Source organism: Episyrphus balteatus, chromosome 3, assembly GCF_945859705.1.
Source record: "Episyrphus balteatus chromosome 3, idEpiBalt1.1, whole genome shotgun sequence".
Classification (NCBI taxonomy): domain Eukaryota; kingdom Metazoa; phylum Arthropoda; class Insecta; order Diptera; family Syrphidae; genus Episyrphus; species Episyrphus balteatus.
The window spans coordinates 59,856,474-59,965,473 of record NC_079136.1 but is presented as its reverse complement, the minus strand read 5'-3'; the positions used below and the strand labels follow the sequence as shown (position 1 = coordinate 59,965,473).

The window sequence follows — 109,000 nt, the reverse complement described above, 5'->3', positions numbered from 1 at the left end:
CCGACTCCATCCGCCAATTATAGTTCTGGCTTGACACTTCTTGAATTTTGGAAAACGACATCAGTGAAATGTTTTCATTTTAAATAATCTCTGAATGCCTTCATTATTGCAACACAAATTTCATCTTTGAACTCCATATTTTTTTCCTGTCATTTCTGTCACTGAAATGCAGTTGCCAAAAAAAAAAAAAAAATATGGCGTCAAAACAAAGTTTCTGCTATATGTCTACGTGATGAGTTGTTTCTCTAATATCATTCCACATCAATTTTTCATATCAAAATAAAAATATATAAAAAATATAAAATGGATATTCAAAAATATACTTTACCTGAAATACGTCAGGATTTAATTGATAATAATTTGCAAGCTAAAGCTATTATACAAGTAAGTCCAACAATGAAAAAAAAAAAAAAACATTTTTCTTTTCCTTGTTTTTTCTCTGAAAAAAAAACAACAAAAATCTAAATTTTATTCTAAAACTCTTTTTAAATAGGATATCTTATCCTATCGTGGTTCCATAACCGATCTAGAAACACTCAATGAAGTTGGTCGTTCCAAACTCGCAGCTCTAAGAAAATGCATTGAAAAACTCGATGACTGGGCTCGCGACGTTGGCGACCCAGAATTATCCAAAGAAGTTGACACCCACCGTGATCAATTCTCCAAAACATTGCAAGCATTTAGAAAGGCTAATGTCGCTACAATGTTGGAAATAGAAAAGGCAAATCGTGAAGAACTCATGGCCATTACCGGAGAAACAGATTTGCGCAAACGTACTGCCACCAGCAGTCGTCATAACCGTTCCAGTTTGATATCCCAAGAGAATAATGTTACCGAAAAGATGCTGTCCATTTCGAGACATTTGTCTGAAACCACTCAAAAGAGTGCCACAACCTTAGACACTTTAGTTATGTCCTCGCAGAATGTCGATGCGACGCGTGATGAATTACAAAGCACTCACGGAACCATCCACCAGTCGGGAAAGTTGCTACAAAAGTACGGCCGACGAGAATGCACTGATAAGATTTTGTTATTCTTTGCATTTGTCTTCTTTCTTGCCTGTGTTTTCTACATTGTTCAGAAAAGGCTTTTCTAGTTAAAAATCGTTATTCATGTAAAAACAAACTATTCCTATTATATTGAATTTATCTATTTTTAAAAAAAACTTTAACTACAAAAAAAAAAAAAAACAAACTGAAACACAAAAAAATGTGTGTCATATATAAATCAATTAATTATATGATGAGAATGTTAAAGAAGTTAAGTCTTTGTTAATTTAGAAGACAAGAAAAGACACACACGGCTGCACACAGCAAAACAATTAGATAAAGCTCTATATTATAAAAATATAAACCAACAAATTCCTGTTAAAAAAAAAAACTTAGTACCATTACAAAAAAATATAGTTGTTAGGCAAATTTAAATTAAATTAAAATTCTTTGACAAAGGCTCTCAAAAAGAGCTTAAGCTCTATCACACTTTTCAGTACTTTTTCTAGAGATCTATGTATCTCAAGAAAGTGAGATAGATCTCAAGAAAATGTAATGAAATGTGAGATAATGAGAAAAGAGCTTAGGCTCATTTTTATTGCATACGATCCAAAGAGTGTAAATATACAAAAAAAAAAAAAAAAAAATACAAATATTTATCCACTTCAAAGTAAAAATGTTAAATAATATATGTATTATAAAAAAATGATATTATTTTTAGGATCTTTTTTTAATTTTATTCTAAAATGTGTTTTTTTTTTTTTTTAATTTGTTTTGTTTAGCTTAAAGGAAACTTGCATATTATTTATTAAAAATAAATAAATAAACTCTGTTTTCAAGACTAGTAATTTAATTTTGTTTCATTTCTGGGTGGGAACGTTTGTTCAAGTAACAGTCTTTGATATTTTTTCCGGAACAAGGCAATTGATACGAATTGAATTAGTGCATATGTCAATCGCCAATACAAATTAGATTTTAATAATAAGGTAGAAAAAATACTAAAATTACTTTAATTTACAGCGGAGTGATAAATAAATAAATATAATTCAAGTGTAGAACAAAATCTAACTCGCTTTCATACCTGGATGAAACGCTTTGGAGTTGAAGTCACTTGAAATTTTAAATTGATTAATTAGTAGTTAATCGATATCCGAATTTGGACAGAAATTTCAAGTTATATCGAATTTGATGCCATGTTTGATTTCATAAAATCGTCGCTAAGTAGGGTTTGAATATATGTTAATAAACTAGCTTTTCCAGCAGGACAACACCCAAAGGGAAGTATGCTGAGTTCCACGCGAAGTTGAAACATGTATATGACACAGCTTAGGCATTCCAACTCTATTATCTTAATGGCCAACCGACAACACCCTAGATTTGTTTCTTGCCTATAAACTTATAGATCAAATAGGTTTTAGAAAACTGAAAATTAAAAGCATGTTCAAATAAATAAGGTAGGTACTAGGCTATACTTGTAAATCATCTAAGAGTACGATAGCGACCGCTTAAAATTAAGATACAGCTCCTGGTTTTCAGGAGGGTTGTTTTTTGTCCATTACTGACATTTTGGGGTTAAGTGGCCGAATAAAGCGATCAGGAAATTCATTAGGAATCGGAGGAACTATTTGTTTCCTTTTGTGTGAAATGTCAATCAGCTGGCACGAAAAATGAATTGGCATCAGGAAAACAAATAAATACAACTAAAAAAATATATATGTAATTGTTCGATTGTAAACTTTTTTTTCCAAAAAAAATCATTTGAGTCATTTATAATCGATTAAAACATCACAAAATATCTGTTTGAAAATTTTTCCTGATTCATTTTCCTGATCGCTAACCGCCACCTAAGGGGCCGGTTATAGCGATCAGGAAATAGAAGGAAAGTACGTATGTTTTTTCAAAGTTTTGAAAACACCTTTTAAACCTCCAATAAAGTATGCCATTAGTGTTGTGCGCAGTTCCACCTAAAAAAAATTTGTGTCCGACTGTACATTTTTATCATATTTTGTCATAATTAACTACATTTGGCATAAAAGTACGAAAGTGAAAATATTCAAACTTATTTTTTTATAGTTTTCAAGCTGAAAGTTAAAAACAAAAATGATGCGCAAAGCTTAGTTTAAAAAATAGTTTGTAGGTATGCCCTTTTTCACAAAGCAACTGTGGTAGCGGAGAAAAAAATTTTACTTTTGAACTTTTCCAAAAATTATAGTTAGGAATTAATTAATTTTTTTTTTTTTTGAAAATTGCAGGAGCCGTTAAAAATTTTTTTTGTACATACAAAATACTAAAAATATGTTTTGCCGTTCTGAAGAAATTGGGCACGTTCAAAGAGCTAACATAAAGCTATCGGATAGCTTTTTGTTGTTGTAAACAATGTTAAAAATTAGCAAGGAAACGAACCATTTTCTGTCAAAAAATAATCTGAAGGTATTCCAGAATTTCTGGTATACCTCAGGTATCCGAGTGATCAGCTGATATACATTTGGCTTTTTTTTTATTTTGATTGCTTTTCGGGCTATTATTCAGCTTCAAAATAAAAAAAAATTGCAAGAAATAAAGTCAAAGCGATTGTGCAAGTACTTTTCAACAATAAAAAAAATGTAATTTGCTCAAAAGAAAAAGTTTCCTCTTCTCAATATTTACATATTTTTTTAGTAGCTGCTTGGGCAAGCTATCTGGATACCTCTTTGTTCAAAAAGATATTCCAGATACGGGTATCCCAGATAGCCTATCCGATAGGTGTTTGAACGTGCCCATTAATATTCCACATCACATGGGTATTTCTATTTCCATTGTCAGGACATCCATGTTGTTTTTGGGTTTTATTTATTTTTCATGCTACTCATATGCTTGTTTTAATAAAACATGCTTGCCTCAATAAACTCAAAAAAACATGCATGTCCTGATTTAACCCCTAGTTCAAGAAAAATAGTTAATTCCTTTTTGAAAACGGTGTTTAATTTAGACAAGAACCTCATCAAAAAAATTTTACTTTAAAGCTATATCTAAAAAAAATAAGTCAACATTATTTAAACAGTTTTTCCACTTAGGAACTTGATTCTCGAACCATTTGCTGAAATTCGGAATCGATTTTCTCTTCTTTTCAGAATTAGAATATTCATTGAGTGCCAAACGAACAGTTTCAGAATCGTTCGGAAGAATTCCGGACAGTCCCGGACGACCAAACGAAAACGCTATAAGTTTCGATTCAGCAAAAGGCTCTAAATAACGAACCTAATTTATATATTTCGTTTTTTGTATTGCTGAATTAATTTACATATATAAAATTCTTTTAAATTGAAATTAAAACGCATTATTTTTTTGTTTTTTATAACATCAATATATTTCAAGGACTTATTTGACTCGTTGTAATTTTTAATTTATTGTATTTATTTTATTATAAACTTGATCCTGAGAATGAGGCATCACGTCCTTGAAAACATATATAGTATAAAAAAATAATGCGATTTAATTTGAACTTAAAAGAAAAACGTTAAGGGAAAGTAATAGATATTTTTTTTTCAAATTCTCATCTTTGGCAGAGTACGCCTTGATTCTCAGCTTAATTTATAGCCACATCTTTGTTACAAATATGGTCATATTGGATTTTGGAATTTAAAGCAAAGGTATTTAGAGTAGTTGAGACCACTCATGAATTAAATAAATAAATATTATGGTGAATAGGCATTAATGAGCATCTTAGTTTATGAGGGATTGAAGATTACCTTCCATTATAATAAATAAACCGGCGAGTGTATACACACTGAAAAAAAACAAACTTCTTAAGTAAATTCGAGCTCCAAAAAAAAAAACGATCGCCACCTCATAAACAGCTCTGAAGTTTTTAGGCTTTATATGTAGGTCATAACTTAACAGTAGCTAAAACCATTGGGTGCGTTCGCGTACGCATAGACACCCTATCCAAGATACCTCAGTATCCGATACGTTTGTGAACACGAATCAGCTGTTCTTCAAATTTCCCATAAGATACACGAGTATCCAGAAATTTTTAGGATATCTTTGGATTTTTTTTCTTGTCAACACATGTTTCCGATCAGCTGAGATTTTATATGGGATTACAACAACACAAAGGTATCTGGATACCCTAAGATCGGTACGTGAACGTACCCATTTACATTTCATATCAGGCTCGTGTGCTGTTAAACAAGCATTTTACCTTTTTTTTTACTGAGGTAAACTTGCTTCGGGTAAAATAAATTCCAAGGGAAATATTTACCTGGCCAATAGCGATAATCCTCTTTTAAATACTATTACTTTCTTAAGATAATTCTTTATTCATATTAAAGTTTAATTAAAAATATCACATAGAAAAAGAAAATACTTGAATAATGTTTGAATTAATTTATCAAATTACCAATATATAAGTGCACATAATACATAAATGTATGAAATTTGTTATGGATTTTAAATTTAAAACTAAAAACGAACTAAGAATAATTCGCTATTATAAATCAACAAAAAAATATAATATAAATCATTAATTGTATACAATCTTACATAAATCTAGAACTTAATTGTGTCTATAATCTTTAATTTTTTAGTTCCATACAAAGGGATTTACTAAAAAATAAAATGAATATTTGTATAAATTTGAAAACGATGATTCGAGCCGTCGCCAAATTTAACGAGCAGCTTCAATTGGTGGCGTTGATCTTCCATCTCTTTGATTATTCACATTCAATGCATCTTCATTAACAAGACGTTGTCGTTCCAAATACATTGAGACTTTGATATTACGAATCTGGTGATTGTTGATGAGCTTGAGAAGGGCAATTACAGCGACTCCAACTGATATGGCAAAGCTACCCCAAGCACCAAACTGTAAACAAATGTTTTATTTAAATGTCTGTCTGGAAGTAAGGCAAACACTGTTATACTGCCAACAATCTCGTAAAGGCCCTTACTACAAAATTTTCGATTTTTATAAATAAGTCAGAAAATTTCAAATATTTGTGATTTTTTTTTTTTTTTTTTTCATTTTTATATGCAAATTGCTGTAATGGATTTAGGGCGATTTTATAAGAAGTTTGCCGAGTAAACTTGAGATTTTGGTTTACATTTAAATGTGATTTTTTGTAAATTTTATTTTTGTTTCAAATGTGTTTAAATTAAAAAAAAAAAAGAAAAAAAAAACAGACAAATTTGTGTTGTCTTCTGAAAAATTGAGCATGTACATTCCACAGTACACTTATAGACATAGTTTTTGGATATTGAAAATGAAGGAACTGATGAGCCTTGTGCTTCCAACTTTAAAGGAAGACAAAATTTTGTGATGCAAAAATGGTGTCGGCAACCTCTTTTTCATTTTGTTAAAATAAAAGTTTTTTTCGAAAAAGCAATTCAATCGCACTATATTTTTTCATACATACATACATATCGCTCATTTACTTGAACACTGTCATAACACAAAAAAACCTGGTTTTTCAGGAAACGAGTTTGAAATTTTGCATCGATCCATTTTTTTATTGTCGAATTCTTTTTAACAAAAAAAAAATCGAGTTAAAATCGATCTCAATGCATGTCGTAAACAATGTGCCGAGTATGTTTTACTGAACAAAAAATTTTTTGCTAAAGGAATTGGACATACATACATACGTAAAAAGTTAGTTTCTAAAACAAAACTAGTGCTCCTTCTCTGTCAATTTTAAAAACGAAGAAATTACTTTCTGTAGGATTAAAGATTACTTTATTCCAATAACTTCTGCATTAATAAATACAAATTTATGATTTTTGAGTTATGACATTATTCAAGTAAATGAGCGAAATATATTTTGTTTGGAAAATTTAAAATAGATAAAAAATGATGTGTGTGACAAAAATTGATTCTTTTTTCTTGTTGATTTTGTTCTTCATAAAAAACATTTGCTTCGGGGTTTCTTTTAGTGGTCTAGAAAATCTATACTTTCTTCAAAGCAAATGAGTTCCAAGTTTCCGCCGAGATTACATTTGTTTGATGTAAAAACATGTACATATCATATAAACCATTTAAATTATAAGAGAATATGAGGCCATTAATTAAAAAAAAAACTTGAAACTTCGAATGGAATGAAGCAAAAGTTCAAATTAAATTTCAAACTGATTAGTCTAAGAGCCGGGAGCAGATTTTTTGCGTGAGAGGTAACCGATTCATATTAATATTAGAATAAGTCCCAGTCATGGTGATGACGAAAACGAACGTCTGCCAGCATGTGTCTGCGCCTTTGCTGAGAAAAAGTGCATCAAAAGTACATTTTTTCTGAAAATTGATTTAGTGAGGGTAACCACCTGGAAACAATTGGAACCTGACGCCCTCGTCGCCCTGATTACAAAAACACCCATGACAGACGTTTTAACCGCGCCCAAATACCCGACAGACGAGTCCGAAAACGCGTTTTTTTACACGTTTTTAGGGATTGGGGTAACCACCTAAAAACAATTGGAACCTGACGCCCTCGTCGCGCTGATTACAAAAATACCCATGACAGACATTTTAACCGCGCCCAAACACCCGACAGACGAGCCTAAAAACGCGCATTTTTACGCGTTTTTAGGGATTAGGGTAACCACCTAAAAACAATTAGATCCTGTAGCCCTTAACTCCCTGAATGCAAAAATACCCACGACAGACATTTTATCCGCGCCCAAACACCCGACAGACGAACTTGAAAACGCGATCTTTTACGCGAACGCAAGGGCTTGGGGCAACCACTTGAAATTAGTCTCATTCTGTTGGTCTTGACTCTCTGGTTTCAAAAATACCCATGACAGACGTTTTAGCTGCGCCCAAACCCCCAACAGACGAGTCCTAAATCGCGATCTTTTCGCGAAATAAGAAACCAAGGACTTGAGGTCACCACTTGAAATTAGTCTCATCCTGTAGCCCTTGACTCCCTGATTGCAAAAATACCCATGACAGACGTTTAACCTCCACCCAAACCCCCAACAGACGAGTCATAAATCGCGATCTTTTTCGCGAAATAAAAAAGCAAGGACTTGGGGTAACCACTTGAAATTAGTCTCATCCTGTAGCCCTTGACTCCCTGATTGCAAAAATACCCATGACAGACGTTTTATCCGCGCCCAAACACCCGACAGACGAACCCAAAAACGCGATTAAACTTAATTGAAGATTTTTGTGAACAAAAATTTTATTTTCAAAAATTTTGCTTAAGTTTCATACATTTACTAATGCCAAAAGATTGGCTAGGCAATTAAAGGAAAACAACTATATGAGTGAAGGACAATCTTCCATGGCTTAGGCGATAAATGCAATATGTAGAAATGAGATTCTGGCTTTTTACAAACGTGTATGCAAATATTGTAGGTGCTGACCATTGTGTTCAAAATATTTTGTGTTTGAAGTCAATTTGTGAGAAAATTACATTTATCGCCTAAACGATGGAAGATTGTCCATGACTCTCAAATAGTTGTTTTCCTTTAATTGCCTAGCCAATCTTTTGGCATTAGTAAATGTATGAAACTTAAGCAAAATTTTTGAAAAAAAAATTTTTGTTCACAAAAATCTTCAATTAAGTTTAATCGCGTTTTTGGGTTCGTCTGTCGGGTGTTTGGGCGCGGATAAAACGTCTGTCATGGGTATTTTTGCAATCAGGGAGTCAAGGGCTACAGGATGAGACTAATTTCAAGTGGTGACCTCAAGTCCTTGGTTTCTTATTTCGCGAAAAGATCGCGATTTAGGACTCGTCTGTTGGGGGTTTGGGCGCAGCTAAAACGTCTGTCATGGGTATTTTTGAAGCCAGAGAGTCAAGACCAACAGAATGAGACTAATTTCAAGTGGTTGCCCCAAGCCCTTGCGTTCGCGTAAAAGATCGCGTTTTCAAGTTCGTCTGTCGGGTGTTTGGGCGCGGATAAAATGTCTGTCGTGGGTATTTTTGCATTCAGGGAGTTAAGGGCTACAGGATCCAATTGTTTTTAGGTGGTTACCCTAATCCCTAAAAACGCGTAAAAATGCGCGTTTTTAGGCTCGTCTGTCGGGTGTTTGGGCGCGGTTAAAATGTCTGTCATGGGTATTTTTGTAATCAGCGCGACGAGGGCGTCAGGTTCCAATTGTTTTTAGGTGGTTACCCCAATCCCTAAAAACGTGTAAAAAAACGCGTTTTCGGACTCGTCTGTCGGGTATTTGGGCGCGGTTAAAACGTCTGTCATGGGTGTTTTTGTAATCAGGGCGACGAGTGCGTCAGGTTCCAATTGTTTCCAGGTGGTTACCCTCACTAAATCAATTTTCAGAAAAAATGTACTTTTGATGCACTTTTTCTCAGCAAAGGCGCAGACACATGCTGGCAGACGTTCGTTTTCGTCATCACCATGACTGGGACTTATTCTAATATTAATATGAATCGGTTACCTCTCACGCAAAAAATATGCTCCCAGCTCTCGGTCTAGATTAATTGTCACAAATATCCCAGGGATATTTTCAAAACGACAAGTTGGCCTTGAAACAAGGGAGTTAATGCCTGGAACGCAGATCGAGCTAAAGCTCATATACAAATTATCGATATTGTATGGGATAAGTTTTAGCTCGACTAAATTTTTTCGATAATAGGAGCTAAAATTTAGCTTGATCTGCGTACCAGCGGGGCTACCTTTGTAGATTTTCAAAAAGAGGTAAAAAAAAGTGTACTGATAAAAAAGAGGCCCTACAAAAATATGTGAAAATAGAACAAGTTAAGTACGACATTCCCATGAAATACCTCATTTACGCCTTTCCCTAACCGCAACACAAACCTTTTAACACAATTTCTTAAAATAAAAATTGTATCAACATAATAAGAATAATATAAAAACATTACCTGTGCATAATTTCTTCAAGAAACAACACACAATTTATCAAAAATAACCTCATAAAAATCAAATCAGCGCTAAACAACAGTAACGTATATTTTTTTTTTACAATTGAATCGTTATAATTGGTTGTGGTATAAGTCACATTTTCCTTGATTTTCAAAAAAATGTCAATTTTTTTAATCAAACGAACCTACATAATTTAAAAAAACAGGTAAAAGAGGTACCAATATATCTATGGAGTTTGGTATTAACGACATAAGTCCAAAATCGTCGTTTTGAGATAAATGCATTTTAAAGTTAGAAAAATTCCTCCAAATCCAGTTTTATTTAATACAAATATATTAGGATGCAATTTTCTTTTAAATAATAATATTTACACAAATAAGATAAAAAAAATTTAATTTTTAAGCGTATTTATTATGTTTTTAGTGAGTATTTATTATGTTGTTTTGACCAAACAAGAATAAGATTATTTCGAGTTGTGTCCTTAGTGCCAAGATTGGAATTAGTTTTTTTTTAAGAATTTAAATTTTTCGGACTTACCGCTATTTACTTTTGTTTTTTTTTAAACGAATCAATTTTATTGATTAAAATATTTCCCGTCATTGTTAAAAAAAGTTTAAGAATTTTTGCTTGGTCAAAACAGTACAAGTTGGAGTTATGCCATTATGATCAAACATAGTTTTAGAAAAAGGAGTTAAGTGTGGTTGGGGCCATTGAATATCTTTGGAACTAGTTTACTATTTACTTACAGTTATGCTGTTAAGACCAAGCGAAAATAGATTTTTTTTAAATAGTTCTGCATATTTAACTCAATTTCGAAAAAAATGGATTTATGCTGTTAATACCAAACTACATAGATATAAAAAAGAGTAATTTTTTGACAATTTTTGAAAAGTGGAGGGAAAGTGGATTGGGTGAAAAAAGAGGAAAAAACCTCTTTAGAGCCGCAAAGGTAGCCCTGCGTTACAGGCTTTAAAAAAAAATTATTAAATAAAACAAAAATTTTCAAAATGTAATTTAAATCTCGAGTTGGGGTTAACTCTGAAGAAACTTTCCAACTTAAGAGTTTTCCCAAAGTCGATTGATAGTGATTAGTGAATAAAATGGCCTTTAGTTGTTTCCCTCTATACCTCCGAAATATGAAAAATGTAGTTAGGGCTTTTGAGCGTTTATGGGCAGTATATTATACCTGAGCTGTTCCCATTTCAATATAGAATCCAGATGTATCAATTTTTTCGCCACCAGGCGTTATATTCTGACCGGCAGCTATTTCACAAGATGGAAAACGTTCAGTCATCTCTGAACACCAAACAATGAATCCCAGAGTGATGATGATAGCTGACAGTATTGACATTGCCAGCATTTGAATGCCAAGCACAACATCGATGAAGAGTGCTAAAAATGAGCTTTCTTCACGAAGTCGGGCAAACCTAATTTTATACCCAAATTTTATTGATTTCTCAAGAAAGTAAATAATTCCACAAAATAAAAATACTTACCGGTAAATTTGTATGCTTGAAACAAAAAATAAAACAATTCCAGTTGCAAGGGGGAATCTACAAAATCCAGGTGAGGCCCATTCAACATTAAATAAACCATCTTCTTCTCGCCATTTGCCCGATGCAAATAATAGACAATGCCCACTGTTGTAGTAGATAAACAGAAATTGATAAGAGGCGGGGGAGGGTGGAAGAAAGTTTTAAAGATTGATTGAATTTTCTTTCTATATTAACATAAAATACGTACTTGAATTCATTCAGATTCATACTCAATGGAAAAATCATACAAAGCGAGAGAATAAATAGAATAACATGACCAGCAATTTGGCTTAGAACGAGGACATTTGCTAAAGCCATTATTTGTATTTATATTTAGCTTTGTTTAGTAAATGAAAATTTATTCTTTTTGTTTGAAAAAATAAAAGGGATGATGCACTTTGTTTTGGATTTTTGTAACAAAAAACTTTCGACTGAAGTTATATGCTGTCATAAAAACTGTCAGTTAAATGTCAAATTTTACTCGTTAGTTTAGAATAAACGATTAGTAAAAACAAAAACAAACGATTTTAAAGGAAAAAAGTGATGCCAAAACTCTATCGGAAAAACTATCACAAAATGTGTTAGAAAATTTTTACTTTTTTACTTTTTGCAAAAAGTGGCCGTTGTAGTTATGTCTTAAATCTGTCAAAGTAACAATTTTTGATCTGATCAATTTCAATTAACTTCTTAGAACAAAATGTTTTTAGCAGATTTAGATCAACAAATAAATTGTGAAACGAAACCAAACCAGTACCCATGTTGTGTGCTAAGAATAAAGGCTTGGCCACACTGGAGGGTATGCGGTAGCGGTACGGGTAGCGGTGAGGGTACTTGTATGAAAAAAATTCCAAACTGACACATCAACGTTCAGGTGTGGAATTTTTTTAGTACAAATATCGTTACCGCTATACCGCATACCCTCCGGTGTGGCCAAGCCTTAAGGCTTGATATTTGTACTAAAAAAATTCCACACCTGAACGTTGATGTGTCAGTTTGGAATTTTTTTCATACAAGTACCCTCACCGCTACCCGTACCGCTACCGCATACCCTCCAGTGTGGCCAAGCCTTTAAAGGCTTGGCCACACCGAAGGGTACATGTGGTAGCGGTACTGGTAATTGTATGAAAAAAATTCCACATCTGAACGTTGATATGTCAGTTTGAAATTTATTTCATACAATTACCCGTACCGCTCCCGCATGTACCCTCCAAGCCTTAAGGCTTGGCCACACTGGAGGGTATGCGGTAGCGGTACGGGTAACGGTGAGGGTACTTGTATGAAAAAAATTCCAAACTGACACATCAACGTTCAGGTGTGGAATTTTTTTAGTACAAATATCGTTACCGCTATACCACATACCCTCCGGTGTGGCCAAGCCTTTAAAGGCTTGACCACAGCGGACAATGTATGCGGTAGCGGTATGGGTAGCGGACGGGTACTTGTTTAAAAAAAAATTCCACACCCTACTAGCAATTTTGCTTCTAAAATGCTTTACAGAAGCAACAATTGCATATGTAAAGCTTTATAGAACCAAAATTGTTTATCGGGCATCTGAATATTGATGTTCCAGTTTGGAATTTTTTTTTCATACAATTACCCGTACCGCTTCCGCATATCCTTTTGGTGTGATCAAGCCTTAAGAAGTACAGAAATAGGTGTATAATAGGTGTGTTTTTTATTACCACCGGTCTTAACTGGACAAAAAAAACGCCTCGGGGCTTAACCTGAAATCTTGGCAGCACTGCATATTGAATGTTCCGAAAACAGCAGACACAACAAAAATTTAGAGTTGTCATTTTTTTGCTTTAGGGTATTTCTTGTATTTTTCTTGTATGTTTTACAAAGAGACACAAAAATGTATGCTACTTAAACTAGTTAAATACATTTTAGGTGTGTTTTTTTGTTTATCTATATAGATTTTGTGCAAAAAAACGACATCGGGATTTTTGAAATCCATGCAAACATTTGGCACCACTATACATATACTTTGGCAGCTGTCTGTCAAAAATGTTGCTTTTATTTTTTTTTTATTTTAATTCGAAGTGGGAAGGCCATTACATCCATGTTGGATGCAAACAAAAATTTTCATATGGCCATGGCATCCATGTTGGATTCAAAAAAATTGTTTTTTTCACAAAAAACCAAAAATTATCTCTATATTCTTAGCTACATTTTAAGACCATGACCATTAACATTAGTTGCGTCGTTCTTGTGTTATAAGCGTTTGAAGGTAGCCATATTGAATTTTTTTTCGATTTTTTAAAAATCAAATGTGAAAACTTTTTTATTTTTATTTCTAATTTTTCGAAAAAACTTTGGTAATTTTATATACATATCTGTTCAACAATCTTATCAGGATCCATTTAAGACTTTTATCTGAAAAGTGCATTGCGTATATCTCGAGATATTAACATTTCAATGCAACCATGTCAAACAAATTTTTGATTATTTTTTTCTATGAGAGTTTTTTTCAAACCTCGTTTTCTCCGCTTTTTTTTTTTGTTAATATTTTCAGATATTTCTGTATGAACACAACAAATAAAGTACCTTGGCACTACTGTTTTTATCGAGAGAAAGTAAAATCTGGATAATTATCTGGATTTTTCAAAAATCTATACAGATAAAGTTTTTGTTGTTTTTAACACGTAAATTGTTTTGATTTCAAAAATCTCGATGTCGTTTTTTTGCACAAAATCTATATAGATAAACAAAAAAACACACCTTTTGTCACTCCAAAAGTGAGTTTTCACGTTTTTAAACAAATTCTAAACAATTTTTGAAAAAAATAGTTTGGTAGCACAGATTTAAAACTGTTCAAAACCTTAAGCCCAGAGAAATCTCCGGGCTTAACAAGTAAGCCCACGGGGCTAAGGTGTTGTTGTATTTAACATGTAAAATGCTTAGCCCCGACTGCGTTTTATTTGTCCAGTTAAGACCGGTAGTAATAAAAAACACACCTATTATTGCTTAACCTGAAATCTTGGCAGCACTGTATATTGAATGTTCCGAAAACAGCATACACAACAAAAACCTTAGAGGATATAATATATGGAGTGCTTGTGCTGTTAGTTCCGTGAAGCTTTTATAGAGGACTCTAGTTTCTTTAAGTTTTTCGATGAGTGCATGCCTCCATTTTATTTTCATTTGATGGCTGTCATCAACAAGCGTGTTTATTTACAGCTGCGGAACCGGACTCGCACTGAAAAACGAAGGCAGCGACCCCTATCCATGTATATGGCGTTACAATGTATTAGGTATAGGAACAAGCACTCCATATATTATATCCTCTAAGACAAAAACTTAGAGTTGTCATATTTTTCGCTTTCGTCTTTTTCTTGTATTTTTCATGTATGTTTTACAAAGAGCTACAAAAATGTATGCTAGCAAAACTAGTTAAATACATTTTGTTCTTCCAAACGTCAGTTTTCACGTTTGTAAACAAATTCTAAACAATTTATAAAAAAAATTAGTTTGGTAGCACAGATTTAAAACTGTTCAAAAAGTTAAGCCCAGAGAAATCTCTGGGCTAAACAACTAATCCCAAGGGGTTAAGGTGTTGTTGTATTTAACATGTAAATTGCTTAGCCCAGACTGCGTTTTTTTTTGTCCAGTTAAGACCGGTTGTAATAAAAAACACACCTATTGATGTTCCAGTTTGAAATTTTTTTCATACAATTACCCGTACCGCTACCGCATATCGTTTTGGTGTGGTCAAGCCTTAAGAAGTACAGAAATAGGTGTATATTACACCTACAGTGTTTAGTAGCATGGTATAAGAAAAGAAGGTATTATCATAAGCGAGAGCTGTCAAATGAAAGAAAAAAAGATGGCTTCCTATGTTTTTGACAGCTGTCCTATTGATATTGATATTGTTGTTTTTTGTCTTGGAAATTGTTGTTGCTTTTGACTTTGACAAACCAAACGTCATAAACTTATAACGCCATCTTGCAAATGAAAACGCTAATGATACTACCTACCTTTTCTCTCATTATACCATGGTTTGGTAGTGCGGCATACAAAATGTCAAAATTAGAGTTAGAAATGTCATTGTGCTGTGTATATATGCATACATACATACATATATGTATACACATGAAGTGTGGATGTACCTATATGTAATCAGAGCAAGAACTGTCAAATTAGAGATCCCACAAACAAGGGCGTATCTATTTTTTCTGAGGGTAAGGCGCTGGAAATGGAAACCCTTGGCGCTCTTTGTGTGTAGTTATTTTTTTTAATTTGCTTAGAATAATTTTTCACAAAATATTCTTTGATATTCACTTTGCATTTAAATAAGTCAGTAATAGAGTCAAAAACAGAATCTTTTTAGGAAGTGTACTCCACCTCAAGTTACCATCAATTTTTACTTCGACTCTGTTTTAATGCATCTGCGTTTGTGTAACACGCTCACTTTTCTCTCCAAACACCCGTTCCTGTACTTCTTATTAGAGAAAATGTAAAACAAATAATATAAATTTGACAATGCCCAAAGAAAGGAAAACAATTGTGTGGATCAGAATCAAAACCCATTATATCCACTTTTCCAAAAAAATGACTTAGGTATGAAGTTTTGGTTCTATTATTCAAATACATACGTTGCGCCCAAGTTTGAGTCCCTAATTACATTTTTTGGCATAGAAATCAGACCACAAAGTTAGAGGTTAGTTTCAAAACCCATTTTATCCACTTGAGTTTTTGTATCAAAACCCATTATATCCAAAACATTTTATTCGCATTAAAATCCATTATATCCATTCAAAACATTATTTCTAAAATAAATTTGAAATTCAAAAACCATTTTATCCATGGGATGAGATTAGATGGGGATACCGAAAATTTATACGACTTTTTGAAAAAAAATTTCTGCATTTAGGATTGAATTTATTTGTTCAAGAAAGTAGGCGTAGTTAAAAAAAGGAAATAAAGTTTTTTTCGTTTTTAATTGAGTTTTTTAATGCCATATTTTCTTATTTTGGTCTGAAATTCAGAGGTGATTTTCAAAACCCATTCTATCCATATTTGTTTTGGGTATAACTCTAAAACTAAAACCCTCATATCACGATTTCTGGTCTTAAACTGTAGGGAATCCTAATTAAATCAATCCTGCATTATCAATCCTGAGATACAAGTTTTTCTCGATTTACTCGAAATAAAAAAAAGTGGATAAAATGGGTTTTGATTCTGATCCACACATTGTAACAGGTAAATTTGGAATATAGGTTGGTGTTGGGGAGATTTTTAAGCTGTGAAATTTCAAAGGTCACACATTTTTCTCATTTTAAAAATCATAGGTTTTTTTTACAAAGATTTCTGGTATCACTCACCGTTTAAGCCTAAGTACGCAGCTGAGCGAAACGAAATTTTAAGTCTCCAAAGTCAACAGCTAACATGTTTTAACCATCATTAATCAGTAATTGTATTACTGATACAATCAATCCTAACTTACAATTTTGCTTCTATAAAGTTTTACAGAAGCTATTGAAGCACTTGTTAAGCTTTACAGATCCAAAATTGTTTGTTGTGATATTTGGTTTTTAAATATTCGCCTGAACGAAGTTGCGTTTTGATTTGTAAAAATCACATTAACCTCAAAGGGAATTATGATAGTAAGGGAAGTTATGTAACATCGTTAACTTTAATCATGAATCTTAAGAGATAGTTTCATTTGTAACAACACGCTTATAAAAAGATTGTTAGCATGGACGTATTCGGCCCTAGCGAGATAATCCGTCAGAGCGAAAATTCTCCGATTTCGATTCAAAATATGCTTCGAGCTGTGATTCCGATAGGTAAAAACTATCCGCTTCGGATGAAATCGGACAAAATCCGATGGACTGCCAGTTGCTCTTCAATTTCATATAAAAGTTCCGGCAAAAATAGTTCAACGCCTTTCTAGCTACACTAGCGCTAAGTACCCCTCTTGCGACAATTAAAAGAAATTTTTGTATTGCCATTTGTTGCGAATCTGTTGTGTGAGAGTTAAACTCAACCCAAAGAAAGTGGTAAAATTTACAGGTATTTCGTTGAAAAGAAGGCGCCATCTGTTGTTATCGGAAGGAACAGTTTGATGCAGTGTTTTTAGTTTCTGCAAATGGAAAACTTAAAATATTATGCAGTAAGCTTAGTTTTTCCTCTAATAACCAATGGGCCATGTTCAGAGACGCTATGTTTACTCTTACTCTTTTTTTTTTACAAAAAATTGAACTACTGGGAAAAAATTAATATTTCTATAAAATTCTATTTAAAAAAAAATGAATTTTTCTGTACTGCCATGATTGTTAGTTATTGAAATCCCTAGAGCCAGTTTCTCATTCAAGTGACACTTACTCATAAATTACCAATATTGGAAACTTAATTGGCACTTTCTAGGTAAAAATGCTTTATCACACACCCAAACATAAATGTTAAATGTGTCATTGGTATGCAAAAGATCTCGGGAAATTGGTTCTTAAACAATTATGTACAAAAATCCAGTTCTGAAAAAATAAAATAATCCATAGTAAAAAACATTGTTAGCGTTTTTTTAAATTTACATTTATTTTATTTATTTTGAATTACTATATATTTTGACATTGAATATTTTCTGAGACGCTTATTTTATGTTTTTATTTTTTTTTTTTTCTTTCATTTTGTATTTCAAGACCCACTATCATGTTTTTTTTTGTTTTATTTAATAATCACATAAATTGTGTTTTTGTTTTTAAAATTTTATTTTAGTTTGTAAATGGGCTAAATAATGCGTCATTTGCCATTAAATATTTAGCTATTTATTTTGTGTTTTAATTTATTTTTTTAAAATACATAGTTAATATTTATGTATATATTTTTTTGTTTCTTCTGTGTCATTTCATCAGTTTTATACTTTTTCTTCCATCATAAATATTAGCATTTGACTATGTACCAATATTTAATTTTTATAAATATTCATTTTAATCAAAAATAAAATTAAAGCTTTTTCCTGCTGTTTTTTTTAAATTTTTCTTTGTTTGCTTTTTTGTATTTTTTTTAAATATTGTGTTTGAATAACAACATTTATATGGAATAAGTGCATGAATGCGCCTTTGTATATAGTTTTTTCATCTTTTTTTTTTAGTTTTGACTTATATTTCAAACGTACATCTATAAATATTATTATGCATAAAAATGTGGCAAATTGAATTAATGATTCCACAAAATAAGCATTTTTTTTTTCATTTTAATTATTAATTTTTTAACTTTATATTAAAGACTTTATACAAACAAAAATAAAACACTTAACTCTGTAGGTTTTTTTTTTTAATTCCTTCGAGGAAATGTTGTTTTAATTTATTTTTTTAATTTTTAATTTGTTATAACATTTATAAATACATAGGCTGTAAGTCTATACAATATTTTCACATAGAATTTTGTTTTATATAGTAATGTATATTTTTTGTTTGTTTTGTTTCAATTTTCTTCTGTTTTGTAGTAAAATGGGAATAGTTTTTTGTCAAAGCTTTGGATAATTTTGTTTTGATTAAAATGAACATTTATTATTAATTTTTTGTTTTGTTTTTAATTTAGTCGCTAATATTTACTTTCAGTTTGTTTTTCTTTTTCGTTCAATAATATTCTTGGTTCATTTGCTTTCTAGCTATAACATTTTTTTTAATAATTCATTCAAGTCGAACTAGTTTTGAAAAAGTAGTAGATCTGTCATGTTTCTATCAAGTTCAGGTTTCAAAGTTTTTGAATGTTCTTTCTTTCTTTTTTCCTTCTTTGTATTTTTTGTGTTTATTTTGGTTTGTATTTTTTTTTTTAATAAAAGTTGGAATGGTTCTCATGTCATTCGATTTATTTATTTGCTTATCTTGCATAAGAATTTTCGAATGATTTATTTTATTTTTGTTCTGTATCATAGTTTACTATAATGACTTTTTTTTTTAAGTTTTGAAAAAGATATTTTTATTTTGTTTTTGTTTTTAAACTTAATATTATTAAGTTAGTTTTATTTATATATATATTTATATATTTGTTTGTATCCTTAAATTTAATTACTACATCAAGTTCTATAATATAATATATATATATTTTTTATATATAGTATTGGTAATTATGTATGAATGTTTTTATTTTTTTTATTTAAATTTAATTTTTTGGATTTCTTTAAATATTTGAAATATTTTTAATAAACTTTAAATATTTTTTTATTTTTTTGTAATTTTTGTTATATCCACCCAGCTATTGATATATATAGTGAGATAAATTAAAAGTTATGTTGAGGCAAAAATTTTGTAAATTAAAATATTATAAAATTAAAATTTTTGCTCAACAAATAATATTTCCGGAAAAAGGATTTTTAATAAATCTCACCGAGCCCCTTATCAACAGCTGGTTGAGTAGAATCAAATAAATTTTTTTTTTGTAATTTTTTAAAACTTGTTTTAAGGTATAAAATGCACTCCAAGTCTTATTCCGGGTAAGACTTCGAGTGACATTTATACACATATATATTTTTTTACTTTTCATTTTATTTAATGAAGTAAATTTAATTTTTTTTTTTAATTAAGGATAACCTGCTTTTATCATACAAACATCCTTTCGACTTTAAATTAAAAAAAACTTTTTCCAACATTCCTTAAAAAAATGTATCCCAAGTAATGAATATTGATTAATATAGCTAATTGTATTTATTTTTAATTTAAATATTTTATAAAGGAAATAAATATTTTTTCTTAATTTTATTTATCTTAATTTAGTAATTTTGATTCAATTATTTCATTGCTTGGAAGGATTTTTTCCTTTTTTTGTAACAATTACAACATTTCCAATTGTTTGTATGATATAAACAAATATCCTTAACAAAAAGATAGTTTTTTTTTTTGTTTCTTTGTTGTTTTTATTTTATTCTTTTAGAACAACAACAGAGAATATTTATACTAATTGCACAATCCGACCTTATTTGTTTTTTGTTTTTGTTTTATATAACATTTTTTTGTAATACTATCCTTGTCTTTCTTATTCAAAAAGAATATTATTTTGTAAAGTTTAGTTTAGTTATTCGTCCCGCAGAGTAATTTTTTTTCCAAAAACTATGCAATGTTTTTCATTAAAAAAATTAAATAATTTTTTTTTTTGTATCTTTTGAGTACACATATTCAAATGAATGTTGTTCATGTTTGGTAATGTTGTTGTTTTTTGGAAGAACTATATTTTTAGTTCAGATTTAAGTTCTTTGGACTTTTTTTTTAACCACCACCATAGTGTTCAAATATTTTTAGCATTTTTTTTTAGATTTCAATGTAGATTCCCAATTTTTAAAAATTTTCCTTCCTAAAACATTATAAAACCTTTAAAATACAGAATTTGTATTTTGTTGTTAAGTTTTAAGTTTGAATTGTTATTTTTTTATTCTTAAGAAATATCTAGTGAGATATTTATTTAAGCGTATAAATTGAAGTATGTTTTTTTTTTCTTTAATTTGTTAATTTTACAAACTAGTTTTGGTTTGATTTGCATTGAAGTTTTTTTTTTGTTTTGTTTAATTTTTTTTTACATTAAAGCATAATAAGAGTATATAAATTGTTTAAATTAAAAACAAAAATACATTTAAAAAAATATTTATTTGTTGAGTAGGTAATAGTTTTTTTTGTTTTTAATTTTATTTATTTTTGTTTCATTTACTTTAACAATAGTGGCTTTTTTCCATATAAAGTAATTTTTTTTTTTATTAACAAGTGATTTTTTTTTTTGTTTATTTTTTATATTTTATTTATTTTGACACATTTATTTTGTTAAATAAAAAAAAAAGAAATAATAATTATAAAAATAAATTGAAAAAAAATAATAATAATCTTCTATCATTATATTCTCATTTTCTTTTATATGATTTTTTTTCACGATTTTTGTATGTAGTTCTTTGAAAACTTACAAATATATGTATACTATACAAAATATAGAATATTTATATATAGCCATTTAAGTAAGTGACAATTTTTTTGACACAAGCCAAATAACAAAATAATGACGTAAATTTGCATCGCACATATAGAATAATGTAAACTCGAATGAATGAAAAGACAGTTTACGAAGATTGAGAAAAATTACATGAAAAAAAAAGGCAGTGCGGTGGATTGCAATAATGTCAATAATTAAGCTGACTTATTTGATTAAATATCGTAATTTACGAGCTGTCAGTTAAGATAAAGTAATGAACAATTCTTATAGGCCCTTAGTTGACTAGCTGCCATATTGACAGTAAAACTAGACTAATCAAAAGGCTGCATATAGAAAAATAAGCTTACTCCTGGTATTCTCAATGAGAATGAAAAAAATTAAGGCACGTTAAGGTTGAGCAGGATTATGATTTCCAATTGTTCAGCTGTCAAAAATACTTATACACGAAGCTATATTTTGACAGCTGGATAAACAAATATAATAATCCTGTTTTTCCTTAATTCCTTTGAATTCATTGAACCTACCCAATACAAATCCGATGAAGTAGCTATGAAATGAAAGTCATTTCTGCTTATTGCAGAGCGAAATTGTATGCGTTCCAAGATAAATTAAAAATATGTCAAATTATTTCACATCTCCTTTCTTGATTATTTAAACCGCACTAAAGAAATATTTTTGTGTTTATAAATTTTTTATATTATTTTTTAATATGTAAATAAAAAATTAAAAAAAAAAAATATCATTAAGAAAGTTGTGCATATGGCTGTGGTTTGATTTATTTATTATTTTTTTTTTTTTCTAAGACACTATTTTAATTATATAATTTATTTTTTTTTTATTTTTGCTATATATTTTTTTTTATTTATTTATACACTTATTTTGCTTTCGGTGGAATTGATTAGATTTTGATTTTACAACTATTATTTTTACAAATAGGTATATTTTTTTGAAAAAAAAAAAATGATAATTTTGTGCAATATAGAAAAAAATTAAATTTAAATTAAAAAAATAGTTTATGTCTGTATATTTTGACTTTTAAATTTAAAATTAAGAAAAAATATGTTAATTTTTGTTCTAGTTTTTTTCTTAGTTTTTTTTTTTAGTTTTGTTATTTAAATACAATAGAGAGCAACTATTTTAACGGTCTAAAATAAAAAATTTGTATGTTTTTGGATTTTGGAGCAATTGGAAAAAAAATATATCATATGGGAATAATATTTAAAATAAAATTAATAATTTTCTTCTCATTTCTTATGCCGATGTATTTTTTTTTTTTTTTTTTGTTATATTTTTTATGTTGAATTATAATTTTTATCATTTATTTGTTTGTTTTTAATATATTTTTTGGTATAAAATGGGCACAATAGAAGAATAAGAAAAAATATGCATCGAGAGTTTTGTTTTTCGTTTTCGAAAAGTTTCAAAAGCTTGTATATGTCCAAAATTGATCTTAATGATTCTCTAAGAATGTTCTTAGCCAATGTTCATAAGAAACTTTTAAGGACTTAATTACCTTACCTCAATTCTAAGCCTGAGCTTTTAAAAAGCTCTTCATTTCTTGTTGAAATTAATGCTAGTTCTGAAAAGCCTTAAAAAGTTTTCTTTCACACGAAGTTACTTCTCGTTATTTTTGGTATTTATATATAATAATAAACTTTTGAAGGTCTATTATCTTGAATTGAATCAATTAACTTTTCTTTTCTTAGTTTTGATATCTTTATCGAACAGTTTACGTTTTATAATACTGATTAAAGGAGACAAGAACTTCAAAAAAATTTCAAATCTTACCTAAAGCTTTTTTTATTATCTTAAGCTTCAATTGCATTAAAAGACTTATGCACAAATTGTTAATGTTTTATCAAACAAAGCTTTTAGGAAAGCTCTTTTAGAGTTCATAGAGAGTTATCAGGATGTTATATTTTCAATTTAAGCAATTTTGGCTTTTCATTTTATGTTGGAACTAGTAAAGTATAATTTTTCCTGATGCATAAACTCAATTTTATGACAAAGCTTTAAAAAAAGCTTTTTTTACGTGAAGTTTCTTCTTGTTTGTTTTTGATTTTACTATAAATTAGTTTGAATATATTAAAATACTGATTAAAGGATACACCCAGCTTGAAAAAAGCTAACTTAAAGCTTTCTTCATTCTAAGCAGCAAAATTGCCACTGAAATGTTAATACAAGAAATGAAAAGCTTGATCATTTTCAATTGCGAATTTCATTTGTTGTTCAATAAAGTTTTTTGAAAAGCTCTGATGTAACAAAAGGTAGAGATGGCGATCATAAGCAGCCTAGCTTGATGACCCAATTAGCGCAGAAAGCGCCGTTTTGATGTAACGAAAAACAAAAACAATTAATGAATATTTTCCAAAGTGGCTCCCACAGCGCCCCAAGCGGATTTTTTTGATTTCTATTTTTTGTTTGATTTTAGTTTTGTTTGGTGTAAAAAATAGGTCTTATATTTTTTTTTTATTTAAAAATTTTAGTTTTGCTTTCAATTTTTTTGTTTAATCATTATCTAATAGGTCGTTAAATTAGTCGCTCGCTATACCATATTCAGAAATCCGTATTATTAGCTTGATCCGAATTATTATCCTCCGCTGGTTGTATGGCCAGTGACATTTGTGGTGTAGCAGTTCCAGCCACGACCATTGTTGGTTCAGTGTTGCGACGCTTCATTTTGCTTTTGTTCTTTTTAAGCATGGTCGCCTACCCGTCCGGTCCGAAAGGGTTAATATACATATATATTTAATTGTATATATATATATTTATTTATTTTTTAAATATGTTTTTTTTTTTTATTTGTATACATTTTTGAATGTAAAATATGTCAGTTAAAAAATATTTGTGTATTTTTTTGTTGTTGGTGGTGTAAAAGATGTTTGAATAAATATGAAGTATTTGTTTGTTTTTGTACAGATGTAACGTGTATTTTTGGTTTGATAGTTTTTTTTTATATATATTTTTTTGAATGTCAGCGTGAAAATGAAACGAGAAAAATATAAAAAGGATTTTATTAAATATTTTTTTGTTTTACTTAATATTCCTCTTTAATATAATTTTTTATTTAAGCATATACCTAATTTTTTTGAAATAAATTAAAAATGAAAAGTATATATTGTGCGGATATAATAATTTTGAATATTAATACAAATTTGGATAACACTAAAAAAAAATTTTAAAATTAACAGCAAGGGTTATATTTTTATTAATAAAAAGAAAACAAAAATTATAACTTTAATGTTAGAAAAAAAAAACTAAATATTAATATCGTCTTAAGCTAATTAATGGAATTTAAAAAAAATAACTAAATGCTCAAAAAGGAAAGTTATTAGGTATAGCAAACGAAGAAAGTTATTAAATATATAATTTAAAAAAATTAAATTATTTAAATAAAATAGAGCAAATGCGAATTGTATAAAAATATTGAGGTGATAACGTTAGAAAAAACGTTAATTTGAATCTACGATGTTGCTAAAAAGTTAGTTTTGTTTTAACTTACATAAAATAAAAAAATTTATATCGAAATTAAAAAAATAAATTGGATTAAAAAATAAATTGCAGGGATTAATATTATTTTTTTTTAAACTGTTGGAGGTTATAAAAATTAGTTTTTATATGTGGTGTGGTGTATAAGAATTAATTGTTGAATGTTAAATGGACTTGGAAAACGACACAATAAATTACTTTCTAATTTTATTTTACATAGGAATCGTTTATTTATTTGTTTAAACTATTTTCCATAATATTTCTTTTATGTATATAATTTGAACTGTTTTAATTTTTTGTTTCTATTTTTTTATTTACTCCCATCATTATACCATCGTTATTGGAGTTTTATTGCTAGACCATAAAAAAAACTAAATCGTAATTTGACAGTTTTTTTTCGAGGTTCGTAGCAAACTTCCGATTACTTAGGATTTCTTGATAAGATTGATTTTTATTAATTTAGGTCATAAATAATAATCTATTTTTTTTTTATTAGCTGCTTCGATTATTATATTTACATGGTAAAATAAATCTTAAAAAAAAACCTTACAAATGCTTTTTTTTTCAACTATACTGTATACACTCTGCTCAAAAATTAAGACAACACAAAAAAATACCTTAATATTTAAAATTAAAATTAAGAAATTTTAAACAAAAATATTTTTTAAAAAGTTTTGATTTGTTATCTTGGTGTAAAAGTTTTTGTGTATTTTGCTTATTGTTATTTTTGGGTGTGTGTGTGTTTTTTTTTAACCATTTATAATATTTTTTTCTATATACTTAATAATATAACTATTTTGTTGTTGTTGTTGTTTTTGTAGTTTTTAAAGAAAACATGAAAATAAAAAACTGGGACCGGACGGACGGGATCTCTATGTGTTATAGGGCTCCTTATCACGATCCCCATTTTCAGGTGGTTGTTGTTGTGATGTTGATGGATGTGCCGATGATGATGCAACAGCGAGGATCGCTGGAGAAATATGCGGTTCCGTAAGACGGCGTTTACTTTTTGATTTCTTCAACATTGTTGCCTGGTGTAAAGGATGTATAAGTATTTTTTTTTTGTTTGTTGAATTTTTTTTTTATAAATCTAAGTTTTTTTTTAAGAACTAACTTGTGAATGTCTAACTTAGAAATTTCAGTTATATATGCCTGTTTGTGTTTATTCTAAATTTGTATTATTTTTATTTCTGCTGAAAGCACAACCATACAAATGATGCTCCATATAAAAATTTACAAAGTGTTTTTTTATTTTTTTACGGGGTACAACTAAAAATATTCATTTAATAGGCGCATTACAGTTTTTTTTGGTAATTATGTGAATTTTTGTTGATGTTTTTTTCCTGTTCCTACAGTTTTTTTTTTGAAATTGTATGATTACAAGAATTATAACTGACTATTAGTGAATAAACAGTACATTTGTTCAAATTCAAACTCATCTCAAACAAAACACACATTATCGAAAAAGATAAAAGTGTTGCAATTTAGTTTTTTTAAGTGTCACATCTCGAATATGAAAATCTCTTATATACAGGGAGCTAAGGTGTTTTGGTTAACACAACATAACCTAAGAACCTTTTTTTTATCCAACCTAAACTAAACTTTCGTATCTATCTTATGCAATACACGTACTCAAATGTTTAAAATTTTTGTTTAAACAAAATCAATAATTTCTAATAGATTTTTGATGAGCATAATTTCGTTTTTCAATTCACGATAAAAAATATTGTACAAAATTTAAAATAATTCAAGGAAGAATCTTTTTTAAAAAACGAAACATACAAATTTTTGGAAGGACTTTTAGAACAAATGATGTAAATAAATGTAAAATTACTAGACTAATAAGGACCACAAAACTAAATTTATATTATAATTTGTTTCATTGCGTTTCGATTTTTGTATTCAGTTAATTTTGTTTTTGTTTGGAAAAGTGGCTATTTTGAAGCCGTGTGCCTGAGTACCTACTATTTTGTATTTTCATTTCTTCATGAGAACATTTTACGAAAATTTAAGTAGTTTTAGGTGCAGACGTACTTCTAATCGGATAAAATGTATTTTTACATTTAAGACTTTATATACATATCGCACATGTAGTACAAAAGTGTCACAACTCAAAAAACACCTTTTTTTAGTTTTTGACAAAAAAAAATATTTGAAATTTTCCCGGACAAATCTATCTAGTTGCCATTGATATAATTTGAATAGTTTTTATTCCAGAAGGTAAAATGTCGTTTTAGATGTTTCATTTGAAATAAAAAGTCCTTTGACAAAAATGACATATTTTTAGTTGTGACGTGATTCTTGTTGAAAAAAGTTGTTTCTTAAGTATTAAAAGTGTCTTAATTTGAATTGTGTCATTTTAGTTGCACCATTTTCGAGAAAATCGAGTGTTGCATTTTGAATTGAAACACTTTTGCTGAATTTTCTAAGGCAAAGCATTTGTTTCATTTTTAATTGTGACATTTTAGTTGATTGAGGTTACCGTATCCCCTTTGTATTATTTTAAGTTACAACACTTTAGATAAATGAAAAGTTGTAATTTAGAGTTAATACAGTTTTGTTGTTTATTTAAAAATAATGCTTTTTAAAGCTCAATTAAATCCCAAATGCTTCCAATTTTTTATCAAACCTTAAGCTTGCTAGGGCAGATATTTTACAAACACTTCAACTCAAAAAAATCCTATTTTCATACATTTTTTGATGTTTTTCGAGTTATGACACTTTAGACGAATAAACTTCTAGCTACAAAAAACATGCTGACTTCAAAAAAGTCTGAAATTTTTTAGCACTTCGCCTAAAAATCCAAAATTAAATTTTTTCGTTCGTTGTGTTCTAAACAATATTTTGACATGAGTTAGGTCTTAGGTAAATAAAATATTTCAACGGCCCATAGGTTATTAAGCTAGTCTCAAAAAAAATGTTGGTTTCCTAACGTGATTATCTCAAGTCCCTGTTGTGATTCATCTCACCGAAATCTCTTATATAATGTGATTTTCTGCTTCGGTCTTATAGTTTTATTAAACCTATGTTTTTTTTACGACGGTGTTTATAATGAGATCCATGAGTACCTCAAGATAAACGGTGCTACCAAAGAGAATTTCTGAATAATTTCATATTCCAAATAAAGTTAAAGTTTTCAGTTTAAGATAAGGAAAGGCTCCAAAAGAGGTGTGATGAATAAACGACATTGTATTGAAATAATATTCAATAATTTTTTCTTAACAAAATATGAAAGCAGTGAAAAAACTTGATAATTATTTAGAATCAAGTACAACATAACTGTCACAACTCAAAAAAAATTGTCTAAAGTGGCTGAACTCAAAATAATACATTATTTTTTGTGTACAAAGATCACCAAAATTGTCACAACTCTAAAAACGTGAATTTCCAAGGTTTAAGATAATTTAAATGATGCTGGTTGCCTGAATTTGGTTAAAAGTATATTTCCTCTTCTAAAAATTAACTAATTAATAAATATACTCATTCTATTCTCGGTAAATTGGTTTATCGCCTCTATTGAAAAATGAAGATTTTTGAGTTGTGACACTTTTGTACTACATGTGCGATATGTAGATTCTCTCAATGTTATAATAATAACGTGTATTTCAAATACCAATTTTTAGTCTATTTTGAGAGTTTTAGTTTCTCAATATAACTCAATTTTAGAAACGTTTTAGTTTTTGCTAATTTCAATCTCGTGGATGTTGGCTTAAAAAAATTATATTTTGAGTTCTATTAGTTAGATATGCAAGATTAAGGTTTTCAATTCAATTTGTCCTTCACACATTGCACGATGCATTAGCAGTACTAATTTTGCAGTATCTTACGTTCTTAATGTAATAGAGGTTGCAGTTGAAAGATACCAATTGATACCAATTTCATTAATGACCGCCGAACGTCCAAAATGCCTATTCTCATTCATTTATTTTCAAACGTTTTTTTTGAAGACTTTCAATATATTAATAATCAGAAAAATGTCAGGATTAAAACAAGGTTGCCGAGTACTTGCTTGAAATTAAGAGATGATGATGTGAAAACTGTCAAATCTATGTTTTACTATTTTCTGTACTATTCGTTCAAAAAATCCTGTTCAGTTTCTGTTTTTACATTGAACATACCAAATTTTTTCGTCGGAAATGGAAAACTGTTTAATACGCGTCCACACAATTGCAACAATTTTTGAAGCATTTCAGAAATGTTATAAAACTTTTACAGGTTTTTTTTTTGTTTTATTACTGAATGGTCGTTAAATTCTTTATATATTTTGTTCTGAAATTTTTAATTCAAAAACGTAATGCGCCTAGATTTTGTTTCTTTTATTTTATTTATTTATCACAAGGAGACATTCAATAAAAATACAAATACATAGGATGTAATATTTATTTTTTTATTGGGAAATTTTCTTTTTATATATCTTTTGTAAGATACATTTATCTTAATTTGTTTTTCAATATTTCTGTCCAATAAAATTGCAAGAAAATTTCCCTTCAAATTAAAATTAATTATTTCTTACGTATCGGTGCATAGGGTTTATTGGGAAGGGTTCGTGGGTGGTATAATTATGGTATAAATTATAAAATAAAAATAAATTGTTTTTTTTTTTTTTTTTAACAAAAAATAGGATTTATATAAAAATAATAATAAAATTAACAATAATACCAAAGAACTAAATAAATTGCTTTTGTTACATGCAAACAAATAATTAGAAAAAGGTTTTAAACAATTTGAACGTGGTATAATATACTCATGCAGAAATTAGTTATTGATTTTTTCTAATTTATAAGTTTAGTTTTTTTTTTTAAGAAGAAGGTAGGTATTTGAAAAAATTCAAATTAACAAAATTTATATCTGATATTTAAACAAAATTTAATTTAATAATGTGAGAGTATTAGCAATAAATAGTTGAAAATATAATACAATTTTTGTTTTAGAAAATTTATGAAAAAGTCACTCACCTTGAGGGCCGATTTCAATACAACAACCTCTCCGGGTTGCTGTATCCAGGGTTCACCATCGACTTGAACAGGCATATCGGAGTGTATGTGTATTTTAATGTGACCACCCTGTAAAATTAAAATTTTTTGTATTTAATTTATTTTGATTTAGAACTCTTAAGAACTATTTAAAGGGCTCTGAGAAGTTTCGTTTTACTGAACAAAAAAAAAACTCACCTGTGCTATTCTCATTGCTGTTCGGATACCCGACTGTATTTGACCTAAATGCACAACACCAGTAACGCCTACAATCTCAAGGCAGCCATCATAATGATTTGGCGTTGTAAATTGATCATCTTTGTCCGGTCCCCATGGATTAGCTCCACTTCCCCAGCTTGAAAATATTGATATAATGAGAATGATTCAGTCTTTTTTAGGTTTTAAAAAATTACCTTAAAATATTTAAAATAATTATTCCTTCAACTGGTGGCAGTTCAACAACTTTTCCATCAACTTCCAAACGCAATTCCTTATGCAGTTCCTTAACCGTTTTGCGACCAACAATTTTTCGAAGTCCCATTTTAACATAATAACCTTTATTATGCAATCGTGAATTAAATTTATTAGGATTTTCTTCGCGTGCATTATGGAAATCTAAACAAAGATCAGCATCCAATCCAATTCCAAAATAATTATTCATAACATAGATTTGAGAATTATCTTCGCTTTGTGCACCGCCACCTTAAAAAATAGTTTAACATACAATTTAAATACAATTGTTGAAAATTAAAAAAATACATAATTTAAATATTAGTTTAGTTTTAGCTCAATCAAAAATTAACAAAAAAAATTAAAGTTTTTTTCTTTGTTAATTGCTATAAAATCAACATTATTGTTTTACATTTGCCAGAAAATCTTGCTTTTTTAGTTTACATGCAAATCAGGATTTTTTTGTTAGAGAAGAAATTACATTCCTTAAAAAAAACTAAAATAATACGTGTGCTTAAAATGGTGATTTTTCTTAATTCAACATCATTCCTCTCGATGGAAAAAGGGGTAATATAGGGATCAATAAATTTACATTTTATACACTGTATAATACAGTCACTGTCAATATAAAGTTAATAGTTTGCCGTTAAAATTTAATTACTATTTTTGTCTTAAATCGTAGATTGTTTAAGCTTCAAATCTTTATTACCTAAACAAAAAGTCTTAATTTATTCTCAAAGCCTAAAAAGTTTGCAGAACGAGCTAAATTTTAGTTTCCAAACTAAATTCCATTAAAATTTTAGCCGAGCTAAAATTTATTCAAGAATTCCGGCCGAGGTGTACCTGTACATTATGTAGAATGTAGATCCAGTTATAAAATTACATTTTCATTTTCATTTGTACATTATTTTTCTGGTACAATTTAGTGCACGAAATAAAAATGGAGAAAAACGGAGATATTAAAATCATAAAATTTTAAACAGATTTAATTTAGGAAATTTCGTTTAATTTTGATTAACACAAATTGAGATCAAAATTCGTGAATGTGAAGGTTGAATTTGGATTTTCAACCAGCTCTGCAGCTGTGAATTCGCTAACTCTATTTTTTTAAGAAAAATAATCAGTCGAAAGTAGGAATATAATAGCTCTGAAATGAGGTAGTAAAAGTGAGAGAAGTTTATAACAAGGTTTAAAGCGGACCTCGAAGCTAATGATCTTGTATTATCAGATCAGAAAAACCAATAAAACCAAAATTTAAAGATCCCATACGTCGTCTCGTCTCACGTTTTTCGTCTCTTAAAAAATGTGTTGGGTCACTATGGCTCTCATGGCCTCAAATGTATTTCATACTCAGCCCTATTGTGAGTTTCACGTGGAATATTTTTCGCCCGGAATATTTTTGTTCGCCCGGAATTTAAAAAGCTATCATAGGTTTCACCTGAAGGGAATTTACATTTTCCGCTAAACTATTTTCTTGTTCGGCACCAACATTTTAGTGAGAGATAAGCTGTCGAATACCTCGCAATAACCTGAAAAGTTGAAAATACAATGTACGAACGTGAACAACTTTTCGCCCGGAACTCACAATAGGGGAAAAGTGAAATTCAATTTTTCCGGGTGGAATCTAGTTCACGAGAAACTCACAATAGGCCTGATTATTATGATTCTCCAGGGGGAATCATACCACGACTTTAATATTTTCATATTGATATGGTGAAAATCTTTATCTTCAATTTTTCTTTTTATTTCTTTTTTTAACCCAACTCCTAACAGATTGCTCTGTGTGTAAACAAAAAAATGTTGTATGCAGAATTGAAAAACATTTGCTAAAATTGTATGTTTCAATACGCTTGAAGTACTTGTGTGTGTGTTTGTTTTTTTTTTTCCATATTATACCTTTTTCAAAGCAACTCATGCAAAATAAGTTTAATTATAATTAATCTTATAAATTATTTATTTTAAAAAACGAGCATACACAACATAATGCTCATAAAACGCACACATTATTTTGTTTTATATTTTGAAGCAAAAAAAATATAATTCTAGTTTTTAATAAAAACCATGCAAGTACTAAATGTATGTACCGGTAACCATTAAAAATGGGTACTATTGTGAATCTCCAGGGGAATTTTTTTCTTTATTACGAAAAATTTTGAATAAGGACCGGGTTTACAGTTTTTTAAATCATTTACATTAGTATTGTAGGTGTTGCAGTTGTGTTCAAAAATATTTGTTTGTGTCCAAAGTGAATTTATGAGCAAACTGGTCCAAAAAGATTTTTTTTGCTTTATAAGACCAAAGTATTGCTTTGGTATCATTTTCTTTATGAAATTGAAATAGTATTTTTGAAAACAAATTTTTCAATTATTATAATAAAAAAAAATCGGTTTTTCAAACTTTGAACATTTCTGCAGCAAAGTTCGATTATATTAATTAGGAGATTAATAGAATAACATAAAAAGACATAACAATTTATTTGTAAACTCGATTTTTTTTAGTGAAATATTTTTTTTAGAGGTTTAATTTGTTTATAATTAATTATCATTAACCCTCTGTCGGCACACGGGTGCGAATTTGGCAGGACAAAAATAGAAAGTGGTCACAAAAAAGTGTCTTTATAGGGGTGAAAATATTGTTTTTTTTTTGGAAATGTAAATACTATATTCGAATTTCTCGGAAAATTCTACATCAATTTCATATATGATTCTCTATAAAATAGTGAGACCGAAAAAAGTTCTAGCGATATGAAAAAGTATAAACCAAATCCGCGAAAAAGAGGTGTACCTACAGAGGGTTAAAGAAACCGAATTAAAAGAATATGTTTTTCTTAATTTTTTAATTGTAAATCACTCGAAATCTTAGTTAGAGTAGGAGAACATGGAGAAAAAAGGGCACCATAAAATAAGATGATGCCCACCTTAAATCCCACCCTTTTCAACAATCAACAATACGATATCTGCTTAAAGTAAGTGGAATCCGCTCAAATTCTGTTAAATTTAAGGTGAGGTAAGATATTCGAAAAGCCGACTTTTTGATTACTTATGTGATGGTTGTTTTTAAGAAATGAACATTTGTCGGTGTAGCTTCAGTTTGAAAATAACAATTTTTCAAGCTGGAAAATGTTTGTTGATTCAATGGCCATATGCAACATTATTTCAAGTTATTTTTGAATCCCGAATCAAATGAGACATGATCTATAACTTGAATGTAAAAATGCTTCTACATAAATAATCCAGTTCGACCAAATCATACCGTGAAGCTGGAAAGGTCAACGTGTGACGGGACGATGTACATTTTAACTTGGAAGTGAATTATTTTAAAAACAATTGGGTTGCAAAACTTTTGGAAAACTACCCCTCCCAGCTAAATGAGGTTCTTTCATAATATTCAACATTTCATTATTCAAATGAAGCCTTATCGATTTAGCCCTGATTTTTCAATCAATATAAAAAAAACTTTTATTCCTTGGAATAAGGCTTAACTGGGTTTTATCTGGCTATTGAAAACTCGGCTCTTAAGATAACTTTAAAACGCAATTCTGTTGTTTTTGCTGTGATGTTGTATTTATAGCAAAGTTGTACTGCGATTAACATGTTTGAGTATCAAAAGCATGTTATTTACAAAAGCTGTTTTAAAACAAAACTAAGCAATCAAAAAAGCAATGTTATTGATTTTAAATAAGAAATAAAAAAAAAAAACTACATGCAACTACAAAATTATGTGTTTTCTTTGTTACTCAATACAAATCTATAAAAATAATTATAATTTACATTTAAATACACAATCTTACCTTTACAATTTTTTAGTTGATTAATACCACAGTGAAATAATAAAACATAAAAATGAAAAAAAAAAAATACAATAATGACAACAGTTTCATTTTTTTTATAATGATCATGCAAATTATTTTATAGCAAATCATCTTTTCACATCGAACTTGCAGCATAATCATATATCAAACTTGAACGTTTTCTCTCCGGATTTTTGAGTTTTTTTTTCTTATCATTATTTAAATTATACATAATTTTACTTTACAGAGGTTGTTGTTTTTTTTTTTAATATAATTTTTTACTTTAACCAACAATTTGTGTTAAAAGAAATACTTGTTGGTTTTAATTTTTTTTTAATTTGAGAAAATTAAGTGCTACATGTATGTAGAACTTTTGAAAGTATTCAAATTATATAAATTTTATTGTAAAATTTGCAAAAAAAGTTTTGCTGTTAATTTTAATTTTAATATTATTTTTATTTTTAATATTAAATTTTTACTTTTATACACGAAATATACAACAATAAAACTGCATAGCAAAACTTCTACACACATAACATTTAGATTTTCGTTAAGATTATATAAAAATGAAAATATTTTTTTTTTAAATTAATTTTTTTTTTTTTTTTTTGATTTTATATTAAATGCAGTTTAAGACGTTAGCAATTTATATATAGTATATGTATATAATATATATAGGTATATATTGAATTATTTATTATTAAGTATTGCAGTTTATGTGTGTTTCAAAAAAGAAAACAAAATTTAGAAAATCAAATGACCTGATATATCACTGGCAAGTAATAGATGATGCTGTTGCGATAGATGTGCTTGATGAGCCTTCTTCTTCTTACCAGTGGAATTTGAGGGCGCTTTAAGCGCTGTTTCATCGGGCTTATCATCCGAATGAAACACAACGGTCCATCGATCTAAACGAATTTCTTCGGCTTCAATAACATCGCGCAGTAAATTTAATGGATCTTCACCGCCCGTGTAGCCAGAGCCCCAGCAAAGTACACGAGCTAAATCATTTCCTGAAGATACACATTCATAAAAAGGGTTACATTTTGTTGATAAATAAATTAATCAAATGTCTTAAATTTAGCTATTTTATTGATAATTTCTAAAAAAAATATATATTACCTGTTCCTAATGGTACAATTGCACAAGGTGGACTTGAGCATTCAGAATCCTGACCAACATTGTCCAAGCATTGCAATACCCAGCCAATAGTTCCATCACCTCCACAAACCAAAATCTTATAGTGTTTGATTTGTCGAAATACATATAATCTAGGTATATATTAAAGATGATTTAATTTTATAAATAAATAATTTAATATTATCTATATAATTACCCTGGCAATGGACCACCATTATCAAGATCAAATACTTGGTAAGGATTCAATAATTTTCTAAAGCTCGATATCAATTCCAAGCCTTGACATCCACCTGATTTTACATTAACAAACACAAGTAAGGGTCTTACATCGGATGGCACCATACTTGGTTCGATATTTGGAAGTAATAATACAAGTAGTTTCTTATCTTCGATAACAGTCTCCCGAAGGTTATAAAATGCACGAACCTTAAACGAAAGAGAAGCAAAATAAATTAAAAATGAAACTTGGAAAAATAGTGTCGTTTTTTTGGGGGTTTTACCCTTGTTTGAAAAAAAATCAACAATATAGCATTTTTAGGTAAGGCTTTGTCTTTTAACTTGAGACACTAAGAATAAAATCTAATGTATGAACAACGAAGGGGTCCCTAATTTTCATTAATTTTTTCAGACTGTTATTCTAATACCTATTGAGGTTTGAGGAGCGAAGCGACCCCAATGTTGCCTTTTATTACTTCGCCAAATTGTTTGCCCTATTTCGTATGAAGGACTATAAGGCGCCATTAATTTTTCAATTTATTCTGACTAAAACAAAGGCGCCTTTAGTTTTTATTTGTTATAGGTTTCGGTACTGAATTTAATAAGTATTTAAACGAATGATCGTTTTCGTTTTTCATAGAATGGGGCCCCTAAATGTATGCATTATATGTATCGTAGCTCAAAGAAAATTTATTTAAGAAAAACAACTACCAACCTTCGCATCTTAGAAAAAAGTTAACTATTCAAGATGATCTTATAGACTTATAGACCAATTTTTAGTTAAAAAGGTTGGAAAACTTGTTTTCTCGTCCCTCAAAAATAATTTTTTTTTATTTTATTTTCTTTCAAAATATTTCTTAAACAACTACATTATATTTATTTTTTAAAATATTTGTAATTTTTATTAAAAAAAAAAGAGTTCATTGTATTAATATAAACTAATAATGTAATTTTTTGTCTAAATAATATTCCCCTGAAGAAGAGGCAGCAACCCCTGCCGAAACGTGAGGAAAGTTAATATAATTTAATGGTTTTATTGTAACAATTAATGCGACCAAAAAATCCGACTGAAAACACGTTTTCCAACCCAAATTAGAAAAAGTAAACCGTGAAATAAAAGATCAAACAATTATGCCCCCTTCGGGTAGGGGAAAAGAAAGAATATACCCGAGGTAGGCATGCCTGTCGTAAGAGGCGACTAAAATCCACCCTCCGTATACTGAGAATGACGTATACAAAAATATGGAATGAATAAAACAGAAAGATATAGTACCCCAGGTGGCAATTCAGATTTTCTGGAAAATCCACCCTCTTCGGAGGTCGGCTCTAAGGATTCTGGGGAGAGCCAATTATTCCAATTCGAGCACTTGATAAATCCGTTTTCAAGAAAACCCATGATAACGCGATCACCACCACCAACATCGAGTGCAACCGGGCAAAAGAGTCTGCCTAAACTGCCAGAGCGTGCAAAAGAAGACTTAGAGAAAAAAGATAATCTTGAAAAAGACAATAACGATCTTCGTCAAAGACTCGACGAAACATTGAAACTCTATCAAGAGTTGAAAGAAGAAATCAATTTTCTAAGAATTGAAAATGAGGCCTTAAAGAAAGCCCATCAAGAAATCGATCTTCTCCGCAAGGAAAATGATATGTTAAAAATAGCTCAAACACTTAAAGAAACAAAAACAACTCCACAGCAAGTGGTAATTCCCGAATATAAAACAGACGAAGAAGAGCTAGAACGTGAAACGGAAAGATCCTCCAAAAATTCAAAAAGACGTACCAAAAAACGTAAAGTTTTCTCCTCACCAGAGGGTGCTTCTTCTTCCGAGACAGAAGAAATAAAAGAAGTAAATGCACCAAAAGATACGAATATCAAAGAAAAACCGGTTAAAATAAGGCCACCGCCACCGATTAATGTTGTCGGAGTTGCGGAGTTCAATAAATTACAAACCATTTTAAAGGCGTTACCGCCAACGAATTTGAAAGTTATCTCGCTTAATAACAACAAGTGGAAAGTTTGTGTAAAAGACTCCGATAACTATCGTCTCCTTTCGCGAAGACTGAATGAAGAAAAGGTAGAGTGGTACACATATGAAAACAAGTCGGAAAGACCCCTACGCGTCGTGGTGAGGGGCTTACACTCTTCATGTCAAAAAACCGACATCATTAATGATCTTAAAGAAAAGAATTACAAGATCTTAGATGCGGAAAACATAGTAAAGAAAGAAAGACAACAAAAAGATAAAGAAACAGTCGTGGTACAACGTGGTCTTCCACTATTTATACTCACGTTCGATAAAACAGAAAAACTAGAGGAAATCTACAAAATCAAAAGAATACTTAGCCTCGTAGTTAAGATCGAACCTCTAAAAAAACGTACAAAACAAGTTCCTCAGTGTAGACGCTGTCAAGGGTTCAACCACACACAAACTTATTGTAAAAAAGAACCTAGGTGTGTGAAATGCGCGGGAAAACACTTAACCGCAGATTGCACCGGAAATAGCAAGAGTCCAGCGAAGTGCATAAATTGCAACGGAAGTCACCCGGCAAGTTATAGAGGCTGTGAAGTAGCTAAAGAGCTACAAAAACGCCGAGAAAAAATTCATGCTCAAAGAAAACCCACAAAGAACGAAACTTCTAAGACCCCTAAAAGGGTTAATACAACAAAACCCGCCACTGGTAAGGAAAATCAAACGCCAACAACATCAAACACGTCTCCAAAGAAACGTAATGGAAACTCATACGCTGAAATGGCGGCTTCACCCGTAATCAAAAATAATTCCGAACCTGTCGCATTCTCTCAATGCTTGGCTATAATTTTGTCAAAATTTGAGGATCAGTTAAAACTTAACAAATTTATGTCTGAAAGGCTTTCTAAACTCGAAGATTTTATTTTATCCAACACTATTCAAAATATAAATGATGGAAAAGCTTAAAATTATAACATGGAACGCCAACGGATTATGGCAAAGACTTGGAGAATTAGAAATGGTTATGCGGGAAAAAGATATTGACATTTGTCTGATATCAGAAACCCATGTTAAAAAAGAATCAAATTTCAATATAAATGGTTTTCTAGACTACCACGCAATTCATCCGTCGAACAAAGCAAGAGGCGGAGCATCATTATACATAAAAGATTGTGTTAAACACTCGACAGGTCTTAAGCTTGAGCTTGAATCGATGCAACTTATAAGTGTGCAAGTTGAAACTAAGCATGATGTACTTAATATCTCATCTATATACTGCCCTCCGCGGTACAAAATTGATAAAAATGAATTTTCAAACTTGCTAAAATTACTTAGACCAACTTTAATTATCGGCGGCGACTTTAATGCAAAGCATTCGTTTTGGGGTTCTAGATGTATATCTCAAAAAGGCCGAGCGTTATACGAAGCCGGTATGGAGAACAATTGTGACTTTCATTCTACTGGGAAACCAACTTATTGGCCGGCAGATACCTCCAAAATACCTGACCTGATTGATTACTTTATAGTCAGGGGAATACCGTCAAATCGAATTAAAATAACGGAATGCTTTGATCTTTTTTCAGACCACTCTCCCGTTATACTCACAATCAGCGAAAGTCTTGTTAAAGTTGAAATGCCACCTAGACTAACAAACGGTAAAACTAACTGGGAAGGCTTTAAGAAAGATATTGAGGATAATGTTGAATTAAGGGTATCACTACAGACACCTCTTGAGCTTGAGAAAGCGGTAGATAATTTTGTGCATGTTGTTCAAAAAGCCGCATGGAACAATACACCTTGCCAAAGAGAAATTTCAGGGTACAAAGATGCTAAATATCCCCAAGAGATAAAAGACGTACTTAAAGAAAAGCGAAAAGCGCGTAAAAAATGGCAACAAACTCGTGCTCCTCAACACAAATCTAATTCAAATCGCTTAAGTAATTTGCTTAAAAAAATTATATCAGATTTCAAGAACCGCGAAGCTAAAAATTACCTTGAAAATTTGACGGCAGGTAAAGAATCTAACTACTCTCTATGGAAAGCTATAAAAGCCACGAAAAAACCTAAGCTTCCAGCACCTCCGATTATGAAAGACCAAAATGCATGGGCAAGAAGCGACAAAGAGAAAGCAAACGTTTTCGCTGATTACCTAGAGGACACATTCAAACCATTCAATGGGCAAGCATTGAATGATAGTATAAATATGAATTTAACGTCAAGTGAAAGCTTTATCACAAGAAATGTTACACTCGCCGAATTAAAAAAAGAAATTAAGAAGCTAAAGCCAAAAAAAGCACCCGGATACGACTTAATTACAGCGGAAATTCTTAAAATGCTCCCACGGAAAGGTTTAATAAATCTCCTCTATATAATGAATGCCACTTTAAGGTTAGAATACATTCCAAATCAATGGAAAGTCGCAGAAGTAATAATGGTCTTGAAACCTGGCAAACCATCACACGAAAAGAAATCATACAGACCCATTTCACTGCTTCCTGTAGTATCGAAGGTTTTCGAGAGAATATTTTTGCAGCGACTTCAGCCAATAATAGAAGAAAAAGGTCTTATACCTGAACACCAGTTCGGTTTTAGAAACAAGCACTCGACGATAGATCAAGTGCATAGAATCACCGATGTGATTGAGAGAGCTCTCGAAGAAAAGAAAATTTGTTCAGCGGTCTTTTTAGATGTATCTCAAGCTTTTGACAAAGTATGGCACGAGGGCCTCAAATTCAAGTTAAGACAAGTCCTACCTGAAGGACTCTTTACCATTCTTAGAGAATATCTAGAGAACAGAATTTTCCGCGTCAGACACGGAAATGATTACTCAGACTTTAGGGAAATAGTGGCTGGGGTACCACAAGGTAGTGTTTTAGGTCCTATTTTGTACCTTCTATTCACACGCGATATACCTCAAACAGAAAACACAATTGTAGCTACTTTTGCTGATGATACCGCAATACTTGCAGTAGGCAAAACAATCAACGAGTCTACAATTAAATTGCAAAATGCCCTTAACAATGTCAATGAATGGACAAAAACGTGGCGAATAGCGCTTAACGAATTTAAGTCAGTCCACGTGGACTTTACATATAAGAAAATAAATAGACTACCTGTTTTTATTAATACTACTCAAGTCCCATTTGCAAATGAGGCAAAATATCTCGGGATGACTCTCGACGCGAAATTAAAATGGAAAGCGCATGTTAAAAATAAATGTGATCAATTAAATATGAAATTGAGAGAAATGTACTGGTTGCTAGGACAACATTCTAGACTAAGTATCGAAAACAAATTATTAGTTTACAAGCAGGTACTAAAGCCTGTCTGGACATACGGTATTCAACTCTGGGGTTGTACACGCGATACAAATTTAAATAGATTACAAACTTTTGAAAATAAATTATTAAGATCATTTGTAAATGCGCCGTGGTATATAAGAAACGAAGATCTACACAGGGATCTTGGAATCCCCACGGTTCGCGAAGAAATAAAAACGTTTGCCCAAAAACATCGAAAACGGTTAGTCGAACATACTAATAGAACAATACTAGAAATTCTCGACGAGACAAACTTAGTACGACGTTTGCGAAGGACTAAACCTTCCGATTTGGTACAGTGAAATTTTTCAATTTAATTCCTTTATTTCGAAATATCGGCATTGATTAATATAAATTTAAATGTTTTAGAGATTTTATTTATTTAACTTCCTTTAAAATATTTTTTTGATAACAAAAATTTAAACCATTACTTAATGATTTAATTTAAAACAAAAGTTATTTATTTATTTTTAAATATCATCAGTAGGAACTTTCATCGGAAAGTTACCTACAACACGTAACTTAACTTCGAGAAAGATAAATTGCTAGATAAGTTCCATCTGAACTTAGTTGCAATCGGGAGGAGGAGGTGGTTTTAGTGGTTAAGAGTCCCACATATCTATGAGCACGCGTTTTCCGGTCCTCATAGAATCTTTTGAAGATTTCAACACCTACCCACGGACAAAAAAAAAAAAAAAAAAAAAAAAAAAATTATGATGGAAAAAGTTTTAAAAAACCACCTTTTTTACCTGCTGACCTGCGCCGAATCTATCTTAATTCGTTGTTTCAATATTCATAAAATTCTCGTTCTTTCGTTAAGTTTACCAATACCTTTACATTTTATAAGCTTTTATATATTATTCGCCACATCGACCAAGTTCCATACTCATGCACTTCGATTACATTTTTTTTTTGTAAACAACAATTCTTTTAGAAAAAATTGCAAATTAAGGGGGGGAAATTCCGTTGGACAACTGTTTTTTCAATAATTTTTTATTACAAAACTGGAAGCATTTATTGAAATTCGGAATAGTACATGATATTATTGACATTATGAAGTATTGAATATTGATACAATTTTTTTTTGTTTTGAAGTAAAACAAAACAAATTATGGCTCTGCAGTCCTTCAAAGTTGACGCCTCGAGTTTGCGCCTTGTAATGCCCAATGATACAAGAAATTATTTATAATTAAAAAGGAAAAGAACGCTTTGCATGAACTTAAATTTAGTAAAAAAAAAAATTTGAAAAATATAAACTTGAGATCAAAAAAACGAAAAACACATTTTTTTGCAAGCAAATTGTTAAAAACTATAATTTATTTAAAAAATTAAATTAGGTAATCTTTCAGTTTCATGCAATGGACAATGAGTAATTTGCACCGAAATTTAAGTCGAAAACTTCTTTAGTTTTTTAGTTACGTTGAACGGCGCGTTGAAACGGTGAACGCTTACGAAATTTTTCTTTTATATAAATAAAATAGTTTTTCTTTTTTAATTTGGTCAAAGTTTAAGTTTTGTAGAACTTTAGTCCAAAAACCTGCAGATTTTGTCAATTTCTTTTTAATTCAATTTGCATACTGACATGTTTTCTGCTTCATTTTTCGTTTTTGTATGAGCTATCGTTTCATTCAAAGAAATTGCATTTCAAAGAATGTTGGGTTGTGATGCTTTCCTGATGAAAGCACAATAAATCTCGGCCTTAAAGTAGGGTTGAAAAAAATATCAAATAAAAACAAAAATGCATTTGAAATTTAAAAAAATATGTAGGTATTGCAAATTAAAAATAGTAAAATGGTAAAGCAATACAAAAAAAATATTTTTTTATAGATCGTTTTTAATGTCTGAAAATCTTTCGACATTTGTCAAAAATATTTTTTACTATCCTACCTATTTAGAATGTTCGCAGAATTAATTTATGAACAATATTCGTAAAGTTCACACAAGTCTTAAATTTATTATAACCGTGTTTTTTTTTACTCATTTTTCATTTTAAACACAAAATAAAAACTCGTTGTTTTCAAAAAAGAGTGTGTGTACACATGTACACGCGACTGAAGTTATACTTCTCATTCAGTATATGTAAATGAATTTCATTTGATATTTTTAATTTCTATTTTTAAATTAATTAATCCACACTTAGTTTTTTTTTTCATTTTTATCAAGTGAACAATAAATTAATTTTTTCATCCTCCTTGCTTCCATGTAGTTTTCAATTTATTCTGTGAAATTTACTCATGTTGTGCGGTTCAGAACGTACGGTATATGGTTAACTAAAGTAAATGAATTGCGCATAAAATGTGCGATATGGTAATTTTATGAGAATTGTGTGTGCTTCAGCACTAGTAGTAGCAATATGGAACTTGCAGGGTTGCTACAAAGCTCAAAAGTTAGCTGAGCTCAGCTCACAGCTCAGCTCACAGCTCAGCTCAAATTTTGAGCTAGCTCACTTTTGAGCTATGTACCATTTGAGCTGAGCTGAAAGTGAGCTGAGCTGATGGTTGAGCTGAGCTGTTGGATGAGCTGAGCTGTCGGTGAGCTGAGCTGAGCTGTGATGGGTGAGATGATACATTGATTTTTATTTGGAAAGTATAATGAAATATGAAGATATTTTAAACTTTTATAAAACACCATAGCTTAAGATGTTTGGTTCTAGTTATTAATGGAATTATTTTAACACATGGATATTTTTATAGGCGTTGGAAGTTGGGGGCGCGAAAAAACTTCTGGGAGCTAAACGCTTTGATCTAGAGATAGGGGAGTGGTGCCATATGAAAGCTTATATTCTCAGCCTCCCGATAGTGGTATAATCCGGTTTTTCGATTTTATTCAAAATTCCGAGTAAATCGCTTTTAAAAGTTGGGGTAAAAATTTTTTTCGAAAAATCCTTGAATCTTTGAACGCTCCTGGAAGCTAAACCGCTTGAGAGCAATTTTTGGGAGTGATGCCAAATGATAGCTTGTGTCATGGGCCTACGCTTTGCACATTGTCAGATATTTTAAAAATCGCCTTCCATGTTAAACCGCCACATCATGCCTATTTTTTCAGAATCGTGCCTATTTTTTTTTTTAGTTTTAAGTTCTCCCGGTTTGAGAACGCGTTGACCTACAGCGATGAGAGTTGTACCCAAATGTAGGTTAGAGTCCCCGCTACCTTTTGGCATCAAAAATTTTATTTTCATTTTCTTCAAAATTCCGCGATAAAGGCGTTGGAACGCTTTGATCTAAAGACAGGGGAGTGGTGCCATATGAAAGCTTATATTCTCAGCTACCCGATAGTGGTATAATCCGGTTTTTCGATTTTTTTTCAAAATTCCGAGAAAATCGCCTTTGAAAGTTGGGGTAAATTTTTTTTTCGAAAAATCCCCGAATCTTTGAACGCTCCTGGAAGCTAAACCGCTTGAGAGCAATTTTTGGGAGTGATGCCAAATGATAGCTTGTGTCATGGGCCTACGCTTTGCACATTGTCAGATTTTTTAAAAATCGCCTTCCATGTTAAACCGCCACATCATGCCTATTTTTTCAGAATCGTGCCTATTTTATTTTTTTACTTTTAAGTTCTCCCGGTTTGAGAACGCGTTGACCTACAGCGATGAGAGTTGTACCCAAATGTAGGTTAGAGTCCCCGCTACCTTTTGGCATCAAAAATTTTATTTTCATTTTCTTCAAAATTCCGCGATAAAGGCGTTGGAACACTTTGATCTAAAGACAGGGGAGTGGTGCCATATGAAAGCTTATATTCTCAGCTACCCGATAGTGGTATAATCCGGTTTTTCGATTTTTTTCAAAATTCCGAGAAAATCGCCTTTGAAAGTTGGGGTAAATTTTTTTTTCGAAAAATCCCCGAATCTTTGAACGCTCCTGGAAGCTAAACCGCTTGAGAGAAATTTTTGGGAGTGATGCCAAATGATAGCTTGTGTCATGGGCCTACGCTTTGCACATTGTCAGATTTTTTAAAAATCGCCTTCCATGTTAAACCGCCACATCATGCCTATTTTTTTTTTACTTTTAAGTTCTCCCGGTTTGAGAACGCGTGGACCTACAGCGATGAGAGTTGTACCCAAATGTAGGTTAGAGTCCCCGCTACCTTTTGGCATCAAAAAAAAATTTTTTCATTTTTTTCAAAATTCCGCGATATAGGCGTTGGAAGTTGGGGGCGCTCACTTTCAGCTCAGCTCACTTTCAGCTCAGCTCAAATGAGCTGAGCTATGGTACCTAGCTCAAATTTGAAATGTGAGCTTTTTGCAACCCTGGCAACTTGCCACATGGAAATTACCACATGCAACTTGTCACATGCAACCTGCCACATGTAACTTGCCACATGCAACTTGCCACATACAACTTGCCACATGCAACTTGCCACATGAAACATGTAACTTGCAACGTGTTGTGTGTTTTATGTTTGCCGTACTGCGCCGTACTGCGCCGTACTGCGCCGTACTGCATTTTTAAATACTAAAGTACTGCCTACTCTAAAGATGAAACGACAGCCCTGCTACCCAGGGTGATTGCGTCATAATCCCTTTGACATTCTTGTCAAAAAGTAAATTTTCATACCCACCCTCCCATAAGAAGTATAACTTCAAAAAGAATATAGACAAAGACTAGTGGCATTTGACTTGTCATTTTTGAACCTCTGTGGTCACAAAAAAGTCTCTTTATAAGGGTGAAAATATTTTTTTTCGGAATTGTGAATACAATATTCGAATTCCTCGGAATATTCTACATCAATTTCATACTTGATTCTCTATAAAATATTGTGACCGAAAAAAGTTCTAGCGGCATGAAAAAGTATAAACCAAATTCGCACCCGTGTGCCTATCACGTCACAAAAAAGAGGTGTGCCTACAGAGGGTTAAAAATATTTTATGGACCAGTTTTTCGATATGAGACTAATTTTGCGGCAGGATTATCCTCAAGTTAACCCCACAAACATGTTTTTCAATAAACTCTAAATTCTAATCTTTGAATTATATACCTAAGTTATAACTTCCGAAAAAAAAAATGAAATTAACTTACAGCTTTTTGTGAATCCTCAAATGTCAACACAACCGATCCATATTCATAGTAAATCGGACCAATAGTCATAAATTTATTCTCTTCGGTCAAGTATCTTCCCAAAATTTGTTCATAATTCCTTTGTGATAATCCTGGTGGTAGATTACCAACAAACAATGCAATATTTGGTCCATGTGGATCCTGTTTGTGTTGCATATAAAAGCGCATTAATTCCATTTGTCGTATTGAGTCATTTCCTAATTGTTTCATAATATCCCATGGACGTTCGTTCCATGAGAGAATTCTCTCAGAAACACCACGATCCAATAGCACCTCGGAACATCTAAATAAAAGATGAAATACAATGTCGTTTTGTTGTTGTTTTTTTTTTCAAGGATTCTTACCTATAATCTTGAATTTGATTATCCTGCAAACCGAATTTATCAAGTGCATCACGGATCAAATCCTTAATGGTAGTTGAATTATCTACAGGAACACTAACGTATGGATCTTCGAGCGATGACTGCAATTTGCCAGGATAAACACGCACAAAACCATTATCCTTATCATGAAACCGAAGATAAATAGCTGGTCGTTTGCCTTCCAGGTGTATCAAGTTAAGTACTGGTGATGGATCAGCCAGTGGGGTATCTTCATTTCCAGCCGCGGCATATAAATCGGTTAGGTAAAATGCCTAAAATAAGGATTTTTATAAGAACTCAAACAAAATTTCTTAAGCTCTTTTGTCCTTACACTTGGATCCCTAGTAATGTGAAATGCTCTCAATGAAGTCGTTAGTAAATGTTGTAATGTACATGTCCTAGCAATTGTAATGACACGGTAAAGCTGCCGTCTCAAGGAACTATTTCCATCGAACACTTTTATCATTTCTATGGAAGAAGGAATGAAGTGAAATTTAAGGATATATCACGACCGGAAAAGATCATAAGCTTGTTTATCATTAAAAACAATTCTTACCCTGATCACGTTCTTCTCTTTCTTTTTCTTTCTTTTCTTTATCCTTGTCGGATTTGTGCGTTTGTGAGTCAGCACGATAGTGTGTGGGTCCAACGCCACTACCGCCACCAGTTGAACCACTGCCACTTGCTGCTGGATCAGTTTTACTGAATGCTTCATCTTCCTTTGACTTAGGTGCGTCGCCACTACTAAACTCTTCAGATATACTTCGAGCTAAAAAAAGGGGAATTAAGAACAAAAGAATTGTTATTTTCATTGCAAAAATAAATATTTAAATGCCGTTAGTTAGAAAAATAATTTTGAAAAAAAAACTAATGGGATTTTACTTTTTGATATATATTACAATATTTATTTTCTGTACCGAACTTACAACTCAAATCCTTTTTCAGTAACAGTGCGAATTAGGTATTTTATTTACATTCACTTAACTTAAAAAAAATTATTGCCAAATTGTATGTAATATAGAGGCTTATTATACTTAATCTGTTAAAAAAAAAGTCAGATCTTCGAGGTAAGTACGACATTAGTCTCATATTGTTGCGGTGCACACTTTTTAAAAGCTTCAGTAGTTTACGGAAATGTGGATTTGAAATTGACACCTTTTACAACGATCAAAGCCTAGGGCTCGACAAAGTAGCAGTTTATATCATTAAGCTTTAAAGTATAAGTTAGGATTATTTTTAGTCATTGAATTAATATCATTGTCATTTTGTATCATAATTACAAGAATACCGTAAAGGCTTGGTGACTTTTCAATGCTAGATACAGTTCCAAAAACATTAATTATAAGAACCACAAAACGGACCACATCTTAAAATACAATGTGTAGTTATTGACTTTGAAGGGCCGATGTCGTTTTTAAGCCCCTCCTTGGTTAGTTTTTGCCTTTTGAGCTGGTGAAGAATCATATTGAAAAGTCCGTTGTCTCTGAACCAATATTTTCTAAGTGAGAGGCATTCAAGATAACTTGGTATATAATATTGAACAAAAGTCGATTACAAATGAATTCCACCAATCCACCGCTGCTGCACGGATTTTTGAGCTCAAAACTACCGCCTTAGCCAATCAACCATTATTTGTTTGTTGGATCTCTTTTGAATTTTTAAATTATGTATATATTAGGTTCATTATTATCCATTGAGACTATTTGATTTTTGAAACAATAATTTTCAATCAAGATCATAAACTCCATTCGAAATACTTTATTGTGAATTTTAAAATTTTTTTTTAAATTTAATTTAATAAATAAATTCAGAATCATTTCGGTTTCTGATATATATTTTCTTTTCTCTATTAATTATCACTTTTCTAAAAAAAAAAAGGATTTGACTATAAAGTTAAGTATTTAAATATGATAGTAAAATATTTTACACTTTATTTTAAATTGAATCCAAAAATTTTTGTATTTTATGTATAAACGTAACACAAAAGCGAAAAACACTTACATAAAACATTATTTCTGCATGCAAAATTCATTTTTATTCATGCCAGTATTAATGTGCAGTTTTTTAAAATTATTTTTTATTTGTTTTTTTTTTTTTATAAATTATTTAAATTTTGTTGTGAGTTAGAACCAAAATTAAGAAAGTTATGAAAAGAGAAGAAAATAATATTAAAGTTAAGAGAAAAAAATTGAAATAATTTAAATGCGATGCAAAGTTTGACATATAAAGGCCAAAAGAAAAATAGGTTGTGTTAGGTGGTATAGTGGTAAAATATTTTGTTTTGTACAGAAAAATATTTAAGAGAAAAAATTAGAAATTGAAAATTAAAATTTAAAAAATAAAAACTAACACCTAGTTCTTATTAGTTCTAAAACCTTATTTTATTCGATTCTCTTGACAATAACACTTGTTATGATTGGTGGGATGTGTTATGCATTTCCATAAGGATTTTATAATTAAAATATTAACACAATTAAATCAACTGTTTAATAAAATAGACAATTAAATAAAAACTTGCGCCACAAAGTCTTTCTTAAAAGGTTTCCTAGTTTTTTTTTTTTTTTTTTTTGAAGACTTATACAATTTTTTCCCTTGTCAGTATTTTGACCAGTTATGAGACTCGTTAAATTAGCCAAATTTTAAATTTTACTTCTGTGACTGTAGCTGATAAAAAAAAAATGTATGTATACAAGAAATATTTAAAAGAATTATTAAAAATAAAACTTTATTATCTTGCATCAAAATTATTAAATGATTTTACATGCCAAATTGCAAAATTTTAATTTTGCTCAAAACAAATTTTACGTAAAATAATATTAATTTGATTTAAAAACATCAAAACATATTTGGAAAAAAAATTGTTCAGACTTTTTTTGAAACTTTTTTTTAGAGTTTCACTCAAATAAAAATAAAATTGGCTGGCTTTCTCCTACGCCTCTTAAATTGTTCTGAGTTTGGAGTATTTTTCGATCTTTGTACCAAGAACAATTATTCACAATAGGAGAAAAGTGAAAATAAATTTTTTTTTCAGTGAAACTTGATCACATTTGAAACTTAAAAAGAGGCTGATTGATTCCATTTATAATTTCTATGGTTCTTTCTCGTCTATTTTGAAGACCTTCATTTTTAAGAACGTTTTTAATCAAAACATTTTATTTTGTCGACTGTAAAACTAAGGAATAAGTCCATTTTCTTATTCTGAAAATATCTTAAGTAGAAATTTATTTCTATGATCGAGGTTAAAGAACTTTTACTTTAGCAAACTATAAAACTTGAAACTTTTTGTACAGTTAAACTTAAGTCAGTCAGAAAAATATTTCAAGATATCAAAAGTGTAAGGACTACAACACGAAAAGTAGTTTTTTCTTCTGATTTAATTTTGTAATTTAAGATTTTTTCTTCATATCTCCTATTCCCTGTAATAAAGTATTGCTTCCTAAAAATTAAGTTCATCAAGTTTCAAATTCACAAAATTTTTAGTACACTGTGCGAGTGACTTTTTCACTTGCAATATAATTTTTATCCAAATTTAGGTTTAATCCTATTTCAAAAACAAAAAACAAAAAACTCTTCGATAAGACAGCACTCAAATGTTAATTTACAAAAAAATTCAAATGAACAACTAAAATTTTAAGTTAATATGTATAATCAAACAATAGAGACAATACAAAATGAAAAAATAAAAAAAAAATTAACAAATCCACTTAAGAAAAAAAGTTCGCATGTCAAAAAAATAAAAAAAAAAAAAAATTAAATAATTTGTATCCGTCATCACCTCTCCGTTCTCTGTGTCGTGGTTTTCGCAATCCAAAAGATATTCGCCGCATCCTCTTCATCAATCGACTGAACAAATGTTCATTATCAATCTTGCCATCATGACATCCATTTTGTAATCGATGATTATCACTTATCGCATAGAAATTATCATCATACGGCTGATAATTGCCATCTTCATCCTGAATTGTAATCTCGATATTCTGCGAAACCGTGTCTAGATTGAACTCACTTTTGCTATTATTGTTGCTACCATTATTAGAGGAAGTTTTTCGTTTTGTAAAGAATCTAGCATATCGCTTACTCGCCGGTACTTTTGTATGACCAGGTTCTTGAAACGACTTACTTCGTCCCACCGACGAAGACTCACTTGAATTCGGTGAGTAGCTAGAAGTTGTCGTTCCTCCTTGCCTGCCACTGGAATTGGTCGTCGATAGATAGTTGCCAACAACTCCACTATCGTGTAATTTCACACTACGAGCATCATGCCAGTTATTGTCGTTGCTATTTCGATTATCAATCGATGCATTACTACTATTATAGCTTATATTACTACTAACTAAATTCGTACTAGAGTCTATGTCGTCCGCTGTCAGATCACCGCCGGTATCTGAAGTTTCATAGAAACTCTCATTAAACACCGGATCAAGTTCATCGGCGGAACCGGATGCTACTGCTGCAATTGCTGTTGCAGTAGCATTTCCATTGTGGTACTCCTCATCAATATCATCGATATCATCTTCAGTCGTATTCGAGTTGCGATTCAGTTTCTGCCAACTTTTTGGATTTGTTATCACATTGATCTTTCGAAATATATTCGTATAGCTTCGAGAGGTACCACTTGAAAGACTTGGATCAGCAGCATTATCATTATTGGTTGATTTTTTGTGTCGTGATTTCTTGTTATTTGCTGAGGATTTTTTCTTGGCATCTGACGAATGTAAAAGTAGATGAAAATTCGAATTATTGGTTTTGGGACGTTTTCGATTTCGCTGCAATTCTTGTCTTATTGATAAATCACTATCGGTGGTGGCCTCACATAAACCTATTGTTCTTAATTCCGCTAAATAAAAGAATTTGTATGTTTTTGGTTGGTTTGAAAATAATATTTAAGATAAAAATTAAATGAAAGTAAAGAAATTAAAAAAGAAGAACAAGAAGAAGAATCAAAAAGAAACATAAAAAAGATTTTTTACAACAGAAACAAAAAAAAAAAATGGAAACATAGGTTAATTCAATAGTGTTATGTATGATAACGATAAGGGTAGATATTTTTTTAAGACCAGAAATTATTTTTTAATTAATTAAAATATGTTAGGATTTTTTTTTTAAATTGAAGAATTAAATTTATGTTGCTTTTCCTGAAAAAATGCTAATGAAAATAATAAATCCAAATAAAGATGACAAAATAAGTTAAAATCACTGCAAACTATTTGTATTTATTTTTTATAATTTATTATTATATTTTATGGAGATACATAAATGGATAAAATATAATTAACATGGAGGTAGGGAAACACTAAATGACGATATACTAAGTTTGCATTTTTGTAAAATCATTGAAAAATAACGTGTTTTTCGTCGCGGAATAATTGGATGGAATTTAAAAAAAAAACAAAGACTTTTATTGACAGACAAAATGTACTATTGAAAGTAAGTGGCTATTTGACTTGGCAGCTCGAGCCGATGAGAATATTACGGCCCCCTCGAGAGCTTTAATTAATTATTTACTAGGAGACTGAGGTCTAGGTCTATTATAGATATGTAGACCTCGGTAATCATATCAGTTTTGAGGCCAGTTATTATAATTCCAGTTTCTCGAATCATAGCGAGTTTTAAATTGGAAACAATCTTAGGTTTCTTGACCTTAGGAGCAATAGACTAGGAACCAATCGAAAACCGAAGGGTTAGTTCTGCGTTTTGAAGGGGATCAAAATTCTTGACAATTAAATTTTTAAAAACTGTTTTTTATAGCAGAACCACCACCGTTTGCCGAAAAATTTCGCCGTACTCTGCTTGCGGCTGTGATTCGGCGGTGGTTCTTGAATCCAGAAATATTCTCATTTAAAACTGCAGAAATGTTCGACTGTATAGAGTTGCGATTGTTCAGCTCTCAAAAAACTATGTGGAGGTACTTCTACGGTATTCCATTTGCATGTTGCCGTATTGTTTTCAAAAATTGAAATTAAGTTTTTTGTGAACAAAAACAATTTTTTTGTTTAAATTTTATAAACTAAATGATACCAAAACATTGCCTAGGATATTAAAGGAAAAAAACTATATGAAAGTTAGGGACAATCTTCTATCATTTAAGTGATAGATGCAATTTTCTCACAAATTGACTTCAAACACAAAAAAAATGAACACAATGGCAACACTCACAATATTAAAATACACAGTTTAAAAATCAAGAAGTTCATTCTTATACATTATGTAGATTTATATTAGTTTATTCTTCTATGTTAAGTTAAAATCATATAAATTTAATGAAAAGTTTTTGGAGAAATGGTCCTCCAACCCAGAATTAAAAAAAAAAATTATAAAAAAAAATATTAAATGACTTTTTTTTTAACTTTTTCGCAATCAAATATGAATTTATCTTTAAAATTTTGTTTGGCATAAATATTGTTAGAGGCAATGTAATATAAAAATGAAAAAACTAAAAATTACTTCAATTTCATTGAATTTTTTTTTTATATAATAACTGAATTTTTGTATTGAAATAATTGATTTTTTCTAAGACAAACATGACCATCAAACTTTCAACAATAAAGGCTGTTGAATGAAAAAAATTTAAAAAAAAAACACATGTTAAAATTTTGTCAAAACATTTTTTTTTTTTCAAAATTCTAAATTTGAGGAAAAGTTTTTGAAAACCACTTCATTAAATTAACTTAATTTTAATTTTACAAATAGAAATAAGCTTCTAGCTTTTTGAAAATGTGAATTCAAATACTGTAGGTGCTACAATTATGTTCAAAATATATATATTTTTTGTGTTTGGAAGATTGTCCCTCACTCCCATATAGTTTTTTTTTTTCTTTAAATTACCGAGACAATGTTTTTATATCATTTAATTTATTTAATTTAAATTTTTTTGTTCATAAAATCTTCAATTAAATATAAAAACAATACGGCCGCAACAGCGGCAATTTTTAACCTATATCTACAGGTTATAGAGATAAGATCATCGGCCGGATTTCCTAATATTGCCATTTGTTGAAAATGTACCTAATTTTCAATATAGTATTTGTATGTATACGATGGTTATGATCTCCCTTTAAGAAAAATAAATTTTATAATTTTATACAATGTGATTGATTTTTAAGACTCATTTATGTATTAGCTTTTCATCAATAAAAAAATTTAAATTAAGAAATGATTTTGTAAAATAAAACACACAATCAACATACAGATATGAAATGTGACTTTTGGTTTTCCAAAATTCTGAAGCGAATTCGGACTAGAAAATTTTGCTATAAGAAAAAAAATTAATAAATAGCCGATAAATTTTGCAGTGATTTCAACAAATTTTTTAAATTAAAATTAACAAAGCTGTGCATTGCATAGCCTTCAAAAAGAAAAAGGAATTTTTTCATTGATAAAATTTTGCATTCTATTTCTTTTATAGCTTTTTATCATGAAATTTTTATTAATAATGATAAATTTTTTCTACGCACATCGAAACAAAATAATAATATAAATTTAAACTAAAACAATTTCCACAACATTTAAAACAAACATTGAAAATTAACTTTTTTTTATGGGTTTGAAAATTAATGCAAACAAACAACATTGAAATTTGCAACGTTTTAAAATAATAAACTTTTCTTCCTTTGTTTTTTTTTTAATTAAATTTTCTTATATAGTTAAACATCAAATGTGCAAATATATATTTTTTTTATATAATTCTTAATAAATAAATGTGCATAATTTTTTGTTTATTTTGTACTTACGACAAGAATAATCTCGAACTAATGTATTCTTCGACTTGACTTGCACTCCAATTATAGCTTCGATTGGAACTTCTGTTCTTGGTATTGAAACAGAATGTGGTGGCAAATAGATTGGTTGCAATATTCCAAAATTACATTCAGTTGACAGGTACATGCGACATCCTCCGTGTGTTGTCATTCCGCACCATTCGCAACGGTAGCCTATATATTATAAAAATAAATATATAAATAAATAAACATTTAAATAAGGTTTAATAGAAAAAAAAATGAACCAAAAAATAGATTCTTTGATAAATGTTACGTATACACCACAGTGCCTGAAATGAAATCTTGAATTGAAAAGATATTGGAAACGTACCTGTAAGGCACTCCGATGACCAGCAAGTTTTCTTGCAGTAGGCGCATTTTGATGTTGGTGGAAGATTTCCTTCTCGCCAGTGATGCTAAAGATAAATATTTTTTTATAACAAAAAAATTAAGTTAAAAAGAAAAAAAATATTACCTGATGTTTAACATTTAATAATTCCTTGCCAGGAACATAGGTTGCATTTTCTGTGCAATCGGGAACAGCAAAATCTTGGCACTCAATATGGGCGAAATATTCGCAAACTAATTTTGAAAAGAATGTTTTAAAAAAATCAATAAAAATTAAGTTATAACCTATTACCTAAACAATGAACTGCGGGTGTTTCATCCAAACGCTTTCGGCAAACAGTGCAAAATTTTCTTTTGTGATGTGTTGGCTCGGACCAGCAATGGGCGACAGGATTCTTAAAAGAATAAAACAAAAAAAGTTAAATAATAATTTGTTTTTGTTTATGTTTAAATGTTGTAAGTATTTACCTTTATAATACATGGAGCAATACCAGAACATGGAGTTACAACACTCGTTACACATCTCTCGTGGATAATGAAGTTACAAACTGGAAAAGAAAAGAAGTATTTGATTAAATATTGTTAGTTACCTTCTTATAATAATTGTAAAATATTAACAATGAATTATAAATGTAATATATTTTTTAACTATAACCGACAATTGACGGGAAAAGTGAATAAAGATATAAAATCATAATTAATCAAAATAAAATAAATCAAAATTAATAACAAAAATCACCAATGTTGAAGGTATAGTCTTCAGAAAACAGGAAAACTATCAATTAGTAAATTACAAATTTAAGAAATTTTTTTAACTATGTATATTCAGCTCAAAAAAATAATTTAAAATCCATTTCATTTGTGAGCCAAACAATTCTTATTGCTTCCTACAAAATTTTAAGTGATTTTGAAATGACCGATTAAATTCAAATTGATATATGTAAATTATATACCTTACGAATATGTTTTTAACACAAACTTCTTATGTTTGAATACTTCTGATAACATTCAAAACTATATTCTCGTCTAAGGGGAATATTTTTAAGAAAGTTGGCCACTTAGGTTTCCATAGATTTATTTTATACCACAGGTGTTTAAAATTTTTCATAAAATACTTTTTTTACATTTTGCATCAAAAAACAGATTTCAAATTTTTTTTTACGAAAATGTGCAATAGCTTTGCAGTTTTTAAAGCGTTTATGTACTCATCCAATTATTGTAGAAAATTAAAAAAAAAAAGAAATAAATAAAATTCATTCATTCGTGGTTGTAGTGAACGAAAACATAAAATGATAAAATTTAAAATACACTGAACGAAAAAAAGCCAATATTTTATGAACTGGTTGTGATTGGACTTTTTTCTATCTGTTTTTAGAACAGTCATAAGAGTGGCTATCAGCCGTCTCAGGGTTGTCCATTCTCTATCGGACACCCTGTATATGTTCAGACCTATTCCCAGGGAAATTTGTTTCGGGAGAAGGGCCCCAATCGGGCAAATGGTGAAAATTTCCATTTTTTTTTTGCTTTCCCATATTCTTAACCATTGAAGAACGAAATTTAAGCAAAAAAACATAAAGAAATTTCAAGATCTTTTCAGTTGGGAGTTTTTTTCAGAATAGGCCTGATTATGAGGATTACAACTCAACTTCAACTTTTTGAATCGTTATACCTAAGAAACGGTGGGTTTCAGGAAAAAAAGTGTCATGACACTTTTTATATATAATGACCTGGTCTACAATTCTTGCATTGAAAATTTTTTGATAAGACTTACCGTTTTGCTGAAAATCGTGAAAAACCAGTTTTTGTGACCTTTGACCCCCCGTAAATTTTTTTCCAGACCTCGGATCGATGAGGACTTTTTAGATTTAATTTATGATGGTGTTTTCAACAATCCTACCAATTTTCAGCTTGCTGGGAATTAATGTAACCTCAACCCCTTATTTTAGTCTAATTTGACCGGACTATTATTTCAAAATCGAAATATTTAAAACTATTTTTACTTGCTTTATAGGGCAAGTATTGGTTTCGTGTCGAAAAAAAAAATTGAGGTTTTAATCAAAACCAACATTACGATGATGGAGAATTCCGAAAAAGTGGGTCCCGCAATTCCGTACGTGCGTCTGTGTGTCCATCTGTACACATTTCCAGAGCCTAAACGGGTGGATGGATTTTCTTCAAATTTGGTACAGATGATTTTTATGATGATTCTGAAAGTTGGTTTTTTTTTGTTTTTTTTTATATCTCGTTTAGAACGTATACCTCCCATACAAAAAAATACGATATTACGAATTTCTCGAAAACGGCTCTAACGATTTTGATTAAACTTTGCATACGTAATATTAAAAGCAGTGGCAATAAAACTGCATTTTTATTTTTTCTCAAAAAAGTCAAATAACAAAAAAAGAATTTTTTTCATTTACCAAAATTTTTCCCTAAATGTCGGCTCTTCACCAATATCAATTTTTTCAAATTTAGATCCAGCCAATGCCGTCTTTACCATAAGGGCACACGGGGCCCGTGCCCAGGGCCCCCATTCTCAGGGGGGCCCCGAAGGTACGCAAATTTATCTCACACTTCTTTTATTCTCAAAGCATTTTTGTCGGCCAGATCATCTACAAAAAAATTTTAATTTTTATGTGGCATCCAAACAATATGTTTTCAAAAAGAAAACAAATTATGTGGCGTTGTATGCGGACAAAATTTTAAATCCAAACGGCCAAACCCAAATTCAATTTTCAAAAAAAAAAAATAAGACAATAATATTTTCAAAAAACAAGAAAAATCTTTTTTTTTCCACTGTAGGTAAGATTATTTATTAATAAAAACAACGAATTCTCTTCCATTATCTTTGCTTAAATAATAATTTCGTTTGAAGTTTGCAAAACTGTCAAACTTGTAGTGCGTGTTAAAATCAGTGTAAAAATATGTGTAGATTTGCATTAAAAGACGAAAAAAGAATCAATTCGTCGGCAAAAAAACATCAATACTTTTTGCGTTGGAAAACTTTTGCCGGCTCGTCGACGGTACATCAATGTTTTGGTTCAAAGGAAAACGCCATGGTACAATGGTTGGCACCATTTTTTAATTTGCATTGCGAATTGCTCTCGTATTTAAAGACTAACACATAAAATTCATTAAATAACTTTAAAAAGAATTGTTTTTCAAAAAAAAAAAAAAAAAATTTTGTTTTAAATCCAAAAACTATTTTTCTTCATTTTAATATCAGTATAAACCTTTTTTATGCCAAAATTTTCATTAAAATCGGTTGTGTCCCTTACAATAAGAAATCGGTTCTATGCCAAGTTGGTACCGTTAATAACGGTCCAAAAAAATATTTTTCTTCTTGCAATATCCCGAAAACTTTATATTGGAGATATCCGTTGAAAAGGAGACATTAAAATAAAAAGACAAAAAAACAAAAAATCTATCAATTCGTTTGAGCTCTTTTTTTCCAATTCTTCAAACTGAAACTTATAACGGATACAGTGTATAATTATTGGCAGTATAAAAAGTTTACAATTATTGGCAGTGGCAACGATTGATGTCTCAATGCACGTATTATTGGCACCCCATGTCAATAATAAAGACACTAGGTACTTTATATGGAACGATACATTGGCACGCCTTTTTAACCATAACAATTGCCTTTAATCCAACCATTGTACTTATTTTACTTTCTAAAAGGGCCCCAAATTCTTGTGTGCCCAAGGGCCCCAGGATAGGTAAAGACGGCCCTGGATCCAGCTTTTAAAATCTACAAGTAGACTAACATAAAAGTGCTTTGAACTGCAAGAGCAAGTACGTACGACCCCAGTCGTGCATTTTATTTTTTTTGTGTTGCAAAAGGGTAAATTCCAAAAATTGTTTTAACCTTCCGATGACAACAGGGGTGCTGTACCACCTCTGACTTGATTTTTTTTTTTTTTTTTTTTTTTTTTTTTTTTTTTTGACAATTATTATTTTTTTTTTAATGATTTATCTATTTTCTGATTCTGTTAAACCCTATGAAGTGTTATGATTAAATAAATAATTTTTATTATACCTAAAAGTATTTTTTTTTTAAATTTAATCCTAGCACAAACTAAAAGTGTGTTGTTAATGAAGGAAGGAAGGTTAAAAAAAAAAAAAAAAAACAGAACTTTTAACAGAGTGTAAGAATTCGCCAACATCAAAAAATGGTAAAGGTATCTTGAATTTACTAAAAGTAATATTGTCCGTTAGAAATTTTTTTTTTAAATTGTTAGTCTTGAAAAAATTATACAATATTACAAGATATTCTGTGAAATTAAAAAAATATGAAGACAAAACTGGTCTTTAAACTGACATAAGTAAAACCTTTTATACTGAAAAGGGTGAACAATAACCTGTCACTGTCCTGAATGGATTGAATGAAAAAAGTTTTTAAAATCATTAAATGTTTATTTTTGCTGCTTGACCTATAAAATAAAATACCACGTACTTAATGGCAAAACCTAAATTTTGGTAAAACTAAAATTTATATTTAATTTTATCTATAATTTTATAAGAAATGTAAAAAAATGTTTAAAAACTCTTTTTTCCAAATTCAATAACTTTTGTATAAAAAAGAATTTTTATAATTTTTGTTTGAAAATTCTAAGAACATCAAATAGTTTTTTTTAAAGTAAACTTTCTTTTTGGCATTCTTAAGAAATTAATGTTAAAATTTTTCAAAATAAAATTTTAAAATATTGCTCCATCTGTTAAGAGCTTGACAGGCTCTTTAAAAGATGCAGAAATATGCATTTTTTTGTTTTCAATCAGAAGATCTTTGCGAATTTTTATACCTGTGTTCAGGTTTAAAGAAATAAAGGAATTTCTTGTAACGTCTATGAAAACCAAAGCCTATTGCTGAACATTTTGGGCCTGGATTACAAATGCCCTCAAAACACATATTAAAAGCTTTCGATGGTCACAATGCAATGCCATTACAGTCAACGTAAATGATGAAACAAACTCGTATATTAGTAATCTGACATCCAAAGAGGAGATTACTTTGAAAACTAGTACACAAAACTGTCTGTAGTTAAACATTGGAGTTAATTGTATGTGTTAAAAAAAAAAAAAACAGTAAATATTTTGCTTTTGTTGGAATCTTTAACTTTAATCCTTTCGTTAATTCTAAATTTGCGATGTAAGTTTATGGAATGTAGAAAATACATGTTGAATTTTGTTTTGATTGACTTTCGTTAACCTTTAAATTAATTCTATATAAGAATGAATTCTGAAAATGAAGAATAGTAAGTTGTCGTCTCTTTATTTTAAAACTTTTAATCAAATTTCTTCTTGGGCTATTATTTTAATCGTACAGAATGTTTAAAATTAACAAGTTAATAATTAGAGATAAAATGGATGTGTTTGATAAATAAGTTTGTTTTAGCCATCTGCCGGGTCCTAAACAAATTATTACGATTCTGGTCATTTAAAATTGGGAATTATTTAATTTAACAGCACATTTGGAAGATTTTATCAATATCATCTAATTTGCCTTATTCAAAACAGACTCTTAAACAAAGTTTAGTTTTTCTTATGGCTCCAGTTCAAGAAAGAAGAGGCCACTAATAAATTCCTATTATACATACAGAAAAAAAGTTAGTAGGTACAGTGACTTTATTAATCTCAATACTTATCTAATAATCTTTTTAGCCTTGTTTAGGCTAATAAAAAACGAAAGAAAGAAAAAAGTGCTCTCAAAGTTTTGATAAACTACTCAAAATTTAATTATATGTTACCATTATTATGCTTCTTATTTTGTAAATATTGTATCCTTTTAAAATAACGTTTCATTCAAAAAAAGAAAAAAAAAACACAAGTCAGCCAATGTTAAAATCTTTAATTTTTCTAGTTCATGGCCTAAAATAAGATGAAAAGGCTGCCATATACAAATAAAAAAAAAAAAAAAACTACATAAATGCTCATGGCAAAAAGGCTATATAAATCCCTGAATGAAAAAATCTACATTACCTTGTAGCTTTCATATTTAGTTCAGTTTCAGACCAGCCATACTACCACTACACATAATGAAGAAGCTATAAAATACCACTGCCACTGCTGTGCATGCATGCAATATACATGCAATATTGCACAATGAAAATGAGTACAAAACCCCATCAGAAAGGACTGTGAGCTAGTGGCATTGCGACTCATGGACTCAGGGACGAAGTCGAGATGATGGTTGGGGTGTATAGTGCTGATGGAGGACGTTGAAAAATATAAACTAGGCCTCTGACCTGACAGTGACGTCATGAGTATGATTTTCTATATTGCAACAAGCGGAACACTTAATTTTATAAAATAGGTACCATTCCTAAGAAACTCACCTCAAAAATTAAAAAAAAGTACATAGTTGTATTTGTATGAGAGGTAATGAGATAATATGAGATTATTTGCGGGATGAGATTTTTTTTTTGAAACAATCTACTTATAGGTATAAGAAAAAATGAAGTTATTTTCATAGAAAACTACTAAAATGAACATATTATGCATGAATAGCTTTTTTTATTTGTAATTTTTTTTTTTTTGTATTTTGTATTTTATTTTTTATTTGTGAAAAGGTGATTCATTGTAACAATTGTGTGTGATAGCGAAACACACATTTCTATTTTTATTGCCTGGTGTTTTTTTTTTAATAAAAAAAAATAAAGAGTTGCGCACTAGTAATAATTTCTCCTCCCTGTTGATTTTTTTTTTCTGTGCATGTTATTTTCCAGGAGAGAGAAAGAGAGTAATTGAGAGTACTGAGAACAACTTCCATTCAAAATCAAATTTCTGGAAAAAGCTCAAGGGATTTTTAACAATTAATACCTTCTTGGTAGGTAGATACATTTAAAAATATTTAAAAAAAAATATAAAGAATAGAATGTTTGCAATTTCTATTGTTTTTAAAAGAAAATGTACGAGCTTTTTGAAATCGGCATATGAAATGAATGACAGCAGGTGTCTTTTGGATTTATCCGAAACAATCACTTAGAAAGATTGAGTCTTTATAATTAACATTTTTCAGTTTTTGATTCAAAACAAATGGTTTCTAATTCTTCCAAAATCTTGAAGATTTTCGCAATTTAAATTCATGATTGGATTCCTCGTACATAATGCTTCTAAAGTTCAAGTTGCTTGAAGTTTTCAAGGGTTAGTTTTTTTCTTTTCTTTTTGCTATAGGCTCTATGCAGGACAAGTTATAATCCAGATGGAGTTTGGTTTGTATATGTTAAGAAAATTAGAAGGAAAATTGAAATTTTGTTTAAAAATAACCATATAGCACAGAAGTGCGTTCTAGCAACATTGACACTATACTCTTATTTAAAAGGAACCAACTCAACTAACGATAAAAGTTTCTACGAGCTCCTCGAATAACGTACCAACAAATCTTTAGATATGACATCAAAATTGTCTGGAGTGAACTATGAAGAGAAGAAATTTTTGAAAGCATAAATCGGACGACAACACGTCCGATAAGGGATTTAAGCTAATCTACTTTGCTGAGGGCAAAATAATGTCATAGCGTCAACCAAATTGACTATATTGCGATCGACCGACGGTAGACATCCCTCCAGGGTTATGGACGTTCAAACGGTCTGTGAAAATAATGTGTGAAAAGATTCGAGGTTCAACGTCGGAAGGCAACAATAGCAAAGGATTGTGAGGTCCTTTTCCGATCGCGTCGCAAAAAAGCTTTAAGAAGTTCTACACCGCCAGAAGAAGTATAAAGAAAACCAGTGCAGTGGCAACTTTGCCAAGGAGATGTCACCTCTGCTGTGCCAACACAGTTAAAACCTAGTTCGATAATGAACGCCGGAAAGCACATGCAGCTAAACAGAAAACGGTGCTGCAAAGAAGGACTAGGACTGCTAATAATTTCTACAAACGTAAAAAAAGGAGGCAAATCGACTTCTCAAAAAGAAAAAGAAAAAGAAAAAGAAAAAGAAAAAGAAGACAGCATGTGAAAGGAGTTACCGGTGAAATATAGCGATACCATAGCAGGAATGAGGTTTGGAAAAAGAACATCTCAAGGATATAAACCAAGAACTGAAGCCTACAGAGGAGAACAAGGAAACATCGTAATGGACTTGCAAGAGATGCTGAGAATTTGTAGAAATCACTTCTGCATTCTCATTAATGGCGATGTCGAAACCAACTGATTTTTTGCGAAACTATATGTATTTTGAATTATATGATAAAGCTTAACAAAGAATAAACAACAAAATTAGGGAAACAATTTGTATTGCTCTTTAAAGTTTTAACAATTTGTATTGTTCTTTAAAGTTTCATTGCTTTTTTTTTGTTGTGTGTACTGGGTTGACTAATTTTGTATAACCTTTATAGATGCCTTATAAGAATTTTCTCATTACTCTTATTTAAAAATATATAAGTAAAGAATAAAAGAAAAAAATAAAGTTTTTCTTAATTGTGCATTTTTGCAGGGTGTGAAAGATAAATTTTCACTCTTTGATCAAATAATAAACTATAACATCTCCCCATATTATAATGGATTCAATCGCAATTCCTTTTTTGGTGATACTAGAAAATCGTGAAAATGTTTTGAAGAGTTCTGTTACCTTTAATGTATAAAAGAGACCCAATTTATAAAAAAAATCCCTCTGGCCACCCTAAATATGTAGGTAAGTAAGAAAGTAAGTAAGAAAATCACAAGAACATAGATTTTGTTGTTTAAACTTTTCTTTGGAGAAGAGTGTTTCTCTCAAAGAAGTTTAAATACCAAACAATCTAGATCAAACTTAAAGGCTTTAAGCCCTTTAATAACGATCTTGTACATCTAGTAAGTTACACTGTGTTCGAAAATAGAACACTTTTTTTCCGACAGAGGGCTCTCATGTCTACTAAAGATAATTCGAGTATGCTGAACACGATGGCGTACTCAGTTTTTCTGGATTAGGTCAAATAAGAAAGATTTTAGCGTTTGAAATTTTGTTTGCACATGCCAAAAATGAGGGTATAAAACACACCATATATTTTCAGTGTTCAGTGTTCAGCATACTCGAATTATATTTAGTAGACATGAGAGCCCTCTGTCGGTTTTTTGAACTATCACAGTGTTATTAATTTATTTATTAACACTCAGTTATTAACAATTTTATACAATGTTTTGAATATAAAAGCTATCGCAGCCAGTCTTCCACATCTACATATCTGTGAAACTTTATTTTTTACTCGAAAAAGAGTTTTTTAAACTTCTGTATAATGCATAAATTTCAAATGGACTCGACTTATTATAATGGGCCTGAACGCATCACATATCATTGTGGTCTAATTTTGAAAAGACTCCAAGGTCTATTACTTTACACGTACAACTTTTTACAAAGGTCAGCTGGTTTCATTACTCATTTAGTAACAAAGAAACATTTTTGTAAATTAAAACAAAAAAATATTTCACATACGCCACAGTGACCATTTAAATTAAGTTCGAAAATTGATAAAACAAATTTCCATACCTATAAAATTCAAATTAATTTGGATTTGTTGAGTGTTCTCTGATCTGTTCATTTCAATACAAAATATTTTTCCTTTAATTTCTGGCAAAGAAACTACATAGTACAAAAATAAAACTATTATTCGTATTCAGCTCAAATTTGGAGGACTTATTTCTCATAGCATGATCTATCATATGACACCAATTTTGTATTTATTAATTAAAATTTACACACATTTTAACCCTTTCGAACCCAAGCTATGAAAATCAATATTAAAAAATGTTTTTTCAGTATTATCGTATCAAAAACGTCACAACTAAGAAATATGAATAGCAAAAAGTTATTTTCCAAAATAATAAATAGCAAAACTAATGTGTTACTCTCATGTTGCATGTAAGTAACATGCACTGCCTATGACCACCAAAAAAAGTCGGACAACTGAGAAAATAATTTTTTATGGAACAATAATATATGCTACTTCTTCTAAGCCAAAAAGCAAAACACTTTCTGGATTATCTTCTTTTATATCTTTTTTTCAAAATTATGACAATATATAAAAAAAAATTTTTTTTGCAAAAAAAAGAAAAAATGTGAAATTCAGTTTCTTTTTCGATAAAAAATAATTAAAGGTATGATATTTGACTAAATTTTTGTAATAATCCAGTAACTAGGCATCAATATCTTTCAATTGAGCCATCCAAACCTAAAAAAATACTTAATGGAATATTTTTTACGAATTTTTAAAAATATGTTACATGAGAGTAACGCTGGGTCCGAAAGGGTTAAGATACTTATTGATAAAAACAGCAAAAATATTGAAATCCTATATTTTTTTAGTAAATCCCATCACATGAGCAAAAAGATCTTAATTAAGAGAAATGTAAAATCTCAACGCCCGTTATATTTAAAAATCAAAAATGTAAAGAAAACTATTAATAAAATACATTAAAATAAATTTGTACATGTTTTGTAATTTTATATACATACCGTTTTTCTATTTATAAATATCTTATCTGTGAAAAACCATTCGATACACTGCCTTCTAAAGCTTTAGATTTGTTTCTCCTAGAAACAAAAGTATACTTTTCCTACGGTTTTTGATGTGCTGATTCCGAAGTAAAAAAAATCTAGCACGTCAGGATTTTGAGATATACGCGTTAGGGAATCACAAAATCAAATTTTTGTTTAGAAAATCTCAAAAAAAACTACTATATCTCAAAAACGTGAGCTGATCAAAAATCAGCATATTAAAATCTTTTAGAAAAGTATACTTTTGTTCTTGGGAAAAAGAAATATGAATTTTAAATGATCAGTTTCTTTATGGTAAGATATGCCAAACCTACTTAACTTACTTAAAATATAGATATCTCGGATAAGAAAAGAGAATACATATTGAGAAGATTGAAACTGAATTTGAAACAAAAAAATAAGTTCCTTTATTAACCGTGACAAGTTTAGTTGAAAAAGTTTACATTACGCAAAAAACTGCTTCGAAAACAGCAAAAAAATGGGTTTTCGAGATTTTCTAACGGGAATATTAAAAAAAAAAACCTGGCATGCTAGGCCAATTTTGACTTCGGATTCGGAATCAACACACAAAAATTCTTTAGAAAAGTATAGTTCTATTAAAAGGAGGATTTCCTTGCAGACCAGTGTTATCTTTTGAGAATTGTAGAAGTCGTTTTTCAAAAAATCAAACATTTCAATAACCTAAACTTTTATTTGTTAAAAATAATAACCATACAAAAAAATATTAAAACTTAATCTTACAACAACATTCTCTGTTCTTTAACCTAACACAAATATCTCTTTTATCCAGTGGCGGATCCAGGATTTTTTTCTGGGGGAGGCACAAGGGACGGATTGGCAAAAAAAAACAGCAATAACAGTTAGAAATAAAGTGAAGTACCATACGACTGACTAACAAGCAGAAAATTTTAACGACCCACAGTGGTCTAAAACCTGGCCAAAAATATTTAGGCACATTTCCCACATCAAATAGGTACCAAATGACCAAAAAGTTATTCGGAAGGAAAAATTTTCATTTTCTTGTTACAGTAAAAGCCACTTAAGTGCTAACCCTCTTACTCCTGGATTAGCCGGAAGAAAAAAAAATATAAAAAATCAGAAAATGCACGTACAATTCTGTGCTATATTAAAGTTAGTAATCTATTCTTTGTTTAATTTTTTGACTTAAGTTGTTTCACCAAATAGATTTTGAGAAATTAAGTTTTAAAGATGAAATTTTGAAAAAAAAAATGTTTACGTTTTTTAATTGATTTTGTATAAAATTTTGCAATATTATGGACATAATTATACCATTAGTTAATGACCTAGTAGTTTTTAGTCAAATACTAAAGACTTCATTCTAATAAATATTAAAGTTCCTAAGAATAACAAAAAAACTGAATCCTACTTTTTTGCCGGGAAACCCAGTTTTTTTTTTTTATTTGCATTAACCTTTTGTAACCCAAGGTCGTAAATTTAAAAATTAATAAGTCAATCGATTGGCCTTTATCTTTAATAAAACACGTATTTTTTTAAAAATCCAATAAAGTCATTATTTACTTAGTTATTTCGATATTTTGGGAGTAAAAAAAAGTTTAAATAATTTATTTTTATATAAAAATTCAAAAATTCAAGTAAAAAACTATCTAATATTAATTTTTAGGCACTTTCCTAAAATCCAAAAATAAAACCCCGTGGGGTTTACTAACAAAAACTATTTTTTTTCTGAATTTCGTAGTTTTTATACAAATTTGCTTATTTTCAAAAAAAGCCCAACTTTCAACATTAACTGTCAATTAAAAACTATTGGTGCTATTTATTAGAAATTTGAAGTACTAATTCGATAAAGCAATACTTAAAGATTATAATATTAGAAGCTTCAAAAGAAAAAAAAATAGTTTGTAGAGCTTTTATGCAATCTTTTTCGGTTTGTTACAGAAATGTCACATGGGGCTACAAGGGGTTAAATTGTTTTATACCTCAAGAATATTGTGTTCAAATCGTAGGTCTCTTGGAGCCAAATTGACCAAGTTATAAGTATTTTAATACTACCCTTAGGAACGTTTTAGTCTTTTAGTCCAGAGTTCAAAACTTTAAATCGTTATCCCCACAACTAATGTTTTCAACGCCGGTGCTCCTCATAACTTCAAAACTACTGCACCGATTCTTTTGAAATTTGGAACACTATTATTTTTACATATTTTTAGAGGTATCCCTGGAGAAATTTTCTCAATAAAATAATATTTATAAAAATCTATAAGTAAGGGTCGCTTTTGAGGAGTTTTTTTTCAAGGGGTCTTTATTTTCGGGGTGCAAACTTGGGCAAACTTCTGAAATGCAAGTTTGTTCTACATATATTGCAGTTCTATAATGTATAGTTTATGCAATTTTGTGACGTGTTCCGCTATTTTAAAAACACTAATGTTGAAAAAAAACAACGAAAAAAGTGCAAATTTTTTAACCCCTCTGTATGAAAAAATATAGTTGCATATACAATTATTTTTTTTATATCATTCAATGTCATTCGATGTCCATATAAAAATTTTTCACCAAAATCACTTTAAAAATTCACTTTTTTTTAAATCGAAAAATTGTTTATTTATTTGTGAGGTGGAGCTTTTCATGGGAAAGGGATGAAACAATCAACAAAATTCGCATTTTCAGCCAGAAATAGACAAGAATTTTACTCAAGTTCTTTCTGTTATTATTCATATATTTTTAAAACTCTTATAGTTTGATTTCCTTTAAGTATGAACTTTAAGTTCTGGGGGGGGCACGTGCCCCCGTGCCCCTCCCCTAAATCCACCTATGCTTTTATCAATACGCAATCATTGACAGTTAACTTAAGACTTATGTATATTCCAAAAATATTACAGTCTTTTCTATATTTGGAGTTTGCTTTTGTTGCATCTCAAATGTCGTTTAACGATTTCTATCAACAATATGAAGCAAGCAAGCAAGCAACAATACAATGTACCTTACAATGATGTGCACTTGTAGTTCTATTGAAAACACTCAAGTACCTACTCTATAGCTATTCCATGGGATCAACTTGCAGCACACAAAAAAAAAAGCTTGAATAAGAAGAAGAAAAAAATAAAAGACACAAAAAAAGTACATTCTATTGAACTGTTCCGTCATATTGACATTAAATAACACGATGACGTACTTTTTGCTACCTCATGTTCAAGCTTATGCTTCAACTTATTTGCATTGTTCTTGCGCTTCCTCAAATGATTCGCACGCCTGCCCGCCCAACTCCCTGATGCCACTATTGCTTGGAAATGCAAAGGCAAAAATAAGGAATACAAGTGGCAGCCCATTGTTCATTATAATCTATTATTTTTACTTATCGGCGCTAAAAGGATGTCAACCAAACACACACGTAACGTATAACCGTAACCGAGCAAGTTTGTGTCAGCTTTCAAGTGTAGGTGGCTCTGATTGCTGCCTATTATCCGGTTTTGCAAATGTTTTGGTTATGATGGAAAGGGTTAAAGTGGGGTTTACAGTTTACACATTTTCAAGCCTACACCCGACCGATGACAAAGCCCTTGTTACGTTCATCTTTGATTCAATGAGTTGTTGAAGATGAAACATAAAGCTTCTGCTATTGTATGATAATATAAAAAAAAAACTGTGACACTTTTGGAGAGTGGAACTCCCTCGTCGTGTCGTCGGTAAAATGAAAAAGTTCTTATCTAAATTAATGATACAGAGTAGAAGTATGCATTTAAAAAAAAAGAGCATTAGATATACCTACTGCTTTTTTTTGTTTTAATTAAGTTTATCTAATAATGATTTTAACCGTTACGGAGTCCAATGTTGAATTTAAAGAAAATTAACATTGACTTAGGGTATGACTCAACCTTAAGGTTTTCAACAGCATTCGGAAAAAAACAACATAGTTGAAGGCACTGTGCTACGATGGACCCAAGCAATTCCTCCTGATCTGTGAACTATTACACTGGTCAACAAAATTAAACTTTGTTTTGTTACAGAAACCAAGGTATACTTTTTTATAGGTTTTTGGTGTGCTGAGCTCGAAAAAATTTTATCGCATTACGTTTTTGAGATAATTCCGTTAGAAAATTGAAAATGCCGCTTTTTACCAGTTTTCGAGGTTATTTCTTAGCGTTTTGTTATTTGTTATAAATAAATTTATAACGGTTTCTAAAAGAACTATTTCTCTTTCTAAATCCGTTTAAATGTTTTAAATTTCTCTTTTCTTTTTTGAGAAATCTTAAGTTAAAATCAACGTGTTTGGTACATCTCATGTTTATTTGCTTTTAATAGCATATCTCGAAAAGTTCTTTGCCAATCGCTTTCAAATTTTTACACAACGTTTCACCGAAGCTTTTGCCTGTTGTGACAATACCATACCATAATTAAATTGATAGCAAATTAATGGTATCCCCTGTGCCAGAAAACAATCTTAGCAGAATAAGACTATTAAGTGAAGCAATTTAACACAAATCTTATTAATAAAAAACTATTATGACGAAATTTTGAACCCAATTAAAGCCCGTCTACGTGATACTTCTTTTCTTCTTCGATCTCATTTAAATACTTAGTTCTTCATTATTTCAAAAGGAGAATGATCATTTTGGACGTTCGGCGGTCATTAATGAAGTTGGTACCAAATCAAGAACTATAACTTGGGAATAACTTTTACTATGAACATGAACGTGCTGCAATGCATTAAGAACGTAAGATATTGCCATATTCGAATATGATGCCCTGCCATTTTCCCTGAGCATTAATACATTAATCTTCAATGTATGACAAATGGAACTCTTAATATAAGCTTTTCAAACCAACAATATCTATGTGGAGATTTTTTGGGGATTTTGGAGATAGTGACAAAAAAATTTCTTCTTGGAGATTTTTTCCATGGAAACCCTAACCCTGCGGTTTTTTTTTTACTCAAATTTTGTGGAGATGCAACCGAATGAGATTTTATTTTTTGGAGCAAGAGTATGATATTTTTTTTGCAACTAAAAGGAATATTATTGTATTCTATTCTATTATATAATTACTTAATAAATAAATGCTGATTTTATCAAAAAAATTATGTTGAGCTAATTGAGCTGTTTTAGCTTCGGTGATCCGAGATACACGTCGCATTTCTTCAAATTTAGAATCAAAAGTTCTCTTTGTAAGTCTGGAAAACATTTGAATTGTAATATGTTGGAAAGAAAGAAAAGTTCCATAAAAAACGAAGCTAATGAAATTCTACGATAGCCACAGTTCAAATTGTGTGAGGCATTTTCCGAGTCTAGATAAATATTCAGCGGCGTATCAAAGGTCACGGAGTTATATGACCTCCCCTGAACTCAAAAGTTAAAACTTACACAAGAAATTATAATGTTATACTAAATTCTTTTGACATGATTAAGATGGTTATTAAAATCTTTCAGTCAAATGTAATGCTGTTAATTTATTATTACTAGTTTTTTAATATGTACTAGTTTTGTAATATTAATTTTGTAATACGGGTTGGGGTCAAAATTCTGCCGGGGTCAAAATTCTTCTGTCAAAATTCTTCTTTGAAAAAATTCTGCTTTTCAAAATTCTGTTTTTTTAAAATTCTTTTTTTCAAAATTCTGCATTTCATTATTCTGTTTTTCAAAATTCTGCAAAAAATTAAAAAAGGGTTTGGAAAATGTTAAAAAGGGGGCACTTTTTAACATTTTATAATTTTTTGCAGAATTCTGTAACATCATCTTTTTCGAAAATTATCTGCTTATTTGATTACTTACCTATTATGTAGGTTAATAATCATGTCATTCTTTGAATGCATATTAATTTTGGTTTTATAAATGAATAAATTTGAAAATATTAAGAAAAGGTTTTTAATATTAAACATTTCCGAAAATAATAAAAAATTTATCAATTTATCAAAGATGAATATATTCAAAAATTTGAATAAGAAAAATAGTATTTTGTATCAAACAAAATAGGTTCCAATTAATATATATTTTACACTTAAACAAAAAAAAATTAGGAATGTACCAATGTTGATACAATGGTGTATTTTTCTTAAGCCAGCGCATATGCTATAAAAAAAACAGAATTGGCAGAATTTTTTTGTTCAAATATAATGCTGGCAGAATTTTGAAAAACAGAATAGAAAAAAAGCAGAATTTTGAAAAACAGAATTTTCGCTAAAAAAAAGCAGAATTTTGAAAAGCTGAATTTTGAAGCCAGAATTTTGACCCGATCCCTTGTAATACATATCAAAGAAAATATTTAAGTTTAGTTTTTATCGAAACGGGCTACTATTTTTTCTTTTAAGAGATTATACATTATTCAGAGGTCCATTATTGTATTCGATTTCATCTTTTCTAGTGAAATGTTATGGAAATTTGTATGCAGAGCTCTTTGAAAATTTAATGCGCTAAACGTGAATAGTTTTGATTGCACTTATTTAATTTGACAAAGATCACACAATACAAAATACCTATAATACTTCTTCACAAATTAAAAAAAAAAATACCATAAATTTCAATGACAACCATTGATATGTTGAAAGAAAGAAAAAAAACACTGGGGTGTATACGTAATTTATATCAAGTAAATAATTAGTTTTTCAATTTTTTTGGAACTAAAAGAAATGTATTGTGTCCCAAATTTACTTCTTAAAAAAAAAAAATATATATGCTGATTTTATCATAAACATACGTTAGGAATGTTGTTGAGCTTTAGCTTAGGTGATCCGAGATACACGTCGCAATTCTTCATATTTGGAATCAAGACTTCTCTTTGTACGTCGAAGATTTGCAAGATTTTGATGTCATCGCGCACCCGTTTACGTTCGTCTTTAATGGGTCGATCTAAATCCTGGTTTGTTAAGTTTGATTACATGCTTTTTCAAGTGGTTCGAATATCATTACCCAGCTAAAAAAAAGTTGCTTATTCTGAGAGCAACGAATTTGGATACTATTTTGTGATATGGCTAAAATGTTACAACGATCCAGTTATCATTTCATGTTTTTGAAGACTATTGAGCTCATAGTAGTTAAAAGGAGTTAAGTAATAACATTGAACTTTTGAGGTTTTGTTCAAATAAGAATAAGCTCATTTTATTCTCTTTAATTTGGTATCAAAAACATAAATTAAAAGCAACTCTTTCCAATAAGTATTAAGACTTCATTTTGACAGTTAATTCCTTCAGGTATTTTTTTTGTTAAAGACAAGAAACTTCATCAACAAGACTTCTCTTACTAGTTCTAAAGAATATTATTGAAAATATTCATACATCTATCTATTAAAATATTTCTCTTTTGAATACAACATACAAGGTACATGAGGAATTTTACTGAAGAAATCTCCAACAAAAGTCAACCTGACAGAATAAAATAATTTCCAAGAACCAAAAAACACATTTATTACTCTTCCAAGATTTATACCAAATGAAAAATCCAATAATAAGCCGAGTTTTTCGGAGATATAGAAATTTTCCCTTCAATCATATGTACAAAATATCCCTCAAGTATAGAGTTAAAGTATTTTTGTATTGAAAGAAAACATAACCTATAAACTAAAAAGGATATTATTTTGCAAAATACCAATACATTTATACAACAAAAAAAAAAATTAACTTCCATTGCCTATTGTATAACTGGAAGCATTTAAAAAAGCTTCTGCGCGTTCCAATATAAAATACACATTTTATAGAAAGAGTCAAATATATAGGCCAACAGAAAGAGAGAGAGAGTTTTTGATTTCTAGAGAGTTAAAGAATGCGTGTATGTAAACTCAAATTTATGGATGGAATAGCTTAGTTTTCTACTTCTTCTTAGTTCTTATTTTTCGTTAAAATTATATTTTATGGTAAAACCACTTTGGAAAATAGGTTTTCTATGACGTCGTCGTTTAGTTATAAAATCTTATTTCCCTGGAAATTTTCTAGGTTTTCGGTTTTTCTTTTTCTTCAAATACTATTTCCAAAATATTTTTTTGTTCTTCTTTTTTATTATGGAAAGTCTTGTTGGGTTATTATTGTTTGCATTTGATTCATTTTAAAGATACTTATACCTACACTACATATTTTCGGTTATTTGAAAATAGTAAAAATTCTTTTGCATAAGTGGATTTAGACTATTTTGAGTGAATGATTTTTTTTTAAGTTTTTTTATTTGGGTAGAGGATTTCTCAAATAAACTTACTCAAAGAAGTTGTGTTTTCTATATAATTAAAAAAAAATATTGGTACAATAGCAGTTATTTTCTACGTTTTCAGACAATTTTCCTTTTAAAATCAGGACTTGAAGAAATAATGTGAACCAAAAAAACGAAGGTATTTAGAGATAGTAAAAGAACAATTTTATCAGTGTATTGGTGGTTTCTTAAGAAGTATGGATGATTCATGTTGCCTTGATTCTGAAAACTCTCTTAGAAACAAGTTATTAAAAATACATATTTCTTTTCAAACCATAAAAAGTAAGGAATTTCTAGGAAATAAAAAAACAGAAAGCCAAGAAAATAAGAAAATGGTATAAAACTAACCAGCATTCTGGGTTTCCTTTGCAAAGAAATAATTTCATCTTTCTGTGCATATAAAGCATGTTAACCAGGAAAGTTTAATAAAAAACAAACTTTTTTCTTTGCAAATCGATAAATTTCTTCTCTGGAATCGATCAATCGATAAGTTAAATTTTGAACTATTTTACATGTAGATTTTACAAATATATATTTATATGTTTTGGATACATTTCTGAAAAATGCTTTCGAAAGTGTCCATCAACTTCTGGCCAATGAGGTTTTAAATTTTTTATTTTTATACAGGGTGTCCCAAAAGTTAACGTCGAAACGAAAACGGTAGATAGGGTAGGTGGTGACAGTTATCAGAAAAATAATAAAAAAAATCGCAGCCATATGTGCCCTTAATTATGAAAGTGGACCAAGTCACTCCTAAAAATGGCATCAAATCTAGCCTAAAAATAATTATTATTTAAGGGTTAAAGTTTATTTGAAAGGTAAATTGCAGTAAATAAACTTCTTTATTGCTCCTCTAGTGATTTCATAAAAGAAATATAATTAAATCGTTATAAGAAAATTATTATGTAAATTTTTCTTCAAACAATGCAAAAAGTGACTTAGTCCACTTTCATAATCATGGGCACATATATTTTGGGAGTTATCGGCATTTGAAAAAAAGTCGAAAAAATGGTCACCCTGTGACGGTTTTTTATGTGCCGTGACTACAAATCTTAATTTTTCTCATTTTTTTCTTTTGTTACGGAACCTTGAATAACCCTGCTATCAAATGCATTCAAAAATTTTAACTCAGCTGCATCAGTTTTAAAGAGAATATCACTTTTTTACCCAACTTAGTACTAAAAAATTTTACATGACTCTAATTCAATGAGCCATAGTGTAAAAAAAATGCACTACGATGTTTCGGCAAGTTGCCTTAAAAGTTGGTGTGTTCAATTCTCTTTTCAAAATGGTATAACATTGTTGGGAATATTTCATAAATAACCGAGATAAAATTTTGTTTCTTAAGAAATCCGACTTTTTTTTAGGTAATTTTTCCATATTATTTAAGTTTTTGTATTCTGAAAGGTTCTGAAAGGGTACAAAACTTGAATAATATGGAAAATTTACCTCTCAGTGTATTATTCACTCAAAAAAATTATGTGATTATTCAATAAATTTTGTATAATTTGCATTTATATTTATTTTTCCTTTTCAAAATGCATGACAAAACAACTAAACACAGGGAAAATGAATTTTACATAGCTGTTTAAATTTATTTGGATTTAACGAGATTGGATTTAAAAAATTGGATTTAAGTAGTAAATATTAAGGATTTGGATTCATTTTTGATTTATTTTGTATTTTTAAACTAGTGAATAATATGGCCGTAAGTCAAGTAAGTAATAGAGCACACAGCGACTGCAGAAACACTATACCTACTTATCGAGTTAAAGAAAATTTCAAATTGGAAGTGAAAGATGACTATTACAAGTTATGAAAATCATAGGTATTCCCGTCGGCATCCTGGCACGATTGGCATGGTTAAATGCATTGTGCATCTCATAGAGCTAAAGGACGATATTGTCGTCAAATTTTATTGAATACGATTAATTTCCAAAATTCAGAGGTCTTCCCCGTCAAAGCTATTCTTTTCAATCTGGCATACTATTTTAATTTGGTGTGAAATTTTATTCTACAATCTCCAGCCTTTGTCAATAGTTACACATTCATAATCAGAATATAATCCAACTTGATTTAAAATACATTTTCTGGATCACGTTTTTTTCTTGCCAATTCAACAATCTTCTCAAAAATTGTTTGTATACGATCACAAGGACTCAACTTCACAAGTTGTAATATTGATTCTTTTTTTTTTATTTTTTTCTTACAAAACATTTAAAAATGTTTATTTTCACTGACGCACCATCAACGTGCACCAGCCGTGCTCAACCGAAATAATCAACCTCGTCAATAACTTAATATGGTCGCGGTCATTAATGACGCACAATTAGCCCTTCATTTAATATTTTTGGCTTTGCTTACTCTTGTTGATGCTTTCATTTCCATCCGTCGTATTTTTGCACCACCACCCTCTTGTCGCCCCCCCCCCCCCCCCCCCAGTAGTCGACATAATATAGCCTTTCACTTACTTTCAATCTGGCATCTACGACGTACTACCTATTTGAGTGTGTTTTCTCGTGATGATGGACGATGCGTTCTTTGTTGAGTTTTCACTCTTTTATATGCCCTGAATCTGGATCTTAGTGTTTAATTTCTGTACAATATAAAATTCATTCAGTAATTTATTTCTGATTCAAAAATAGAACTCTTGTTTTTTAGTTTCTGTTTAAAAAAAATACTGTTATAGATTTTTAAATAAAATTTTTTTTGTTTGTTTTTTAAATGTTATATCGTCGCTATAGTTCTAATCTAATACCTCGTAACCCAGAAAAGTCGATTTTACAGGAGAGGCAAAAAACTAAGTGTGAAATGTATGAGGAGCAATACGAATGATCTGGTTTTGACTAAACGAAGCTTTGAAAATATCGATTTTAGGCAAACAAGGTCTTTTTTATTACATCCGGATTTTTTTTTTCAGCAATACAATTGCATCATTAGCCCAAAATCGGCTTTTTCTGGGTTACTAGGTATAAGAACTACAGCGACGATATGATCTTATTATTAATAATCAGTGTGACAACCTGCAAGACATCGACTCGACGAACGTAATGATTATTGGAGATTTCAAAGCCAGAATTGGCCTCTCTCAAAATAACTACAGCAGTACACATTTCCCGGTATTCAATCTGAACCGTAACTCGAAAGACGCTTTGTGCGATAACAAGGGTTCGAAAATCTTGGAGCTTTCAGATGATCTAAACTGTCATGTTCTGAATGGAAGCTGTATAGGGGATGCTAAAGGGGAATATACCTTCATTAGAGGAACAAGTTGTTCTGTCATTGACTATTGCTTCATATCTGGAAAATGGAATGACGTCATTAGTAATTTTGAAGTAGGAGTCAAAACATTTTCAGACCACATGCCGCGGCATGCCGCTAGAAATTACACTTTCGTGTACATCATTACAATCTCCAGTCAGCATAAAGCAGCTTAACCTTGTCCCAAAATTGATATGGAATGATAAGAATCGAAACGTTTATCAAGAAAATTTAAACAAGGAACTGGAGACGCTTGGAAATCGGGACATCGGTGCTGATATAAACACCCTTTTAGAAATTATTAAAAAAGCAAACCCGCAAAACAATCCTCACAAAAATATAACATTATTTAAACAAAAATGGTTTGATACAGAATACATAAAAGCAAGAAAATTATCGTTTAAATACCTCAACCTTTTAAGAAGCCAGAACCTACAGGTTTTTAGAAAATTGTATTCAGATGCGAATAGGAACTTCAAACGTTTATGCTATTCCAAGAAAGTTTCCTTTGAAAACTTAAATATAGCCATTATAAATAACACCCGCTCATCTTCGGAGTTTTGGAAAGCTGCTAAGCACCTTAATAGAAAAACAAACTTCATCGCTCGGGGTTTACATGCATCTAATCTTAGAGACTACTTCATCAGTCTTCTCAATAACACAACAAGTGGTCCATTGGTACAATATGCAGCCCCCTCAATCCTCGATGATTACTTAGATGCCCCTTTTTCGATCCAAGAGGTAAAAGATGCTATTGCAAATTCAAAATTAAACAAAGCCCCAGGGGATGACCGTATCCCCTTCGAATTCTTCAAACACGCCACGGAAAAATTTGTCTGTCTTTTAACAGCGGAATTCAACCGAATCTTTGAAAGTGCGTCAGTCCCTGAAGCTTTCCAAAAATCAATTATCTTCCCGCTCCACAAAAAAGGTAGCTATGAGGACCCAGCAAACTACAGAGGGATTTCTTTTCTTAACACCTGCGTTAAACTTTTTGCTGGACTCATTCACAACAGACTGTCAAAGTGGGTGGAGAACAAAAAAATTCTATCAGAATTCCAGGCTGGTTTCAGGAAAAGTTATTCGACGATAGACCACATTTTTTCACTATTGAACATTGCTGATCTTTATAAAAGGAGACAGAAGAAGTTATACGCGTTCTTTATAGACTTTCGTGCAGCATTTGACTCAGTCGATCGTGAAGCCCTTTTTTACAAGCTCTGTGTGACAGGAGTGTCGAGCAAAGTTGTAAGCGTCCTAAGAGCGATGTACGCCAACAACTTAGCCTACGTTTGGGACGGCGAGTCAATATCCGAGGAGTTTGCAACAGTAACTGGTCTTAAGCAAGGATGTATACTTAGTGCCCTGCTATTTATAATTTTCATAAATGATATTACTGATGAAGTGAGAGGTGGAATCGTTGTGGAAGGATTGACTATCCCAGCCCTTATGTATGCAGATGACATCGTGCTGTTCTCCGAAACAATAGATGGCATGCAGCTCATGATAAATAGGCTGGGGGTATATTGCAATCGATGGAAGTTTGAAGTTAACCTGCAAAAATCGAAGATGATGATTTTCAGAGGAGGAGGTGGCAGATATTCAAGAAATGAAAAATGGAAGTATAATGGCCAGACAATTGATATTGTGCGCGAGTACAAATACCTTGGAGTTTTGCTAACCGCAAACCTAAACATGAAAAAACATCTGGAGGGAAAATTGGCGGAGGCCAAACGAGCAATCTCATCGTTATGGGAAAGATGCATCAGGAACAGGTACGTTGCACACAGTTCTAAACAAAAGTTGTTCCGCTCCACAGCACTGTCAGTCCTATTTTACGGGGCGCAAGTTTGGGGGCATTCCGCCTTTGAATCTGTGGAAAAATTCCTAAGGTATTTTGTAAAAAGAATCTTTCGATTACCAAAAAATACGCCAAACTACATGATTTACCTAGAATCAGGTATACCACCTTTGGTAATGGACACCCTAGCCATACACTTCAACTATATTGTAAAGGTAATTGAAATGGAAGATAGTCGGATACCAAAGAAAGTTTTAAAAGCGGCCACCAAAGAAAAAGGAACAATGTTTGAAGAATGGACTAATCTTGCAACAACATGTGGAACTAACTTGAACATAACTTCAGGAGAGCAACCGTCAAGGCTAAGGATAAAGTTTAATGAGATCCTGGAGCAGTTCGGAAGCGTACTGTTCGAGAGGTATGCATCGGAAGCCAGCTCTTCTCTGTTTAGATGCTACTATAGTCGTCTGAGTTACAACCTTCAACAGAACTCGTATCTTCTAAATAGGAACTCATTAAACAAAATAAATATAATTTTTAAAGCGAGAGGCGAATTGCTCAATCTAAATTTTGTACCACACCGACCAGATCTGCCTTTGCTGTGTAGTCTATGTAACATGAAAGCTCGTGAAGATACATTACATTTTATTGCGATATGCCCAGTGCTGATTGAATTTCGGTTGAGATACTTTAGCAAACGCAGCATAGAAGAAGGAGAAATGCTCAGCATACTCAACGGCGACCAAGGATGGGATGGACTCTACAACTATATTGTTACTGCACTACGTTATAGAAAAGCTATCCTTGAAGAAGATTTTTAGTTCTATAAAATAATAAACAAAAAATATTTAACACTTTCTGTATTTTAATAAATGTAATAATATTTCAAAATGTCAGTCTGGTAGACGGCCATATTGGTCATATCAATTAGGCTTAAGAAATTAATATTACAAATTGTTATTATTCTAAGAAATAAAGAAGTCATTTAAACTATTTAAACTAACTAACTTATTAATAATCATTTTTATCAAAAAAAAAAAAAAAAAAACCGATTTCCATGGATCAAAACTGGGTTTTATGGGTTTTTTTTTCATAGTTTCTATAGCCATAACTAAACTTATAGCACCACACTGCAGGTACTTTCCAATACAAAAAGAATTATCTAAATTGGTTCACTCAGTCCACAGTTATGAGGTAACAAACATAAAAAAAAAAAAAAAAAAACAAAAAAAAATACAGACGAATTCAATACCTCCTCGTTTTTTTGAAGTCAGTAAAAAGTAATAAACACTTAATACATGTATAATAATAGGTTTGATTAGTATAAGCTAGAAATATTAGATTTCTGAAAAACCTAATGTCAGGTATTGAAATTTCTTTGAGATATAACCAACTCTGTTTTTTGAGGATTCACCACCTAAACCTGATCTACCATTTATTGAAAATTTTGGAAGTTTTATGAAGGTTAGGAGATTCTTTAAACTGTTCAGGTGCTTTCCTATAAGACTATTGGAAACGTCGCGTCGTCCTTTTAGGCTGTTAATTTATAACCATTTTTAAGCAGCTCGTTTTAAACAAGATTCCACAGAAAGGAAGATAGATCGCAATCCAAAAGAATATAAAACACAAATAAATTTAAATAAAGTGAATTAAATTTTAAAATTTGCTTATAGGTATCCAAAGAAGAAAATATTTTATTTTGTAACCAAAGTTTCAAAAACCTTGTAATAGAAAAAAAAATTGACCCCCGTTCTTCAGATTCAATAGATAAAAAATATTTAAAGCCCCCATAATAATTTAACGGTTAAAATATATTTGAAGACGGAATTGTAGTAATTAAACTTCATTATTACTTCTTTAATTGTTTCAAGAAAGAAATGCAATTGAATCATTGTAATGGAATTGTCTGGTTAGTTTTTATTTGAAACAATGCAAAAAGTGACTTAGTCCACTTTCCTAATACAGAGCACTTGTGTTTGGAAAAATTTTAATATAGTATAATAATTAGGCTACTTTAAAGTTTAAAGTATTCGTACAGTTAAGGGAAAAATAAGACTGGAAGAAATTAAAAATTCGCACACTGTGGTGTATGCGTAACATTTTTTTTTTTATATAATTTTGAATGTTTTTTTTTTTTGTAATCAAAATAAAATAATTAGGTATATAAATTCATCGATAAGCACTCAGTATGAAGACACGTTATAAAAACCTATGAAAAAGTATAACTCTAAATGTATTGCAATCAAAAAGCTGATTTTGCTAAATCTAAAACGTTGCTGTCAAAAAAATATTTCTTGTTCCGATATGACTTAAACCGATCCTTCAATTTTTTGAGTGAGTCATTGTAAAAATAAAGTAAATTCAAACTCAAAATCTGTTATTCCAAGACAGTTTATTTCATTTCACACCTACGTACTTGCTTTATATTTTTGAACATAATATATAAAATTACCGTATAGATTTTTTAATAATAATAACAAATACGGCTACAACTTTGAGTTTTAATTTGTAGCAGTCGTATTTTGTTTACTATTAATCGTCGTTAAATAATTTGTTTATTATTGAAAACTGGCAGCATACAAAAATGGAAATCTATTACCAAAAGTTCTACGTTGCTTCACGATTGCGACAAGAGTGACAACAACGCAATAGCTTTTAAACAAAAACTACACTTTTCTTTGTAGTTGTCGAACTTTTACTCAAAAACTAGTTTTGGACCATTGTTGACGTTTGAAAAGCACGGTTCGTTGTCATACACGAAAATCATTGTCTTCACTGATAAAGAAGATGTGCACGATGAAATTGATTGTTAGTGGTACACGGAGAAAAATGGTCGGTTAAAAACAACGTAAAACTCGTGTAAAATTAACAAAAAAGATTGTTAATATAGCACCTGCAAACTAACCCTGGTTAATATTACACGAATCGACTCAGTTATGAAAAATTGTTTAATCTTTCCCACTTACTCGGTTAAATTTTAATTAAATCTCAAATTTTAACCAAGTTTCTTTATCAATAGAAACAAGTTTATCGGCTAAAATAACCTTCTCTTCTAAAATGGTAATTTTAAACAATTTACATTAACCGAGGCGACTAAGTTCATTTTAGCTACGAGAACTACGTTGTTTTTAACCAAGACTATGTTACTTTTAACACATTTTATTTAACCCACTTCTCGGTAGGTCCATTATTTTTCTGCGTGTAGCGATAAATCCGGCAGTTTTAAAAGTTTCCAACAATTCATAGTAGATGACACTCTGCCAAACAGACATTATCGTCATAGGTCGAATTTGCCGTCTTTCAATTCCATAAAAATCACAAACATTCGGTGCAAGTTAACAACCGATATTGTTCCAAAAAGAGAAAACTAAAAATGGATTCTTATTGAAATTGCTCTCATTATAAGATTGTTTTTTTAGTTTTAAGAACTTAAAATAGCTTTCTTTTAAAAACCGTCACTTCAAAATCGTTTATTTCGATAACAACTGTTTCAAATAACTTGATCAATCTGAAAAATTAGCTTACTTCTATTTTATAAGATTTTATATCTTACAGATTGTAGGCAATCACGTAAATAAAATAAAAATAAATAAATAAGAAGTATCATTAATAACTGTAAGTGTTGCCGTTGTTTTTAAAGAATTTTTTAAAATTTTGATTCTTCTTTTATTATTAAAAAAAAAATATTGTATTGAACCCCCCTACACGTTATCAAATTTTGGCACCAAAGTTTTCATACATGTGCCGAAAGATCATTACACAAAATTCATGAAACAAAAATTGGGGTCTTTGTAGAAAATGAGGAAAAGAACATGTTATAAGAAACACTGATAATAAGCACTCTTCACGTCTAATGGCATAAATATAGAATCTGTGATTTTTTTTATTCCACTTGAGAAAATAAAAAATAAATTTAATAAATTTAAAATTCACCGTAACACAATTTGCAAAATGTAATTTTGTAAATCTATTTAGAAATATGCAATTAATTTCACTTTTAATTTTAATTTTAAAAATGTTCATAGAACTAAATTTAAAAATAGAATCGATATACATAGTTATATATTTGAGACAAAATGTTTCCCTAAATTTGAATTGAAGAATTGCAAATGAGTTTTCTGTTTTTTTTTTTCAAAATTTGTTTTACTTTTATTCACCTTTGTGAACATATAAAGTTTTTTCTTTTTTTTTTTAATTTAACAATTCCATTTCTGAAAATATTTTACAAAAAGAAATTCTTTCCAAAAATAAAACTCGGTGCTGCGTATTTATTTTTGTTTGTCGGTCTACTTAAAAATTGAAAACGCAGGTTGTTTGTCTCTGATGCATTGTGTGTCACCAGCAAATGTGACAGTGTATGTAGGTATTTTATGAAGACATTTTGTTTTTATGGATATTGCACTAGGTGCAGTGATATAAAGTGTTTTTGATGGTTTTTTTTTTTTATCGGAGGCGTGACTGCTGATATCAGTGGCGTAGATAACTTTTTGCTAAGGGGGGGGATAGATCTAGTTCGCAAATTTTTATTTAAGTTTTGATAATGCTTCTTTGTAGTGTTTTTATTCTCTTTAAATTGGAGAAAGTTCTTTCGGTAGTTGACGTAGAAACCAGCAGTGTAGTTAATATCTTTAATAAAATATAAATACCAGGACAACTTTTGCTTTCAATGAGTTCATAGATGAAGTATTTTTCCTTCTGATCAAATATCTTTTCTGAGTTTTTAATTCTTCACACAGAGACTTTATTCGATCGGGCGTTAAAAATTACCTCGAAATCATGTAAAAAGGTTTCATTGCCTATACTATGATATGCAACAAATAGAGTGCAACACAGAAAAAGTCTTGTATCTACCCTTCCGGATGGAATACAAGGTGGCCCAATATCTCAAAATAACTCTTATATTGAGTACTACCAACGATGTTAATTTCATGCTTTTATCACAAAGTGCACGATTTTGTTGCTAAGCCGCCTCACTAGAAGAAACCTTATTAATATCAACAAAAAAAAAAGTACAGACGAATTGAATAACTCCTCCTTTTTGGAAGTCGGTAGAACAATTAGGAAATCCCGATTGTTTAAATAATATTTCCTTCTTGGATGAAAACTATAAGGAAATCTTATAGTTTTTGTTCTATTTTATGTAGTCTAGTTTTTGGTAAAACTCAACAGTTTCATTAAATTTTTTAGCTGCTTTGTCTATTTCAGACGAAGAATACTTAGAAAGAACCGGAAACCCTTCTAGTGTGTTTTCATGCTTTGTACATTTTTCTCCAAGGCCCATTACATAGAAATCGAGAAAAAGATTGAAAACAGTAACACGAAAATATTCTTAACTGTACTTTGAACCGAAGGGTTCGAACGATTCTTTTGTCGCTTCACTATTCTCTTATGTTTAACGCCTATGTCAAGGATTTCAGCTAATTTTTCCCATATACAAGAAACTTTCGAAAATGAGTCGTCTTCTGCCCGTTTAATTTTTAGTTGATCCCTTAAATCTTTAGCGAGATCCATTGCTTGGACCAAGTCTAAATTCACTCTTTGAAACACCGACTTAATGGCAACGAAAGTTGGTAAACCATATTTATAACCTTTAAGCTAATCAAGAACTCGAAAACCATAGCGTTTTTTTCAAAGTGCGCTTCTTCAACTTATTTATTCATGACTGTTTATACTGCACAATTATCGATCCCAATGGGGGGGGATATATCCCCCTGATCCCCCCCCTATCTACGCCACTGGCTGATATTGTTTGTTTTTAACAAAATTTATGAGTTGTATTGATTTGATGAGTTTATTGCACAGCAATTTTAGCAAGTTTTATAAATTGAAGCTTGGAAATGGAGCTATGTAGATAGAATGCGTAAAATATAAAAGGGAAATCAGTACCAAAGTGTAAAAAGTTAGCAAATCTTGCTGTTTGATTTACAAACTACACTTTCTTGCTTTTTTTAACTAACTTTATTTTCTCCACAGCAGAGTTATTATACAAATTTTTTTTTTCTATTTATAATGACTTAATGGTAAAAATTTTGAATGCATTTTCAACTTCTGATCGAAAAGAAAAACAAAACACTGCACAAACTATGAAGAGCTTCAAAATTTGTAGAATTTTCTTAACATTCTGATTAGTTTTTTCTTCCTATTAAATATTTACTCTACACCACACTATAAAGTGTACATAATTCTATTCTCAAATATCGTTGAACTAGTTGTTACATTTTTGTTTACTTTTTTCTTTGGTATGCAACAATGCATCGTATTCCGCTCCATTGAAAAGACCTAGGGTGTAGTGTACCTGTACCAACCATGAGTAGATGTTTAAAAAAGGAAACTACCTAAACTAAAGAATATTAAATGATAGGTACGGAAATTGATTTACAAGTTTAGTTTTTCAACACCATCTACTTTTTTTTAAACTGGTGGCAGTCACAAAAGTCATCTCATTTTATATGGAGGGCTAAGAGCTGAAGTAAACCAAGTCACAAAAAGTGAATTCGGAGATATAACGAGTTAAAGTAAATACGTTTCCATTGAATCTTATGGTAAATATTTTTTTTTTCGAACAAATGACAATTTGAATCGAAACACTTTTAGATCAAACAAACGTTGCGCAGATTTGGGCACTAAATTTGGATTTTTTTCTTTTTTTGACTTGGTCCGTTTCAGCTGTGATACCTCCATATTATGTCATTAATTTGAAATTTTACATGATACCATTTTTTTGTCCAAAAAAATAATAAAAAATAATCAAATCATTTACCTAGTTTAAACCTCAAAACTATTTAAGTAATTGTTTCACCCTCTAGAAAAAAGTTCAGATATGAATGGTAAATTCCTGCCGTCTTTGTGGTAAAGAATTTTATGTGGCCTGCGTTAAAAAAGAGCATACATTGTTTTAAACCAAAATCTTAGCTTTATGCATCATTTTTGTAAGTTTTCTAGTCACAAATTTGAAAATGTTCACTTTTGTGCTTTTTAACTTTTTATTTTTATGCCATTGTAGTTAAGCCATTTTTAATAGGAATCTTTTAACAATGCAAAAGATCACTATTATGTTTAAGCAATATATTTGATTTTGAAGTTGAGAGGTAGTGAATATATATAAGTCGCAAAAACTAAAGTCGCTCAGCGGTAAAGTTGCTCAGCTTAATTCAGCGTATCAGTCGCTTCATTCATTGCAATGATTAAAATATCTTGGCAAAATAATGAAACCTAAAAAAAAAAAACAAAAGCACATACCTACATTATCTTAAGAAAATTTTTGACTTTTGGTTTAATTTTGATTAAGGAGAATTTTAAGAAATCTTTTAAAAGAAAAATTGAAAGAAAGATTTTTAATAAAATTATGATTTTGACTTGTCTTCATTATTTAAGACCCTAAGGATGTGAGTGATAACATAAAATGGTTGTTATTTTTTTTGAAAAGGTTTTTAAATTGTATATAAGAGATGTAGGTACAATTATTGCAGGCCGTGGCGGGGCATCTACAAATTATTTGAAAGTGTAGCAACATTGCATATATACTTTTAAAGAATTATGATATTAAACATGGTTATGCACTCAAATTATGAGTTTTCGGGTGCATTTTTCGGCTAGAAAAGAACAACAATAAACCGCACTGAACTTCAATTTTTGGTATGGTATAGTATTGAGTTAAAATTGGAATTATCGTTACCGCCTTTTCGTGTTTTGAAAATTCAACATGTGAAAATCATTTTCTTTAAGCTAACGAAGTTTAACATGTTCTTATAATGTTTAATATTTAAAAGTGGGCTAAGTCACATTTTACATAAGGTACTTTAAAAAATAAACATTTTATTAAAAAAAATAGCAATTCAGCGGAGTTTTTGTATAACTGAAATATTGAAACAATTAACACACATGCTTTTTTTAGCTTAATATTTTGCTTAATATGCTAAGCTCTTCTCTTTAAATCTTAAAAATTCTTCTCCTTAAATTTTATTTTTAAGTTTTATTTTTCATAACCAATTTTAGTATAAATATTAGAAAAATTGATAGAATTTACAAAACAAATGTAGCCAATTTGTGGAAATTTTGTAAGGTTTCATCTCTCTATAACATGTTTAAATATAAAATTAAAAAATCCAACAATACACTGTTTAAACTGCTTTTAATTAATTTCGGAAGAACCGTGAAATAACAGAAGCAGATAGTAGAAGAGGAGTGTCATTTAAACGAATCCGAAACAAAATTATTTTATTTATAGTTTATTGAAACAATATTTTGGAACATTTTCAATACATTTTTGTCAAAGTTTTGATTTAATATTTATCAAACTTTGGCTATTAAAGATTTGAATTTTGCGAATTTAGGCTTCTTCATAGCATTTTACGAGTAAAGTAACCTAACATATATTTTACGAAAACGAAATATAGCCGAATCCAAAAAATGTCAAATTGAAGTAACACCGGATTCCAATTGAGAAATTGAAGTAACACCGGATTCCAATTGAGAAATAGAGAAAACAAAGACAAATGAGTATAAAAATAATTTATATGCGGTTTAAGGGTGTAAACAGCTGCCTTGCCATAATGCCAAGTAAGATAAAGCAACATTTTAGGTTTTCGCTTTATTATATACTTTTGCTTCCAAAAGTATCCTAAAAACTAATTTTATTATATCACATTTGAACGAGAATTATTTCGAATTAGAATTTCATTTGAAATAATAAATAAAATCAAAGAAGTGAAATTACGCCGAATTTGATTTATATAACTTATATTCATGCTGAAATAAGGTTGAATAAAAGTTATTATTTTGTTAAATGCAATAAGGCCGAATTTCGGAAGAACGAACAAAAACGAAGTCGAAATGTTTTCTAAAGTTTTAACGTTTTAAGTGTAATATTAACCGATGCTGCAATCAATCTATTGTTGTATCTTATTCTTTGAGTATTGTTACAGAAAAGCTTCATAAAACACTGAATTAGTTACAAGCTGAGATTTATGATTTAAAATTATGAAAAACTTCAGTTCTTCAGTAGTATCTATGTAGTAACTACCAATATCCTATTTTTCGACAAGCAGAAAACAAAACAAAAAAATGGGCCAAAATACTATTTAGTGCCTAAAAAGTTGTCCCTTCTATTGAATTTCATTTTTCCTGAAGAAAAAGTACAAATTAGTAGAAAAACTATATTGAAGTTATAAAATTAAAATTATTTACATTTACAAGTTTGAAACCCAAATTTGGATTGAATTGTTTGCAAATCACGGTAACATTGTGGTTTATCTTGGTAACGCAGTGGTGTTCAAAGTTTTAAAGCTGTTTAAATGAAATAAACTATTTATTAAGAATATTTAATTGAAATTAATTTTTCTGTAATTTAACCTTACAGAACAACCTTCCGTTGTTCCTATAGTTTCAAATATAAATATCAAAGAGCTTAATTATTATTATTTTACAAATAAAACTGAAATTTGCAGTAAAGTAACGCAGTTGTTTGGGTTTGATCACTTTGTGTTTAAACTCTCATAAATATAGAAATATCATTTAAAACATCGGTGCAAATGTTATTTTATAATAGATTAAATTATAACCATTCTATGTCAACTAAAATATATGAAAATATATTGATAAAAATTCCCATATTTTTTTTTTTTTCCAAATTCACTGCCCAAATTAAGCATCAAAAAGTATTTTGGCCCAAATAAGGACCTCATATTATCAATATGAAAACAGTTCCAGTTAAAAAGCACAAAAAACTGTTATTCAGTTTTGTCTTGCAATTTTAATTATTCAAGAAGTAAAGGTGTGAGGTAGGTTTTTTTGAAAAATATCATCCTAAACTGTTTCTGTCAATTTTGTTTTAAAGAAAAATACATCAAATCTAATTCAAAATTGTCTAACAAAAAAAAATATCTGCGATATAATATGGTTAGCAATTTTTGTTTTTTGCAATAACCTCTGTAAATATGTATTTTTTTTTTTGGAAAATCCACTTTATAGAGATATAGATTTGTGTGTATATGCGCGCTCCGCTCCAGAACGACGACGACACAACGACGACGACACAACGACGACGACGAGGGTTATATTTTTCTGTACATGTGTACAAATTTTCCAGATAAGAATTAACTTTTCCTGATTATCGATCATTTTCTCGTGTAAATTTGTGAGGAGTGTGTACACTTGTCTCGTTCGTTCATTCGTTAGAGTTCTTGCTAAAACTCAGAAGAGGTTACCAATTTTTTTTTTTGTTTTTTTTTTTTCTTTTATTATATTTTGTATATTTTTTTTGTGTTGTTTTTGTTATAATAGCGTATGAAAGTATGTTTGTTTGCGTGTGGAAATTTTGTGTGTGACTGTGTGTGAGTGTGTCTATGTCTAGTAAAAAGTTTGGTATACCAATATTATATTTTCTCACAGAAAAATACCATCAGCATAGCAATGAAAATTTCCGGGGGTGGTGTGTATTGTAGGTGAGTAAGTATAAAAAAGTAACACAAAACAACAACAAAAAAAAAAGAAAAATAAAGAAGAGAGAAAAACTTCCAAAAAGACAACTCTATTTGATGTGTATAAAGACCGAGAAAGAGAGAGAGAGAAGTAAACCAAAACCAATCTACCAAACCACCCCAACCTCCACCCTCTCCAACCCCTAACTTTTCTTATCCATCTTATACCTTCAAAATTTCTTTATCCAAAATGGAAAACAATAATTAGAATATCATTAATACCTAATAAATCAATGAAAAAATCATGAAAATAAAAAGATAAAAAGGATACACAAAAATAGAGTCTTTACCTTCGCATATATATCCTTGTCCGATTAAACCCCACAGCAAATCCGAACAATGGTGGCAATAAGTTGGCTTATGAAATGTCTTCTTCCCAAATGAGTGTCCACCATCCGCCATTTTGTGCTTAAGCTAATTTCGTGTATGGATTCCACGATTCCACACTTTGCTGCCTGCTTTGAATGTTGCCCGATTATGATGATGATGCTTTAAGCAGCCACAGTACACTATACTATACTATACTATATTTGCCCCCCTTTTGACTGCGATGTCGGACTGGACTGAAATCTGATGGAATCTCGGCCAGGGCCTGATTCTGATTCAGCTTCTGCCACCCGAGAGATTTTGTTTCCGGCGGAAGAAACACAAGTTGTACTTAAACGACGACGACGAAACTTCACGCTCCTCGGAATGGGCTGATCAGGTGCTGATGACCACGACAACAACAGCAGCAGCAGCTCCTCGACAATGATGTTGATGATGATGTAGTAAACGATGAAGATGATGATGATGGTGATACGACATCTTCATCCATTTTTCATCATTTTATCATTTGGGGCTGAGAGAGAGCAACACTATTTTTTATTTCTTATTTTTTTTTTGCTGGAGTTAAGCGTAATTTAAGGAGAACAACTCATTTGGGATAGTTTTTTTGTTGTTGGGGATTTTCTTTTTTTTTTTGTATTTTAATTTCGTTTTGTTGTTATTGGTTTTTGGTTTGGTTTAAAAAGGCTTATATTTTGTTTAAAATAGAAAATATTTAATTTTTTTTTATCACTTTTGTGCTGTTTTTTTTTTTAATTTTATTTATTTTCCTTTTTGTTTAGTTTCCACGAGATTTTTCATTTTTTTTTTTTTTAATTTAAAAACACTGCTATAGAAATTATTAAAATTAAATAAAAATTAAATTAAAAAAAAATCATTTAACTTAAAAAATTTTAAGCTAAAAAATAATTTTATTTTAATATATTTTCATTTTTAATGCCAAATGTGTGTGTATATAAAATCGAAAAAGGAAAAATTAACCCGCACACACACACACCGCACCCCCCCCAAAAAAAAATTTGACCGACACAGAAGGAAATTTCTCGTCTGTCTTGCTCCTGTTTTTAAGTCCCGAGAATTTCTCGACGACGACGAAGTGATTTTCCAGAGAGAGAGAGTGTGTTCTCTTTATAGCAACTTTTCTATCTTAATTCCAATATTTTCATTCTCTCGATCTCTCTCTTTTACTCTCTAAATTTCCCAACTCAACTTAAGAAGTTTCACAAAACGCTCTACTTCAAAAATAGTCCTTTATTTTTCCGGAGACAAGGCAGGATGAGCTTTCAAAAATTTTGGGAAATTTTCCAAAGAGAGAGAGAGAGAAGGACTGTATGGCTGTGTGACACTGACAATGTTACAAAAAATTATTCCTATTTTTTACGATGAGTAAATTTAAAAAAAATTTTGAGATTTTTATTTTTTTTGTGTTTAAATTGTTTGTATCCTTTGAAATCCTTTTTGATTTTGTTTTTTTTTTTTTATTATTATTTATTTTAATTTTACTTTAAAATATGTTGATAAAATTAATTAATTTTTATTATTGAAACATTTTATTGATTTGGATTTTGATAGTAATTTTTTGTTTTTTTTTTTCTTTTATTTAATTTTTCTTGTATTTTTCACGAGCACACTTAGAAACTCATTAAAAATATATGCAAAAAAAATTTCTACAGATATATAGATACACATTGTATCTTGTGGATGATTTTTTTCTTTTCGGCACAGTAACTTTTTTTTTGGTAATGAATAGATATATATATATATTTATATATATATTTTTCACGAGAGATTATTCAAATTAGACATTAAAATGACGAGAAAAAAAAGATTTTTTTATTTAACTGTAAATCCATAATTTTCATTACACATTTTTTTTTCTTTTCTCTATAAAAACTTTTAAGGTATTTCACAAGTTAAAAAGAAATTGATTTCGCGGATACATATATATGTATTTGATGGAAAATATAAAAGTAGATATACAATTTTAGTCGAGAACACTAACTTTTCCGTCGTTTCATGTGAATTTAATATTTTTTTTTTCTTTCTGACCAAAATGAAAAACGATTTTTCTTTTAAAATATATTTTCCATAAAATTTAATTTAATTAAAAATAAAAAACAACTAAAATTTAGTTAACTTTTTTTTGTGTATTTTATATATTTTTTTTTTAATTTTTAAGCAAAAACTGTGTGTGTTTTTGATTTTGTGGAAAATGTTCGACTAGTAGTTTTTCATCTGGTAGAGAAAAATCGTTTTTCTTCTGATGGTTGGTGCTGGCCACAGAAGAGAGAGCACACCTTTTTGCCTGGTGATCTATATTTTCTTTCTATATTTTTGCCCTCCTCAAAATCAAGAAGGGAAAATTTTCGAATACAATTGAAAATTTTCACACAAACACAGAAAGAGAATGTCTATTCATATAGATTGGTAATTTATATGGAGAGAGAAAGAGAGTTCACGCACAGACTCTTGTCGGTTTTTCCTATTTTTTTTTTTTTATTGTTTTTTTTTTTTTTATATATTTCGAAAAAGTGTGTATTGGAATGTATCAATATTGGGAAAATCTGTTTTTTTTTTTTTTTTTGAAAAACCTTTAATTTAACTTTACTTTTTTATTTATTTTGTTTTTGAGTGGGAGTTGTTTTATTACATATTTTTTTCACTTTTGGATACTAACTCGGGTAACTATTTTTGTTTTTTTTTTAGAGTTTCTTGTTGGACAAAACTCATCGCGACCCCATCGTCGTGTGTCGTATAGTCGGCACAAGAGCATTAAGGGAAATAATAATTTTCTTTTTTTTTAATTTTATTTGTGGCGTTTTTCTCTCACTGTGGGGGGTAGAAAGGCACGGATACACAGCGAAAAACTCAAGATTATCTCAAAAAAATTTTTTTAAAGTGGAGTATGCGCATGGATACATTTTGGGGGGATATTCAAAATATACATGAGTTACACAGTATAGGTGTAGACATGGGAGACCATATTTTTTTTAAGTTAGAGAAGATATTATATCTTGCGTTAGGAAAAGATAGATGGATATAGTATTTTTAGTGTCTTTAGTGTGGATGAAAATTGTTTTGAACTTAACGAAATATATATTTTGTGGAATGTATTTGGTAGGATATGTTTTGAAAAGAAAAGTTAGATGGCGGGATGATTTTCTGTTACATTAGAGATGGTATTTTCAAAGGTTTTTCCCTTTATGAATTTCTGTACAGAATTTTTAACAATTCTGTACTTTTCTAATTTTTTTCTTTATAACATACGAAATGTTGTAAATAAAAAAAAATCCACAATACATTATATCAAACAAAAAAATAAACAAAATAATTTTCTAAAATTAAAGTTATTAAGTAACTTTCATTCCACACTACAAAAACATTTATTTGTGACCACTTTTAAAAATTTCAGAACATCCGAGAATAATTAAAACGCCAATATTTGATTTAGGCCTGATTTTTCAATCATCAGTTAGACTATTATAAGAATGATGTCAATATAAAAAAATAGATATTCCTAGGAATAAGCTCTAACTGACTTTTATCTGACAATTGAAAAATTGGCCCTTATTTTAATTTCTTGGCTTTTTTTATTTTTTTCGTAATTCGCACAGTTTTCAAAATATCAACGCAATACCAAAAATTAATTCTTCGAAAACGGGATGAATGCTTTCGAACTTTCATTTTTAACATGTTTATTACAATTAAAACTAGCATACCAATTTTTTTTTTTAGATTGGAATGATGACGAGACCCCAGCAATTTAACAATATGCAATATGTGCGACTCAGTCATACATTTTATTTTCCTATTTTTATCGATTTATTTTAGATGGTCACTGTGGCGTATGTGTAACTTTAAGATTGAAAAATCTAAATTGTTTTATTCTTGGCCAATTAATTTGAAAAGTGTTTTCTGACCTTTAAAATGATTAAACTGGCCATTTGAAGTTGGGATTATGTAATGCAGGATACAGCGCTAAAAGACAGATACAGCATTATGCAAATCCCTACGGATCATGGATGAAATGGATACCTAATTTTGACTTATTCACAATATTATGTATGTACATATGTGAAGTTATTTCCAAACTGAATTCGTTTAATTATATAGAAATTACCTCATTTTGAATTGAATGTTCATAATATACGTACGTAGGAAATTATCTAATTGCATATTTTATTAAAATTGTCTTATTTTTTAGTGTTCTGGAATGAATTTTGTTGATTTCAGGTTTTAAGCATATTTTTAGAGCAACATTATGCTCGAAAAAATAAGCTGACGTGTTTGTATACCTATCATCTTCTGCCAAGTCATCAAAAAAGAGCTTTGTTATCCTTCCTTCTTCAATTTTTGAAAACAGGTGACACTCTTCATTTTTTTCTAAATCTTTGTAGATACTCTATACAGGGTGTCCAAGAGTCACAGCCTGAAATGGAAACCATGGACTCCTGAGGTCATTTTAAGTCGAAAAACTTAAGAGGTAATTTTCTCGTTTTCGTCCCGTTTTCGATTTATGACGGTTTTTATGATTTTTCAAAAAATAATTTTTAAGAAAATGGTACGTGCTAGAATTTTTTTGAAACCAGATACAGATTCAAGAAAGACGAATCTTTTATAATTTCAAAAAAATATTTGAAGGAGAAAAAAAAAAGAGAAATATTGCAGACCAGTGTAATAAAAAGTAACTATTTTGTATAGTTACAGAAAACTAATTTGTAGAAGCGTGCCAGTGCGAGTACAAGTTTCGAGTAGTGTGGTACAAAAACAGAGACTTTTTATTTAAATGAATGAATTCGTTTGATTTTTTTAAAATAAAAGTTTTTTTTTCGAGGAAAACCAGTGTCAAACATTGCATTTTTTTTCTTTCAAGTAGACTAAAAGTAAGCCATTTAATTTTATTAAAAATTCGGATTGTTAACTTATGTGTAGCGAAATGAGGAAGGAAGTAAAATATGTTAATTGTTCCTAATTTTATTAAACAATGGGTGATATGCATAAAAAATAGTAGGTATATTCTTTTACCTATTTGAAAAATTTTGAAGTATAAACCTAGTTTATGCTTATTAATTTCCAATAGCTAGTATTTACTATTTTTTATGCATACGGGCCAATGTTTTAGTGAAAAATGCAATGCTACAAGGATTTTTCGAGATTTTACAAGAAGTGCATTTAATGATCGAACAGTAAGTGTTTGGAATAAACAAGCTACCAAATTGTGAGAGCCCTTAAATTGGTCTATCAGCAATTCAGCATATTTCGTTTGAATTTTTACTTTCGGGAAACCCTGTATCAAAAACCACTTAAAATAAAAAAAAAGACTACTTTTTTTCCTTATCATATAATTTCCCCTCCCACCTAAAGGGAGGGACTTATACCACCACTAAAAACGCCCGGCATTAATATGTAGTTCAAATAATTGGTCAAATTGTCATTAATTAAAAAAAAAAATCATTTTGAGCTGCTAAAAGTTCTAGGCTAAAATGGGCCATCCCAACTTTTATCCCAACTTATTTTTACCAGGCACCACCATAAAAAAATCGTAGAAATTTCCAGTAAGTTTTTCATGTTGGATGAAGTCTCACGGAAATACGGTTGTTTTACTATTCGTGTTTTTTTTGTAACTTTTTTAACATCTTCAAAAAAAGAGTTGGTAAGCTATTTTGAATAAATGCAGTCGACTCCCTCTAAGTCGAAAATCGGTTCGAGTTAGGGGGAAATTCGAGTTACAGGGATTTATTTAATATTTTATCTTCAAAATTGTTTATTAAAAATGGTGAAAAAGTACGACTTAGATTGAAATTCGAGGGACTTCGACTTAGAGGGAGTCGACAGTAATTAATTTACACTTAAAAACTAAATTTAAAAAATATTTCACCGACCCGTTTTCAAGAAATTGATTTTTCAAAAAAACATTTTGAAATATTATTTGTAAAATTTGACCAATTTTTTAGTGTAAATATTCTACTGGTATTAGGCTGTTTCGGTCTACATAAAGAAAATGCAAATAAAACGTTTCGTAAGTGTTTCTTACTTCATCAGGGGTATTTATTCAATTTAATTATTCAAAACATAAATACATAACTTGCTTCCTTTCTCCTTCTTACGAAACGTTGGTAAAAATAATGGGATAGAACTTGTTTTAATAGCATTTTTATTGAAACCAAAACAGCGTAATAACAGTGGAATATTTTGAAATATTTTTTAAAAATACAAAAATGTGTTTTTTTGAAAATTTTCTTAAATTTTAGCATTATGGTTACTTAAACGCTTTTGTCAAAAATTTTTTGATGAAATCGGGTTGATCTGTAAAAGATATTCAGAAAAAAAAAATACTTTTCTATTTCCGTTCTATGGCAGGTACCTACCGTTAGTTTTGGTCCTAAAAAAACATTCAATTTCCCCTCTAGGGGATTACCAAAGACAGTTTACTACCAAGTTTGAAGAAAATCATTCGAGTAGTTTAGGCTGTAGCTTGAGGTGCATACAGACGGACAGACAGACAGAATGGCAGGACCCACTTTTTTGGCATTCTCCATCTTCGTAATGTCATGTCTCATTGTTATCTCGAGCCCGATTTTTTTTTTACGAATCCTAAATTTGCCCTATAGAACCGATATATATATATATATCGCAAGTAAAAAAAAGGGTGTGTAAACATGTACGATGTACACGCGATTGAAGTTATACTTCTCACTCACAGAAATTTACTTAGTAGATTCATACCATTAAAAAACTGTTTTACAATTATTAGCACTAGATGGTGCTACTTATGCTAATCCCTTTGACATTTCTTTTCAAAAAGTTAATTTGCATACCCCAACATATAACATATAAAAGTTCCAAAACAATCAAAAGTATCCTTAATAGATTGTTACTGTTTACCGTGTCAAATCTTACTAATACTATGTTTCCACCTACGCTAAATCCCAGAGATAGCTAAGTAGATTTGGAATAAATCTCGAGATTTATTTTAAATCTACTTCGCTAAATCTCAGATTTGGGTTCAGCTACCCTAAATCTAGGATTTTCACCTACTTTCAATCCGAGATTTTGAATAAAACTCGAGATTTGTGCTAAATCTACTTAGCTAAATCTCGGATTTAGGGTAGGTGGAAACGTAGTATAACGATAGTTCTAATTTCAAAATAACACTTCTATTATTTTAATGAATTAAATACGCTTCCAACCATAACACACATAGCCTAAAATTATACTACACTTTTTCAATTCAATTTCATTACAACGAATAAATTCAAACTAACGAATAACAAAAAGTAAAGATAAAAAAAAGAACACCAAATGTCACCTTAACAGGCCACCTTTACAGGAGATATTTTACTCTAACTAAATAGGTGTGTCCCAGCAAGGGAGATCTCTGATCGGAAAATTTTTTGGATTCATTTCTCAGTTTTTTTTTCTCTTTCTTAATTTTTTTGTTCTTATTGTTTTGACGTCTTACAAAATTATTTTGCTCTCTTTCAATACGACATTGAGCCCTCAGAGATTTTTTCTTGGTGGGACGCACCTAACAGGCCACCTCCACAGGAGATAATTTTTGTCATGTTGACGTGTCTTACAGGCCTCCTCCACAAAAGATCATTTCTGTCATCGGCCATTCCATTTACATTTTTAGGACATTTTCACCCTTATTATCCAGTTTATCTCGTTGAAGAAGCAATCTTTTTTCTTGAAATTACGTAGGTCTTAAGGCTTGGCCACACTGGAGGGTATGCGGTAGCGGTACGGGTAGCGGTGAGGGTACTTGTATGAAAAAAATTCAAAACTGACACATCAACGTTCAGGTGTGGAATTTTTTTAGTACAAATATCGTTACCGCTATACCGCATACCCTCCGGTGTGGCCAAGCCTTTAAAGGCTTGGCCACACCGGAGGGTATGCGGTAGAGGTACGGGTAGCGGTAACGATATTTGTATGAAAAAAATTCCACATCTGAACGTTGATATGTCAGTTTGGAATTTTTTTCATACAAGTACCGTTACCTCTACCCGTACCGCTACCGCATACCCTCCGGTGTGGCCAAGCCTTTAAGGGCTCATGATAAAGTTGAAGTTCTAGAAGTTTCAAGAAAAACTAATCCAAAATAGCTGAATTATTAACAGACAAAGAAGGTAACGGAGAACACGGATGAACACGGATGTCTAACAACGAATTTGACAGATGTGTTTTTTTTTTTCTTTTGGAAGTGTAGTTTTTTCATAATTTTTTGTCCTCTCATGAGCAAGGTTGTCTCCGTAGTAGCAAACGACAAAATATATTTGTTTGTTTTGCGAATTTTATGTTGAATTCAATTAGATTTAATGAAATGGTATATACCTACTTTTTGAATTAATTTATTTATTGTGAATTTATTAAACAGGTATTATAATTGATTTTATAAAACAAACCAAGCCATAGGTACATGTATGTAAACGCACGGTTTGCACTGTCATTTGACAGCAATAAAAAACATTTGTCAAGTCAACAAGTTGTTGAGAAAAATTAATAATATTGGCGGCAATTTATTAAATAAGTAAAGGCTTGGCCACACCGGAGGGTATGCGGTATAGCGGTAACGATATTTGTACTAAAAAAATTCCACACCTGAACGTTGATGTGTCAGTTTGGAATTTTTTTCATACAAGTACCCTCACCGCTACCCGTACCGCTACCGCATACCCTCCAATGTGGCCAAGCCTTAAATGGAAAAATTTATTTGTTTATAAATATTTATCTTTTTTATTAACAAATATTCATTAAATTCAGAAAAGACTGGAAAAGAAAATTAACCCCCTGAATACAATGGTGTAGCTGTGGCTGTAGCTTGTAGCGCAAGTTGAAGAATTCTCAACTTTTTGCTCAGCTGCCGCCAACTTTTGTTGTTGTTTCCCTCAGTAAAATTTTGGCAGTACTACAAGCTACAGCCACAACTACACCATTGTATTCAACCAGTTAAAAAGAAATAGGTAGATCTGCAAATTTACATCGTCGTACTTCACGATAGATGAACTTTTTGTATGCACTTTGGGCCTCCTTGCTTGGGCTCCATTTTTTAACTTTTACAACCAAAATAAAAATATATGAAGATATGTAGGTATTTTGTAGTTATGTTTTTGTTCATTATTACACTACATATGCAAAAAATTTCACTTCAATGATGTCATTTTGACAACAAATGTAATAGATCTGATAATAGAAGCACAATTAGTTAAACGCGTGTTTATTTTGATTATTAGTATAGTGTCAATGTGGGTAAATGTAAACAATTTTATGTCTTTTTTTTCTTTTGACTTTAGATTTTAATATGTTTTCACGGAACAACTTGACAGGTATCTTCAAATGCAAATATGAAATGATGGCAATTCTTCTTTATAAATATAAACAAATATTTCCCAAATTGTTTAAATTACTGTCAAATATGGCATGTTTACAAATACCCCACCATGTTTATGTTTTTTTACAAATTCGGGGTAAATGTAAACAGTGGTTTAAAATTTAGAATTTCCTCTTTATCATATGGATAACGACTTGAAAAACGTTCAAGAAGGTATTTGACAAAAACTTTTTTCAAATTCCAATAAAAGTTTTTGTTTTCTTCCTTTGATTCTTTATAATATGCATATGCATCCTGAGCAGCTCTGAACATCATATTTTTTTGTTTTTTTACATCAAAGACCGATTTTGCAGCATCATCCACTGAAACTGATGGTGTTGGCTACTTTAAAATGTGACTCCGCGGCACTTTAGCAATAGTAATTGACTAAAAATACTTCATTTTTATTAAAACCAATAATTTCAGCAAAAATATATATTTACATTTACCCCCAGAATACATTGTTTACATTTACCCATTATGAAAAATATTCTGGGGTAGATGTAAACACATGCAAATCGACATAAATGTCCCGTATTTTAAAATTTGTTTGTTTCGCATAGAATCAACATCAAAATTAAAAACCAAAAAGTATTTGAAAATTATACTGACTTAATTGAATCTGCAAAAATATATAATTTTTCTGTAAGACCAACGACTTGTTGGCACTTTAAAAAATTATCTGAAAATACGCTTGTCGAATGAATTCTCTCTTGACAGCAATGAGCTTGACGTATGTATAAGTTAAAAGAAACATGCGTCCGCGATTTGTACTTATGTATGCGTCAAAGAGATTTAACTGAAGCTTGTTACCCATTTCATTTACCCCTGTTTACATTTACCCACATTGACCCTACACCCAATTTAACGCGACGGTAATATTTAACCCGACGATACTTAAACGTGTGGTTTGTGCCTGGCTACACAGTGATTTTTCAATCGATTGAAAAATCACATGCGGTGGCTACACACTGTTGTGCCCAGTCACGTTCCACTTTTACATTTTCTAGGAACCAGTGTCAAAAAGGGGACACCTTCACTCCTCATCCCTCTTCCCTACAAACTCACTGCTTAGGCGATTGAAAAATCACCGTGTAGCCAGGCACTTTAGCGATTCATTAGGGGTATTCACGATTCGATGCAAATGGTCTTGTATCGTTGTAAAAGTGCAAAAGTGTAATATTTTCTTAAAATAAAACAACCAAATATACAGACTACAATTTTTTTACATTTTTACACTTTTGCTATACCCCAACCCTATTGCAAAAATAATATACAATGGTGCAAAATTTGTCTATTGTAGTTGTAGTAGTAGAAAACAAAATTTTGCATTTTTACACTTTTTTGTTACACCGGATAGTGAATACCCCTATTATGGTAAGGCCCATTGAGTTAAAGAAAAATATCTCCTGTGGAGGCGGCCTGTTAACGTTTTTACTATTGGCGATTGGAGCACATACTACTAGCGCCGTAGTTTCAACTTTTGAACTAATTTTAACAGGATGGATGTTTACATTTTGTATTTCTAAAAATGGCGTCCATGTCAAAAGTCCTAACAAAAAAAAAGTTAAATGTTGGATGCTAGCTCCTTCCGTCCTGGTTAATTTTAGTTTTTGTTTTGACCACCGGTTGCGCATTTCAACTTTACCAATCGCCAATAATTGCCGTCTCTATTTTTAATCACTAGAAAAAGATAGGCACAGATAGTGGCCATAGGTTAACGAACATATGCCGTGATTCCACCCCTGGATTACAACAAACAAACAAACATTTTTGATCCTTACCTAGTTTGTAAAATGTAACTTGTAAAATGCTACTAACGATATAACTCAGTTCCCAATAAAACACTGCTATTAGTTTATTAAATTAAATGCGCTTCCACCCATAAAGGCTTGGCCAAACCGGAGGGTATGCGGTAGCGGTACGGGTAGAGGTAACGGTACTTGTATGAAAAAAATTTCAAACTGACATATCAACGTTCAGATGTTGAATTTTTTTCATACAAATATCGTTACCTCTACCCGTACCGCTACCGCATACCCTCCGGTGTGGCCAAGCTTTAACACACAAAATCCTAAAATTATACTACACTTTTTTCAATTCAATTTCTTACAACGAACCCCTATTAAAACTAACGAATAACAAGAAAGTAACGATAAAGAAAAAGAACCGATAAACTGTCAAAAATCACCAAATGTCACCTAAAACAAAAAATGTGATAACTCTTTATTTTTTTATCACGTGCATTTCACATAAATACAGCACTCTCATTTTAGCTTTTCCTCCCCATTGCCCATTATTAAATCAAAATGAGTGGCTTCAAGCATTCTGTAAAAGTACCCACACAGTACAGGCGCCTTGCTGCAATCATAAAACAATCTTTGGAAGGTAAAAAATCATTAAAATCATCGTTTTTTGAAGAGAAACATGCTGTAAGTTTTCCAATAAAGAAACAAAAATCAAAAAAATGAATACATTCATCTCTTTTATCAGCGCAAAGACGTTCTACAAAAAACCCTAAATTTCTACATTGACAATCGCACCGACATCGATTACGCCATTGAACAGACAAAAATACTCGAAGACAATCCACGTTTTCGCAAAGAATTGTGCATTGTTCTTGTCACCGAATTATTAAGGACACAACAACTAAACGGCAATAGCAAACCTGTCTCAATTGTTAGAGAATATTACGATAAATTACAGACTGCATTTGGTGGTAGTGGACATCAACAACAATCCAACAAATTAAAGGAAAAAGGTACACACCGTCAATTTGTTGTTTTAATATCAATTAGCTACTAAACAAAAAAAACATGGCATCTAAAAAAAGCAAACTAAATGCTAAAAATGAATATAAAAGACTTCTCGAAGAGAAGACTCAAAATCTTGTCCAACTTCCGTCGCAATCGGAAGTATTCTCCTCTGCTACGGAAAATGATGAAGACAACGATTCGGAAGAGATTTATGATGGTCCCGATACAAGTGGATCAGCTTATTTATGGTTATTGTTCTTCAGCACTTTAATGTTTACTCTACCATTTTTCACTTTCTACTCAGTCAAACGTTGGCTTGAAAACGCTTTCGGAGTCACGGGTTTTGAAAATAATTGCATTTCAGTATTTTCAGCTGTTATTGTTGTTAATTTAATAATTTGTTTGTATGTTATTAAGGCTTTTCGTGAGGATACACAGACTGTAGTTGTAAGAAAGAAGAATAAATAATAAAAAAACATTTGCACACTTTTATCTTTTTCTTGTGCCAAAGTAATAAAATTACCTAGATCCATTTACTGAAACGAAACTTGAACATTTAAGAAGAACTTTAAATCTTATTCCCTACTTTTTCTTCTGCGTAAACTGTCACAAAAGGTTTTATGTAGAACTTAAATCCTTGAGTTTCGTTTCAGCAAAGAGCTCTTAATTTTTTATTTCATTTCTTTCTAACCTCAAAATGTGTGATGGTTTGTTGATTCTCTCTCTTTTTGGTCGATTTTTGCAGATAAACCAAGATATGTTCGAGTCAATACAAATGTTTTATCAACGGAACAAGTATTTGAAATGCTTGCTGCTGATGGATGGCGAAAGAAGGATAGTAATTTTGAGACATATCCAGAATATTTGGAAGCCATTAGTAGCCTAGAGGAAGATGAATATTTAGTTGATATGCATATGGATGATTTGTTGGTGTTTCATTCAAAGTGGAAGAGATATTGGGCTATGCATGATTTTGTTGAACAAAGGAAATTGATGCTACAAGATAAGGTGAGTCGTTTAGATCATATATATACACAAATAAAACCGTAAGCTTTACTTAGCTAAGAACATACAATTATAATCTGCCCAACACACAAAAATTTTCTAGACCGTTGTTTATCATTTCTTACTAAATGGAAATGGAGGGTGCTGATTCCGAAAACAACATTAGTTTTTTTTAGCAGCATACAAGTTTATATTTACTTTTTTTTTTGTATTCTTATTTTACTTAAGTGATCCGAAATACATTACATTCGAAATAAATTTTTTCAGCATGTGATAAGAAAAACTAAAAAAAAAAAAATTTTATGAAATTACATCCAAAACGTGAAAAATGAAAATATGTATCTAAAAAATTAGAGCTCCTAGAAAGAAACCAGGTGTGATTTTTAGGCGTAGTGAACCCAAATGCATTAGGTTTCTGGAAAATGTTAACATACAGTTAAAATTAGCATAAATTTAAAATAAGTACGAAATTACCCCCAAAATGTGTAAAACTAAAATATTAAAAAAAAAAAAAAAAAAAATAGAGCTCCTAGAAATAAATGAATGTGATTTTTAAGCTTACTGACCGCAAATAAATTAAGGCCCTTATTGCGAGTTTCGTTCAACTTTCGATGCGATAAAAGTCAATCGAAACGATAAATATCTGTTTTGATAATGTGTATCTCTTTCGACAAAAATATTTGCTATTTTAAACTATGAACTTGATTTGAGTCGAAAAAGATCGAAAGACAAAACAAAAAATTTCGTTCACAACAGAATTTCACAACACCAAAATCCATTTTCGATTTTCGACAAAAGTCGTCTATCGATAGACAAACGACACTCGCAATAAGGGCCTAAGTTTAATACAGATTCTTCTAGAAATATTTTAATGAACGCACAAAATAAGGAAAACTTAGTATGAACACTCCACCAAATATGAAAAATTGAATATTTAAAAAACTAATGCTGCTAGAAAGAAACCAATATGATTTTTAAGCTTACTGAACCCAAATCCATACAATTGGATATAGGGTAAACCCAATCATTGGCACCTTAAGTTCGCATGTCGCCACAAATTAAGTTCGCAGTTTTTTCCGTATAGCATAAAACTATTATTTATTTTTTTTTTGTTTGTAATTATCAATATACTCCAGTCAAAGTGTCGGAAAAAAGGGCCTAACCTTGCGCACAGAGGCACTGTCAGTTTTTATTTCATGAATCGATAAGGGTATATTTAAAAGGCTTAAACAAAATTTCTCACCACCTGATCATTCTTTTTAGCGGAGTTATTCACAAAAATGCATTTTTTGGGATATTTTACATCTAAGCTAATATCTTTGCTCCAGATTGTCGTAGACTAAAAAATAAACATACATTCTCTTCCTTATAATATTTTCTATCGTTGTATGTAATTTCATTTTTCATATTTAAATGCGTAAATATAAAATGGCAGCCATTTAAAGTCAAATTCTTGTTGTTAAAAAAACACATTTTTGTCATTATTTCGAAAAAAGCCTATATCATGATTGACATTTTTCTAACTTATTTTGTAGACCTATTTATGTCCTGCATTTTAAAGAAAAAATCAGCTCTTTGTCACCAAAGATAAATGAATTGATAAATGAACGCATGAAAAACCGGTGCGAAAACACCCAAAAATATCATTTTTTGGGAATAACTTGGCTTCAGAATGTCCTACGACAAAAAATAAAGCTATTAATTGTTCGTTACAACATTTTCTATCGATTTTGTGCACATAATTTTTGTTGAAACAAATAAAAAATAAGGAATATTAAGTCAAAGACGTTTTTTTGTTTAGCAAACTCTTGCCTTATGTCGTTTTCCAAAATTGAAGGAGTGACACTCCTAACTATATAATCACTCCAAAAGGAGTGATTTCAAATTCCAAAATTGAAAAAGGAGTGAATTTTTGGAGTGAATTCTTCACTCCCAAAATTTTGAAGGAGTGACGGAGTGATTACCAATACTTCTGTTCTACATTTGGCTTCATGGACTGCTTGTCAAATTGTTGGGTGGTTGTTTTAACTTTTTTTTGTGAAGGAAATTATATTTATTTACAAAAAAAATTCAATAAAGTATTGCAAAAAATCACCAAAAGTGAATTTAAAAAATTGTGTTATTATTTTATTCATTATTTCGTATTACGAACACATTCAAAGCAAACGTCAAATCACTCCACTTGTCAAATTCTTCGTGAACAAATTCCAAAATTGCACGAAAAAGGAGTGATTCACTCCCATAATTTTGGAAAACGACATTATTATTTTGTAATGTCGTTTTCCAAAATTATGGGAGTGAATCACTCCTTTTTCGTGCAATTTTGGAATTTGTTCACGAAGAATTTGACAATTGGAGTGATTTGACGTTTGCTTTGCATGTGTTTGTAATACGAAATAATGAATAAAATAATAACACAATCTTTTAAATTCACTTTTAGTGATTTTTTACAATACTTTATTGAATTTTTTTTTGTAAATAAATATAATTTCCTTCACAAAAAAAAGTTAAAACAACCACCCAACAATTTGACAAGCAGTCCATGAAGTCACATGTAGAAGTATTGGTAATCCTCAGTCACTCCTTCAAAATTTTGGGAGTGAAGAATTCACTCCAAAAATTCACTCCTTTTTCAATTTTGGAATTTGAAATCACTCCTTTTGGAGTGATTATATAGCTAGGAGTGTCACTCCTTGAATTTTGGAAAACGACATAAAGGTGCGAGTATTGGCTAACAAAATAAAATACTGTTGTAGTCCTTTAAATTATCTACAATTTGAAAAAAAATTAGCTCTCTAAAAAACTAGCTCTTTTTTTTCGAAATAATGACAAAAGTGTGTTTTTTAACAACAAGAATTTGACTTTAAATGGCTGCCATTTTGTATTTACTCACTCAAATACAATGAAATTACATGCAACGATATAAAATATTATAAGGAAGAGAATGTATGTTTATTTTTTGGTCTACGGCAATCTGGAGCAAAGATATTAGCTTAGAATTAGAAATAAAATATCCGAAAAAATGCATTTTTGTGAATAACTCCGCTAAAAATAATGATCAGGTGGTGAGAAATTGGGTTTAAGCCTTTTAAATATACCCCTATCGATCCATGAAATAAAAACTGACATTGCCTCTGTGCGCAAGGTCAAATGACGCTTTGACTGGAGTAATATGTCCTTTAAAAAAATAAAATAACTTGATTCAAATTTATTAATAAAATTGATTAACAAATAAATAAAAACTTCATTACCTCAATTTTGCCAGTGATTGGCATAGTTTTCCAATTATTGGCACCGGTCCTTCCAATGATTGGCACATTATTTTAACTGGATTTTTTTAAAGTCGTAATTAATATTTTTTAAATACTACTTATTAAATACTTTTAATAACCAATAAAATAGGTTTTACCATTAAAAGGCAATCATAGTAAACTTCCGATACGAATGGAATTCGTGATAAGGCCGAATAGATTCTGTCAGTCAGAGCCGATTTCTTTTGACAAATTTTATATTCGTAGTTTTCTGGTACTTGATCTTTCTCTTATAGAAAGTCAAGCACTTTATAGATTAATAAGGTTTCGTCGTTAAGCATTCATTGTTGGGATAGGGGTGATTTTTGATTATATACAAACTTGTTTTTAAGCTATAGAATAAGTATTAAAATATTTTTTCGTTCTTAGGGTACTGGTCTGGTGGTTGAGCTCCTGCATCCACCTCCTGGTTCAACAGTTTTGGATATGTGTGCTGCTCCTGGAATGAAAACAGTAAAGCTTTCAAATATCATGAACAATACGGGTAAAATTTATGCCGTTGAGAGAGACTTCGATAGATATCGTGTACTGTGTCAATATGTCGAGTCAGCAAAGGCAACGATCGTTGAGCCCATTCACGCAGATGCTCTTGCATTGGGTAAGTTTTATAAAATAATATGTTCCCAATTCACTTTTTAATTAATTTGTCAACCTTGAATTGCAGATGTTAAACAATATGAGGACGTTGAATATGTTCTAGTAGATCCTTCATGCTCTGGAAATGGAATGCAAAATCGAATGTCTTTAAAATCGGAAGAAATAGATCCAGCAAGATTGAAAAAATTGGCTGGACTACAAATTAAAATGCTTGTACATGCAATGAAGTCATTTCCAAATGTTAAACGTGTTGCATATTCAACTTGTTCATTAAACGAAGCAGAAAATGAAGAGGTTTGTGTTTGCTTTTAGTGTAAATAATGGTTTAAAAAAATGAACTTTCTACAAAACAATTTTAAGGTCGTTCAACGATGTCTGCAAATATGTCCTGAATTTAAAATGCTCAGTGGAAAGAAAGCATTGCGTAATAAATGGATTCGAGTTGGAAATCCAGAATTTAAAAATATTGGAAAAAATTGCATTTATTCTCGGCCCGATGAAGACTTTACAGATGGAATATTTATGGCTCTTTTTGAGAAGCGGCCAGATGGTGACGAATGATAAACATAACTGAATCATTTATTTTTGATATACTTTTTGCTTTAATTGAGAAGCTACAACATCCTTTGGAAAATGTTGTGCCCATTCAGTTTAAGGGAAATGTATTCGTATCTTTAATTGTATTGTTTACATAACATTTTTTTAACAATTAATATGTTGTTTTTAAGAATAAAATACATTTGTATGGTCAATAAAAATAACTAAATAACTAAATTTTGAATGTATTTTTTTTCTATTTTGGTTGCTCTTTAAAAAAAAAAACTACTTAGAATGTCTGTATGTATTTTTAATTTTAAAATGAAGTTATTAATGACGAAATTAAAAATAGTAATAAGAAATTTGCTTCTTCGTTTTAATATTTGATTATGTTTATATTTTTGTATGTTCATTACAATCAGTGGAATTAAAATTGGATTCGAAGTTTGACGCATTTTTTTTTCTAAACAAGACAAACGAGAACGAAGGTCAAACGATAGGTGGTAAATGACAGTCGAAAGCATTAACGAGTATCTTTGAAATCCGACGATTATCGTAGTACCTAATCGCATTTGAACAACAACGAAGTAGTTTCAACGATAATCGTTTTACAAAATGGGACCCCTGAAGTAAACAACAAAGAACGATTATGTAAAACGAGCAGCCCTATTCTGCTATTCGATTCACGTGAAATTCTAAAATAAGAAGCGTTTAAAGGTGCTTAAAATTAAATTTAGACAATTTTTTTTATAATATTGAATCCTAAGCGGGCTTAAGGTCTTTATTGAATCTAGATTAGGATTCAATATTATAAGAAAAAGTTCACGAAGATAGAAATTATTTCAATTTTTTTTTATTTAGAATTTCTATAACAGACGGAAACATCACTTTGCTATCGAAAGTTAGAAGTATTTCAGAGCCAATTTGACATGGTTAAGAAAGGGAATCCTTCGATTCACGTGAATCGAATAGCAGAATAGGGCTGGAGAAAGTCGTAAGGCCTATTTAAACCGAAAAAAATATTTTGTTTGGCTCTGCCATGCATTCTAACTGTAGACGCAACAATATTATGAAAACAAAACAAAAATGAAACGATAGGCAAATGGCAGTAAAGATTTAACGAGTATCGTTGCAATAATACGCTCGCCGTAATACGTAATCGCATTTGAACGAGAACGAAGTACATAGTTTCAACAAAAATCGTTTAACAAAATACCGCCCTAGAGAATAACAAAATGTATGAAGTGACGTCTAAAATCCCCTGGAAAATTGATTGCCAATACCAATAAATTCCGAGGGAAACTTTTTATGATCATTTTCGTTTCGCTGTTTAAAACATGGGAAGCGTTCCAAGGAAAATTTTTATTCACGATAGTCCGCAATGAGTATAAAAATATATGCAAATATACCGTTTTATACACAATATAATTGAATTCTTTAATTTCAAAACATGATAAGTCCACTTTTTTCAAAATTCGCTTTTTTGACCAAATTTGTTCTCTAGGGATAACCACATCTGTCTTTAATATTATTTTTTTTTTTTTAATATCAAAAACAGGATAAGTCCCGGGCTTATCATCTTTTGAAAATAAACAACAGCTTCTTCATTTCAATTGTAATATTTTGCGATCTAACTGCAACTTTGGAAACTTTTTAAAATTTTTGAAAACTAAAAACAACAGGCAACTTTTTAAAATAATAAACCATTCTCACATGGTACACATTTTTTTTGTGGCGTTGCTCTCAAATAAAAGTTAGAAATTGTTTTTTTATAAAACTTGAAACTGTTAGTTAATTTGCAGCGAAATGGCGTATGAAATAAAAAATATTTTGGTTAATCTATTGTTCCTGATTATTTGGCAGGAAGCAAAACACTGTTGCAAAGTAGGGATTTTTCGAAATTTCACAAGAATTGCATTAAATCGAAAACCGTAAGGATTTGGGATGAACAAGTTACCAAATTCTGAGAGCCCTTAAGTTCCCCAATCAGCATATTTCGTATGATCCATTACTTTTGGGACACCCTGTATAAGCACTCTGATCATTTTATTTTAATCTCAAATAATATTGTATATCCATTTTAAAACTAATTTTACATCCGTTTATTTTCAAAGTATGATAAGTCCAAAAGCGTTTTTACTTTTTATCTTTTGAACTATCGCTCCAAAAATTAAAAACGAAACGGTATTCTGTAGGTAGGCAAAAGTTCTACAGAATATATTTTTTTTTTTAATTTAGCTACCGTCATCAAAAGAAAATAGAAAGTTTTTTTCTTCTCCTGAAAATTTTAAAATCATGGACTTATCATGTTTTGAAAATAAATGATTCAACTGACCAAAATTTATAATTTTTGAGAACATTTAAGTGTAAGTTTTGGTTAAATATCAACATCTGAGAATTATCCGTCGTAAACGCGTTAGCGTTGAATAATAGCATATATTTTTTTAGTGGGTTCAAAAATAGAAAAAATATAAATCATCAAAATAACAAATATGTAATAATAAACTGCAAATAAATATAAAATCTTTTAAACTGTTTCTTTTTTTTTTTTCTTTCTAATTTGCAACATTGGCTTTTGACAAACTGAGTGTGTGGACAGATGTACAATGTACATGTATTTTTAGAAGCTAGAAGCTAGAAGTAAAAGCCTCTATAGCAAATTAGACTTTTTATTTTTCTGCGAGTTTTAATATTTATGTTAAAAAACTTTTTCGGTATCTACTGAACTTGATTAATCGATGACATATTTTTTTAAACCCATTCAAGTTTTTTTAATAACACAACTTTGGCGAAAAACTAAAAACCGTCAAAGA

General features: G+C 30.3%; 4 protein-coding genes across 8 annotated transcripts; 2 read left to right on the top strand and 2 right to left on the bottom strand.

The window, feature by feature from the left end:
* Window positions 1-182: 182 nt before the first annotated feature.
* On the top strand, window positions 183-1,194 carry LOC129914441 (vesicle transport protein SEC20). The gene is made up of 2 exons (XM_055993704.1): window positions 183-384; window positions 494-1,194. The coding sequence occupies exons 1-2, from the start codon at window positions 304-306 to the stop codon at window positions 1,094-1,096; spliced, it is 684 nt and encodes a 227-aa protein (XP_055849679.1). The 5' UTR covers window positions 183-303; the 3' UTR covers window positions 1,097-1,194.
* A 4,145-nt stretch (window positions 1,195-5,339) lies between these two features.
* On the bottom strand, window positions 5,340-11,781 carry LOC129914440 (transmembrane protein 179). The gene is made up of 4 exons (XM_055993702.1): window positions 11,547-11,781; window positions 11,300-11,443; window positions 10,990-11,230; window positions 5,340-5,832 (listed from the first exon to the last, which is right to left on the bottom strand). Exons 1-4 carry the CDS (start codon window positions 11,654-11,656, stop codon window positions 5,635-5,637), a joined length of 693 nt encoding a protein of 230 aa, XP_055849677.1. The 5' UTR covers window positions 11,657-11,781; the 3' UTR covers window positions 5,340-5,634.
* Window positions 11,782-22,076: 10,295 nt separating this feature from the next.
* LOC129914427 (diacylglycerol kinase theta) lies at window positions 22,077-91,010 on the bottom strand. Of its 5 annotated transcripts, none has more exons than XM_055993685.1 (19): window positions 90,611-91,009; window positions 88,572-89,437; window positions 54,594-54,673; window positions 54,418-54,520; window positions 54,253-54,359; window positions 54,109-54,193; window positions 53,751-53,951; window positions 49,796-50,857; window positions 46,577-46,789; window positions 46,352-46,488; window positions 46,003-46,292; window positions 45,620-45,941; window positions 35,292-35,521; window positions 35,078-35,226; window positions 34,717-34,968; window positions 30,129-30,417; window positions 29,914-30,070; window positions 29,698-29,805; window positions 22,077-23,962 (listed from the first exon to the last, which is right to left on the bottom strand). In XM_055993685.1, exons 2-19 carry the CDS (start codon window positions 88,681-88,683, stop codon window positions 23,810-23,812), a joined length of 4,050 nt encoding a protein of 1,349 aa, XP_055849660.1. In that variant the 5' UTR covers window positions 88,684-89,437; window positions 90,611-91,009; the 3' UTR covers window positions 22,077-23,809. The 5 variants fall into 5 exon arrangements, with proteins under 5 accessions (XP_055849660.1, XP_055849658.1, XP_055849661.1 ...); XM_055993683.1 differs by having other exon boundaries at window positions 34,789-34,968; window positions 90,611-91,006; XM_055993682.1 differs by lacking the exon at window positions 22,077-23,962 and adding an exon at window positions 25,538-25,773 and having other exon boundaries at window positions 90,611-91,010.
* Window positions 91,011-100,204: 9,194 nt separating this feature from the next.
* LOC129914432 (28S rRNA (cytosine-C(5))-methyltransferase) lies at window positions 100,205-106,424 on the top strand. The gene is made up of 6 exons (XM_055993691.1): window positions 100,205-100,413; window positions 100,475-100,742; window positions 101,483-101,745; window positions 105,423-105,651; window positions 105,718-105,944; window positions 106,011-106,424. The coding sequence occupies exons 1-6, from the start codon at window positions 100,291-100,293 to the stop codon at window positions 106,209-106,211; spliced, it is 1,311 nt and encodes a 436-aa protein (XP_055849666.1). The 5' UTR covers window positions 100,205-100,290; the 3' UTR covers window positions 106,212-106,424.
* The last annotated feature ends 2,576 nt before the right edge of the window (window positions 106,425-109,000 follow it).

Bases quoted from the DNA above. Each gene is read 5' to 3' on its own strand.
- LOC129914441 (XM_055993704.1), top strand. From the start codon at position 304: ATGGATATTCAAAAATATACTTTACCTGAAATACGTCAGGATTTAATT. The intron at 385-493 runs GTAAGTCCAACA...CTTTTTAAATAG, and splicing joins AAGCTAAAGCTATTATACAA to GATATCTTATCCTATCGTGG.
- LOC129914440 (XM_055993702.1), bottom strand. From the start codon at position 11,656: ATGGCTTTAGCAAATGTCCTCGTTCTAAGCCAAATTGCTGGTCATGTT. The intron at 11,231-11,299 runs GTAAGTATTTTT...GTATAAAATTAG, and splicing joins TCAAGCATACAAATTTACCG to GTTTGCCCGACTTCGTGAAG. The intron at 5,833-10,989 runs GTATAATATACT...ATTTGTTTACAG, and splicing joins TTGAAATGGGAACAGCTCAG to TTTGGTGCTTGGGGTAGCTT.
- LOC129914427 (XM_055993682.1), bottom strand. From the start codon at position 88,683: ATGGCGGATGGTGGACACTCATTTGGGAAGAAGACATTTCATAAGCCA. The intron at 46,790-49,795 runs GTGATGACGGAT...CCCTTTTTTTAG, and splicing joins ACGACACAGAGAACGGAGAG to CTCGAAGTATATCTGAAGAG. The intron at 46,489-46,576 runs GTAAGAATTGTT...CTTCTTCCATAG, and splicing joins AAGAGAAGAACGTGATCAGG to AAATGATAAAAGTGTTCGAT.
- LOC129914432 (XM_055993691.1), top strand. From the start codon at position 100,291: ATGAGTGGCTTCAAGCATTCTGTAAAAGTACCCACACAGTACAGGCGC. The intron at 100,414-100,474 runs GTAAGTTTTCCA...CTCTTTTATCAG, and splicing joins TTTTTGAAGAGAAACATGCT to CGCAAAGACGTTCTACAAAA. The intron at 100,743-101,482 runs GTACACACCGTC...CGATTTTTGCAG, and splicing joins CAACAAATTAAAGGAAAAAG to ATAAACCAAGATATGTTCGA.